Here is a 108,535-nt window from a genome sequence, read left to right on the forward strand (position 1 = left end):
AACTGTTTATGAAGGCTTGAGTTTCTGACAACTTTGACATATGAGATCAACATTGGACGAGTTTTCAAAAATCATATAATAGCAGGGGAATTTAATACCATTTGCACATCAACACGCTGCTGTTCCTGGAGTAGACGGAGATGGATGTTTGGTTAAACGTGGTCCATGATCCAGTTTTTGTCAGGGGCTTCACTGCAGCGCTGAAGGAAGGGGAACGGTGATACACGGGGAAATAGTGAACACACCAGGGGTCCTGCGTGCTTCCCAATCAGGGGTTTCCTCTATGTCTGACCCCTGCCAGGCACTCCTGTCAGATCCTTCCTTATGATCTCATTCACTACAGAAATGACAGAAAACAAGAACACGTTTCAAAACCAAAGGACAGAACATTTGTGAACTGCATAATGTATATTTAATATATATATATATATATATATATATATATGTATATGTATATATGTATGTATATGTGTGTGTGTGTGTGTGACCCTGGACCACAAATCCTTAAGTCTTAAGTCGCTGGGGTATATTTGCTAACATATAGCCAAAAAAAAAAAAAAAAACAAGGATATGGCGTTCAAACTTTTTTGATTTTAGATTTTTTTATTAATGTCAAAATCATTAGGATATTAAGTAAACATCATGTTCCCTGAAGATATTTTTTTGATTTCCTACCGTAAATATATCAAAACTTAAGTTTTGATTAATAATATGCATTGCTATGAATTCATTTGGACAACTTCAAAGGCGATTTTCTATATATTTCGATTTTTTTTGCACCCTCAGATTCCAGATATTCAAATAATTGTATCTCTGCAAATATTGCCCGATCCTAATAAACCATACATCAATGGAAGTTTGTTTATTCAGCTTTCAAATGCACACACACACACACAAATATCACTTTTACTGCATGTAAACGCAGTGACACTGAATGGGCCACTAGGTGGAAGGGAATCATCTGACAGAACAGGCTCAGTGAAGCCCCTTGTATTGGCCATTACTTCCTGTTGTTACTCTTTTTACAGGGGGGGCATAAATGGAAACTTTAGTGCCTCTTCATTCTGAGAATAGCAGCAGGGCGCGTGGGGTTGTCAACACAATCACAATAGCACCACACACCAACTCCAGTCTAGCCACAACTCAGACATGAACAAAGGTCACCAGTAAGATCAAATCACACGAATGTGGGAATACACCTCTAACAAGGTCTGAGTTAAGCATGGAATAAAATGATGACAAATTCATGGTACGATTGATGGTACGATTACATGGTAGACTAAGAACAAGTTGGTACAATAAATGCATGTTACTGTCCAAAAGTATTACCATGGTATCCTGTTCAAAAACGTTTAGTAGGTAAGTAATGGTATAAATAAAATAAGTTGGCTTAGGACAAATTATTCCATTTGTTATATATATATATATATATATCCATTTGTTATATATATATATTATATATATATATATATATATATATATTATATATATATATATATATATATATATATATATATATATATATATATATATATATATCCACCATTCTGAACTGCAGCATCATGCAGACTTTGCTTTACAAACTCTTTACAAACTTTACGGCATGAAGAGAATGTGGTTTAACCTGATTGGCCACATCCTCAGTGGCGTATACTATCAGGACAAGACACTTCGGGCTGGAAACCCAGAGCACAGCCAGGTCATCACTACCACAATGCCATGCTGTTTGTTAGAAAGGATTGCTGGAATAACAGTGGTAGCATATAGATTCTCTTGAGCCAAGTTATTGAGGGCCATTCTGAATATTTAGCATTAAATAAATGAAGCCCATTAAAGCAAGCTGCACTCTTTTATTAGCAATGTATAATGCAATATTACATAGTAACAAAAAAGCAAACAACAAGCTATAGTGCTCTGTATTTGAAGTGCAACACCACGTCAATGTAAAACAGTAAAAATGCACAAATGTATGCATAAGAAAACATCACTAAGTGGCCAACCAAGAAGCAAATAAACCATACTGAAAAACTGTGACAAATAGCGTATGTTGTGGTAAAAGCTTGCGTTAGAGAAGGAACTTGATGTTGAACTGATTTCCCCATTTGAAGCTTTGATTGTGCAAGAAGCAAAATGCCACAGATATAAAAGTCTAAACTGAAAATAAACAGATTAAAAATAGCATGAAGCGTTTAAACCAGCTCCGATATGATAAATGCTTAGTAAATAGTAAATGCTTCATTAATTCATTAAATGGCCTTTTAAATTCTAAATAAATAAATGTTGGAATACATAATACTAAAATGCATTATTCAGGAAATTTGTGATAACTGTGATTAGGCTCAAATAAAACCGTTTTTCTTTTCAGTAGAATCTACAACAGCACAATCAAGAAAGTCTCGCGGTTTTATACAAACTAAGTATGGGAGATCTGTGGATAACATCTGTTTTTCCCTCCTAGACCAATGAAGAACAGATGAGAGAGGAATATACCAGTAGCAACGGGATGCTGAGGTGCTTTATCAGCGAGTAAAAAAGAAAGAAAAACTAATACATGCCCCTGCAGTCATTGCAGACTGCAGATCTTACTATGGTACAGCTTAGAAAAACTCTCATCTGCAAGGAAGCTGGACCTTTTGACATGTAACAGCAGTAAGAAACTAGTTTTCGTCTGAATTTAATACATGTGGTGCTTCTCTGAGCAAAAACTTGCTGATGTGGCTTTTAGCACCTAGCAAGTTGCTAAATGGTTTCGTAATGGACCAAAAGAAAAATCCCCAAAACAATCTAAAATCAGATCACTTAGAAACATAATAACACACATCTTCGAAATAAGCCCCATGATGAAGTATTCTTCCTGTCCATACATACACAACCATGCAATGTAAAGAAAAAGGGGCTTATAGGGAAAGAAATGAAGGGTTGGCACACACTGATGGTTTAGAGCTGTAAAGAAGAAGTGTACAGACTGGACGGTATAATAGGTGAGTGTCTGGCTGGAGAGACCTTAACCAATCAGGAAGCTTGTTTACTAAACCAATGGTGGAGAGTAAGACAGAGCATAGTAGATGACTCAGTCTCCACTATGTGTGTGCGCACGCATATACTCAACTATACTTGGGACAAAAACGTGAAAAGTTTTCTTTTAGGTGTAGGGTTAGGCTGTAGTCCTTATTATTAGCTTTATATAAAACAACCTTTAGTCTTAAGGTAAATCTTCCTGTGGACCAGAACTGTGTGTATGTGGATCAGGTTTTGCAAACACCTCAAAAAGTATAGTATAACCTGGAATCCACTATATTGAGGGGGCCAGTCAAATGTCTCTATGATGAAAGTGGCTTAAAGTATAAATAAAATATTTGCTCAGTATTAAAGCAATAGAAGTCCACCAGTGGAAAATCCACCCTGATAGAAAAAACATGACAACATAGAATGACAGGACATCCTATTTTGACTTTAGGTATATATACTGTATGTGTATGGACCTTAGACTAAGTAGACACCATTTGTAGATGTACCTAGGTGTCATTTGTTTATATAATGCAATACAAAAAATGTATCTTTTTGGGGATAAAAAAACAGCACTATCTCTAACTAAGGTCTATACAGCAGAGCAAGAAATGAGCAAGTATGTTGAAAAGAGTGTAAAGACAGGGAACAGACATACAGCACATGATCTACAAGTTAGTGTGTGTGCGTGTGTGTGGTGGGTATCGGCTAGCACTAAGGCAATAATAAAGCCACAGTGTAGTAAAACAGCGTAAAAAGTAAAAAAAAGTGTAGTAAAGAAGCGTAAAGGACAGGAAGAGTCTACACCACAGGCCTGACTGTTTTCCCTCCAAAACAGACCAGTTTAGAAAGAGCAAATCCAAAAGTTAAACTATCTAGATCTCCTACCCTTTCAACTCTGCTTTCTGTACCATGTTACACTCTGTAAACTACAGATGCTGCTTAATTCAAACACCACTTTCAAAGAACAAAGCTACGTCTTATCAGGACACCATTTTTACAGCCAAAAATCCAAAGTCTTGGCGTATAAATGGTCCAAAACTGGATGCAAGTGATCTGAAACTAATGTGCACGGCTTACGTGCTCTATCTAAATTATTCCGGCTGCTCTCTCCAGCTGGAAGACCTTCAGCTCTGATGCCTCGGGCTTTGGTTCCAGCCTGGGAAGTCTAAGTTGAGCCAGTTTGAGCACTGGAAGATTGGCCAACATTGTACCCTAAAAACTCTAGGCCAGCTTGGCTGTTTATAACACTTGTTAAGGGCCAATGTGGAGATGGGTTAAAATCAAAGGTGTACAGTCAAGGAAAACTAAAAAAAGATCATTTTGGACTAATGTACATTTCAAGGTTGGTACTAGCCTAGGCTTGTACCAGCCTAGTTGATCAAGCTGGTGGACCACCATCGCTAAAACTTTGCTGGTAAAGCTGTTCAAACAGTCTTGCTGGTTAAGGCTGTAAAGAAGTCATCTAGAATTAACACAAAACATGTGCTCACTTGCTATTGAGAAATGCAAAACATGCATGTTCATAATGAAATTAATGAAGGTACAGTTTCTATACAGAAAGCCAACCACAGAAACCCTGATACCCCCTTCAAAAGCCACTATCTAAATTCTAAGTGAGATAGATGAATCTGCATGAGTCATATTACAAACGGTTGTGTGTGAAGGTCCTGGCAGACATCAAACGGGGAGATGTTAGTGGGTGGATCGCTACACCTTGACACCTCTGCAAGCAGAAACAAATGGGACTTTTTGTTGTCGTCATTCTTCCTGCTCTCGGTGACCTGGACTTTGTCTGAACTACAGGTATCACTTCTTCAAAGTAAAACTGGAGCCACAAAGCTTCTTAACTAGCTTAACCAACTAGTTTAGGGTGGTTCATAATTAGGCCAGCCAGCCTCATCATAAAGACCATGCTAAATCCACTAAGCTGAAGTGAAAGCTAAAGTTGCTCATGAGTAGAATGACAAAAACAGCTGCGACGCACCTTGAGAGATTCAGCAACTTCAGCGAATAACTGTGGCCCAACAGAACACGCTGCATTTCAAACTATTTTGGGTTGGAGTGGTAAAGTGGTAATTTCCTAGTTTCCAAAATTGTTGCAAGAGCACAGGATTCTGTGTGGCCACTATTATTGCCTGAGATTTTTATAAATCACAGCAGTTTCTGTCTTGCTTTAAAGGGCTTTAATGAGGGAATTCACTGGCACCATGATGGGTTTACCATAGTGGTATTAAACTCTAATGGAGCTACCAGAAATTATTGTACATAAAATGGGGGGGTCTAAAGGGATTCTAAAACAGCAACCTTGTTTAAAGGTTTAAGGTCCTGGGAATCTCATAGTAACTCTCTATTGACGTGTCTACAGTTGCAGTGTGGCTGTTTACTCAGGGAAACCCTATTAGATGTATGCAGAAGAAACTCCATTCTTTGCTCCTGGTCTCATCCGCTTCAGTTTTTCCATCCAACATGGCCCTTTTCCTTTTCCTGCGAACTTCCACCCATTACTATCTTGTTCAGATCAAGCTGTTTTCTGGATAAGTGCAGCAGCTGCAAACATGTGTTCCATCCTCCAGATTGGCGAGAGTACAGCTTGTGGGGAAAAAAGCAAATCCTCTCGTGGGTTACCCCCACAGTATTGGGGGTGCTGGGCCAAGGGGAAGCCCTGGCCAAGTATAACAAACAAAAAGGCTTTCCCCAGCTCTCCCAGGCAGCCATTCCACTGTTTGACAAAGGGTTGCCATGGCACCTTTTTTTTTTTAATCATAACACTGTCAACATGTCCAAGCAGTTTTGGAGCTACTCAGTTTTCTTTTTCTTTTTTTATTTGAGAAGTCAAAAAAGCACCCATTTATTTGTCAGATACAGCATGTAAGGAACCCCCCCGCATGTGACGTAATGAACCACAAGAGAAACTCAGACCCCTCAAACTCCCAAATTGCCTTACAGAAGTGACACTGGAATCTTATGCCTTCCCTTGCCAGTTTTCTGCAACATAGTGGTTTGGCCATTTTCAAAGTCATTATAACATGGCTTTGTTTTTTTTGACCCAACTGAAAAACAAGGGTGTGGGTGAGGAAATGAAATTCATTCCAGATAATTAATTCCTATTTTACTCTTCCTGAGTAATGTAAAGTATATACAAAATCGATCTTTCATTCATTCCACTTCATTCAATACACATTATTCTGAGGGTCTCACTGTCCTTGGGTCATATGTTAGAAACAAAGAAAAACAAAATTTTAAGACAACAAAAGATGGACTCGACAAGCACTCTTCCTGCTATTGTCTCAAAGCAGACAAAACTTGCTCAGGGGCATTTTTAATGGTACATTAACATGCTATCAGTCAAAGAACGTGCCAGAATGGCTCTTGACAATGCATTCCTACGACCACATATTTTAAAGACAATTTGAAAGCATGTGTCACTTCATGCATATGCACTGACAGATGCTTTTGAGCCACAGTATATATTGGCACACTATTTAAGAAGCAGTTTCTAAAGCTTCCCAATCAGTATGCTTATTTTTACATAATTACGAGTTCCCACTATCAACTATCAGAACAGCTACTGGTAAACCCTGTAGCTACTCACCATCATCAAGGTAGGCCTGGTCCAAGTTCTCCTGCTTGACTGTGACGCGTCCAGGAACGCTGGTTCTCTGTTCTTCTGCCGAGGAACATCTCTGGGGCTCTGCTTGGACAGGTGATGACCTGTCTTTGGCCACTCTCTGGAGGAAGGGCTGTTGTTGGATGACTGTTGGGTAATTCTGAGGGTGCTGAGGGGCCTGGGCTGGTTCTGGTGAACGATTTGCCCCTGTGGCTTGAGGACCATGCTGATTGTAGCCCTCGCAATAAATGATGTGTTGATGTTCTGGAGGTGGTGGCGCAGGAGGATCCCCACCTCTGAGCAGGTGGTGGTTGGTGGGAGAGAACTGGATGATTGAGGGATGCTGATTGGAAGGATGCTGGCCAGCCAGATGAGAGGACTGGGCTGGGGAACCAGTGTGGACCAGAACTGATCGATGGGAGTCTGGAATCATAGTGGCTCCCGTCTGAGAGTAAATAGGACTGCTTGACAAGCTCTTTCCAGGACGGGTGTACATTATGGCTGGACTCTGCTGCTGAAATCGGTGGTCTGGAGGGGAGACACCCAGGCGGGTCTGCTGACAGGGGACAAGGCCAGGTACCAGACCACTGTCTGGGGGGATGACCCCGCGAGGGTTATAGTATGGCTGTGGAGACACCCCCAGCATTTGTGACAAGGAATATCCCATCCGACCAGGTTCATATTCATCCACTGGCTCTTTCTTAATAGAGGGAACTAGAGAAGTAAAATAACTGTGAGAATAACTGTGATGGAGCATTCAAAGTGCACTCAGACTTAACATTAATATCACAGAGAGGGTAAATTATATGCAAACTGCAAACTGAGGTCATCACATATAAAAATCATACAATTACAGTAAATAATTCCCCAACCACGATAAAGGTACAGGAGCAGAAATAATCTGCGCACCTGGTAGAGGCATGTAGGTGAAATGCTGAGGTTGACTGCGCTTCCGTTTCCCATTTATTACGTAGAAGTTGACTTTGGCAGGATGGCAAATGGATGGGTCTCTATACGGAGGCACTTCAATGAACAGCATGCTCTGTGAATGAGAGAATTGTTTTATTTGCTGCATCCATACACAGTGTACAAGAACAGCATTAGATATAGACCTTCAGTAAGGACAGTTATTCATGTAATATAGGCAATGGACATACCGGCTGGCTTTTGTCTTTGTCAACTGTAGCTTCCAATTCCCAAATTTGCTGTCCATCTGGAAATAGAAAGAGGAAAAAAAATGTTGATTAAATTAGCTAAAATTGGGTTGCTTAAGTTAAGCTGAGATTCTCTATCTATCTATCTATCTATCTATCTATCTATCTATCTATCTATCTATCTATCTATCTATAATTTGCGAGACAAAACGTCTTGCATCACACATGTTTGGTGTCAAAGTTCCTCCCTCCCAGTTTGGGGAAATACAGGTTTGGCCAACCAGCTTTATGATTGCAACACTTTGACCTTTCTCATTGGCACACACTGCTTCTTCCCCTTGTTCTTCATGACTCAACTCTGTTTTGACAGGTAAAGTGGGTGATGAGTTGTGGTTCATCTGTCATATCCATAGATCATAGGGTTCTTACGCAATTCATCGCCTACAGACTGGTTCCCATACCATAGAGGCTGCATGTGACACAAGTCAGTTACATTTCTTCCCATTTTTAACCACAATTTTACCCCACACCCACTTCTTGAGGCATCAATGTTGACCTCACGACACAACCTTTCTCATTAACTTTATGTATGACCAAATTGTCTGCACTGTGCGTCCCTAATAGCTCACATAGCATTTGGCCTTCCGTGTTTGAATTTATATACAAATCTAACATTTCTACCTATTTCTACCCACAACCACTTCTTCAGACATCACTACTGACCTCATGACAGTCCAAAAACTCTACATGCTCAGACTGGCAAAGTTTGTAATCAAAGGTCCGAGATCTCAGTATGACCAATGTGATCTGTGCATCCCTAATCCCAAGGATCTTTTTCAAATAGGAATTACATAACAGTGCAGCTGTATTCGGTCTGCCATTTTTGAACTTATACACAAATCCAAAAACCATAGTAATAGAAAGTAAACAACATTTAAACATCAAAAAAAAAAAAAAAAAAAAATTATAATAAATAAATCTTTAAACCAGAACAGTAAAATAGCATTCCTACCAAATTAGTCACTAAACCAGGAACGATTTTGCTCCGTATAACAGCAGCATGTGGGAAACCCCTCGTTGGGCTGCAAATGAGAGACGTGTGGCTTAAATGAGTCAGCTCTAGTGAGGGGGATTCCACTTGCAGTGCCAGGACAACATCTTTAAACTGTTTTATGATCAAACTGCTCCTTTTCACCCGCAACAGGTGATGAGTGCTTCTTCCTTGGCCATTCTGCTTGTTTGCAGTTTGTTCCAAAGCTCCTTGTTCAGGATCCCATGGGTTTGTTTTTCATTTTTGCATATAAGTAGCCATAGAAGATTTGTGAGTGAAAGCCCAGCTCGGCATAAAGAGAGAAATCAGGAAGAGCCAGCAAAACTCCAGCCAAAGGCAGCTGTCTCCCATTTCAGAGGGATTTCACAGTCATAATGGTTCAGAATGCTCTGTCAAGATTAAAAACCCTTCACAACAAAAGCAATTCTTATTTTTTTAGAACCTTCTTTAACAGGTTCTTTTTCCTTTTAGTTTAATATTTAATAGAAATAGACAACATTTAAATGAACTGTTGCCACATCATGCTCATCTGGATCTTAATATAAGCACAGAGGGGATCTTGAATTATGTAATCATCTGCTCACCCTCCTGTCAATAAAACATATGACTTTTAATTGTTTAAAGACTTTATGAGCACACTGTATATTTAGAAAAAATAAAATGTGTTAGTTATGAGAGAGAGAGGGGCTAACGCATGAAAATCAACATCAAAAAGTTACCTAAAACAGTACTTGAGTAACGGCTCATTTCTGATAGACTAAACACATTGGCCTACACCTAACAGATCAATAAACAGAACTTCGCATCCTACCAAAACAAACAAAAAACAGACGACACATTGCGTACATCCACAAAACAGAATGGAAACAGCAGTAGTGAAGCAAAGCAGAGGTGGGTAGTAACGAGTTACATTTACTTGAGTAAATTTTTGGGGTAACCAATACTTTTTGGAGTATATTTAAAGATGGGTAGTTTTACTCTTACTTGAGTAATTTTTTTGGGAAAAATCTGTACTTTTACTTCGTTACTGTGGGCGACGCTCCTCTAGTTACTTTATCTTAATGCTATAAATGTTATAAATGCTTCAGCTTGATCCATACGCGCCGTCTACTTTTCTCTGGGCAATGAGCGATGCCCATTCAGGAATGATTCATTCTTTTGAGTCAATTCTGTTCAAAGGCTTGTTCAAACCAGTTAGCAAACTTGGTTTGTGAATCAGTTTGAATGATTCGTTCAGTATCCTCCCGCGCTGTGCATTAGAAACGGTTCACTCAGAATTGTAACGTTTAAGAACAGAAAGAGCGTTGAAGACGTGGCTGGATCTGCACTGAATTGAAAGCAAATCAGCAAAGGCTATTATTTGCTTGCGATGAAGATCTGTATTGGATGAACACCACGTGCGCTGTCTACGGTTCAACAGGTATAACTTGGGCTACACTCGATTACAGTACACGATACCTGTGACATTAGTTTGTTGTACGTGTGTGGCTTATAACAGAGGGGAGTCAAGTTGAATGCAGCTTCCAAAAGACAAAAAATAGCTGATTGATATTTTCTATATTTGATACAATCAAACCGGCGTGAGAACTCAGTGAGTCATATCATCAGCTGCTAAATTCAGATCTGTGATCGCTTGCTGGCACTGAGCCAAAGACAGACGCGTTTTTACAAGATTCTGTTGAGCTTATTAAAGTATTGGCCAATCAGAGGTGTTCCGATGAGTCATCACTGAAATGCCAGTGCTTCCTTTACTGGCTCTCCGCTTTCTGGCGAATTCTCTCATCAGAAACAACAAAGTGCAGATGTGTGTACGAATCGGTAAATAAGATTTCACAGTGTTAACAGTTTCAGTGATTTTAATGGGAGTTTCTGAGAGTGACTGATAGACTGTCAGTGAAAATTATCTTTGATAATGTAAATGTTATTTGCTCTCTTTCTGAACAATGAAAGATTAGTAGCAGTTTTATATCACATTGACTTTCAATGTTAAATTCACATTTAATATAAAGTAAGTCATATTAAAAATATGTTATGGCATGACACCTATATTACTTAAGTAAACACACAGGTTTTTATAATAAATTACATAATAAGGCTACTTTGACCACCACATATTATAATTATTAACAATTTATGAAAAGTGTGAATCCATATATTTCATTATATAGTTCATGCTTCTGGGAATGTTTCTAATAAAAATAAAAAAAAATAAAAAATAATAATGCTTAATAATAATTTGCTGTGGCTGCTGTGTGTCACATGACGACCCCTCCCTCCCCCATGCCTAGACACAATTAATAATGATATTTCCACAATATTGACCCTTGCAGAAATATACATTTGTTTATATTTTTTAGAACAGATGAAAGAAGATCCGTCAATGTGCATTTGGTTCGTTATGTTCAGATGTTCAGTAACTTAGCGGTTATGTTAGGAGTTTTCACTCTTCTTTGTGTCAGAGGTTATTTATACATATATAATACATACTTATATAATTTATTTTGTGATCCTGATTTCTGAAGGATTATGTGACATTGAAGACTGGAGTAAAGGCTGATGAAATACATATACATACATATATATATATATATATATATATATATATATATATATATATATATATATATATATATATATATGTATATATATATATATATATATATATATATATATATATATATATATATATATATATACACACACACACACACACACACACACACACACACATAACATACATTTTATCTATATATCTAAATAAAAATAGGCTCAGTATATATGACCCAAAGTAACTAGTAACTAACTACTTGAGTAGATTTTTTATCTGACTTTTTTACTCTTACTCATGTAACTATTCAGACTAGTACTTTTACTTGAGTACAGTTTTTGAGTACTCTACCCACCTCTGAGCAAATGTGAACACGATAGATAAAAAATAAAAAAGGCTGCAACGGGAATTCTGAAGGTTGAATGAGCATTTTCTAATCACAATCACACAGATGTGACTGGATTTTATATGCAAGCAAAACTGTCGGGTGCCACCTGTCCGAGGCAAAAAGCAGCGTCAATAAGAGCTAGTAGTCATAGCACACACACACACACACACAATCCATCTGCTGCGCTTAGCATGCATGAAAGAGCACAGTGTGTGGGAGTGCCATAACAATGACACCTGCAGGCTCTACCACCAACACCACAACAACATCTAAACACACATCTGATACACTAAAACAGACTTCCTATAAGACTTTCTAGTCTTTAAGGACACTAAACTCTTCAAGATCTGATTCAAATAAATACAGAACGGCTTTTGAAACCATTTTACTTTCCATAATGTGATACACTTCCCAAACACTGTAGTGGAAATCACTGTAAAGACTGGGGAAAGAAAGAAAAACATACGTATAGAAACTAAACGGAAACTAATTAGAGGCAGAGTAAGATAATATTTACAATAATCATTCTGTCATTGATAGATATTCATGGATCAACAATAGGTTTCTTTGTAAACAGATGGGAAATGGTTAAAAGTTGGGATAAAGGAAAGACACCGCGGGTGATATAGATTTTATTAAGTTTTTTTGCACAGTGCAAGTTTGCATATTTAAATATTATGTTTCAACATGCAAATGATTTATCTAATCAAATATGTACTAATTTGCATAAATTGGCAAAACTGAAATCCGAACACTGGTTCAAAAATTCTTCCATCTCATTTTGTTGACATTTTGGATGTATGAGGATTTTGGATATCTCTATTTATAAATTATCACCATGTTTTTAGGAATTAAGTGTATAAAATAATAAGTGAATTATATGCTATGAAGAAATCATAAAAACCTTTAGAATATAGATAAGAATAAGGGGCAGATTAACTAAACAGGGCAAATTATTATCCAAAATGTGAAAATTTCTGTGGATTGATTTACTGACAATGTGCAAATTAAAGAACACACACACAGACATTTCCATAATGATCCACACAATCTACCAAGAGCAACACAAATCAACATCTGCTTTAAGATATGCTTTTCTGAAGTGTTAAATAATGGCACAATTACCAATAATTTGACGAGGGCAAACGTTAGTTTATTCATTTTAATACTATCCCCCCATAAATTTTGCATCTGAAAGGGAAACTCCTACAAATGCATATTCAGTGAGGTCAGACACAAAAATAATCTTCAGGCCAAAAAGACGGTTTGCGCTGGTTGTAAGATGTAATTACTAGTGAAGTGAAGGGGGGGAAAAACAGCCTTTAATGATATGTATAGTAAAAGAAATCTACAGATGCAAATAAAAAAAAGTGCAATAAAATAAAGACTTAAAAGTGTATTTTGGATGATTTGGTTCCACACATTATGACTAGTGCATGAATTTTTTTTTTTTTTTTACCTCTTTTGCCTTGGTCTTACCTTAATTTCGTAGAGATGTGGTATTTTATTTTATTTTTTAATGCACGGTCAAAAGATGATATGCTACTTGCTATTGCCAATTCTAGAGAGCATTTAATTGGACAAAACAAAATGTAAGATGCTTGTGTCTGCTAAAAGCTTATTTTGTCAACTTAAGAGTGCACTAGCATATTGAAGGCCCCAAAGCTTATAGATACCTAAAAACTCAAATTTTAAATGAATTAAATGCAACTTTAACAGGTAAACGACAGTGCAATCGAACTGACGTAGATCAGTTTAAAGCTGACACTGTATTCAGATCAGAAATCTAAAACTTCATGCAAATGCCAGTGAAACCGATTAGAAAAGGTCACAATACAGATGAAAGCCTAATGCTCTTTTGCAGTCCACAATCATTCATAAAGTTCACCCATGGGTTTGTGAGCGTCTGCAATGACGTCGTTTTAGCAGCTGTTCAGTTTGAGTTTTTATTCTGTTCGTTTCAGATAAAACGATGACTCATGAATATGGAAACAGCCATTTCGTGTTACACTTTTTGTGCACTGTGAATAATGTCTGATTAAATAAACCAGAGCAACTCTACACGTGTGTCACTGGACACAAAGGCGACACACTCTTCAGCAGAAGCCTCCCGCACACTGAAACAACAACAGAGAGAGGACAATGAAGCTTTGCCTCTTATCTGACAGATAATGCAAACTGTTGATGGGTAAACTGTCAGCGTGGTTTGCTTCTCAGTCTGAGCCACAGAAAACAAACAAAAAGCACAAAAACAGGTGCCGTAGAAAAGCAACAGTAGAAATTAAATATTATCTTATCTTACATATTAGTGCACTCCTAAACATTGACAAAATTCACTTTAGCAGGTAAACACCAGTGTTATTTTAGTATATTTTTTCATTTCCATTTTCATTTTAGTAATTTTGTTGTTGTTGTTTGTAATTTTTTGTTGTTCAGCTGTAGTTATTTCATTACTTATGCTTAAGCTAAATTAAAACGAGAAATGTTGCTTTGCCAGCTAGCTGAAGTAAGCTTTTTATTGTATTTAATTTGTTTAGTTAACGTTTATGTCATGTAACATAATTTTCTATGGTTTTAGTTTTTTTTATAGTTTTAGTTAACTATAATTAGGGCTGCACAATGTGTTGTTTAAGCATCGATATCGCGATGTATGAATCCACGATAGTCACATTGCAGGATGTGCGATGTAGGCTGTCGTAGTTGATCCGTTATTCATTTACTGTACGGCCCTTGACGAATGTGATTCCTAGATTAATTGCACAGCAGTTTTAAAATTTTAAGTCCTGTGAGTTTTAACAGGGCAGAGAGAGAGAAAGAGAGCGCGTGCACGTGAGAGAGAGAGAGAGAGAGAGAGAGAGAGCGCGAGAGAGAGCGTGCCCGAAAGAGAGAGGGCGCGCAAGAGAGAGAGCATGAGAGAGAGAGAGAGAGCGTGAGAGAGAGAGAGAGCGTGCGCGAGAGAGAGAGAGCGTGCCCGAAAGAGAGAGGGCACGCCAGAGAGAGAGCATGAGAGAGAGAGAGAGAGCGTGAGAGAGAGAGAGAGAGCGTGAGAGAGAGCGTGCGCGAGAGAGAGAGAGCGTGGCCGAAAGAGAGAGGGCACGCAAGAGAGAGAGAGTATGAGAGAGAGAGAGCGTGAGAGAGAGCGTGCGCGAGAGAGAGAGAGCGTGAGAGAGAGAGAACGTGAGAGAGAGAGAGCACGAAAGAGAGAGAGCGTGAGAGAGAGCATGCGCGCGAGAGAGAGAGCATGCCCGAAAGAGAGAGGGCACGCAAGAGAGAGAGTATGTGAGAGAGAGCGCGCGAGAGAGAGAGCGCGAAAGAGAGAGAGAGCGTGAGAGAAAGAGAGTGTGAAAGAGAGAGAGCGTGAGAGAGAGAGAGCGTGAGAGAGAAAGAGCGCGAGAGAGAGAGAGAGCGTGAGAGAGAGAGAGCTAGCCCCGGCCGCACGCTCACCATCTTCAAACAACACAAACGCTGTCTTGCTCTCTCTCCATCACGCATATTAATCAATTGACACAATGTTGTCGATGTTTAAATCATTTAAAATGAGAATGTAAGTGTGCTCACCCCATTTTTGTTTGTAAGAAAATATTTGATTACATTTCATATCGCAATATAGATCACAGAAAAATAAAATATCGCAATGTAATTTTTTCCCAATATCGTGCAGCCCTAACAATAATAACTCTGATAAACACTTAAAAATAAAAATATACAGTCTTTCTCTTCCAGAACAAAGTTTTTGTTCAATCAAATGTCCATCCGTGTTTCTTTTCTAACTCTTTTCTTCCTTTCCCAACCATTTAATGGTTGCAACGAAGTTGATTGAAATTAAGTGGTTTCATTGCTTATGTCCGAAGTACAAAATGTCAAGTATTGTTTTACTATGATGTAACTAAATGCAATTAGCTAGCTTGTTTGTTTATTCTGTTTATTGGCTGAGTTAATAATGCTTTCAGCTTCAAAAAAAAAATTTAAATAAAAATTTGTATGCCAGCAGTATGTCCTCCTGGGAAATTACTTCCCAGGAGGACTTGAACAAGAATTTAGCACATATAAAATGACTGAAATGTCTCTTCCCCGCCTAGAAAAATCAACTAACAAACCACACGCATTCAGGATGTCCAGCCCCAACTTCCCGTTTCAACACACATGTTGACACAGGAGGGACAACTGCATTTCTTGGGGTGATTATATCTCAAAATATCTCAAAACCAGTCTTAAAGCGCTTACCGTGAGTCTTCTCCGTGAAGATCACCTTTGAATCTGAGCTGAAGTTCTGACCGGTGAGAATCATCTGCTGGCCTCCGAGAACCGAACAGGCATCCATGTCCTGCTTTTCTACCATGGGCAGCTCGTGGGCAGATCTCTGGGCTACAGAGTCAAACAGAGAGCAGACAGTGGATGAAGATGATTGGATTTAATTAATATCACACGTTTGAACCCTAAGAATATGGCCCATGAATCGCAAAGTTTCTGAGACCACCTATTGATACCCAAAAAAAACACTCAACCTCATGTTTACAAAATTAGTCTAAAAACTGAACACATAAATGTATAAAATGTATTATTGGTAGTATTAAATAAAATAATAATATATTTTATACATTTATATGTTCATTAAAGTTTGGAAACATTACTATTTTTTATGTTTTTTTTAAGAAGTTTCTTCTGCTCATCAAGCCTGCATTTATTTGATCAAAAATACAGAAAAAACTGAAATATTGTGAAATATTATTACAACTTAAAATAATAGTTTTCTATTTGAATATACTTTAAAAAATAATTTATTCCTGTGATGCAAAGCTGAATTTTCAGCATCATTACTCAGTGTTACAGTCTTCAGTGTCACATGTAACATCCAGTGGATCACATGATCATTTAGAAATCATTCTAATATTCTGATTTATTATGAGTGTTGGAAACAGTTCTGCTGTCTAATATATTTGATCAATAAAAGGTTAAAAAGAACTGCATTTATTCAAAAGAATAAAAAAAATTCTAATAATATATATTCTAATAATATATTTTCTTTACTATCACTTTTTATCAATTTAACACATCTTTGCTGAATAAAAGTATTGATTTTATTAAAAAAAAGAAAGAAAGAAAATTACTGACCCCAAATTACTGACCAGAAGTGTAGATTGTTATTACAAAATATTTATATTTTAAAACATAGCTTCATTTTTTTTTTTTTTTACTTTTTATTCATCCTAAAAAGTATCCTAAAAAAAGTATCACATGTTCTGAAAAAATATTAAGCAGCAGAACTGTTTACATAGAAACACACACACAGAAAAATATTTACATATAATATTAAGTATTTAAATAATATAATATAATATAATATAATTATATGATTCTTAACATTTGATTTAATTCAAATATTACCATAAAATTCAAATATAATTTACAAAATGATATAAATGCTGTTATTGTTGCTTGGGATGGGTTGCTTCCTAAATGATACAAGCAATAACAATAACAACCTTAAACTATGAATTTAGTATTCTACTCATACAACAGATTAGGAAGCAAACATATTTTAGCTCAGGGAATTAATTTAGAATTATTCGCTTTGGAATTAAGAGGCTTAATGAGAAGAATGAAATGAAATGAATTTTCTTCAGCCAAATGAACACGGTGTCATGTAAACAAGCAGACAGAATGATCCGGCGTATTAAACACCGCTTATTTACTTTAAATCCTGTTTCACGTGGTGCTAAAGTGTGTTGTTACTGTATGTTAAGGACATGCACTAGTGAAACTTATCTGTAATTTAATATTTAATATTAAGACAAATACGAGTGACCTTTGGACAGATGTGTGACGTGCTGTAATCTGAAATAATGAAGCGTATGAAGCTGAACTAAATAATACAGTGTTTTACCTGTCAACTGGGTGAGATATGTCTGCAAATACAGCAACGATATCAGATTAACTTCCTAATAAAGAAACTGTAATTTATCAGGCTCATTTTAAATTCATTCCTCTTTTGCACAGTTGACCTTACTTTGCATTGAACGAAACCTAACTGAGGAGGAAGCAGAGCAACCAGAAACCAGCAAGTGTTCAAATCCTTGACCCTAAACAGATCAACAAACCTGTCAGGTCCTTCAGAGTTTAAGCCACCGAGAAAGAAGTGAACAGGGTCAGCTTTGATTTAATTCAGCACATTTCGTTACTTTGGAGGCTAATTTTACTTACAGCATTCGATGGGATGCGAAGCAGCTTGCAGAGACACGTGTTGGCCTCCTTGCTGGGGAATATGAACACGGAAAACCAGTCGAACACGCGTGTTTTTCCGCCCAATGTCCGTCTCCCCTTTCCGCAGCTCGATGTCGGCATTGCGAAGCTTGAGAATCCCGGCGCAATCAATTCTGAGAAGCATTCAGAGCTTGTTATTATGCAAATTTGAAACCAAAAACTAGAGGAAGAAAGATTCATCATCATCACGGTTTCCTTACACTGCTTTCATATTATTCTTTGGCTCAAGAGGAATCTCCAGGACTTTGGTGTTGCTGATGATCTTCTCGTAGCTGCTGGTGGAGACGGTTTTGCCGGTAATGCGATGGACCTGATAGAAAGCATGAGGTTTCAGGATTCGCTCGTCTGCCGTGCCAATGAAGATCTGTAAACCCAGCGGCTCCTTGCCTCTGTATCCACGTAACTACACACAGAAAAGTGAAGAAAGAGATATTTATTAGCATGATTCAGTTCTAAACTCTCATTTGTAATGCGCACTACTGTTCAAAAGTTGGGGTAAAAATAGTTCACATTTTGGAAAGAAATTCCCTCATGATGACCAAAGCTTTATTCAATTGATCAAATATAAAACATAAATTGTAAATATTATTACAGTTTAAAAAAGCTGATTTTTATTTAAATACATTACAAAATGTAATTTATTTCAGTGATGCATAGCTGAATTTCATGCATCATTCCTCCAGTCTTCATGATCCTTCCAAAATCATTCTGATGTGATGATTTGATGCTCAATAAACATTTCAGATTATTGTCAATGTTGAAAACAGCTGTGCATATCTGAGGACTTTTCAGGATTCTTTGCTGAATAAAAAAAAAACATTTATTCATTATTTATTTTTTACATTATAAATGTGTTTACTGTCACTTTTAATCAATTACTTTTAATTTAATGCTTCCCTGGATAAAAGTTTTAATTTAAAAACATTAAAAAATACAAATAATAATCCCTCCTTTTTTTTTTTTTTTTTTTTACTGGGGGGGGGGCTTGGGGGGGGGTTGTATTGTATTGTAATTGTAACTGTTAAAAACCCAATAAATAAATAAAGAAAATTAAAATAAAAAAATAAATAATAATAAAAACAAATGAAAAATGTATATAAATATACAAAATATCTAATATTTGTCAGGATTGTTGATGTTTTGGTCTTTGTTTTTGTTTTTCTAAAAAAAAAATAAAAAATAAAATTAAAATAAAATAATTGAATATCTCAAAATTGTATGTCCAGATGAGATTAATTAATTAATTGTGTAAACTGTGAAATACATAAATACCCCCAAAATTTAAAAAACAGCAGAGACCAGGATCTCAGACACACAGCTCTTTCAGCAGAGGTCTGCTCTCCTAATTGGGAAGCACAGACCTGCTTGAAACATTAGCATTTCCAGAAACCTTGAACTCAAGCCAGAAGGGCATGTGACGTTTGCAAACTTCTAATCTCCTCAAACTCATCAATCACCCGAGAACTCAAACTGTGGGAAGGTTTGTGGCCTATGAGTCCTTCCAGTGCCATTTGATTGATCCTGGAAGATACATTTCAAATTCAAACCAAAATTTGAATGAATTTGGTGCGGCAGTTTGCAAATCATACAGTGCCTGAGTGCAAAACAAATAAACAATCTAACATTGGGGGTATGCATGTACAGATGAATGTGAGATTGCACAAAAGCATCCTGGCTTGCTGTCTGAATTCCAGCACTGAAGGTTAATAATTCAGAAGAGCTAAGTCCTGTCTGACACAGAGGCAAATGGCGCACATTTTCATATGCAAAACATGGCAAGCCCAATGAGAAAAACAACTATGGCCTTGTCATCTTGTTGTAGATGAGCAAGATATGGTGAACAACACAACAGGCTTTATCTGCCTACATTATAACTTCACGTATTTCATGACTAGAGATTTTGGAGTGCAATTTAAGGGCTTCGTGCAAGAAAAAGAACAGTTTTAATATAATATGGGAGTGAAAAAACTACTTGGTCATATAGAGAGCTTAACTTTTCCATTCAAACAACTTGTAATAAACTAATTGTAGGGACAATCTCTAAAATTAGAGATAAATGCATTGCTCAAGGTAACTTTGATGATCTCTGCAAACACAAACTTTATTTATCATTATATATATATATATATATATATATATATATATATATATATATATATATATATATATATATGTATATATATGTATATATATATATATATATATATATATATATATATATATATATATATAAATAAAATGCAATAAAAAAATAAAATAAAATGTAACTAACTAAAAAAACATATAAATAATAAAAGTTAAAAAGTAATACAAATAAAAGGATATATTTAAGAAAACTGCAATTTATAAATAAAATAAAAGTGGTAAATATAATCAGAAATAAAAACAATAACGTAAATAAAACACAAATATATTACATAAAATATATAGATTTTTTTTTAAAACTGTGATTAATGCAATAAAATAAATGCAATCAATAAAATTTTCAAGTACCAAAAATATAAATACATTTAAAAAATGTTTAAACATATCTATCTTTTAAATGTATGTGTTATATTGAAGATCTTGCATTTTGTTAAATAACTAACAGCCTTCAGTTTGTGTCAAAACCACACATCAGATTTTATGATAAATGAAAGTATAAGCCACTTTCAAAATAACTACATTTCAGCTGCTTCCTTTGCAAACAACTAATGGAAACACTGACGTTTCTTAGACTCCTTTTCTGATTTACTGAAAATATCCAAATCACTATGACATGATTGCACAAACAGAGTCATGTGAATACTGAAAGCAGATGACACACAAGAACGCAAGTAACAAATTAGTTGTTCACTCTTAAAAAAAAAGAAAAAAGTATAGATCGGAAGGAAGCGTGCAGAAACCACAAAGCATGAAGATGCAGCTAAATTTACTCTGGAATTCAAAAGCAGACTGAGCAGGGCATGTGTAAACACTACATTGCTCATATATAGTGGACTCAACTGGTGAACAACAATGCTGCATCAGATATGTGGACTGAAATGTGTTGTATGGAGCCAAAAGAGTCTCAATAAAGATAAATGCACACACTACATTCACATATGCACACACGGGATTCATACATGCACACACATGATTCATGAATACACACACAGGATACACAAATGTGCACAAAATTTACAAATGCACACACAAAATTTAAAAAGCACAGAAGATTCACAAATGCATACAAAATTCAGAAATGCTTACAAAATTCAGAAATACACACACAATTCAGAAATGCAAACAACATTTACAAATGCACTCAAGATTCACAAATGCACAGGACAAGATTCAGAAATGTATTTCTAATGCACACACACATATATCTGGATTTACAAACTGCTTGCGGTCTGTGAACTTCACTGCATTTGTGTGTGAATTTTGAGACTCCTCTGACTTGGCTCAACACACAAATGCCTTTTTTTAAACAGGGAATGATCAGCAACCAATCAGATGTCTCCCTTCTTTTAGCCAATCACAAGAACGCACTCCACGTGGTTGTTTACTTATAAGCCAATCACATGAACGCGTTCACACAGCCTATTTATGAAATTGTATGGAAATACAGATGTTTAGATTACAATTCAGGTTTATTTTTTATTATTTTTTACAAAATATAAATTTAAAAATGTCTCAATACATATAGCCCAGACTGTGACTGCAGAAAAAAAGTTAACCATGGATTCATAAATTTGCAATAGGCAATTATTTCATTTTATTGAAATATTTTAATGAAAGTAAAAAAAAAAATTGTTACACCTTTTTGAATATTTTAAGTATATCTAAATATTCTTTTGGATGCAATATAGAAGTCACTTTAATTATAATATTTGGTCCCTACATGAAGAGAGAGTCAGTGGTCCGCTGAGAGAGGAAAGTGACTCTCCGGCTGCGCAAAGTGAGTCGCCGCTGCGAGAGGAAAGGGAATCGTTCGCTCAACTTCGCTGGGTGAGGAAAGTGAATCGTTCGCTGAGGAAAGTGAGTCACTCGCTGCGTGACTCGTGAGGAAAGTGAGTCTCCTGCTGCGCAAAGTGGGTGTCCGGCTGCGCAAAGTGAGTCGCCGGCTGCGTGAGGTAAGTGAGTCGTTCGCTAAGGAAAGTGAGTCGTTCACTGCGTGAGGAAAGTGAATCGTTCGCTGATTGAGGAAGTGAGTTGTTCGCTGAGGAAAGTGAGTTGTTCGCTGAGGAAAGTGAATCGTTCGCTGATTGAGGAAAGTGAGTTGTTCGCTGAGGAAAGTGAGTCGTTCGCTGATTTGCTTGTAAGTAAACAATCCCCCACGTGGGGTGCATTCTTGTGATTGGCTCAAACAAGGGAGATATCTGATTGGTTGCAGATCATTCCCTGTTTAAAAAAAGGCATTTATGTGTCAAGCCAAGTCAGAGGAGTTTCAAAATTCACACACAAATGCAGTGAAGTTCACAGACCGCAAGCAGTTTGTAAATCAAGATATATGTGTGTGTGCATCAGAAATACATTTCTGAATCTTGTCCTGTGCATTTGTGAATCTTGAGTGCATTTGTAAATGTTGTTTGCATTTCTGAATTGTGTGTGCATTTCTGAATTTTGTAAGCATTTGTGAATCCTCTGTGCTTTTTAAATTTTGTGTGTGCATTTGTGAATTTTGTGCGCATTTGTGTATCCTGTGTGTGTATTTATGAATTATGTGTGTGCATGTATGAATCCTATGTGTGCATATGTGAATGTAGTGTGTGCATTTATTGATACTCTTTTGGCTCCATAGTGTTCAGCTGGAGCAAAAGAATCGTAAATAGTACTAGGTAAAGTAAACTAACATGTTGATGAAAATCATGCTTAAAAGCAAGCTGAATCATGAAAGTTGAATCATGAAGGCGATCTTTAACGGAGAACATACTGACATGTTTGCTTAAGTCTCCTGCTTCTCAAACATTTCTCCTAAGAAAAAGAGCTCAATAATGTCTCCTCTAAAGCATCTTACACTGTGCTCAGATTTGTCATGATCCTAAAACAGATGAACTCAAACATTTTAAAGTAACTCTCACAAATTATTTAAACTACGCCATCCACATTAATTGGATATATTTATAATTTTTCTGAGGGTGAAAATGAGAAAAAACTGCCATGAAACAAATCATATTTCATCCTAAAATAAATAAACAAAAAGATAAATAATGACATTTAAATAAAATAAATACATAATTATAAAAAAATATATAATAAAAAAAAAAAAAAAAAAAAAAATTATATATATATAATTTTATTTTTGGGGGGTGTAAAAGCATAAAAATAAATAAATAAATAAATAAATAAATAAATAAATAAATAAATAAATAAATAAATATAAATACAATGCATACTTGAATAAAACAAACAAACAAATAAATAATGTATAAGGAAACTGAAATATATATTTTTTATTTTATTAAAAAAATTGAGGGGGGGGATAAATGCATAAAAATAAATAAATAAATAAATACAAATTATATATTATGATATTATATACAAAAAGAAACAAACACAAATAAATAAATTAATAAGGAAATAGGAAATACATATATATTATTATTTTGGAAACATGACCTAAGCAACCTGTGACTGCTACTTTTTACGAACATCATAATTTTAGAGCAGAATCCTATAAATACTGTCATTGTGCACGAAGGTCTGAGTGTAAGCGGGTAAACACGACCGTTTCCATGGGCCATCGGAGAACCTGGTTGCCATGGCAGCTGGTGAGCTGGAAAAGTAAAGTAGATGAAGGAGCAGTCGTGAGTAACTCCAGCGACGATCTGCACTGACCACAGCCAGTGCCAGGGAATGGAAAGCATTAAACACTTTGGCTTTGCCAAGGCAGTCTGCAATCTTTAGCGGAGCGCTCACATCGGAAGGATGCTGGCCGCTCCGCTAACAAGACCATTAAAGATGGTTTACACTGAGAGAGCAAAAAGCAACAAGAGCGCTTTCATATAAACTGTTACCAGAGCAACGTCAAACTTAAAATGGTAAACAAACGGAGCAATTTCTTATGTCTTCAGAATACAGAGAAAATAAGAGAGACAAAAAAAGAGTGTGTGTGTATATATATATATATATATATATATATATATATATATATATATATATACACATACACACACACACATACATACACACACACACATATATATATATTTAGAATTGCAATTAATAAATTTAACTTAAATAGTAATACAAATAAATACAGAAAAATGGAATAAATAAAATAAAAATTAATACAGATGAAATATATATAAAAAATGCAATATATAAATACAATAAAATTAAAGAGGTAAAAAATAAAAGATATAAAATAAAATAAATGCCATTTATAAAAGATTTAAAAGATGTAAAAAGTAATAAAAAAAAACACAAAGGATAATGTAAAAAGTAATACAAATGTATTTAAAGAAAATATACTTAATAAAAAAGATTAAGTAGTAATAAAAATAATACATATTTTTACAAAATGTCATTAATAAAAAAAAATATATAATAAATAATTAGTAGTTATACAAAAGTAAAACAATTGTAAAATAATACAATATATTGAAATAATAAAAAATAAAATGAATTAAAATATGCCATGTTGCTAGGGTGTACTGGGAGGTTCATAAGGTGATGCTTAGTAGGTGATGGGGTGTTCTGGGTGATTGCTAGGTAGTTACTATTCAAACCCAAAGTCTTGGCTTAACAATCTGCATTATTTGAGGTTTTTCATTTCTGTATCTGGGTATCGGAGTTACGAGCTTATGTTGAAATAATTAGGGTTAGGGATTTTAGGGGAAAAAGTCCCTGACCATAAGCATGAGCATTAACAATAGTGATGCTCGTCTTAGCTCACACTACTAATAAATGAGTGCATTCATTTGTGTAAAGATTGATAAAAGCACAGAAATCACACAGACGAGCAGAAGCCATTTTCATAACACTGACCTGGGGCGAAATCACCTCACGTTGCATAATGACTAGGAAATACCTACACACGGATGTCTAGTGAGACGAGACAGAATGAACACCCACCTGGACCACCGGGTGACCTCCGGTAGGGGCTTTGACTGCCCCGCGGCTGCCCTCGGTCTCATAGTGAGCCCTGTGGTGTGGTTTGGGCTGCACCTCGATGTGGAGCTCGTACTGATCGGTGCGGCTGGGCAGAGGCCACTCCAGCGAGGGCAAGGAAGCCACGGGGATGCTGGGAGAGATGAAAGATGATACTCATGCTTATTTGCTTAACATATCCGATTCATAAAATGAAAAGTGCAGCAGGTGTGTGAGTCGTGGAGGGCTTTGCAGAACATGTTGTCTTATGCAAGTAATACGACTGTCCCACTGATTACAGGTCCAACTAGAAACATATTTAGAATTTGTGGTCAGTAAGAATTATTTGTTTTTAAATAATACTTTCATTCGGCAAGGATGCATTTAATTGATCAAAAGGAACAGTAAAGATATATATATATAATGTTACAAAAGTTTCAAACAAATGCTGTTCTTTTAAACTGCTTTCATCAAAGTATCTGGAAAATAATCACCGTTTCCACAAAAAATATTAAGCAGTACAACTGTTTTCAGCATTTTTTATAATAAAAACAGCAAATCAGCACATTAGATTGATTTCTGAAGGATCATGTGACACTGAAGACTGGAGGAATGATGCTGAAAATACAGCTTTACATCACAGGAATAAATTACGTTTTAAAATATATTCAGTTATTTAATTTTTAAAAAAAAAAATCATAATATTATTGTTTTACTGTATTTTTGAATCAAATAAATGCAGTCTTCAGGGGAATAAGAGACTTTTTTCACAAAAAAAAAAAAAAATCTTACAACCATAATGTTAGTGTTTCTTTTAGAGGTTTATGTTTATTTTTATGTGAAAATAATATTATATTAAATGTATATCTATTAAATTTTTTGTTTAATATTTAAGATTATCGGTATAGGTCAATAACCAGGTCTGCTTAGCCAACTGACAGGTTTGCCAACAGATAATAAACCAACATATTTGTACATTTAAAATTATATATTTTTTTTAATGAAAAAAATATTTTATATATATATATATATATATCAAATATCGGTGACCGATAATTCTAATTTCTATATAGGTATTTACATGTACCATCAAAAATGTAAATAAGTGTAAATTTAAGTGTACATTTTTATCTTTAATTATTAATAAAGACATAATTTACCAAACTGTGATGGCAACAAATTATCTTCCTTTAATTCCCATGACTTTTCAAGCAAACCTTGCATCAAAAGAAAATGAGGAGACTTGAGCAAATATTTACCTGCATATTCCAGGCACCAGCTGTTTAGGCCACATTTGAGGGAGAACGAAGAACGGTTCAGGGCCAGGTTTGGTCTTCACATCCTGGTCACATGACACCAGGTAACTCTCAGTGTGGTTGTCTGGGTAAAGCGTGTAGCTCTGCTGGTTGGTCTTCACGATTTTGGTAGGAATGGAACTAGCTTGGGCGACGCCGAACCCATTCATGACCCCTGAGATGTTATTGGAGCCATATTGGGGAGTGTGATGCTCTTCGTGGCCACCGTGGGGCGATGGGCTGCGTGAACGGACCACTGGCACCAGGTTTCTGTACATGTCGTAGGTCCGTTTGCATAGAGGAGAGGTGGAACGCGAGCCGGGCCGGGGTGAAGGGGAACGTGGCCCCACGCAGCCGTCCTCCACCAGGCTGGTTCGCGGAGAAGTGCCCGGACTGGTTCGAGGGGAACCCGTGTGGATGCCCTGGAGTCGCGGGCAAAGTTCTCCAGCTGCTTGGCTGTTGCTGGGCGAAACGCAAGGGGAAGCCCAAGGAGAGTAGCTCTCTGAGTGCCAGGAGGTGGATGAGTTGCTGCTGGCGGGACTCAAGCACTGCGGCTCCCGGTAAGCCAAAGGGTCTTGACCAGGCACGGTGAGACCGGGACTGGGGCTGGTGTTCAAGAGAGGGTTCTGGAGCGAGTCTCGACCATGACTATAGTGCTCACGGGAGGGCGTGATCTCGATTCGGGGGCTCAGGGCTTGGCTGTTGGGTCTGGCGTTCTCCAGGAAGCTCTTAGGCTCCAGTTGCTCATAGCCGGAGAATCCTTCGTTGAGTTCGGCGAAGGAAGCCGTACACGACTTGATGCCGTACGGTTGAGCCTCCTCCACAGGATAGGAGAGGCTGGGATGAGAGATGAAGTTTTTGTGCGAGGAGATGCTTTGCTCATCTGTAACAAACAAACAATGGACACAAAATGGGTAAGATGCTGCCTATTATTTAAAATCAAATCACATTAATTTATAGCATTCAATACAATACAGATAGATTAAAAGCAGCTTCAAAGTAATAAACAAACAACTGTACAAAAAGTTATACAATTTAAGCTGAAAAGCAACTCTAAAAAGACAATAGTGTCATTATAATCATCTTAATTTAGTTCGGTGTTGGTTCAGTTAAATTCAGTAACAATGTGAATGCTTCAAATTTCTTTTTTTGATCCAAATACAATTTCCACTGTAAAGCAGCTCTAAAAAGACAATACTGTCATTATTAGTTTAATTTCACTGTTCGTTTGATTTAATTCAATAGCCATAAATCTTGCAAAGTCCATTTGTTGGGTATTAACTGATTTCGTGTAATCTGGTTTACGTAATCAGATTTTTTTTTTTAAAAGTACCTGTGATTAGAAATCATTATTTCTTCTAAATATTGCTAACCAGTTTACAGATAAATTTATATGGAGAACATGTGTACAGATTATTCACACAATGACAGTGAATTATTCATAATTTATTGATTCTCTAAATGTTTAGATCGTTTTAGAAAAGAGATTCTACTGTGTAATTTAGTTTAGCTTTGAACATACTCAATACTGAATTTGGGGAGAAAGGCACCTCTCAATCAATTATAATATTCAAACCAAATGTTCAATACATTTAATGACTTTGATAACAAAGAATGGAATATGTTTTATGTTTCTTTTTTTTTAATAACAATAATCCAATTCAAATCTATAAACAATACTCTTTGGTCAAGAGTAATCTAAAAGTAATCCAAAAGTAGTCAGAATACTTTACCTAAATTTAGTAATCTAGATTACATTACTGACTACAGCTTTCATCATGTCATTTATAACCAATAACAGACTACATTTAGTAAGTAATCTGCCAGCATTGCATGTCATTTAGCTAAATTTAGTTCAGTGTTGCTTCACTTTAACTCAACAACAGTGTGAATATTGCGAAATTCAAGTGAACTCAGTTCAACTTTAAAGCAGCTGTGCATTTTTACCCATAGATTTTTAAAGTGCATTAATTTAAGAGTTAAAAGCCATGAACCACACCAACCAGCTATGCAGTGAAGCATCATATTACAAACTTTGATTTGAAGCAAAAAAATCTTTGAAAATCAAGCAAAAAGTCAAAGGCACAAGAGTGTGTTCATTTGAAAGAACTACAATGCCAAGAAACCTTGTGAATGACATAATCATGATTACAAGATCTTCATTACAACATTAATTGCAAAATATCACATATACGTCATTCGCAGTGCATTCTGGGATTGACCAAACACTGAAGAGTTCATTTTGGCACAATTTACTTGTTGCAACTCTGTGATTGGTGGAGTTCTCTGTAGTTTATGTAGTATTTTTTCATTCCACTGTTAAACATGATTATTATAAAAATCATTTAAAATGTGTGATGAGGACTTCACTAGAAGCATGTAACGTTGATTAACAACCTTGTAGCCCATAGTAGGTCTCTCTTTAAGTTACGATTCACAATTTTTACTTCCGGAACCTGACTCTATGGTTGTTTTCCATTTTTATAAAGATTTTGTGTATTAGTTAACACAAACTTTTTTACAGTGAGTCCAATCAACTGTCTCAACCTGGTTGAGATTAGTTCTGGTTCATTTCAAACACACTGGAAATAAAAGTCGCATTGCATTATGGGATACAGTATTCTACATAATGTGCTCTGTAGTATTTTGCACATTTTGAAATGTGCAGTAGGTCATTCTGTGAATACAGAAATTTGCATTCTGTCACATGTCCTGTTTTGATATAACGTGTGATGTTGTGACAGTTCAAGTTCAAATGTCATTACCATCATGCACAACATCAAAATTGTAGAAATGATCACATTATAACCATTTGTGAAAAATGCGATTCTTGTCTAAAATGTCTGACATGATGTTAAATAAATAAATAAAATTAATACAAAAAAATGATGCAAGTTTTTAGTAAAAAGTGGCAATTAAAATATCACTTATTTCAAAATTTTTATACTTTTATAAAAAAATTATTTAAGTGAACAAATAAATAAATAAACATAATGAAATGATTGCTTAACACTACTAGAATACTGTGCAAATATATAAAAATCCTCCCATCGTTTTTATCTCCATACAATTTTGTACAGAGGTATTATATTTAATATACCTTAAATTAAATCATAAAGCCAAAAGGTTATATTCATGCATACATACTGTATTTTATTTTTACATAGGCTACTTTTTTGCAATAGTTTAAACAGCTACACATTATTATGCTGGTAATTCTATTCTTCAGCACACGTTTTATGCAGAAGTTTAGAGAAACAAACCTTGAAGGTCCGTCGTGGGTCCATACTCAAAAAGATAGTCAAACTCCAGCTCATCCTGACAGTGCACCTGACTGAGCTCCTCAGCCAGTCCTAGCGCAGCCTTATCGCTGTAAAAAGAGCTCATCTGTCTCAGTCGGGTTTATTCACACCACAGCAACTTCATAAACGCGTCGAGACAAAGCCGGCTGGATTTCACGCGGGGGTCCGAGCGGCCAAACGTATCAATAAAGTCGAGCGACAGATGCGCGCGAGTGCAAGTTCGACTTCCGCCTTAAACTTCACTCACACCCCCATTTACACTATCAGCGACAAAATCAGAACACGTCGATTTGCCTATCACCAGGGGAAACGGTCGGGAATGGGCGCAACAGAACGGACTGGACGCGTCTCCTGCGTCGTGTCGCTCGAGCGCAATGTAAAAAGAGTGGCACTTTTAGTAAGTTTGTCTGAGTGTTTTACTGCAGGTAACATAAAACCTTCTGTCAATCAGACGGATGTGATCAAATGGATGACACGCGCCTCCTGTCGACAGATACTAGTCATAACTGCGACGATCTGAGTTCAGCATCAGGGCGGGTGTGAATGCTGACCTCATCTCGGAAGAACTGCTGCCCCCGAGTGTTCATCTCTACACAATACGACACGACGATCAGACAAACGAGATGTCTATTGATCTGTTTGTCTGTCTATCTGTCTATCTCTGTCTGTCTATCTGTCTATCTCTGTCTGTCTATCTGTCTATCTCTGTCTGTCTATCTGTCTATCTCTGTCTGTCTATCTCTGTCTGTCTATCTGTCTCTGTCTGTCTGTCTGTCTGTTTATTGCTCTGTCTGTCTCTGTCTGTCTATTGCTCTGTCTGTCTATCTGTCTGTCTGTCTCTCTTTCTGTCTGTTTATTGCTCTGTCTGTCTCCGTCTGTCTGTCTATGGCTCTGTCTATCTCTTTCTGTCTATTGCTCTGTCTGTCTGTCTGTCTCTCTGTCTGTCTGTCTGTCTCTCTGTCTGTCTGTCTATCTGTCTGTCTGTCTCTGTCTGTCTGTTTATTGCTCTGTCTGTCTATCTGTATTTATCTGTCTGTCTATTTCTGTCTGTCTGTCTATTGCTCTGTCTATCTCTGTCTGTCTATTGCTCTGTCTGTCTGTCTGTCTCTATCTGTCTGTCTATTTCTGTCTGTCTGTCTCTGTCTGTCCATTCAATTTCTGTCTGTCTGTCTATTTCTGTCTGTCTGTCTATTTCTGTCTGTCTATCTCTGTTTGTCTGTCTGTCTCTATCTGTCTGTCTTTTCAATTTCTGTCTGTCTGTCTATTTCTGTCTGTCTATCTCTGTTTGTCTGTCTGTCTGTCTTTCTGTCTGTTTATTTCTGTCTGTCTGTCTGTTCATCTATCTATCTATAAATTTTTAATTGTCATTTATCCTGTGGTCACTGCTATTGTACCATTTTACAAGATTCCTTAAAATATTAAATCACCCCACCTCAGACGTCCCGATCCAACTCCGATCTGAGAATTTGTCGGAACAAAGGTGAAAAATAACCCTTAATATTAGACCCCCAGTTATTCCAGACAAATCCAGACTTTTTATAGACTGAAATGACACAATGTGATTATTTACATGGTGGCAGTATCTAGGGTTATTAAACATTACCTGAACTTTCCATTGCAGCATCATCTATGAATAGCCAAGTAGTCTGAATTTTATGTAACTAATGATATTCAGTACTGGTGTTGAGTCATGATGAACTATATAAAATCCTTACTATTTCTGCCACATCTGCATATAGTAGTATTCGGGTTTGCCAATCCAAATTCAGCTGGCCATTTATTATTATTACTAGTATTATTATTAAACAATTATGAAATCATTGCAACTGTAAAAGCTGTGCTGACATTTCATGTTTTGTACATCACAATGAAACTTCAGACATGCTATTTCAACACAAGTGCACCTGAACTACTGCATCTCCTCTCTCTAAATAAACAGAATATCCTCCATACAAATCAGACACAATTTCCCATGTGTCTGAGAAACAGAAGCAACTTCATAAAAAAAAATGCACAAGTTCTGAAAACTAAACAATCTGTTAAATGCATGAGAATAGTCTGAATGAATCAAAATTCTAAATCGAACAGAAAACCACAATATTGCATGTATTGATGCCATTGAGAGTTTCCTCATGATGCAACTGCCCTTTACTGTACATACTGTAATATACACAATATATTTCACTGTCTACTACATTACTAATTAAGTACATTTCATGTAGCATTAACAGTTTTGCTATAAGAAAACTTTAAAAATCAAATTATTGATTACCAGTAATTCACAACACTTCAGCACGCGCCATCCATACCTTGATCCATCGACCTCATGCTGTGGAAGTGCATCAGTCTCCAAGACTCTCTAAACATTTGGAAAATATACAAAAAAATAAAAAATGAATTCAACAGTCCAGAAATAGCCTTTCTGTAAAGTTCATAGCAGAAAAAAAAATCTGGATGGAGAAGGCTGAGAATGAAAAAGCAAATACTCCGTTATAAGATTAAAAAAGAGTGCTGTGAGCTCTGTGTGGTATGAACTCCTTTGCCTGCTCTGAGGATTGACTTGAGTATCAAGCGGCTTCCTTCCCCAGCTCTGGGTGTTTATAATGGGCCAATGCTGTAAAATAACGGGATTCCCTCAGTGTTTCCTCCTGTTTGTGCGCTCTGCCATGGAAACCTGGAGCGGTTCCATCTCGGAGACTCAGGGCTTTCCTGCAGAGCGCGCACTCAGGAATCCATGACGTCTCCAGCCCCTGCGCCAAGGCATTTCTGTGGCTTCTCTCAGACAGTGGCGCACAAGAACTTCATTGTGGGCTTGAAAAAATTAGCGTTGAGGGGAAGAGGAGGGGGAGAAAAATGAAAACAGGAGCGCTGTTTAAACATATGCATGAAAGAGACGAGCTACACAGCGGGGTTGTGAGCGGACAGGGCTCATTAAGTAACCTAGGCTACAGATTTAATATACTATACATTCAGAGCATCAATGGACTCACATATAGAAAGTGTATGGACACTTCAAATGTTTGAATGGCATTGCATTAGCCTAACAAGATATCAAAAGGTATTTTAACTATAGATAGAGTAAACAACAACAACAACAACAAAACATCAAAAGAAGTGACATTTTTAAATTACAAAATTCATTCATTGTTTTCACACATTATACATTCATTATTAAATTAAAAAAATATATTAAATTAACAAAATATTACATTTGGTAGTAGTTGGTTATAAATGGGTCAGAAAAACATTATTTTTTAAATAAAAACTGTATATATATAAAGCAGAGAGGACAAGGATTATGGTTATACATGACAGTTTATACCCTGAAAATGTACCATGGAAACTGTGGCAAGGTTTATTTATGAAGTTTTTCCCTTCTAATCCCAAATATTGGGCTACTCTTGAAATTCATCCAATGGTTTCAAAGTTTATTTGCCATGCATAACTTGGACAGCAGTGAAATGTTTCTGCAAAGCCCATGTTTTTCAATGTTTTCATTTTTAGATGCATGAAATAAGGTTTATATATCAATATACGCTTGTCGGGTTTATCATCAGATATTGCAAGATCTAGTTCCCTCAACCATATCCATGTGCTCAGCAACTCCGTTTCACTCTTAAATCACAAGTTTTACGACTTAATGAAAGTCAAAATGCTAAAAAGTACCAGGTTACATCAAATAAGTGCAACTCGGTAAACCTAAGCAGTAAATGTTTCAAGAGAATCTAACGTAGCACATTAACAGCTTCTCCCAGTGCCCAGATGAAAAAGCCGCTGCATTCTGGGATTGCGAAGGGTGCCAAAATAAGCTGCACTGGGGCTGTCGAGTGAGCCTGTTTGGCTTAACTCTGTTGTAAAGTTTATCCCGGAAAATTCTGTGATATGATACACTGACTTGTTTAAACATTCGAATGAATGAAGAGCTGCTCTCACTGACTGTATCCTACACTGACCTCTAGAAAACGTCTAGACACAGGCCTTCATTATCAATTCAGTGTGCATCACTTCTTAATTGAATTCCATTATTTTTACATCTATAGATCTTGCGTAAGCTTCCACTTGTTGCGTAAACAATCCACTAGAGATTTGGTTCATCAGTTGCATCAGATGTGCATAGGAAACTGTGAGCATCAGATACTTTAAATTGACTTTTGGAGGTGTAAAGGAAGACTAATGCAGCTTGGAACGAGTTTGCGAGACAGCGACGTCTAGCAGATGTACATTCCTTTACTGTTACAGCACGCTTATGCAACACAAAATGCGAATGTGTAAATGAATACGTCCCAACGCATCCTTCCAGACGACAGGATTTGCAGTTCCATCTTCTGCTAAAGAGACACTTTTTCCAGGTTTGCAGCACAGTTTCCGTCACTGTTAAGCAGCACATTCGACTTTTCCAATAGCAGCATTTGTATCTAAGCCAAAGCTTTCATATGGAAATGGCACTTTATATCATGTCCCATGGAGAACTTTCGGCATGTTTCGGAAAAGGGAAAATATTCAAGCCATGTGCTTGATCGCTTCCAAAACTTTCTCTGTAACCTGTCATTTTTCCCATTTTGCCCTGTTACCTCACACGGGGTCACTGCGAATAGCATACTTTCCTTACTATTTCTGCAATATATTTGTATGCTATTCCAAATTCAGTTTTATTTATTGGAATAAAGTGCACTGATGAATTCTTCACTATCCACCTTATTTTTCCCCGTAAGAGCAGGCGTGGTCATTTGTACATTTAATGTGTCTGGCTTCCAGTCTCATCCGTTTCCAGCTTTTTAGCTGCACAAAACAGCTCATGTATTATTTTAATTATGAACGCACTGGTTTGCAGTGCAAACGGTTTTACCGTTTTCAGCACTTTGTTATTTGGCGTAAAGTGGCTAAAGAGCCGGAAAACTCGCACTTTTCTCAGAAAACAGTTTACATCCACATTGAAAAATAAGGAGGACAAGAGTATTTCTGCAAAGCTTTTATATTATTTCAAATTCAGTTGACCATTTATTTATTTTGTTATTTATTTTGTTAGTAAGTGCACTGGTTAATTGTTCATTAATCAACAAGACAGTATTTGCTAAAATTAATTAATAAAAATCTTCGCCTGTAGGCTAATTGCATGTTTTTGGATTAATATGTGTGTATGCATGTATATCATTTAGAAAAAAGAAAAAAAAGGAGAAAGAAGAAGCTCGGGGTAAAAAGAGGTACTGACTCTGCTCCTAAATTGCAAGTACACAATGTTTTCCTATCCAGAGTTAACCTGGGGTTAGGCCGAGTGTGAAAAGCTGTATAATTATTATTATTATTTGTTTTGTTTTTTTGAGCATTGAAACATGGAGAATCACCCTTTCACACCAGGGGAATCAGTATAGATTTTCTGGAGTTTCCAGTTGGAGCGGCTAAACTTAAAGTGGTTTCCATCTCTTGTTCCGGATTAACAAACAACAGTGGAGCAGTCAGGTTGGGATTTGTCTCCATGGTAACTGAGAGGTGTGCTGAGTGAAATTAATGACACACTATTATCTGTCAAACATGAGCAATGACCCCTTCAACACTGAGACCAAACAACAACAACATCATATATTTCAACTGCAATATTTCACCACAAGAAAACATTTTATTTTAATAAAATAAAATAAAATAAACGTTTAATATAAATTATACACACACACACACACACACACACACACACACATATATATATACTGTATAAACAAATTTTTCAAACACTAAAATGATTGTATATATTTCATAGTGTTTACAAAACATTTTTATTTATATAAAATATTTGTTAATGTTAATATAAATTAATATAAATGCAACAAAATTGTTTACATCAATAATAAAAAACGAAATAAATATATAAATATTTAAAAAAGTTTATAAAAATTTTACAGTGCCAACAAAGGCTGCATTTTATCGAAATATAAAAAATACAGTAAAACCAGTAATATTGTGAAATGCCATTTAAAATAACTGCTTTCTATTTTAATATATTGAAAAATGTATTCCTCTGATCAAAGCTGTATTTACAGCATCATTCCTCCAGTCTTCAGTGTCACATGATCTTCAGAAATCATTATAATATGCTCATTTGCTAAAAATAAACATTTCTGAATATTATCAATGTTGAAAAACAGTTTACTGCTTAATATTTTGGTGCTTTTTCAGATGATTCTTTGATGAATAGAAAGAAAGAAAAAACAGCATTTATTTGCTCTCTCTCTCTCTATATACACACACACACACATATATATACTGTATATAGTAACCATGTACAAGTGTGTTCATTCTACTTTACATAATAGTTATTGTTATTTATTTGTTTGGTAAGTAGCTACCGAAAGAAGTGTGATAATGAACACAGTGTTCAGCACAATGAGTGTGTTATTATTATTATTATTATTATTGTTGCTAGAGGTGTGGTTATGATGGCAGTCATAAGTGAAAACTCTTAAGCCAGCAGAAGTGAAGCTTTTAAAAGCCTGTAGTGTGTGTATAAATAGCTCTGCTGCTGTCCTGAAGAGATTGATCATCATCTAAATCCTCTGTTGATTCACACAATGGAATACAGCAGGGCAAGTCTGGATCTGTGTCTTATACTGTAAAATACTGCAACCTCTATTAACAAACATTTCCTTTCTTTAATACATAAAACAACTAAATATAATAACAATTCAAGGCTATGCCTAATAGAGAATAACAAATTTTTTTATTCATGTAATTAGAAAACAAACAAAAAAAAAATATTATTTAAATTGACACATCATAGCATTTGCCACAAATATATGCTGATTAAAATAATAAATGCATTACTTTAATAATTAATAAAACACCACAATGCATAAATAAATAAATGTTTAATTTTGAATACTACCGCAATAGATATATTTTGCAGTAGTATGAAAAATTAAGACAAATTTCTATTAAAAAATAATAATAATTTCTCTCTCTCTCTCTCTCTCTCTCTCTCTCTCTATATATATAAATCTTTGCTAACATGTTAATCTCATAGCAGCTCTTCCTCTGGGTCTGATCTGGCGACCCGTGTGGGATAGAGACAATCTGGCTGAGCTGTGTGTCTCGTGTGCACACCACACAATGTACCACATGAGAGACGCTTAATGAGACGCTTCACCCAAAGAGCTCATTTCATGGATGGAGAATCAGGGAGGAACATGAAAAGCACTAAAATTACGATTTCAATTTGGGCCAAAAGCACAGAGAAGGTTGAAACTTTCATTGGAGGTTTGTCTTCATTTTTCTTTGAGAAAAAAAAAAGAAAAGTTTGATTACTGTGATGCATGTCTAATTTTTAACAGCTCTGCAGTGATGAATGTAATTTTTGAGACTCCCCCTTCTGGTGAAACATGATAAAAATGTATTAAACAATAGCATACTACTCTTACTTTTACAGTATATATTTTGTTAAGTACATTGTGTATAAATAATGTTTGAAAGATTTTATAATGTTGCACTATTTAACATTCTATTATTAAAAAACAGTACTTAGTAAAAGTATGTTATATTTACCCCAATCCAGATAGCATCTTAAAAAAAAAAAAAAATTAAATTAACACACACACTTATATGTATATATATACACACACAAATCACAGCAATAAATAATATTTTAAAATATATTCAAATAAAAAACTATTGTTTGAAATTGTAATACTATTTCACAATTTTACTGTTTTTACTGAATATTTAATCAAATAAATGCACCCTTGGTGAGCATAAGAGACTTATTTAAAAAAACATTAAAAATCTTATTGACCCCAAACCTGTTCTGAATGATGATGATGATATATATATATCTGTGTGTGTGAGAAATATAATATTGCATGAAATAAGGGCAGAAACTGTACTGTTTTAAGAAACAAGCAGAGCATTGGTTAAGAAAAGATTTTTATTTGGATCCTGAGACACATCCGTCCCTCATTTGTTCTGCAAGTATTAGAGTGCACATTCCAACACAAATAAGAAAATTATTAAATAAAAGGCATTTTTTTATTTACAATTCAGCAGATTACATTACCAAACATAAAATACTGTCATATAAACATAAAAAAAGGGGAAAAAAAGTAGTCAGGTGGAGATGATGGCATTCGCTCTAACTAAGTCTAGTCCACATCACAATCAGCACAAACTCTGATCCATGCAAGAGAAGTCGAATACGACGAGAGTCGGTCAGTTCCACAGAAGAAAGTGTCTGAAGGTGAAACAGACGGTATGGCACAGTTACAAAAAACACAGACACCAACATAGTGATCAATGCTAAGTGCACGTCACATTTGGGATCATTTACAGAGACAAACGTCGGCTTTTAAGGACACCTCGAGGAGAAGATTACAAGGTTCAGAGCCGACTGATGCATCATGGGGTTTGGCTCTGTAAACCAGTGATTGAGAGCAGTGTGCTGTAAGTGTAGGTGTACGTCCGGCTCAGAGTGGTCAGATGGGGGAGCGTGTCGAGCGTCAGAGGTCACCACATGAGTGGACAAGCACACAGACGGTGGATGTGAAAATAGCATCGCTTTTTATGGCACCGTATCATCCGTGCTATTCAAACACCAGAGGTTGCTTCCAGTTAACTTAGTAAATTCAGTGTCCAATCACACACTCCAGCTAGAACGAGAACAAGCTGAAGACCCTGTCCATCAATAACACATATAATAATAATAATAATAATAATAATCCAGTGACACTTTATAACAAGCTTCCATTTGTTAACATGAGTTAAGTTCAACAGTTAACATGAAGAAAAAATTAAAAATATTTATTCCGCATTTGTTTATCTTAGTTAATGTTAGTTTCAACATTTACTAATACTTATTATATTTAACTGATATATTATTAAAATTAAATGATGTATCGCATATCATTTAATGTACCTGAGCTGACATAAACAAACAACGAACAGTAAAAAACAAAAAATAAATATATAAATAAAAATAATAATATACACACACACCCACACCCACACACATAAACATATATATATATATATATATATTGTCACGGGAGGAGCACAAGACAGACACAGTGGGCGTGGCGTCAGGCCTCGGAGAGGCTTTTATTAACAGAAATCATAAAACAAAGGGAATAAAAGTGGCCAAAAGGGGGAAAGTGTCCAAAATAACAGGGAATCTGGTGTCCTCGTTGTGCTGCAGGGCTTGTGTAGGTTGGGCAGTGTTCATTGAGGAAGGGTCCAGGCAAGGGGCGGAGTCCGGCGGCCGCACGCGCTCCCCCTCCTAGGTCCGGGGCGCGAGGGGCGGCGGCTTCTCCTAGCGGCCGCGTCTCTCTCGTTGGCCGCGGCGCTGGTAGGGGATGGACGGCCCGGCATCCTGGCCCGTCGGCCGTGTATACGGGTGCGGTTCCCATCCGGATCGCGGGTCCGGCAGCTCACGTCTTGGTGGCGCGGGAGTCCCTCAACGCACCCTTCCTGGACCCACGAGGACACCAGTGTGCATGCACGGGGAAGAGACCGGTCTCCTGAGGAGAGGCGCGTTGGGCTTTTAAACAGCGGCGGTAATGAGGCTCCACTTCCTTCAGGTGTGCCCCATCACACGCCGCCAGCCCTGACTCGTCCAGCGCCCCTCCTCTCACACACCCACTCCAGTCGGGAGCCTGGTGAAGGGCGGCGATTTAGGACGGGGTGCCGGTGACAATCAGGGAGGAGGCAGCTGACTCGTCACATTCCCCCTCCCAAGCGACATCCCCGTCCCCAGGGCGCCACCCACACGGGAGTGCTACCATCCTCAACCAGGCTCCAAACGGTCGGAGTGGGCGGGGCTTCCTCTCCGGGCGGTCCTCCCTCTCGCAGCGCACCAGAACAGGGACAGAGAAACCGGGTTTTAGTAACAGCCTCAACCAACCACAGGGTAAAATGACAATGGAAAAGTCACTTACCCCTTGTGTGGCTGGGAGGCTGTCCCCAGTTTTCCTCCGTCCCAGTCTGGGTTCTCACGAACGTTTGCAAGCGAGAGGGGGTGACGTCACCAGACGTTTCCCAACTGCGCTGTCTAGGCTCCGCCTGCCCGCATTCTCCACCAGTGTCACGGGAGGAGCACAAGACAGACACAGTGGGCGTGGCGTCAGGCCTCGGAGAGGCTTTTATTAACAGAAATCATAAAACAAAGGGAATAAAAGTGGCCAAAAGGGGGAAAGTGTCCAAAATAACAGGGAATCTGGTGTCCTCGTTGTGCTGCAGGGCTTGTGTAGGTTGGGCAGTGTTCATTGAGGAAGGGTCCAGGCAAGGGGCGGAGTCCGGCGGCCGCACGCGCTCCCCCTCCTAGGTCCGGGGCGCGAGGGGCGGCGGCTTCTCCTAGCGGCCGCGTCTCTCTCGTTGGCCGCGGCGCTGGTAGGGGATGGACGGCCCGGCATCCTGGCCCGTCGGCCGTGTATACGGGTGCGGTTCCCATCCGGATCGCGGGTCCGGCAGCTCACGTCTTGGTGGCGCGGGAGTCCCTCAACGCACCCTTCCTGGACCCACGAGGACACCAGTGTGCATGCACGGGGAAGAGACCGGTCTCCTGAGGAGAGGCGCGTTGGGCTTTTAAACAGCGGCGGTAATGAGGCTCCACTTCCTTCAGGTGTGCCCCATCACACGCCGCCAGCCCTGACTCGTCCAGCGCCCCTCCTCTCACACACCCACTCCAGTCGGGAGCCTGGTGAAGGGCGGCGATTTAGGACGGGGTGCCGGTGACAATCAGGGAGGAGGCAGCTGACTCGTCACAATATATATATATATATATATATATATATATATATATATATATTAAAGTATTACAAAATATAATAATTATAATACATTGTATCTGACGGTGCAAAAAAATCTAAATATTGAGAAAAACGCCTTTAAAGTTGTCCAAATGAAATTCTTAGCAATGCATATTACTAATCTATACATACACACACACACACACACACACACACACACACACACACACACACACACATATATATACGTAAAATGTAACATTAACAATTACTTAACAATAAGTATTGCTTCTAAAAAATAGACAATCCTTAATGATGACAAATAATACTACTTAATGATAACTGTCGGTTATTATCTGTAATGTATCATTAACTAATGGGGCCTTATTATAAAGTGTTACCAATTTTAGTGTTTATTATTATTTTTGGTTGTACAACAACAGATACGTCCTGTTTGTGAATCAGCATATTCAGTAGTCTTGGAAAGAAATAAAGGTACCAAAAACAACAAATTAAACTCCCCTTTCTCACTTTGTGCAAGTTTTTCCAGTTGCACTTTATTTTGAGGTGTCCTTGTAACAGTTTAATTATACATACAAGTACTGAGCAATATTAATAAACTACATGAACTTACTATATGGTTAGGATTAGGACTTGGGTTTGTCTTAGGGTTACTTGCATGTAATTATGCATAATTAATTATTATAATAGTAAGTACATGTAACGTATAACAAGGTCACCTTAAAATAAAGTGTTACCTTTTTTTCCTTTTCACATGAGAATACAAACGCACGACAAAACTGAACTTGAAATTGAGACGCATAATAGCAACAGATTATTAAATCTCATGGAAAAACTTCCCTGTTGTCTCATGGACGATTCCCAAAGCTAAGGAGTGTGTTTAGTCTTCCTCAGGGAGAGTGATTCACTGGAAGTTAAATGCTAGAGAAATTACATGATTCAGAGCAAACAGCGCTCGCGTTGTCTGGACTTCAACAACCGAACTGACCTAAACAAATGAAAAATCAGACGGGTTATTTCAGCATCAGGGTGAATCAAACCTGAAGTTCCAGCAGTTCTGAGCTAGCGGTCAGTGAGGCAGTGAAGGGCTCAGGAGGTCAGTTTGGAGTAGCTGGGAGGAGAGAAGCGCCGGCGCAGGTATTTGAGGATGTAGAGCGGCAGACAGCTGACCAGAGTAATGGCTGTCACCTTCCACACAAACGACAGGGTGGTGATGAAATACACATCTGTCAGGGACACAGATGAAAATGCTGTTAGTGTGCGGCTCCACTGGGATGCTGTCGAACATCTGCTCATGTCTGTACACTGACCACACAAAAGTGTTATTTTTGGCAGGCATTTTTGATTTAGTCTTAGTCTTTATCTTGAGATGAAAATGCTTAATAGTCTTAGTCACATTTTAGTCATTTCATAGTTTTAGTCAAGTCATTGCATTTTTATCAACCTTACTCATTACTTTTAGTCATTATTTTTAGCCAGAATGCAGTTACCAAAATGTATTTTGTATGTAGTCTTCAAACTAAAATAATCATTAATTCTACTCTGTTTAGACCGAATCAATGAATCTTATGAATCAAGGTTTGAATTTGGAAAAACTTGAATAAATCATGAGAATAGAAGTGAAACAGTAGTGATAAAGGAGCAACTTATATGAATATTATTATTATAATTGTATATAATTTTTGAAAAAGGAAGCACAGTATGACAATAGAGATACAAATTAAAGTCATTTTTTCAGATACAGTAGGTTTATTTAACATCTTTTGTTGGTTAACATTAATGACAGATAGGTATTTAACTTGGAATGCTGTCCCTTTAAGACAGAAGGCATGCATGTAATACTGACACAGGTTCAGTTTTCACACACCTGTTCACGTTCACTTAATCCATAACTGACTGTATTTACATGAGATACTCTACACGATTGACATTTGGACTGCCGTGTGTGTATTTGAGCGCTGAGAACTGATTTCGTGCTGTATATGTGACAATGGACCACGAAACCAGTCTTAAGTGTCAATCGAAATTGAGATTAATACATCTGACAATATTTGGCGGGGATACAACTATTTGAAAATCTGGAATCTGAGGGTGCAAAAAAATCTAAATACTGAGAGAATTAGCTGGGTTTCCGATACAATGTTTTTATTTATATTTTTAAGTATCGCATCAGAATCAAGTGATGGAAACGCAAAATTTTAAATAAAACTGCCTTATTGCACAAAAAAGTTTTTACACTCGCTTGAGGTGGTATTTGACTTGTGCGAAAAAGGTTTAATGCAAATAATGAGACATAGAAATGCATTTTGTGAATAAATTCCTAAATAAATGTTGATAAAGCGCATCAAAAAAGTCATGTGACTTTATGCTATGGGACGATAAATCCTGACTAACCAGCAGACGGATCTCATTCCACAGCATCTAAAATGTTGTTATGGTCATTCAGAAATACCAGAGCAAAGTCTGTCATCAAAGTAGTTCAGTATAATTGCCTCCCAGAACTGTTAAACGACTGCCTTAAACAGCAGCATCCACCTCTGAAAGCAACAACCATTCAAACACAAATCATTGTGTTTCGTCTGCTCGTTCTGAGGTGCAAGTAATTTATTATAGACTGTTTCATCGGGCGCACGCGCCTGGACCTAAGTTAACTTCCGGTCTGTGTTGTGTATATCGGTCTGGCTGCGTGCCATCTACAAACGCAATTAAAGCCAAGGTGATGAGTAGACTGAAGTTGGACTCAGGTGGTTGTGCTGCGGGATGTGTTTCCCATACATTTATTTATTTTTGGAGACTCGTCACAATTTTAAAACATCAATTTTCAAAAAGGCTTCTTTAAATAAACATGAGTAACGTAACGTTATGTACTGCACGTTTAGTAATAATAATTCCTAACATTTATATGTTTAAATATCAAAACGAGGCACAGGTGTTTTTATATCGCTGTATCTCTGAAGGAAGACTTGCATGTTATATGCCTGATAAAGCAGCGTGTGAGCGTACCAGCTCTGCTTCGTTCACAGCTGTTACTGGGGAAACCTCTATTTCTCGCGCTTTATGTCTATGCTTTAAAACATCTCCTGCTGGCAAAGAATGAATTTGCATTTTCATTAAGTCCGCCTGATCCACGCAGCAAACATATTTTGTTTGTTATCAAACAATATCTACTCTAGAGGGACTTGGCTGTTGTTATTGATTCTATTTAGAGCCTACCAGAAGTTAAGTTAGGTCCACAAAGCGCGCACGCGCAGTAACGTTTGTTTATGTTGATGCCGTTGAAACCGTCTATACAGGCAAATTATTATAATCATTAGCTTCTCCTACTTTTTTTTATTGATGTATAGTGCCAGTTTATCTAGAAGTGACGATTTTGTTCTCACTGACTTGGATGGAAACTGAATTTTGCGCATAAGTTACATTCGCATTTTGGATGGAAACACGGTTATTGCCTTTGAAGTTGCAATGCATATTACCAATAAAAAATTACGTTTTCAGATATTTACGGAAATTTACAAAATATCTTCATGTTACATGATATTTACTAAATAGACAAAATTTACTACATTTTTGGCATAAAAGAAAAATCTATAATTTTGACCCATACAATGTTTTTTTGGCTATTGCTAAAAATATACCACAGTGACTTAAGACTGGTTTTGTGCTCCAGGGTCACATATGACAATTAAAGTAGTGTAGCGTGAGCGAGAGAGAGCACTTCTATCAGCACGATTCCACCTATCCCACCTTCTGTTAATCGACAACGAATTGTGACTCCTGGGAAAATCTTGATGTCACCTTATCCCTACCCCTTCAGGTGCTGAGGCCATTGTTTCAGATCATTAGTTCACGTTTTTGTAGCATATCCATCCACTGCAGCTGCCATACTGAGACTAGATATGCAAACATCCCTTATCTGATTGCAATCCAATGACAGGGATGCATATTTTGAAAGGACAATAGCCTATAGAATGTATTTTTTAAATGTCCGATATTCCTCAAATAACATTATAGTCCCGTCTTGTCTAGTTAATGAAGTCGCGGCATAAATTGTCATTATTTCGTCATCAGATATTAGTTTTAACTAATCAACGAAATAATGCTTAACAAATATTTTTCATTGTCGTCTTCATTAACGAAATCAACACTGAAACACACAAAACCGCTTAAGAGGTCATGATCTGGCAAGCTCTAATATGATTGGCTGGCTTTACACAATTTTCAGGAGTTAGAGAGGAGATTTTGATTAATCAAGATTTTAAACACTTTTAAGGATATGAAAAATAACTATTTTCTCTTTGAATATATTGTGCAGTCTATTTTTTTCCTGTGATGCAAAGCTGAATTTTCAGCAACTCCACTCATAAGTTTCACATGATCTCTCAGAAATCATTCTAATATGATGATTTTCTGTTCAGGAAACATTTCTGATTATAATCAATGTTGATTTTGTGGCATTAGCGACATCCAAAAGTCTGGTCTGTTTCATGTTTCATGTCTGAATCACATGCTCACGTAAAAGTCTTTCCCATCAAAGCTTTGGTTCTATTCTTGCCCATGAATTTGAAAATCCCTGCTGAATAAGCTTTTTTAAACCATTATTCCCCGAAATGCAGGGAACGTCACCAAGACAACGTTTGTGAAATGCACCCAGACCACAGTCAGGTCAGTACAAGCAGGGACTCAGATCAAATGCTGAAATGTGTTGCATATTGTGCAATTGCTGGAAAGCTGTGTCACAGTGCGAGGCGGCTGGTGACCAGTCTGTGTTAAATGTGGGAAAGTGCCACACAAGCCTCATCAACACTCCTGAAAGAACACTTGTTTGTGCTCTTCGAACGTGAGCCCGAATTGGAAATCATTATCTCCACCACACCGGGTGTGACTCACTCGTCCTGAAAAGTGAAGCTGCGGGCTTTTTGATCACCCCCTGGTGGCTGGCTGCAGTACAGGTCATAAACCGCACAATTTTCATACAAGCGAAAGAGACTTGAGTCAAAATATATAAAACAAATTACACTTTCAATACAATTTTAGCTAATAATTTGATGCTATATAAACGGGGTGTGTCGTTATGGTTTATCGGGTCTGGGGGAGTTTGATACCTCAGCTTTATCTCATGACACTAATGTGCAAACTCTGGCTCCAAACAAATCTCTACTTCGCAGACTCTGGCTCCAAACTAATCTCTACTGTAAAGACTCTGGCTCCAAACGAATCTCTACTTCACAGACTCTGACTCCAAATTAATCTCTACTGTAAAGACTCTGGCTCCAAACGAATCTCTACTTCACAGACTCTGACTCCAAATTAATCTCTACTGTGCAGACTCTGGCCCCAAATGAATCTCTACTTCGCAGACTCTGGCCCCAAACAAATCTCTACTTCACAGACTCTGGCCCCAAACGAATCTCTACTTTGCCGACTCTGGCCCCAAATGAATCTCTACTTCACAGACTCTGGCTCCATCCAAATGAATCTCTACTTCGTAGACTCTGGCCCCAAACGAATCTCTACTTTGCAGACTCTGGCCTCAAATGAATCTCTACTTCGCAGACTCTGGCCCCACGTGAATCTCTACTTTGCAGACTCTGGCTCCAAATGAATCTCTACTTCGCAGACTCTGGCCCCACATGAATCTCTACTTTGCAGACTCTGGCCCCAAATGAATCTCTACTTCGCAGACTCTGGCCCCACATTAATCTCTACTTCGCAGACTCTGGCCCCAAATAAATCTTTACTTCGCAGACTCTGGCTCCAAACGTATCTCTACTTCACAGATTCTGGCCCCAAATGAATCTCTACTTCGCAGACTCTGGCTCCATCCAAATGAATCTCTACTTCGCAGACTCTGACTCCAAACGAATCTCTACTTCGCAGACTCTGGCTCCATCCAAATGAATCTCTACTTCGCAGACTCTGACTCCAAACCAATCTCTACTGCGCAGACTTTGGCCCCAAATTAATCTTTACTTTGCAGACTCTGGCTCCATCCAAATGAATCTCTACTTCGCAGACTCTGACTCCAAACGAATCTCTACTGCGCAGACTCTGGCTCCATCCAAATGAATCTCTACTTCGCAGACTCTGACTCCAAATGAATCTCTACTTCACAGACTCTGGCCCCAAATGAATCTCTACTTTGCAGACTCTGGCTACATCCAAATGAATCTCTACTTCGCAGACTCTGACTCCAAACGAATCTCTACTGCGCAGACTTTGGCCCCAAATTAATCTTTACTTCGCAGACTCTGGCTCCATCCAAATGAATCTCTACTTCGCAGACTCTGACTCCAAACGAATCTCTACTTCGCAGACTCTGGCTCCATCCAAATGAATCTCTACTTCGCAGACTCTGACTCCAAACGAATCTCTACTTCACAGACTCTGGCCCCAAATGAATCTCTACTTTGCAGACTCTGGCTCCATCCAAATGAATCTCTACTTCGCAGACTCTGACTCCAAACGAATCTCTACTGGGCAGACTCTGGCTCCAAATTAATCTCTACTTCGCAGACTCTGGCTCCATCCAAATGAATCTCTATTTGGCAGACTCTGGCCCCAAACGAATCTCTACTTTGCAGACTCTGGCCCCACATGAATCTCTACTTTGCAGACTCTGGTTCCATCCAAATGAATCTCTACTTCGCAGACTCTGACTCCAAACGAATCTCTACTGCGCAGACTGGCCCCAAATTAATCTCTACTTCGCAGAATCTGGCTCCATCCAAATGAATCTCTATTTGGCAGACTCTGGCCCCAAACGAATCTCTACTTTGCAGACTCTGGCCCCACATGAATCTCTACTTTGCAGACTCTGGCCCAACATGAATCTCTACTTTGCAGAATCTGGCCCCAAACAAATCTCTATTTCGCAGACTCTGGCTCGAAATTAATCTCTACTTCACAGACTCTGGCTCCATCCAAATTAATCTCTTCTTCGCATACTCTGACTCCAAACGAATCTCTACTGCGCAGACTCTGGCTCCAAACTAATCTCTACTTCACAGACTCTTGCTCCAAACTAATCTCTACTTCACAGACTCTGGTTCCAAACTAATCTTTACTTCGCAGACTCTGACTCCAAACGAATCTCTACTTCACAGACTCTTGCTCCAAATTAATCTCTACTTCGCAGACTCTGGCTCCAAATGAATCTCTACTTCACAGACTCTGGCTCCAAATGAATCTCTACTTCACAGACTCTGGCCCCAAATGAATCTCTACTTCGCAGACTCTGACTCCAAACGAATCTCTACTGCGCAGACTTTGGCCCCAAATTAATCTTTACTTCGCAGACTCTGGCTCCATCCAAATGAATCTCTACTTCGCAGACTCTAACTCCAAACGAATCTCTACTGCGCAGACTCTGGCTCCATCCAAATGAATCTCTACTTCGCAGACTCTGGCTCCAAACTAATCTCTACTTCACAGACTCTTGCTCCAAACTAATCTCTACTTCACAGACTCTGGCTCCAAACTAATCTCTACTTCGCAGACTCTGACTCCAAACGAATCTCTACTTCACAGACTCTTGCTCCAAATTAATCTCTACTTCGCAGACTCTGGCTCCAAATGAATCTCTACTTCACAGACTCTGGCCCCAAATGAATCTCTACTTCACAGACTCTGACTCCAAACGAATCTCTACTGCGCAGACTTTGGCCCCAAAATAATCTTTACTTCGCAGACTCTGGCTCCATCCAAATGAATCTCTACTTCGCAGACTCTAACTCCAAACGAATCTCTACTGCGCAGACTCTGGCTCCATCCAAATGAATCTCTACTTCGCAGACTCTGACTCCAAACAAATCTCTACTTCACAGACTCTGGCCCCAAATGAATCTCTACTTTGCAGACTCTGGCTCCATCCAAACGAATCTCTACTTCGCAGACTTTGGCCCCAAATGAATCTTTACTTCGCAGACTCTGGCTCCATCCAAATGAATCTCTACTTCGCAGACTCTGACTCCAAACGAATCTCTACTTCGCAGACTCTGGCTCCATCCAAATGAATCTCTACTTCACAGACTCTGACTCCAAACGAATCTATACTGCGCAGACTTTGGCCCCAAATTAATCTTTACTTCGCAGACTCTGGCTCCATCCAAATGAATCTCTACTTCGCAGACTCTGACTCCAAACGAATCTCTACTTCGCAGACTCTGGCTCCATCCAAATGAATCTCTACTTCGCAGACTCTGACTCCAAACAAATCTCTACTTCACAGACTCTGGCCCCAAATGAATCTCTACTTCGCAGACTCTGGCTCCATCCAAATGAATCTCTACTTCGCAGACTCTGACTCCAAACGAATCTCTACTGCGCAGACTCTGGCCCCAAATTAATCTTTACTTCGCAGACTCTGGCTCCATCCAAATGAATCTCTATTTGGCAGACTCTGGCCCCAAACGAATCTCTACTTTGCAGACTCTGGCCCCACATGAAACTCTACTTTGCAGACTCTGGCTCCATCCAAATGAATCTCTATTTCGCAGACTCTGACTCCAAACGAATCTCTACTGCGCAGACTCTGGCCCCAAATTAATCTCTACTTCGCAGACTCTGGCTCCATCCAAATGAATCTCTATTTGGCAGACTCTGGCCCAACATGAATCTCTACTTTGCAGAATCTGGCCCCAAACGAATCTCTATTTCGCAGACTCTGGCTCGAAATTAATCTCTACTTCGCAGACTCTGGCTCCAAACTAATCTCTACTTCACAGACTCTAGCTCCAAACTAATCTCCACTTCACAGACTCTAGCTCCAAACTAATCTCTACTTCGCAGACTCTGACTCCAAACGAATCTCTACTTCACAGACTCTTGCTCCAAATTAATCTCTACTTCGCAGACTCTGGCTCCAAATGAATCTCTACTGCGCAGACTGTGGCCCCAAATGAATCTCTACTGCGCAGACTCTGGCCCCAAATGAATCTCTACTGCGCAGACTCTGGTATTGTATAATATTTTGAGTGTAAAAAAACAGCCAACCAAAATAATTTTGTTGCGGTCTAAATTGATTAGGTAGCTCAGTTTATATTATACAATACCAATAAAACTAAAACTAAAAAGAAAAAACAAAACTGTTAAACAATTAAACTAACCAATTGTAATACTATTTTGCATACTGCTATATTTTAAAAACAACAACATTTTTATATTCATTATTTTATAAAAAGTGCAAAAAAATAGATATTACACTTAATACTACAAATTAAACTTTATTAAACTAAATCAATTTAAATAACCAAATATTATTATATTATTTTGAATATCAATATTAAAACTAAGCCACAAGGTTGCCTCTTCAGGGATGCATTAATGATTGTGTGTTTGAGTATCACATCAAAACCTAAATGTGCAAACAAAAACAGCGAGACTTGTTGAAACAAGCAGCAGCTTGTTAGCAGAGAAGCTGCGCTGTTATAAAAACTGCTGACTTCAAATTAAAATAACAGAAATATGGGAAGCCTCGATTGCTTTTCCTTGTAAGAAAGTGTGCAACTCTTGAAATGGAGAAGCGCTCTGATAAACACAGAGACCTTGGCCAGGGTAGCATCAGTACACCAGGAAATGAGAGCAGGATTGTGGTATTTCCCTCCGCAGCGCCTTGGGCCGCTCTCGGCTGCAAACACAGCGTACGAGAGAGAAACAGCCACAGCCGCGCTGGAATGCTGACTTAAGAGATTCACATTGAACTCTCTCGGAGTAAACACCAATGGCCACATTCTTTACCTGCACATGTCCAAAATTCTGACGTCAAAATCGGTCAATAGCAACAGGATTTAATGACAATAATAGGATGTAAACAGTAGTAAAGCCTTGAGCAGAAAGCATAGATGAAACCATTAAAAATGACAAGAACAAAAACATGATGATACGTTTTGTAATTAAAATATAAAAACACACATAGATAAAGTTCAATTAAATAAACACAAAAGTCTATTTTGCATGTTTTTGCATTTTTTTCCACTAGTCTGAAAAAACATGTTATGAAAAGCCAAATAGCCCAAAACTAACCAATGCATGAAAAAAAGCTTGTGCCTGTAGTGTCTTGCCTTAAACTATAAATAAATAATTAATTAATTTATATAATCTTTACTTTATAAATATAACATTACTAACATTTAAAATTTAAAATGTAATTTGGGAGCCGTGTGAAAGTAATGCATACTGACCGATGAACTCGTGTAAGAAGACGAGGGATGCGATGTAGCAGGCCAGACTGAGGAGTTCGGCTACGATCATCAGCCAGTGCCACGTCTGTATGGTCAGCGCCACCATCAGCAGCTCCGTCAGGATCAGAGACGTGAACGAGATCGCCACGATGTGCACAAACTCCGACTCGAACAGCAGCAGAGCCCCGTACATGATGATGCTACCTGAAGAGACGTCAGATGAGCCAACACACAGAAATCACCACCAGCATCTCTGAAGATGAACAAGAGACCTGCAGCAGGGTGCTGGCATGCCATAACTATTATATTAGACAGTCATATGTGCATGAAGTGTAATGATCATATGTAGGCCTATGGCGCCTATGAGAAAGAAAATTATTATTTTTTTAAATGTACTATTTTATATATTAAAAAAAAGCTCTCACAAAGAGGAACTTCTGGGACTAAATATTTTTAAGATGACATATTAAGATGAGCATTAAAAAAAACTGTCTACACAACTTAACAAGTTCTTTCAAGTTAAATAAATAACTTTTGTCCATTCATTGTTAGCTGCAGATATATAACAGAGGTTAAGATTTGCCTCAAAACAGAGGATTCACTTTATGAGAGCGCAGAAATTCCCTGAGATTGTTATATCTGCCATCTCAGGAAAAGGAAGAACACTTCCATGGATTTAGTTTTCTTTTTTTTTTTTTCTTTTTTTACGCTTCCTGTCCTGAAGTGTTATTGTGACCTTTGAGCTCGAACACAAACACCACTGAGACTGAAAAACGTGACTGATGCATACATGAAATTCCAGCTCTATTTAAAGCACAGATGCAAGCATGCTATAGACTGAGAACTGAAGCCAAAACACAAAAAGAATATTTTTTTGGGTGAAAGCAGATGAGTAATGAGGGATATAGGACGTCTCTTCTGAAAGCAAGCTCTCAAAGGATTGAGGAAATACCCAGCGCAGTCTAATGCAAACACCAGCGGTGCGATGCTGAGGGATTTACACACAAAGACAGCGGGTGGAGGCTGCTAGAGCGCCGCAAACAGCAGTCGTGGAAAAGCTCCTTGTGTTACTGGGCTATTATAGACATAGACACAAATAAACTATTCAGCGCGGGCGAGCAAAAACACGTGCGTGGGTTTGTTTGGATAAAACAACATTCACATTCGCACAATGCCTCTGAATGGATGTTACAATCACAGTTACGCTAGACATAACCGCTCTTCTCAATTTCCACACTACTGCCCACTGAGCGAAGCTTGCTGCAGAGTTTATGCGTCACACCAAAGGGTAACATAACCAGAGAATTTGCTTACCTTGGTAGATACTGATCAAGACCCATAATAAGAAGGTTTTGAATGAAAGAGGCCGTCCCTGAAAAAAAATTTAATTAATATTTAAAATCGTGATTCATTAACTAAATGGTCTTCGGTTCTTAATTTGACACTGACAGGGTCAAAGATACCTTTAGAAGATCTTTGTAAAGTTCAGGATATAACATGGCCACCTCAGACTTGACATCTTTATCCAAAACCAGAGAGAAAACTGGGAACATGGTGTAGATAGTGGAGTATCTGTGAGGCACAGAAAAAAAAGAAAAATTATATATATATATATATATAAAATAGGCTGCATTTATGCAATATCAAAAATACAGTAAAAACAGTAATAATGTAAAATATTACAATTTACAATAACAAATTTAAAATGATGTTATTCCTGAATTCCTGAAAACAGCTGTGCTGCTTGTACAAATATAAATATATATTTTTTCAGGATTCTTTGATGAATAGAAAGTTTCAAATGGCATTCATTGAAAACATCACTTAGCTCTGACATTTAACAGTGAATAAAAGTCAAATGCACCAAAATACATTATTAGACATTTCGCTGGCTTGTACCCACATATATTTGATATGTGGAGAAAGTCAGAGTGATAGATCTAGATTGATATCTGTACTCATGTGAGTGAAGTTGTTTGATGAAGAGTTTCATCATTTTCCCTGAATTAGACCGGACCCAAGCCTGTCTGCTTTAACCCCTTGTTTGCTTCAGACATCACAAAGAGTCTTTTGATGTCCGTCAGATGTTTCTGGAGCTCTTCTTCGAGCTCAGCAGCCGTGACTCTCAATGGAACAAAACCCTCAGCGATCCTCAAATGTCAGAGCTGTCTGAAACACATGGCTGAAATGCCAGAGATTTTAACGAGTGCAAATGAGTCATCAGCTCTTGCACACTCACCCGATAATGAGGAAGCCTTGATAAAGTGGAACAGATGCAAAGTAGAAGACAGAGGAGAACACGGCCTGTAGAAACATCAGCACAAACATCAGACAGCAGGCAACCAAAGCCGTGCTCTACTCAGTGGTAAAACCAATCATCCATTACATGGCAACTCTGCTACTTTGATATGTTTAGTTGTTTATTTATTTATTTATTTGTACACACACAAAAATTTGGGATCAGTTAGATTTTTTTATGTGTTTGGCTGCATTTATTTGACCAAAAATACAGAAAAAAACAGTAATATTGTAAAATAGTATTACCATTTACAATATTTTTGGGGAATTTGTGAAGCTTTTTTTCAGGATTATTTGATGAATAAAGTTTATTTAAAACCGAAATCTTTTCTGTCTTTTTTTTAATCAATTTAACACATCCTTGCTGAATAAAAGCATTAATTACTTTCAAAAAACAAAAAAGAACTGACCCTAAACTTTTTACCAGTAGTGTATATGTTGCAAAATAAAAAAAAATAAAAAAAAATAAACTAAACAAAAACAAGAAAAACATTAATAAATAATAATTACCACTGCACACAAAAATGAAAATATATAAAAAATATATTACAATTAAATGGATATGATATGTAATTATAAATAAACAAATAAACAGATAAATAAATCAGTATTGCCTTAGAATCATGTCTAACAAAACAAAGCATGGAATTATTTACCATGGTACACAAATATTACGGTATTTTGGGTCATATAAAAAATTACAAATACGATGATATAAATAAATATTGCATTTATGGTAAAATTATTATTGTGCATATTACATATAATTTTAATTTTAAAAATAATTAAATAAAATAGCATGGTATTACAGTGGAATACATCCAATAAACTATGCTACTGCGTGCAAAAATCATTTGTTAGTGATGTAATAGTAATAATGTTTGTTTTTTCACAAGCATCAAAACACCTACAGCAAATGAATATACAGATCTTTTCTCAAAAAATTTGCATATTGTGATAAAGTTAATTATTTTCCATAATGTAATGATAAAAATTAAACTTTCATATATTTTAGATTCATTGCAAACCAACTGAAACATTTCAGGTCTTTTATTGTTTTAATATGGATGATTTTGGCATACAGCTCATGAAAACCCAAAATTCCTATCTCAAAAAATTAGCATATTTCATCCGACCAATAAAAGAAAAGTGTTTTTAATACAAAAAAAGTCAACCTTCAAATAATTATGTTCAGTTATGCACTCAATACTTGGTCGGGAATCCTTTTGCAGAAATGACTTCAATGCGGCGTGGCTTGAGGTGTTATGGAGGCCCAGGATGCTTCAATAGGGGCCTTAAGCTCATCCAGAGTGTTGGGTCTTGCGTCTCTCAACTTTCTCTTCACAATATCCCACAGATTCTCTATGGGGTTCAGGTCAGGAGAGTTGGCAGGCCAATTGAGCACAGTAATACCATGGTCAGTAAACCATTTACCAGTGGTTTTGGCACTGTGAGCAGGTGCCAGGTCGTGCTGAAAAACGAAATTTTCATCTCCATAAAGCTTTTCAGCAGATTGAAGCATGAAGTGCTCCAAAATCTCCTGATAACTAGCTGCATTGACCCTGCCCTTGATAAAACACAGTGGACCAACACCAGCAGCTGACATGGCACCCCAGACCATCACTGACTGTGGGTACTTGACACTGGACTTCAGGCATTTTGGCATTTCCTTCTCCCCAGTCTTCCTCCAGACTCTGGCACCTTGATTTCCGAATGACATGCAAAATTTGCTTTCATCTGAAAAAAGTACTTTGGACCACTGAGCAACAGTCCAGTGCTGCTTCTCTGTAGCCCATTTCCTGCACACGCCTGTGCACGGTGGCTCTGGATGTTTCTACTCCAGACTCAGTCCACTGCTTACGCAGGTCCCCCAAGGTCTGGAATCGGTCCTTCTCCACAATCTTCCTCAGGGTCCAGTCACCTCTTCTCGTTGTGCAGCGTTTTTTGCCACACTTTTTCCTTCCCACAGACTTCCCACTGAGGTGCCTTGATACAGCACTCTGGGAACAGCCTATTCGTTCAGAAATTTCTTTCTGTGTCTTACCCTCTCGCTTGAGGGTGTCAATGATGGCCTTCTGGAAAGCAGTCAGGTCGGCAGTCTTACCCATGATTGCGGTTTTGAGTAATGAACCAGGCTGGGAGTTTTTAAAAGCCTCAGGAATCTTTTGCAGGTGTTAAGAGTTAATTAGTTGATTCAGATGATTAGGTTAATAGCTCGTTTAGAGAACCTTTTCATGATATGCTAATTTTTTGAGATAGGAATTTTGGGTTTTCATGAGCTGTATGCCAAAATCATCCGTATTAAAACAATAAAAGACCTGAAATATTTCAGTTGGTGTGCAATGAATCTAAAATATATGAAAGTTTAATTTTTATCATTACATTATGGAAAATAATTCAATTCAATTCAAGTTTATTTGTATAGCGCTTTTTACAATACAAATCGTTACAAAGCAACTTTACAGAAAATTATGTTTCTACAATATTTAGTATTAGCTAGTAGTTTGTGCACGTTTGACAGGATTTTATAAAAAATAAAAAATAATAATTATAATACAAGACGTAGTCAGCTAGACGATGAACTATCAATATTAGTAATTAATAGTTATTAAATGATGCAGTCACACATTTAGCAATAATTGTTAGTTCTGTTTGTTGATTCAAGGTTAGCATCATCTGGGTTCCTCTGAGGGTCAGCATCATCTGAACTGAACTTTTATCACAATATGCAATTTTTTTAGAAGGACCTGTATAATTCAGTGCATCAATATACTAATATGAATGTGTTATATATTGCAGGGTAAATGCAGTACAGTTCTGCCTGAAACATGTCGTTCTGTTTTTTTTTAAAGATGAAGCCCTCATCGCTGCAGTGTGTTTATGTGCAGCTGCTGTGATTGATGAGCTAGCTGTGGATAATCACTGCAGCAGACGCTACCTGCATGGTGCTGATGCAGAGACTCCGGTGGATGACAAACTGGCTGAGCGCAGCGGAGCGCTTGTAGCTGTTTCTACCGTGGACCATGAGGAGTCTGCCCAAGTGCTTAAACTGAGTGATGGAGAAATCTGCAGCCAGAGACGCCTGCTTCCCTTCCTGCACACACAGATAAATACACAAACAGCTCAGAGCACTCACACGCAGCTTCTGGACCACGAGCAACAATGTTTTCTAGATTAAGCCGGCCTATATTAAGCACCTTCAGATCACTGGGAAGTTCAGGAGTGAGTGAGTGAAGCAAAAACAACGGCCCACGTACTGTAACCACGTCAAGTCAATCAATGCTTAAGCTGTGTTAGTCATGAATGACTCAATATCAATTAACCGTCCCATAACGTCTCATTTTGATGAACTGGAAACCTCGCTTGGCACACCACAACTGGGTCAAGCTCTGCCATGTAGTATTTTAGGTACATTTAGACCCATAAAACGTCTGATGTCTAAGATGTGTTACTAAACTGGACTTCAACCTCAGAGTGGGTTTCCTGAAATCAGACCATCCTGAAATAAACAATGTAGAGTCACTGAAGAAAATCTTTGGTCAGTGTAGCTATGTAAATGAAAAACTATTCTATTCCTCTGTCACGCAGGTTTTTGAAGATAGACTTGAATGTGCATGATACAAACCTAAATTTTTATAATTCATCACTGAAATCATTTTGTAACATGATATTGATGTGCCATTTACATGGTAATGTAATCTCTGATTTTAAAATGGGTTTTGAAGGATGAATTTTGAGATTTTAAGCTTTCAGTTGATAAATAAGTTCTGATGATTTCTAAAGTGTGATAGAGAATAAGGCAACGAAGAAGTCTTTTTTTTTTAAACAAAGGTCAAAACTCCTGTTATAATGTAGATTTTTGAGGGTGCACTCTTGTCATAAATTGATCTATTACTTTTCCTACATAATATTTAACAAAAAACATTGGTAAAATACATATTTGGGAGTCTTAGACCTTTCCAACGATATATAGTTTGTCAAGATTAGATTTGATTGTAATATAGTGAAGTAAACTTAGGCGTCCCGTATTCGGGACAGGGTGACAGTCAAGGGTTAAATAACATGTAATATAAAATATTTTATTAAAAAATTATAAAAAGTAGAAATAAAAAAAATAATATCCCTACTATTTATGTAAAATAGAATTAGATCAAATAAAACAAAATAAAATAAAAATGTAAACAAATAATAATAATAATAATAAAAACTGTTGATAAAATAGTTAAACACTTTAATATTTCTGCTGTTAAGATGGACGGTTCTGGTCTTGATTAATCAAAATATCTAGGAACTATTATCTATAATAATTAAAGAATTAACATTAAAAATAAAATAAAATAAAATACAGCTAGGTTAATGAAAAACTATCCCTAGCTGAAATATTTATATAAAACAGAACAACATCTAGATAAAATAAAATAAATAATAAAAAAATGTCAGATAAATTAGTGGAATACATTAATATTAAATAAATAATTAGTTGAACACATGCATATTTCTGATATTGAGATGGACGGTTCATCTGCCTTACTGCTTAAATGAAATATAACAAATTTAAATAATGATTATCAATTTAAGTTGTTTCGGAGGCTGAGAAAGTTATTACTGCTTGAAGAAAGATTATAAAAACAAACAAAACTGCATTATTTAAAATAACATTAATAAGTTTCAGGAAATAACCAGAGTGAATGTTGATTTTAGCTCAGTTGTGGGAAGTTGTGGTGTGTAAGTGTGTGAAGTGATTTTACATGAGAACATCGCTGAGCTTTCAGTGTCATGTAATGTAAGAAATGTGGGAATCTGTGTGTTTGACGCAGCGAGCGCAGATGGACGGAAGCCTCCGGAAGCAGGCGACGGTGTGTTTGACAGGACTGCTGCTCTTGCAAGTGGTAGCTCTTACTTTGCCCTCCACTCCCACGCCACAGTCTGCTTCCTGGATCATGCTGACATCATTTCCTCCATCCCCTGAGAAAGAGGAAACAGCGAGTTTTGAGCCAGAGAAATCTGGTGCCGTGACCCAGATCGAGACCTTATGAAAAGGCACTGTCGTATTAGTATTAATGATTTACTATTAAAGTTTTAGTTAATAAAAGACTTGGATAAATCACACCAGTCCTCAGGTCCTTACACTGGCTTCCAGTTACATTTAGGATTGATTTTAAAGTACTTTTACTTGTCTATAAATCACTCAATGACCTAGGACCGAAATATATTGCAGATATGCTCACTGAATATAAACCTAACAGAGAACTCAGATCACTAGGATCAAGTCAGTTAGAAATACCAAGGGTTCACACAAAACAAGGGGAGTCTGTCCGCCTTTAGTTACTATGCCGCCCGCAGTTGGAATCAGCTTCCAGAAGAGATCAGATGTGCTAAAACACTAGTCACATTTAAATCTAGACTTAAAACGCATCTTTTTAGCTGTGCATTTATTGAATGAGCACTGTGCAATGTCCGAACTGATTGCACTATATTTTCACTGTGCTTTTTAAATGTAAAATCATTTTCTAACTGTTTTAAATTCATTTTAAATAATTAAATTTTTTAATAATTTTAAAAAGTTTTAAAATTGCTTGTTTTATTCTTGTTTTTATTATTCTTAATTCTAATTTTATTTACTTTTATGTAAAGCACTTTGAATTACCATTGTGTACGAAATGTGCCATATAAATAAACTTGCCTTGCCTAATATTTTTAATTTAATTAAAATTAAAATGTATTTTTATGTTTTAATTTCAGTAAAAGTTTTGGTAATTTTGCTTTTTAAATATGTCTATATAGTACGCATTCATTTTTTATTGATTAGTTTATATTTTTTTATGTTTTGTAACAAAAATGAGAAATGTTGCTTTGGCCACCAGCTAATATGATATAAGTTTAATTTTCTATATATATATTCAAATAATTAAACTTATGTCATATTAGCTGGTTACCAAAGCAACAATTTTTGTTACAAATTTTGTTACAAAACATAAAAAAAAATAATCAATAAAAATTAAAGCGTTTTTAATTACCAAAACTTTTACCAAAACTATATGTATATGTATATCTCAGTTAAATATATACAATACAATATACAATACCATTTAATTTGTAAAGCACATTTAAAACAAACAAGGTTAGCCAAAGTGCTGGACACTGACATAATTTATTTTAAAATTATAAACACGACATGACTACAAAACACAAGTTAAACAAGTGACAAACTAGAAGATTAAAATGCAGAATATAAACTCTCAGGCTGGTTTAAAAGCCAATGAATATAAGTGAGTTTTGAGTCGTGATTTAAAAATGTTAAGGCTAGGAGATGACACGCAGAGGCAGATCATTCCACAACCTAGGGGCCACGATTGAAAATGCTCCATCTCCCCTATTTTGAAGTCGTGTTTCAGGGACAGATAAGAATAATTGGTCAGCAGACCTTAATGACCTCAGAGTATGCGTCTTCAGTAGATCATCTATGTAAACTGGGGCTTGACCATGAAGAGATTTAAAATCAAACAATACTATCTTAAACTTTATTTTAAAACAAACTGGTAGCCAATGAAGAGAGGCAATAACAGGCATAATGTGCTCTCGTTTACGAGTTCCTGTAAGGAGTCGAGCGGCAGCTTTCTGAACCATTTGCAATCTTAAGAGAGAGGCCTGTTTAACTCCTATATATAAAGCATTACAATAATCCAGACGAGTGGTGAGAAAAGCATGTATAACCCTCTCAAAGTCTTTAAAAGATATAGTATATATAGTATTAGTATAGTTTATTTTATAAGTTTTTTTTATGGTTTTAGTTAATGATAATAAAGCTGTGATAATTTAAAATGTATACATTGATAACCATAGTGTTATTAGCTGATATTAATGCTTAGTTTTTGTCAAGAATGACTAATTGAATTTTAAGCAATTCATATTCTAAATTATAGTTTTAAATGTCTATATCTATACAACCCTTTTATATTTATTAATACAGATAAATAATAATAATAATAAATTAAAGTAATGAGTGAATAAAATGTGTTGATCCATGCTCATAAATAAAAATACTTACTAAAATAAAAGATAACAACAAAAAAGACTGCAGTTATTAAGTGGGTAACATTTCACAATAAGGTCCTATTAGTTAACATTAGTTAATTCACTAACTAACTAACTAACATTAACTAACTAAAATAAATGATAAACATAAATCAAAATACAACTGCTCATTGTTAGTTTGTGTTAGCTTAGGTCCATTAAATAATATTAACAGATATAACTTTGTTTTCTTTTTTAATGATTTTAATTATTTATTTTATTATTGAAATTATTGAAAAATGCTGAATAATTATTATTAACCAATGTAGTTAACTAATGTTAAAAAGTGAAACCTTGTTGTTTCCATTAAGTCATTTAGTGCCACAGGAAGTGCAGAGGGCCGGGAGGAAGTTGTGTGCTCACCCACGGCGCAGGTGAGTTTCCCGGTGCGTTCCTGCAGCAGACGGACGATCTGAGCTTTCTGTGTGGGAGCGCAGCGGCAGCATACGACAGCCGGAGACTGACACGCCAACTCCATAAACTCATACTCATAAAACTTCAGACAGACCTGCAACATCAGCAACAACAGGACTGAGAACAGACAGATACTGAAGGAGAAAACCTCCATAAATAAAACCTTAAAACATACTATTGCTCAAACTGGTCATTTACTGAAAAGGCAAACATCATAAGACATGTAAAAAAAAATAATGTATATATGTATGTGTGTGTGTATGTGTGTGTATGTATGTGTGTGTGTATGTATGTGTGTGTGCGGGTGCTTGTGTGTGTGTGTGTGTCTGTGTGTGTGTGTGTGTATATATATATATATATATATATATATATATATATATATATATATATATATATATATATATATATATAGACACACACATGCAGGCCATTTCACACACGTCACATTTGACGAATTGACACGAATCAAATCTTAACCTGATTATAACAATCATATTTTATCTAATTACTAATATCTACAGATTTATCAGTGCTCTTGATTGAGGTTCATATAAAAATGGTTATAATTTTTCTGAAAATAATAATAATAATAAAATTGGGGTGGTTGCTACGGAATTGCGAAGGTATTCAAGGTATTCATATGCTAATATACTTTTACACTGAAAAGTTTGGGATCAGTATGTTTTTTTTAATGAAAGAAATTAATATTTTTATTCAGCCATGATGCATTAAATTGATCAAAAGTGAGAGTAAAGACTTTAAAATGTCACAAAACATTTCTATTTCAAATAAATGCTGTTCTTTTGAATTTTCTATTCATCAAAGAATCTTGAAAAAATTAATTAGCAGCATAACTGTTTTATCCAAATGGATACTTGAGCAAATCAGCATACCAGAATGATTTCTGAAGGATCATGTGACACTGAAGACCGGAGCAATGATGCTGAAAATTCAGCTGCGCATCACAGGAATAAATCACGTTTCCAAAAAATCGTCCCCAGATTTTTATATTTTATCATTCGGTAGATAAGTCTGATCACAAGTTGCGTGATTTGATGTTTTATTGATGTCTGTTACACAAACAATGCGGCTCGAGTCTGTAAAAGTGTTAGGGGTTTGTTTGTTTTTTTGAATCGAATGCGTACATGCAGGCTCACATTACCTCCAGAGAGTCTCCTGATATCACCAGCGCACAGTCGTGTTTCCTCCTGAAGGCGTTGAGCTCAAGGTGGGCTTCGCTTCGAGTGGTTACCTGCAACCCATTGGAGTGCTCAGTGTCAGGACTGTTTTTTCACACACAAACACATGAGCAGTCACTTGGATAATAATCTCAGAGACACCAGCGGTGAACCGCAGCAAGATCCCCAGGCTGAGATATTAACTTCAGCTGTCAGTTGCGTGGCCGATTCAACTAGCGATCAGCTCAACCGTCTAAACTGTGAGGTTTACTTTGCCTGCTGCCAGCAAGTTTCACACAGGAAGTTCACTATAACTAACTGTTGTTTTTGTATTTACAGATGGCTTTGGGCCGATTTTGCTCAAGACGTTAGATTCAAAGGTTTAAGGAGTAAACAAACCCTTATGTTGTATTCAAACCTATATGACTAACTTTCCGCTGTCAACCACTAAAGGAGATGTTAGTAAGAATGTTCACGCTGCTCTTTTCCATACGATAAACGCCATACACATTTGGGAAGACAAAGAGGTGAGTAAATGATTTTCAGAAGAACTATTCCTTTATCATTTTCTCAAAACATGAACCAAAACCAATTTTGGACACATAAATGTTTCTTAAGCAGCATATATCAGCATATCAGAAGGATTTCTGAAGTACCACGTGACACTGAAGACTGAAGTAAAGGCTGCTGAAAATTCAGCCTTGCATCATTTCAAAGATTAAAAGTAATTATTGTGTTAGATGGGAAAAGTATTGAATAGACATTACAAAAACTAGCTTTAGAAAGAAATATTTTGATTCAACATTGTATAAATAATGACAATAATTGGGTATTAATGTATTTTTTTTTAAATTAAAATTAAAATAGGAAATTCTTTAAAAAAATAATGAAATGACACTAAGTATGAAACCAAAATCGCCTGTCTTAATGATCCAGTTTGAATGAACCAGTTGAATGAATGACTCAATGACTCTTCATTGAGTCATTCATTCAACTGGTTCATTCAAACAGCTGATCCATTCAAGAATTAAATAAGTTACTGTCTTTATGAAGGGCTCACTGAATCATTGACTCACTGGATATATTCAAACAGCTGATTCATTCAGAAAAAACCGCAAGGGAATCTCTTTATGAATGGATAACTGAATCATTGACTCACTAGATTCGTTCAAATGGCTGATTCTTTCAAGAACGAAGTAAGTGACTGTCTTTACAAATGGGACATTGAATCACTGACTCACAAGATTCATTCAAACGGCTGATTCATTCAGTAAAGAAACAAGGGAATCTCTTTATGAATGGATAACTGAATCATTGACTCACTAGATTCATTCAAATGGCTGATTCTTTCAAGAACGAAGTAAGTGACTGTCTTTACAAATGGGACATTGAATCACTGACTCACAAGATTCATTCAAACGTCTGATTCATTCAGTAAAGAAACAAGTGACTCTCTTTATGAATGGGTAACTGAATCACTGACTTACTCTATTAATTCAAATATCTGATTCATTCAGAAATGAAGCAAATGACTGTCTTTATGAATGGGTCATTGAATCATTAACACACTTGATTTGTTCAAATGGCTGATTCATTCAAAAACGAAGTAAATGACTGTCTTTACAAATGGGACATTGAATCATTGACTCACAAGATTCGTTCAAACGGCTGATTCATTCAGTAAAGAAACAAGTGAATCTCTTTATGAATGGGTAACTGAATCACTGACTTACTCTATTAATTCAAACATCTGATTCATTCAGAAATGAAGCAAATGACTGTCTTTATGAATGGGTCATTGAATCATTAACACACTTGATTTGTTCAAATGGCTGATTCATTCAAAAACAAACAAGGGACTGTTATTATAAATGGTTCATTGAATCACTGACTCAGTTGATTCATTCAAACGGCTGATTCATTTAGTAACGGAACACAACTGTGTGTTGCCCAAAGAGTTCAGCTGTGTCATTGTTAGAAATATTTTTGTTCAAGAAACTCAGCAAAAAAAGACAATATTCCAAAACCTATTTTGGACACATAAAACCATCCAAAACTCCTCGACAACAGAGAGGATGTTTTCTAATCGGTGGAGATTCGCACCAGAGCATTTCATCTGTCACTTTCAAATACACCAGACCTCAATCTGGATGCAATTTGTATCCAGGAGGACGTTAATCCAAATGCTTGTTTTCATGTTGTGCCAGCCATTGTCTTCTGTTTCCAGGAACCGCTGCTGCAAAGAAGATTCAGCCTTCCTCAGAGCGGCCTATCTTTCTGTGGCAGCACGCCACATGGGAACTCCACAAGAGCTCATAGAGTCACATTTCACAGAGAAAGGGCACAGGGAGGATTCAGGAAGCTACTTTCCCTGTTCGGTTGCTAAACTCAATCAAGCTTTGGAATCCATTTGTGTTAGAGACATTTGGGTGTGAGACGAGATTTATTGAGCTTGTACACTACTGTTCAAAAGTTGTCGTTTATAGTTGTATTTAGCAACGACGCATTAAACTGATTCAAATTTACTGTAAAGACATTTATGTCACTATTTATTTTTCAAATAATTGCTGTTCTTTTGAACTATCTTGTGATACTAAAGACTGGAGTAATGATGCAGAAAATTAAGATTTGAACACAGGAATAAACTGCATTTTAAAATATATTTAAACAGAAATCGGTTATTTTAAATTGCAATAATATTTCACATTATTACACTTTTTACTGTATTTGTTGATCAAATAAATGCATTCTCATTCTAAAACATTATAAATCCTACTCACCTCAAACCTTTGAACAGTAGTGTATATTTACGACCGAAAATGTCTGATAATTTTGGTCAAGGAGGTCTATAATACTGGTTAGCATTCCCATTCATTTCAATGGCCACTTCTCAACTGCTATCATTGCACACCCCAAACCCTTTAAAAGAGGCCATCCAAAAAATACAAGTATTTTCACATTAAGCGGCTTGAGAAAGAATAGGGCACCGTTAAAATATCTACAACAACATAATGAAAGATTTGCAACCCGAAAGTAAGCGTTGCTCATTTTTTCCACCACAGATCCTAGAGTTTGTTTAAGGATCTAGAGCCTGTTTCTACTGGTCAGGGAGAAACTGGGATAGATTTTTCTGGTGCAAGATAAACCTTTTTCTTAACCTCAGGGGGAAATAAATCATTACAGAAGAATAAGATATGACCTGTTTATAAATAATGGTTGGAATATGTAGTCTAGAGAGGACTTACAGGCCTGAACACGTGGATGTCCTGATTGCGGGTCACTAGATGGGCGTTTTTGGCTGTGCAGGTTGCAGTCTCTAATTTGTCTCCGGTCAGCATCCAAACCTGGACAAAGAACAGCTTTAGTTAAATCAGGCTTGACATTGATGTACCTAAGCACTCGTGTTAGCACGTCAACAAACAGCTCATTTTAGAAGCGTACAGTGAAATCCTAAAAAAAAGAAATCCAGAAAAAGTACCATATTTACCCCTAAAGGATACACCTTAAAGGTACATATGAGTACCTTTTGAATGGGTACCGCCCCAGATGTGTGTTTTTTAAACATTTCAGTGTTGCAAATCAATCATGACATTATAAAGCATCGATAAATCCCATCTTTTCATTTTTAATTAGAGTTTTGTCCTGACCAGCTTTAACTGGCAAAAGCGTTGCATGTCGAGGCATTTTGTTAACGCTACTATTTTTGGCGCATTGTTGCCGGGGAGCTCCGCCCACAGTGAGATCTCATTGTCTGTGCATGTTTGTGCGTGCCGACACTGACTTTGATGCCAGCGTTGCGCAGTATCTCCAGCGTGGGTCTGACATCGGCCTGAAGCTGGTCCTCGACTCCAGTAAGACACAAGAGCTCCATCTCCATCTCCAGACTCTCGATCACTGTGGCCACCTTCAGCGAACGATCGTGAACGCTCAACTTGGCCTGGACGTAGCGAGCCTGCGAGCACATGTGAATGACGTTAGACACAACATAATTAACATGCATTTTTTTTCTTTATTTTACCTGGCGTAACAGACAGTGCATTATAAGTGGAGGTAAAGATGCAGGGATTTCTTATTTACTATGTTTGCTATTACTTCATACAAAATACAGAATAGGAATAATACTATATAAAATAAAGAATTTCTTCTGGATTTGAACATTTCTCATATATTTTGGCATTTTGGCCAGTACGTTGCACACAGACAACCATTTCCAAGCAAATAAATAAGTACTCTCAATAAATTAAAGAAATAATCAGATTATTATTTTTTTATGTGACTATTTTTCAAAGTTTTTATGTGCAGGAAATATAATGCATATGCATGCAGTTAAAACAAAATTTTGTGGGGGAAACTATTAAAAGACTATGTTTCAAAGCAAAATTAGGTAAATGTTTATTGCATTAATGCCATTACTTCTAGTTTTAAGCGAGGGGCTCTAATGCTATTTCATGCATTCTGACTTATTTACACTGTTAAAGCATTGGATTCCCAAACTAAACATGGTCAAAGAATAAAACAATTTGGATGTATGACAGAATAATTCTGTGCCAAATACACTCCTTCAAGATTTGCATGAGTTTCGGATTGTCTTTTTTTTTTTTTATGCTTGAAAAACAACGACAACGATTTTCATAAGAATCACATAAGTCTAAAAAAAAGTTTTTTTTATTGACAACATTTATTGGTTTAATATTATTATTAATATTTACAAACAAGAAGACGGAGAGTAACTTGTATTTATTTCAAGCTTGGGGTCATTAGGCCCTTCTAATCAGTAAAACCCTCCCTGTTTTATACTCATTTCCATTTTACAAACATCTATGGATCTAACAGATGCAATGACACATTGTTCATTACATTTGTTCATGCTTTTCCCATCTGTTATATCTATTTATCCCAATATTATTCCTGAAATAAACATATCAGACATGAGAAAGTTCAGAAGATCATGGTCAGTCAGATGAGAAAGTTCAGAACTCTCATTCTCCATCTGGTTTCGAAGCACACACCCTTGCACTGACCCCTTAAACTGACGTGCCAGTCTGTTGAGTGAAGCCAGAGCGCAGTTTGGGGGGCACGGCCCACAATAGCAGTGAGATAAAGAGCAAACAATGAGTGCGCGAGTCACACAGGAACACACTCTCACTTGGTGACTCACACACTCGGTGAGTCACCGCCGCCCACCCGCTCACACACAATTACACACTTCAGCTCGGAGAGTGCAGACGTGGGCCGGGGAGAAGAAACAACTCTTTCTCTGTGGGTGTGGGCGGGGTAACTTTCACTTTGGGGGTGTTCCATGTGGAAAACATGTTACATTTCTTTTTGACAATTACTGTTGACGATGGATGGTTGCTGGGAAACTGCTTAATCTGACTAAATATAGATTAGCACCTGGATATTGTAGTTATAAACATCCAAAGGTCACCGTCTATACCAGCGGTTCTCAGGACCCATGTTCTACACTGAACAAACTGTACAAAACATGGTCTGCATAGGACAAAAAATGTCTTGTTGCATGGTGTTATTTCCATTTAGCATTGCTTTTCATGCTGTTTGTGACTTTTCCCATGCTATGGAAGTCAATGGCTACCGTCAACTGTTTGGCTACCAACATTCTTCAAAATATTGCAAAATAAATGATGCCGGAATTTTCATTTTTTGGTGAACTATGCCTTTAAGAACCACTGGTCTATGTCTTAAAAAGAATACCCCTCATCGACTCACTGATGCTAAAACAAATAATGCTGTTGATTTATTGTTTTTAATTACACAAAGTGATCAAAATGACTGCAATGAACCATGCACCCTGTCTTTATCAAAGAAAGTCAAACTTTAATGTAAATAATTTAATATTACATTTTTAATTGACAGATGGTTTTACAAAGGTGAATTATTCTGCTGATGTGAGCTTGAGTTATTTGTCTTTTGGAAGTCAAAAAGCTGAAGTGGAATATTTTTTTTTAAATAATAATACAAATAATACAAATAATATATTTTTATTTTTGTAAGAATTATATGATTTTCATTTTATAATATACATTAATGTATATTATACATTATTTTATATAATATATATATATATATATTTATATATATATTTTTTTATAAATATTATATTTTATAATATTTATTTTATTTTACATAAATATTTTAATTGTATTTGTAATTAATTAATTAATTATATATATATATATATATATATATACACACACACACACACACACACACACACATTGATTTCAATTTCAAATAAATGCTCTCCATTCAACTCTCTATTCATCAAATAATCTTGAAAAAAAATATATATATATTTGATGGTTTCCACAAAAACATGAAGCAGCACAACTATTTTCAACAATGATAATAACATGCAATGTCTCTTTGAGCAGCAAATCATATTTTAATGATTTCTGAAGATCATGTGACACTGAAGACTGGAGGAATGAGGCAAAAAATCCAACTTTACATCACAGGAATAAATTGCATAATAAAATATATTTTAAATAGAAAACACACATTATAAATTCCAATAATATTTATTTTTATTATTATCATTCATGCAGCCATGTTGAGCATAAGAGACTTCTTTCAAAAACATTAAAAAGTCTTACCGACTCCAAACATTTGAATGATAGCATACAATTATATAACTATCCACAATAACCATAGCATGATGTATTTACCACATCATTTTCTTTCCATGTTTTTTCTGCACCAAGACCTTAAATTCCCGATATTAATACACAAATCTATCAGCAATTATTCACCACAGTATTTTGTTCCACAGCAAACTTTTGCAATTGGAAACTCACCTCAAAATCTTGGTATTGTTCTTCCGTTAGGGACTTTTTGGCCACCACCAGCACCCTCAAACCTTCCCTGGCCATATTCCCACACTGATAAAGCAGGCAGAAAACATAAGCTTAAGCGTGACGTCAATTTGAAATCATTTCATATCTGCTGATGTTTAAAACCGTGAGGGTACCTCTTCCTCGAGCCAGTCGTTGTACTGAACAATAGCAGCCATCACCACATCAGCACCCTTCAGATAAAACGTGATCTCTCCTGTGGATTCATCCTAACAGACACCAGCAGAACATGTTTGCTTATTAAAGAGTTTATTATTGATGTACAGACACTGACACGGTCAATGATACTCAGTGTATCGAGTTCACAAGTAAGCGGGACAGTCCGTGCTGGTTTTTTCCAAGCATTATGGGAGATTAATTTAGGCTCTCCTTGATCCTCCTTGAAGGTGTTTTAAAAGGATTCTGCAGAGGAAACCAGGTTCAGTTGCTGGTTTCCTCAAACACAGATACAGGCTTCGGTCCAGGCCGACAACAATAGCTGAGAGCTCGTACGGGAAGTTAGTCATCGAGCCCAGGGCAGGGTCACAACTTTCTCAGATAACAGGCAGTCTAGTCATATCATTTTTGGGCTGATCTTCAATTATTGCATTGGTTAAAAGGCCAAACGAGATGTTCACATTCTCACATTTCCAGTGCAAAACTCAAAATATTAGGTTGTTTGGAGGGTTGGTTGCCAAGGTGGGTGGACCCAGTTTATTGAGTTCCATATGTGTGTGTGTGTGTGTGTGTGTGTGTGTGTGTGTATTTGGGTGTGTATATATGGTGACTGGACACAATTTCTTATGCTTGTAACTTTTTTTTAACAAGGCTTAATTTGTTATCATTGGTTAATGCATTGTGCATCATGAGATAACAATGAATAACTAATAACTGATTTATGTAAGATACCTTAAAAATATAAATATTTTTGACATAATTTGATCATAATACATGAACAAATCTGAATTAACTTGAATTGTTAAAAATGCTTTAGCAGAAATGAATATGAACCGAGATGAATAAATGCTATAAAAGTATTTTTCATTGTTAGTTCATAATCATGCATCACCGGATGCATATTCAAATGTTAACAAATTTACTGTAAAAGTGTGACCTTTACATTTATACACCATTATTAATCTATATTCGTCCTTTTGTCTGAAAATCTTTTTTTTTAAATACAAATGCATAGTTTCTCAAGTAATATGAGGTCAACCTTCAAGTCATTATACCAAAATGAGAAAAAAGGTCAACCATACTGTAAAACTGATTTTTTTTTAAAGTAAATATAACAAAGAATATACGATTATGTTTTCCAAGAAAAACCTAATTCAGTCTTACTTTCTACAAAATTTCAGATTTAGCTTGTTAATTGCCATTTCTTTGTAAGTTTTTGTGCAATTTACAAGCAATTAAGGTGAAAATTCAATAACACTTTAGTATAGGGTCCAATTCACACTAATAACTACTTGCTTATTAGCATGTCTTTTATTAACATATTGGTTGTTTATTAGTGCTTATAAAGTACATATAATGCATGACATCCATAATCCTACCCAATACCCTAAACTTAACAACTACCTTATAAACTATTAATAAGCAGCAAATAAGGAGTTAATTGAGGCAAAAGTCATAGTTAATAGTTAGTTAATAGCGAGAATTGGACCCTAAAATAAAGTGTGACCGAAAATGCTTCTATTTCCTCTTCTTCTAATTTAATGCACACTTTTTTGTATGTCATCCTTCTAGAAGTCAGACAGGTCATTTTTGAAAGGACACTTGTGTTTCTGTGTCGAGATGATCCAAATCCCCTGGATGCAATGCTTACCCGCACTATGATACCCATGCGCTTGCTCTCGTAGGTAAAGGGGAAAATCTGCAGGATGGTGAAGTTCAGTATTTGTCCACTCGGTGTCCTCAGCTGCATTGAAGACTGGTCTCTCCCGACCAGCGTCAGACCCACACTCTCCGTCCACTGAACCAGAGACACCTAGTGCATAACAGAGACAGATCACAATACATATAAAACCATTCTGCATTTGAGTTTCAGAGACAAACAGGAAGCAAGCTGCAGTCTCTATCTTTCAGACGTCTTGTCATCACTCTAAGCAAACTACTTAAACTTGTCACATGCAGTTTACTTAAAAAAACAAACTCAAAACCAAACATAGAACCAATATTTTTAAATAATGTGTTGAGCTGAAAATGCAACTATGCAATGGGCCACCAATTATAAGTGTGTTTTCTTCTGGGAACGTGAAGATAAAGGCAATCCAGATGCCATCCATTAGTGTGATGCTGAAGGGGGGTATTTCTGGGAGGTAGAAGTTATTGCCCAATAACTTCCAGACCAAGGGTTACAGAGAGAGATCAAAAAACTGATTTCTCATGCCCTCCCTGACTAGCTGCTAATAATATATCTCACAGCATCCAGATGGGCGGACTGCTGCCCAAAAAAAAAAACAACAAATAAGGCTTATCAAAGCTATATACAGAAAAAGTGATGCTACTTTAAAGCATTTCAAGAAAATCTTTTCCAATCTATTTTTTTGTGTGTGTGCACAAATCTATTAATTAAAAAATATTTTTAATCATTAAATATATTTATTAATTCTGAAACATTTTATTAAATATTGAATTAAATAATAAAGCTGTACAAATACTTTTTGTACATAATTTTTTTGTACATTTTTTGTACATAATTTTGTATATAATTTGTGAATAAAAATTTAGGTATATTTTATAATCCAAAATTATAGAATAGAATTATATTATATATATGAAATATATGTCTCTTGTTTCTTTCATATTTAAAAAAAATATTACAAATATTTTTTATGCATTTATTAAGTCATGTATTTTTCAATAATTAAATAATGAAATGACAGTACAAAATATTTCTATTTTATTCTTATATTATGAATGTTTTCGATTTCTAAATTAAAATGATTATTTTTAAGTAGAAAAATAAGTCTTAATATTTCCCCAAAATGATAACACACACACACAGACACACACACTTCTGTTTTTTACTTTACCTTCTGAGAAATATTTATTTATAATTGAAAAATATTACTTTATTTTTTTATATTTATTTATTATAAATTATTGAATAATTAAATAATATATGTAAAAATGATTTGTACCTTTTTTTAAATATTACAAATGTTTCCAATTTCTGAATTAAAATAAATGTACTATATATAATTGTCTATGACAATGTCTTCAGATAACTTTATCTTTTTAAATCAAATAAATCAAATAAATTCATGCATTTTGCATAGCTTTTATCCAAAGCGACTTAGACTGCATTCAAGCTAACTTTTTTTTTTAAATCAGTTTAGTTATAGGTTAATTTTGAGGTTGAGTTTTGAAACATCAATAGAAATATTACTTTAATAAAAAACCTGGCGTTTATATATATATAACAGATTTCCTTTAATATCATATTAAAAAGCATGGCTAGAGAAGCAACAATTGTCTCTAAATCAGTGCCAGATCAGTGTGTCATGTCTTTCCGACAAATGTCAGGCTTCAGCTACAGAAGATGTCTATGCATTTAGTCAGCGTCTCGGTGAACGCACATACAGTCAGTGTGGTGGCATGCAGTGGTTAAAACCAAACCAGTAATGATGCGTTTGGTGCCTACGTAACCACAGCATGGGTCGACTGATCACTGCATGCGTCACTCGCTCCTGGCCCGACTGATCTGGTTTTGGTGCCCAGAAATGATCGAATATGAGACGGCACATCTGCAGAAGTGATCGGCTGCAGAAGAGAACATGCCAAACACTCGACTCAACATTCGGGAAAACTCTAATACCTGGGCAGGGGGTGATGAAATGAGCGGCGACTCACAAATTATTCATTTAAAGTGAGTCACACAGCACAATTATTCTTTAAATCAGAGAACCAAATGGAGGATATAGACCTAAGTCAGAGTTGATGACATGATTAGTTTAAAAAATATAAAAAAGGCTGTTCAAATCCATTTAATTCAGAAATTTACTTAATGTTTTTGCAAATACACGTCTGTGTAAATCACTGGAAAAAACATTGCGTAAATTGTCAAGTACATTAAAACGTTTTATTGCGAATTATTATTTTTTTCTTTAAAAAATTGCTCTATTCATGCTTAACATATGAAATTTATTTTACTCATTATTCAAATGTTCAATCATGTATGTTACTTAAATGCTTGTGTTTTATTAATTAAGTGTTTCAATTATTCCTATGTTCATGTATTTATGTAAATTATCATGTTTTATAAATGCTATTTATGTATTTTTAAAATAGATTTAAATATATTTATTTTGACATCTGTGTAAATCACAGGGAGAAAAAAACATGTAAATGGTCACTGACAAAAAAAAAAAAAAGTATCTTCTTAAAATAAATTTGTCTTCTCATGTTTTATAAATGTTCACTCTTTTAATTATCCAAATATTCACGAGTTAATGCTATTTAAATAAGTATTAAGTATTGAAATGATTTGTGTTAATGTATTTGTTATTTAAATGCTCAGGATTTACCTATGTATTTTTTATGTACCAATACAGTAATTTACATAAGAATGATTTTACAAACTGACGTGCTTGTAAATCATCAGAAAAACACGTCACATAAATAAGAATGCTTTTTCAACTATTTACCCAACACAGACCCTTTTTTTTTTTTTAAAGAAATCTGTTCTGCTCGTGTTTTACCTTTTTCAATAGTTCAAATGCTTACATGTGGTTTTTAAAAACTCATGTTTTATGAATGCTTTTTAAAAAAAAATTGTATCCATTTTTAAATATTTGAATTGCATTAAAATGACCAAAAGACAGTAAAGACATTAATAGCATTACAAAATATTCTATTTCAAATAAACACAGTATTTTTTTCGGAATTCTTTGAAGAATAGAAGGTTTCTTGATACAATTTACAATTTAAATTTAAATATATTTGTTTAAAATATGTATTTGATCTGACACTAGCATTTTATATATATATAAACACACACACACAAAACACACACTATATTAGACTGAGTGGCCAGTATCAGCAGGTATAAGACTGTGGTACCTCGTCTGGACTGGAGGCCTGGTAAACCCTGCAGGCGTCTTCATAGTGCTGTTCAGCTTCTGCCTGATCCGTCACACCGTTGGATTCGTATGCCGGGGTCACATTGTGCACCAGTGCGATGGCCTTCACCGCCTCGTGCACTCGACTGCTGATGGTCTTCCTCACTTTGGTGGCAGCCGGTGCACGAGAGGCCTGCAGGTCATGAGGAGCCTGTGGAGATCAGATTTAACATGATTTCTGAAGCATCATGTGACACTGAAGACTGGAGCAATGATGCTGAAAACACAGCTTTGATCACAGGAATAAATTACATTTTACAATATATTCACACAGTAAACAGTTATTTGAAATTGTAATAATATTTCAGAATATAATTGATTTTTACTGTATTTTTGTTCATATAAATGCAGTCTTTGTAAGCAGAAAACACTTCTTTCAGAAGCATAAAAAAACCTCCCACTACTTTTATTAATACGTTTAGTTACTGAATAAAATCTGAGTATATAGAGTGATTTCTCTCAATTCATCTACTTTTGAGTAAATTTTTAAGCAACCACAACGAATATAAATGCAATGCAACATTTTTCAAAATGAGGAATCTCTGATGTCTCTAATAAAGCAAGTCTTGCTAATATCCTGAAAAAGGACTCATAAATGCTCCCAGATGTGTTACATATATCAACAATTACCTTTAGCAGTGAGCTACTATTTATAGAGCGCACATTTCCGAGGGATAATCACAGAGTTTGTAAGTTTCGTATATAAGCTATTGAGAGGCTGGAGTACTTGTAACCCAGCTTCCTGCCTCGGTGACCTCCGATGTCAAACGGACAAAACATATCAGTGAGAGGTGAAAGGACTCATTTTACAAGGACTTCACTCCTTTTGCTGGACAAAAACTCGACTATGTGTGCTTTGTGAAGGCTTTTCTAAACAGGAAGGTTATATAGTAATGGACCACATCCCAATCCACATATTAAAGGTGGGTGGTATGAGCAAAATCATATATCACAGTTAAATCTACGCCATTGTTATGATACATTCTTTAATTTATGCTTATGGCAGATGCTCTTATCCAAAACTCTTACACTGCATTAAAGCAACACATTTAATCAGTTCATGCATTCCCTGGGAATCGAACCTACGACCTTGGTGTTGTTAATGCCATACACAATAGTTATTTTTCAAATAAATGTGTACAATTTTGACCACAATTTGAAGCCATTAAAGCTTCTCTTCTGTAGATAAGTTTGGGAAGAAGGTTGGTGCATGTTGCATCATTGTACCTTTGCACAAATGACATTCACTTTGAGACATTGCCCAAAAAGTGGGTGTACATCATCTGGGACACAACTGTGCTCCGTTTGCCAAGCAGGGAATCCTGGGAATACCTGAGTGTAAGCGCTGAACACGTGACTCTGCACTTCATCCATCGAGTCCATGCCGTACGCCACCGTTCCCAGATGAAGTCGTCTGAACACCATCTCATTCTGAGTGAGGGTTCCTGCGAAAACCATTAACATTAGCGGAGGGCGACCCATCCTGCCTAAATAAACAGACCTGCTTCTATAATTACAAGTATAGGTGGTCATTTGAGCAGATGCTTTAGTAGTAATCAGTGTTGTAGTTATTAACTGAAATGATTAAAAAAATGGGTTATGTTATTTGAAATAAAGCTAAAATAATAAAAAATAGATGAAAAAAAAAAGATTTTTGAATGAAAATTAGAAATTTAGCCATGGCATCTAAATAAAATAAAAAAATATTTAGTTCTAAAATTACTAAATCTGAAGAAAAATGTATATATATATATATATATATATATATATATATATATATATATATATATATATATATATATATATATATATATATATATATTTAAATTAATAAAAATTACAAAGCTCAAAAAAATGTTTTAACCTAGAATAAAATATACAAATAAAAGCTAATTCAAAATTGTAAATATTAAATTTTATATATATATATATATATATATATATATATATATATATATTATTTAAATTATTTACAATTAAATATTAAATTACATAACAGTATATAAATAATACAAAAATAACACTTTAGTAATATTTTGAGGTACAGTTCCTATCAAATAAAATTAGATCAAATGTCTAGATCAAAGTCACAACAGGGAATTTACAGTTAACTAAAACCATTTAAACATTTTTGACTTGAAACAAAATAAATATTAACACGATTAAAATAAACAATAAAAGACCTTAAACTTAAACTAAGATCTAAACATTTTTTTTTTAACATTTCTAATTTTCTTAGTTACAAAAACAAACAACAAAATGACTAAAACCTTAAAACTTTTTAAATAAAAACTGAAAATATAAAAATAAACCTTAATTTAAAATATCAATAAACCTGTAATTTGTTTCTCAGTGATACCAGGATGACAACGTTTCCCAATGGTTATAGTTTATGGATTCAGCCTTGTGTGGTTCAAACCTACCATCTTTCCGTTACCAGTCCAAATCTTTTACCAATACATCACAACACACTTTGGCTGTAAAATCTTTAATATCTCATATATTATTTATTAAATAGTAGGCAGTGTGCAATATACACTCTACAGTGGGAAGTACACTAGAATTCGATTTCGAAAACAGCCAATAAAAGAGAACGCATCTTAGAAAGGAAACATCAGCCTCTAACATCCTCTCCTGATAGACACACACTTCCTGTAGCCAAAAACCTCAAACTAAACAACATTAACACTAATGGCTTGTTAATGACAAAGACTCGCAGGTTCGTTTCCTGACACCTCTTGCACCGGCTGCTCTTAAACCGAGCCTCTCGTAGTATTTCAGTCAGCGTCACTGGTCTACCCCTTACATTACGATGACCTCTGACCCCCTTTATTCACATCAGCGTCCGTGTGGGAAACAGGTAATTTTACAGGCGGTCAAATGCATAAATTTGAAGAGTAGGACTGACTGACTCTGTGCAGTAAGTGTGTGAGGATGAGAACCTTCAGCTCGTGTCTGATTTAAGGCAGTGATAAGTGGCATGTCTGCGCTCTCGGCACACAAGTTTAAGCCCCATGGTAAGAGCCTCAGCTACCTGTGAGCTACTGGGAGAAACTTTATAAAACACTTCAATGCTATCATCTCTCAAACACCTGCGTAACGCTCTCATTTCTGCTTTTAGAAAATCCCTTTGCATTAAGGAACGTAAATTTCACTGTCAAAGTAGGGGTGGGCGATAAGGCAAAAATATCATATCACAATGTTTTTCAGGGAAATCACAATTCAGGATTTACTATCAAGGTCAATGGGGACCAGCAACTGTTTGGTTACCCACATTCTTCAAAATCTTCTTTTGTGTTCAGCACAAGAAAAAAGTGAATGTCGGTTTGGGACAATATGAGAGTGTGTAATCAATGATTTTAGGAGAACTATCCCTTTAATGACAAGCGGAAGCATGTTTAGTAGCGTTCTATGGACTCTGTGCACAAGATGGCGCCGGTGAGCTTCAGCGACACGAGTGTGTGCAGACTTACTTCCGGTCTTGCGACGCTCGCATTTACTGTAAGGAAACTTACATACGAAACTTGGCTAGATGTATATAATATGATTTTCAAATTTAACAGCGGATAGTGGTATATCAAAGACATGGGGAAATATCCTCCCTACATTTTTGCGTACCTCTGTGTGGAAATTCATCAAGATACAATGCGGAGTAGGGTTGAACGATATTGGGAAAAAATTACATTGCGATATTTAATTTTTCTGCAATATATACTGCGACATGAAATCTAATAAAAAAAATTCTTACAAACAAAAATGGGGTTAGCACACGTACATTCTCATTTTAAATAATTTAAACATCGACACCATCATGTCAATTGATTAATATGCGCGAGGGAGATAGAGAGAGAGAGCGCAAGAGAGAGAGAGAGAGAGAGAGTGCGAGAGAGAGAGAGAGAGAGAGTGCGAGATATTTTCACAAATTCCAACAAATTAAACCAAATTTTATGACACTACCAAATACAGAAAAATTAAATCACATTTTAGGAGAAAATTCCAAAATGATCACAACAGCAGCAAGATATGTATCATCCTGTCACAAACTAAGACTGTCAGCCAGTGGACAAAACTGAAGCAAGAGCATTTCTTACATGTACTGTATTTATTTTATTTTATTTTTATTTTTTTGTTATTTGTTGTTGTCTTTTACTTGTTTCTCGTTTGAAGAAAAAAAGGAGAAAGTATACATATACTTAATTATTTTACGAATCTGTTTTTGTTTTATATATTATATAATTGTTTATTCCTTATTCATGTAATGTACAATGCTTTGGCAATACTGTGCAAGTCATGCCAATAAAGCTCATTTTGAATTTGAATTTGAATTTGAGTGCGAGAGAGAGTGCGAGAGAGAGAGAGAGAGAGAGCAAGAGAGAGAGAGAGAGAGCATAAGAGAGATAGAGAGAGCACGAGAGAGAGCGTGCACGAGAGAGAGAGAGAGAGAGAGAGAAAGGGAGAGAGCCTACATCGCACATCCTGAGATGTGACTATCGTGGATTCGTACATCGCGATATCGATGCCTAATGACACATCGTGCAGCCCTAATGCAGAGATTACTTTATTCTTCTGTTGATTATGCAGCGTCAGGTCAGGTCCACAGGGATTTCTTCTTTCAAACACAAACCACTCAAATATGCAATACTTTACATTTTTGGAGAGCTGATTTAGTTCTGACTGTTATGTAAGATCAAGGTTTCTGACTGTCATACGAGATGCACAGAGATTTCTGATAAAGCATGTTTTATTAACTTTATTTGATAACATAACTGTAACTGTACAATTAAACGTAATGCAATTATGGTAGGTTTGCATTAATTAAAAGATCGCTGTTTGCATTCATGTGTGTTTTTAATCAATGTTTTTCTGTTTTGTGAAAGATCTGCAGATCTTAATTTTAATTTTTAATTTAATAAATCATTGTCTGTCTATGAGCAGCGCGTGTATATTGTTATTCTTTTGCATCAATTATCAGATAAAACAGATATTAAAATTAGCAATGTATTAGTTAACTGTGTAAAAAAAATTAAATATGTTGTGAAAATGATGAAACAAACTGATGTATGTGCACAATTGAGGAATGGATACTTAAGAAGATAAATGCACATGCACAACAGTTCAAAAGTTTCAGGGTTAATAAGATTTTATTACCAATTATTACCATTTAAAATTCACTTAAATCATACCAGTTTTGTCTGTGAGCAGATAAGAGATCCGACCCAGTTGCTCTGGTATGGTACTGGCTCGAACCACCGTCCCAGGGATTTTAGAGTCTTTCTTGATCATCCAACTGAACACCATTTTGCCCATGTCCAAATTCACACGCAAACTGCAAATAAACCATAATGAGCGCTAGACATTTGTGATGCACGATTCTAAATTTCTCCACCAATATCAATAGCCAAATAAACAGAATGACATCTGCCTATACCGATAATACTTTTTTTTTTCTTAAGAAAAAACCTCTTCCAACTAATGCTGTAAATTATGACTCTCATGATTCCTTGATTTAATCTGAGTACTCAATTATAAAAATTAAAAAAAAATCCTCGGCTACATTTTGCTATCAGGAAGTGATGCATTCCACAGACCAGAATTAAAGCCATTTCAATTATTTTAAAATCTATTGTTGGCTTAGATCTATTTTTATTTCAAGAGTAATAAAACTAATCTCTGCAAAGCCAGAATTTGCGCAGTAGTGTCGTGAGGTGGAGCCGTGATATTAAACTCCCGCCCAAACTCTCGCAGACCCAATCAACCATAAAGACACGCCCCTTTTATATAGCATCAAATTACTAGCTAAAATTTATTTCACAAAAACTAACAACTGAACATATCAAAATGATAACAACTACCTTAAATTACCAAAACCATCTTTCGAAAAATTTTATTGGAAGTGTAATAATTTTTTACATTTTGACTCAAGTCCCATTCGATTACATGGAGAGGGCGGGGTTTATGAGCTGTACTGCAGCCAGCCACCAGGGGGCGATCATTAAGGAAAATTAAGGAAATAGTGTTTACTGTTGGTACTGTTTAATAATATCAAAATGCCAAATGTCAGTCGATTTATCTATCAAGCATTACTGGACATTCAGTATGAGAGATATCAAACTATAATTGAAAAAAAAAAATCGCAATGTCTGAATTTATAGCTGTTTCCATCAGTAACTATCAACCTATAGATTTTACAGACATATAGAGGAGAATAAACTCCTACCTGATGGGGACGATGTTGGAGAAGAGCAGAAGGAAGCGGAAGATCTGAAGATACCAGCGTCCAGCGAAGTGCTGCAGAGCCACCATGACCAGAGACACCACCACCAGAGCACCAAACAGGATCTTAGTCAGACAGTTCACTTCCAGGTCAAACAGGCCGATCTGCAATAGCACATCACATCCAGAATGAGTGTGAGACAGATTTATCAGTTTTGGACTTGATCTAAAATACCGCTAATTTTACCTTATGTCTTGGGTTGGAGGTGTTCATTACACTGCGCAGCTCTTTACCGGTGTAAATCACCACCCCAACCACGGTGCCTTGGATTAGAGAACAAAACATGTTTAAGGATTATCTAACAGGCTTTTCTCCGCTTAAAAGAAAGAATGGTGCTGTCCACTTAATAAAATGCCTGATAAGCATTAAACCACTTTGAGTCCTACCATGTTTTCTTTTCTTTGCAGCCTAAAATGGCTCTCAAAAATTGCAGAAATATTGAATGCATTTTTATTATTTTTTAGTGAAAACCCACCAGTAATCATGATGTACTTATGTAATTAGTGTCAGTGACAGAAAAAGTAGAATAGTAAATATTTTTGTGCATAATCTCTGAAATTGGGGTTCTGGTTCTTCTGCTTTGCTGGAAATACAGAATTGTGTTCCTGATTATATGCTTTACATTTTAAATGTAAAAATTATATTATTGCCTATTGAAATTGAAGTAATATAATTTATTGTAGTATTATCAGACATTGCATTCACTTGAAATATTAAAAAAGTGCATATCCAGTAAAATAAGGTACTTATTTGTGTGTGTATGTGTATGTGTGTGTGTTTGTGTGTGTGTGTGTATATATATACACACACAAGAGTGCATGCATGTGGTGCAAAGGTGCACGTGCAACCAAAATAAAAAATGCACTGTATAAATAAGTTTAGACCACTCATGTGTGTACTGACATGGTTGACAGCTGTTAATGCACAATCAACATTTTAGATCGACTAACGGTAATACTGTATAAGATTTCCATTCGAACTGAAAGCATAAATCCCTGCTATGACAGCCTGTTTCAAAGTGAAAGGCCAAACTGTTGACATTTCAGTAACTGATGCGCTTCACTTGGCAGAGCGAAAATCAGTTTTAGCGCTGCCAAGTGAAACGCGTCAGTGACTGAACGAAATGTCAACAGTGTATATACTTATTTGCCGGCAAACCCGCCAAAATAAAAACTTGTTTTGGTTCTGAAAATGTTGAAAAAGTAATACAAATTTTTTAAAATAAATAGATTTTTGCATGTACTATTAAAGGGCGGGTGAAATGCTATTTCATGCATACTGAGTTTTTTACACTGTTAAAGAGTTGGATTCCCATGCTAAACATGGACAAAGTTTCAAAAATTAAGTTGTACGTTTGAAGGAGTATTTTTGTTCCAAAAAAACCTCTTCCGGTTTGTCACAAGTTTCGGAAAGTTTTTTTCTAAAACCGCTAAGCAAATATATACAGTTTCAGTACATACCACATAGCATAACGCCTTTGCTGATGCTGCTCTTGTTAAATTTCAGCCTCTGGATCTGTGTCACAGCTTCCACATGCTCTCAACTCAAAAGCCTACTGGCGCTCGTGATTCTTTAGCTCCGCCCACACGTCATGCCTCCAGGCGCTCGTGTTTTTCCGGGAAAAATCGGTACAGACTATCTTTCTCTTATAAATATAATAAAAATAAAGACTTTTTGGTGTTATGAAGGATGCAGTACTACTCTATAGGTACTCAAGATTAACAGGATATTGAGTGAAAACGAGCATTCCACCCCCCCTTTAATAACATTTTAACACTCACACTTTATTTAAAAATATAATAATATAATCACACTTTATATTTATTTATTTTTTATATAAAGTGCACTAACACTTTTATTACCATTATTAATTATTTTATTTTTTATAGTTATATTTAATGGGGTCACACTATACGCAGTGTGAGCACCAAACCAAATCTCCAGGTGCTCTCATGAAAGCCAGACTGAAAAACTGTGTACTATCCTGTATATATATATATATGTACCATATTTTTCGGACTATAAGTCACATTTATGTAGAACCAAGAACCAGGAGAAAACATTACCATCTACAGCCGCGGGAGGGCGCTCTATGTCTTCAGTGTAGACTACAGGAGCACTGAGCAGCATAGAGCACCCTCTCACGGCTGGAGACGGTAATGTTTTCAGTTGGTTTATTTCTCTTGGTTCATTTCTCTCGGTTCATGCAAAACTAATTTTGATAAATAAGTCGCACCTGACTATAAGTCGCAGGACCGGCCAAACTATGAAAAGAAGTGCGACTCATAGTCCGGAAAATACGCTATCTATTGATATGATTTTATTTATATGAGATGATTTTTTGTTGTTTACCAGAAGCAATGACAGTGCTCGCCCAGAGAGTGTTCTCAATGCTCAGACTTTCACTGACTGGAGGGTCTCCATCTTCCTGTCAAATGCAAAACACAAGGCTGTTCAGTGTGGGTTTTGCTAGTTCTGACGCCACTATGATCGAGCGATGAGATGTGTACTCACTCTAGTGAAGGTACCGATGAAGTTATGGATGTCAATGTTCGGTTCCTCGGCGTAAACAAATGACCTGATCTGAAGTAGATCCTGAGGGAACACATTAAATGGCTAGAAGAAGCTGTTCATGACAATATGAAATAGCATTCAAACTGAATTTAACTTCTGTGATTAACTATAACAAACAAACTATAAGGATGAAAAATAAGGCTTTTATAGTATATGGTGATTTCGAGTTTATATGTGACTGATTATGCCGGTTATAGGCATTCTGGTTGAGTACGAACGGTATATCAGTTAATTATTTTTTCTGTGTACTCCGTTTGTATTTACTGTCCATACACACTGTTGTATTTTTCAGTCCTTGTGATGGTCACTAAATAATTTCTGTTTGACAACTGACCGAATTTATCCATGCAATGTGCAAAAAATGGCAATAAAGTTGACTTTTGACTTTGACAAGGTCAAAAAATACCACTGCTATGTTAGTGTGACATTTGTTTGAATGCATGTCTCTGTCTGTTGTGAACTGGCTGAAGATCAGATCCAACTGAGATATGATTTATGCTAAAGTCCAATGCTCTTTCTATGACTTTTAATGGCATAATAAATGAATGATGGATGAAACTCACAGCAGCAGTAGGGAGTCTCTGCGTACAGGACACAGGGAGGCGTAGTTTCCAGTCGGTTTCTCCATCCAACTGATCAGTCCTCAGAAAACAGGAGCCTTTATGACAAAAATCAGCAACAAATGTCTAAACACACATCGAAAAGTCAGTTTGATATCCCAAAACATTGTTTTAAAACTGAACATTTTATTGCAATGTCTTTCTGCTGAACTCCAGAGGGCAGTGTGACTCTCTTTTACTGACTGACTGATTTAATACCTTTACCCACAGCATGCAGCGTCTAAACTGATGTGATCGCCAGCCAAACTGAACTGCTAGTCATGCAAACAACTCCAGTTAGCCTCAAGCTAGTGCTGCCATTAGAGCATGTCACCCACCCAGCCCTCCCTCACTCATTTAAAGATATGTCGCTCTGCCATTCAACCCTGGACTCTTAATAACTGCCTAATGGTGTCCATCTGTGGGAAGATAACAATGCTTCCCTTCCCGTAAAACTAACACATCCACTACTACTGGCAACTTCCATACCCCTGCAAAAAGAAATCTGAACCAGGTGGAATTCCAACACAACCAGTGACCAAAAATAAAAAAAATATTTAAAGCAACTAGTCACTGCTAATTTGACAAGTCCTACAAAAAAAAAGGAGATTAAAAAGTTGTTTTATGAACTATTTGGTCTAGTAAGCAACCGCCTAGTAACCTACCTAAGGAACAAAACCACACCTTAATGCTTTCCTCAATTTGCTTATTCTGATGAAACATTGTCTTTTTTCCTTCCTGATGGCACTTTAAATTTGTTTGCAGTGTCTCATCTCTAAAATTTCAGCTACTTTGCATGCCTTGATTTACCTCCTGGCTACCTTGAAATTTGAAAGACAAAAAGATTGTCATCCAAGATGGCATTTTCAGTCTCAACACAGGATCTACAGAGAGGTAGTGTGACATACTTTTTTTTAAAGAGACAAATGTAATTTTGTGTTCATGGTAAATGCAGTAAAGATAAAGTACAAAGCATACTCTATATTTAGCTATCAGCACGCTTATGAAATAATGTCTGTCGACAATAATGTCAAATTAAATTGGTAATAATGTTAATCATCTAAATAATTACTGCATGAATCTAATGGGATAAATAAATACTGTGCTATAAATAAATACTATATAAATACAAAGCAATGTAAAAACAAATATATACAAATAATATAAATATAAAAATAAATATGTCTGTCTGTGATTGTTTTTAATTGTCTTGTTTAATTTTTGTAATTTTTTTTATTCTAAAACAACAACAAATAAATTATAAAATAAAAGATTTACGCTATAAACATATATATATATATATATATATATATATATATATATATACATACATATATATATTTACAATTTTTATATTTTACAATATAAAAATAAATATAACCAAATAACATAAACATATAATAAAAATATAAATATATTTTTTGTCTATAAAGTTTGATTGTGATTGTTTTTAATTGTATTGTTTACAGTTTCTTAATTTTATTTATGTTTTTATTCTAAAACGAAAAATACATTTGAAATTAAATTTTATAATCTGGTAATTAATCAATATAAAATAAATATGTACAAATAATTTTACACACATAATAAAAATATAGATTTATATTCTGTCCAAAATACATATTTACAAATGATATAAATATATGTTCAGTCCATAAATCTGTTTGTGGTTGGTTTTAATTGTGTTGCTAAATGAGTTATTTTTTTCTAAAACTACAAATAAAGGTGAAATTAAATTCACACATTGTATGCAATCAAACAAGCATGAACAGGACACTGGAAACTGGCACGTCTGGTCACCCTAATCTAAAGCAGTCAGTGTTTTATAGAGAATGTCAAAAATCACAATGCATGCCATCTTTCTGGGCAACTTCAGCATAACTCATTAAACTAATGCCTCCATCTACATGCAGCTGCCCTCGCGGCCATGTCATTTCCCCTGGGCTATAGTTTGGGAAATTTGGATGAATGACCGACAGATGTTTACCATTTCTTTCAGAGGTCCTTAGGAAGATCATGTCAGCGGGAACACGCTGATTCTATAAAGGGAGAGATAGGGATTGGAGGAGAAGAAAGAGAGACAAAAAGGTAAAAGATAAAGAGTAAAGACACAAACTCAAGCGTTTGGTCAGGAGCAGTCACTTTGGTTCAGTTGTATATGTTCAGTTTGGCTTTAATCTACTCAGTGATCAGTATTCGGCTGGTTTCAAGAGTATGACCCGCAGCAAATCACTGGGTGGTGCCCCGTGGCAGCTCTGACCGCCCGATCCACCCGGCCTGACCCCCGCTTCACTCCCAGCTCTGTTTGTGGTTATTAGAAGATGAATTCACCATGCAGACGTTTCAAAACATTGGAAGTGACTTCGGTCTCTCAAATGTGGGCTACGCTTTTAATCAATTAGGCTTTTACTATATGCAACCCATAACCCACATGCAAGCTCTAAATATTAAACCAAATTGGATTTTCCACAGATTAGGGGTAAGAAGATCAAACATATTACATTGAAGGTGAAATACAATGCTTGACAGAAAGTGGCAGATAGATGCTGACATAACTGATTTATCAAGTCGAACAATTCAAAAACTTCTAAACCTGACATTTCACCCCCCAAAAAATTAAAAATAAATATTATATTATATTATATAGAATTTTTGCATGATGTTCATGGCAATCGAGCATACAGTCCCACCGATCATTTTCATTAACATAATGCAAAACCTATAATAGTTTAATTTATGCACATTTTTAAAACACCAATAGATTTTAGTAACATAATTGGAATAATATGAATTACAATAATAATAATTAAAATATATTTTTAAGTAAATTCCAAGTGCTATGAGATGTTAATGGGAATTTGGTGTGGAAAATAATGCCATAATGCCTTTCTTTTTGTAAAACATGCAAATACAAATTACAATAAAATAATATATAATATTAATGTAATATAGTAAACAAGATACTGTCATTAAAGCTACAGTAAACCTAATTAGAAAAATGTGAATAACAAATTCTAGATGCAAAGAGACTTTGGTCAGTAAAACATCAGAAATGCTATAATGCATTTTCTTTATTTCTTTATGCAAAACATGCAAATACTGTTATATATATATATATTAAGTTTGGGGTGAAAAGAATGTGATATGGACATGCTTTCATTAGATTCACACATGAGGTTTTTAAATGTGCTTTTTAACAAAACCAGATTGAGTGCAGCCTGTGAGAGCCGTCTTTCTGTGTAAAATCAACATTTTTAAGAAAATTAGCCTGGTGGGTAATTGGAGACTGCAGCCGCGTCTCAAATTTCATGTTCTCAGACTTCGCAGAGGGAAACCGACAGCGCAATTCACTTACAATAGGCTTCAGACTGCATGGCAAAAAGTTGAACAAAAGGCAACACTAAATACCAGAGTAGAATTAGGCAGGATTACTAATAACCAACCACTGGCCTCGGGTCACATGCTTCAGTCATTCAAAATGATTGACAGCTCTCCAGCATGAAATGCTCATAGACCCGAATGGTCCACTGGTTACTTTAATAAAAAATAAATAAATACAATCCAAACGTTCAATTTTTAGATCTATATTTAAATTAAGCTCTAGTGTTGCAAAAGCCATAGGTTTTTGTTTTGAAAATGCACATTCAAGCACTATTTTCATTCTACATATACATATAAAGCTTGTTATGTCTTCCTGCCCCTCACAGGGGTCCGAAAGCCTTAATCTCAGGAGAAGGTAAACAGATAAAGCATTGAGAGGTATGAGATGCCGTTTGTCTGAAGATCTCAATACCTAACAATGAGCGAGCTGATTAGCAAACCAACCTTTTCAACAATGATAAGATCTCCAACTTGGATGCCACTACTCTTCACCTTCATAGTTCCTGCGGAGGGAGACAAAGAGAAAATCAGACTATAAATAAATATATAAATAAAAGTGTGAAAACTGTAGTTAAGCTGATGCATACAACAATCATTTTAAACATTTAAGAACAATCACAAGCAACCTGAAAAAAGCAATGCCTAAAATCTACAAAAATTCAATGGATTTCAAGGTCCTACAATTTTCAGCAATTTTAAGACAATTGCATATTTCAGAGCAGAGCTCGTTATTTAAAAATAAATTCCCTGATATTCAATCCTCATACAGTGTGCATAAGAAAGGGTTTATAATCCCCCAACAAACACAAACTTGCATAACAGAAATCAATAATATATATATATATATCCTAGGTTTCACCACTGGTCCTAAATCTGCATGTTCATTGGCAAACCTCCAGTGAAGATTCACATATTTAAGCCTTCTTAAAGTCCCCATTCAGATTTCTCAAAAACTCCGAATGCATATAAGATTTGCATTTGCTTTTAGACTATGTGGCTTTACAAGAGTGCTGTGAGAACAATCTCTCATTGCATTGAAAAAATGCACAGCTAAAATTGTTTGGAAAAGGTCAGGGACCTTTAACCCCTGTGGTGACCTTTACCAATGCATATGTAAGACATTAGCACATATGTATATGTGCATTCTTTTTGGAATAAAAGGACACTTTTATTGCACTTAGGTCAGTACTACATTGTCGCAGATTTGTTTTATACGAATAAACATTTAAATCAGTGTTGGCTATATTGGGTTTTGATTAATTATTCATTTATTTTATACCTACCACCTAATTTTTTAAAGAAACTCCACTGGTTTAAACTGTTCCCCTACAGGTTGGTCACTTGGTATCATATCATCCCCTTAATTTTCTAACTTCCAGAAGCCAGGAAAAGCCGTGTTCTGCTCCGGAAGGTGTGACCTGCGACCATAAATCCCACACCCACCTTTAATGGTGTGAGTCTATTAAAAACACGAGTCGAGGGCCAGTTAAAATATGATGAACTTTGATGTTTTTCATCGCTGTTGGTCTGGGCAGGGCAATCAGAAGCCAGGTAGCCAGGACATGCCACAGCTCTGCTCTAAGAGCCTTATATGGAGGCCGTTACTGCCGAGCGCACACACACTGGGTTTATGAGAGAAGAGAGCCTGCCAGATCAAAGGAAGGCAGCTGATGGAAACAACAGGAGGTTCTCTTCCTCTTTTATTGTCAGGCGCTTTTCATCCCCCAGTATATGATACAATTTACATCCCTACATCAAATTAAAGACAAACAGCAGTTTGCTTTATGGCTAATGCATCTGCATACTTTTGCACGCCTCATTTAGTAAAAGAAGGCAGCGTAGCATTGTTACCGTGTTTTTACATAGCAATTACATGAAAAAGTTTGCAAATACCTTAAAATCCTTCCCTTAATTTGGCGTTCTTGTAAACTTCGCAATTTGCTATATTATCACCAAAGACTGGATTAATATATATGGATATATATATATATATACTGCAACTAAAACAACAAAAATTATTGTAAAAAAAAAAATGCAATCTGGTATTTGACTGCTCATCGCAAATATTTGCAATGCACATTTAGTCCCTACATTACAAATGCATGTGCACTGAATCACCTTAAAAACTATTTAGGCTTACAACAAACAAAAACTAAAACTGATTGCTAATTAAAAGACATTTACACAACAATTCATTGCATGGGGAATCAACATTTAAATCCATGGCAAACAATAAAACGGGTACATTAAAAATATACAAAACTAGCAAATAACTCTCTCCAGCTGATTGTTCACTTCGCAACATTTACAACACGCATTTAACTAACAAATCTAGGCGTAAGGAATCAGCTTCATCCAATAAATCCACACACACACACGCTTTATATGTGGAAACAATGGCTCACCTCTTGTGGAGAGTTTACTGTAGATCTGTGAATTGACCTCTTTGTCTCGTAGGAAACATCGGATCTCCTCGACAGCTTCCCTTACGATTGTAATAATCAAAACGAAACCCTTAAGAAAAAAATCAAGTAAATGTTAAAAAATGTATTCAAATTTAATCGTGAACATTAATATTAGGACTATTTATTTCAACGAAACTGACTCACCAGAGGAACCCAGTATGTGTACAGAGCCCCTAATCTGAGCTCATTCACAAACTGTGAGCAGGCCAGAAGCAGAAAGTACAGGTTGAAGAAGTATTTGAACTGGTTAAACAACACCTATAAACACAAACACATGATGATGAGGACATGAAACCTGATATGATATTGTTTTATATCTCGTGGTTTGAACAAAACTTGGTAAAAATAATTGTACCATGGTACTGAATATTCATACACTACTGTTCAAAAGTGTGGTGTTGGTGTGTTTTTGAAAGAGGATTTTTATGCTCACCACGGCTGCATTTATTTAATCAAAAATACATGAAAAATTGCAATATTCTGAAATATTATTACAATTCAAGACAACTGGTTTCTGTTTTAATATATTTTAAAATGTAATTTATTTCTGTGATCAAAGCTGTATTTTCAGCCTCATCCCTCCAGGCTTCAGTGTCACATGATCCTTCAGAAATCATTCTAATATGCTCAGTATTTCTCATTATTATTGATGCTTAAAACAGCTGTGGTGCTTAATATTAAATTAACATTTTTTTCAGAATTCTTTCTTGAATACAAAGTTCAAATAAAAAGTATTTATATTAAATAAATAAATAAATTATAAATTATATTGTAAATGTCTTTACCGGCATGTTTCCTGAATAAAAGTGTTTATTTCTATTAAAAAAATTATCTTACTGACCCCAAACTTAATTTTGAACCACACTGTATATCATATTTATTTATCATGCTTCAGAGAAATCATGCTATTGCCACACTGTAAAAAATTCCTGTAAATTTACATGGAAATTTAACAGCAAATTGCTGTTTCCATGTAATAACAGCATTTTGCTTTTTTTTACAATGCATTACGGGAAGACTTGTTCACTTCGGGTTGCGTGGTCGATCAACAACAATTTGACACTGTTATTTAACAGTACTATACCCTATTTTCATCCAATGAGCACAAGGCGTCAGTTTGGAATATCAGATTGAGGTAGGTTTGCAACGATTTATTATTTTATTATCTTTAAATGACCTATTACTTTAAAATATAACATCTTAAACTTCTAATAAAGCTTCTGTGATTTAAATCAGATGCCTCAATTAAATTATGTGTTTTAACTAACGTTATAGGCAAATAATTGGTCGACCGATCCCAGACTGCCATCATACAGCCATCTTTATTACACAACACAGGTAAGAATCCCTAATTTTCATCCAACCTGCATATTTTACCAAACTTTATCCAAGTAATATGAATGGGAATGAACGAAATCAAACTTTTTTTCTTTTGTGTTATGTGCACATTTCAGTCCATGAGATAGAGACATAGACAATAATTTATCTGCCGGCATAACTTAATTTGCCGCTCCGCGCTTAATTTAATCGCCCTTTTAAGTAGCCTAGCCTACTTATAAAATAACAATATAAAGATCCAGTGCATCCGGTTAGTGAACGGTTAAGATTTGCAGGCACACTCATAACATGTGTGTAGGATAAGTTAGTCAAGCACACACGTGAATAATGAAGTTTGAGTTTTGAGTGTTTATGAAACGGGCACATGTACAATTTATTTATTTATTGTCAGTAAATGGTAGTGAGGAACATTTTAAATTAATTACTAGGTCAACAAACCGCTGCTGGCTTGATCGCAAAAAATAATAGCAGCAACAGCGTCTTGCACTGCATCTGTTTCAGACATTTTAACGAAAATCTATGGCTTCGGTAGTTATTAACTAGATAATTCAGGTTTTTTTTTTTCTTGTGTCGTAATGTTAACGTGCGCATTCAGTCCATGAGAGACATCTAGAGACATAGACAAATTATCTGCCGCCCCGCGCTTATTTTAATCGCCCTGTTATCAACTTAGGCTACTTTAAAATAGCAATATCCAGTGAATCCGGTTAGTGAACAGGTAAGATTTGCATGCACATTCAAAACGCGTGTGTAGACTACTGCCAAGCATGCAAGTGACTTATGAAGTTTGAGTTTTACGAGTAAAACTCTCATTTAATTTCGAATTACGAGTGTTTATGAAACGGGCTTTTTTGTAAGTAAATGGTAAGTGAGGTATGAACAACATTTTAAATTCTTGTCTAATTAGCTACTGTAAAGGTGCCTTTTCAAACCGCTGCTGACTTTATTGCAGCTACTAATAGCAGCATAACAGCGTCTTGCACTGCATCTGTTTCAGCCATTTTATAACGTATTTTAACGAGAATCGATGGCTTCGGTAGTTATTATCTAGATCTGTTCTTTACAACATGTTTCATTGTCAGCTCATTGTCAAGTTCAACCAAACATGATAGTCCTCTCATCATTTACTCCCATCAAAATATAATATTTTTTTGAATATGTTCCTGTTCTGAGTACAAAAAGCCTTTTACCTCTGTAGAATATTATCAACGTTATCAGCAAGTATCACGTTAAGATTAGTCAGTTGTCTTAAATTGTTATCTTTGACAATAGATGTCTGCCACTCCTGCTGACCTCGAAAAGATGGGGAACCTGCCTGTGAGTCCTCGTTTGATCCTGCTTGGTAAGTATATCATATTAGACATGTCTGCAATTTATTTTACAAAAACAAGGCTCACGCAAGTTTTACTATTATGAAAGGATTCACATTTAAGTGCTTCATTCTAGAGTTTACTGTTTTTGAATCATGTTTTATTACGCTGTGCTGGTTTGAATTTGAGGACATTTTTATTAATCAAAGACAAGTTTGAGTCTTTACAAAAAAATCACTACACTTTATTGTATTGTACACTTTTTTTCCCTCTCGGAGGCTGGCTAAGCATTAAAGGAGAACTCCGGTGCAAAATCAAAAAAAAAAAAAAATCCCAGAGAACATTCGAATAATCTGCGAGGGTGTGCAGCCAACCTTTATCTCTGGACTTGCTGCATTGTTCTCTTCGTATTACATTTTTAATTTGCAGTACCAAGAGGAAGCAGCATCCACACTAGAATTCCTTCAAAGGTAACAAGTTTGGACTTATTTTATTTATTTCTAATTAATATGTTAGTATTAGTATGGTGACAATAGAATCCTCAAGCCATCCTTACTTTCTTCTTTGAGCCGAACACAGTCGGAGTTATAAAGAGAAAATAATATTCTGGCTTCCCAGCTTTGCAATGGCATTAAATAGATCCCGAGTTTTTGAAGCTCCAAAAACCGCATCCATCCATCATAAAATCCATACGGCTCCAGGGGGTTAATGAAGTGAAGCAATGGTTTTTTGTAAGGAAAATATTCATGTTTATAACTTTTATCAGCTATAATCACTGGATTCCAGAAACAGCCGTACGCGAGTTCCAGATAGAGTCGAGTTCCGGCAGAAGAATGACCTTTGACCCGACATATGAAATCTTATATCAAAGTCCTATTCTTTCAAAACGTCTTAAGCCCTATTCGGACGGGACTAGCTTCACAGGGGGACGTTAGAGAAATTTATGCTTGACAGATGTACTTTGAGATTTGAATCCTGTCCGAATCTGCCATGTCTGTCTTTTTCTCACACGACCTCTGTAAAAATTCCAGAGCAAATGACCTACTGTTTTTCGTCAAACTCGAGGGTCCTCAGATTAATCTAATCCTGTCCGAATGCGAATGTCTGTGATTGCCGAAAAAGTTTTTTTCCAAAACGCTTTTTCTTGTGTGTTTTAGTCAACGTGAACTACCATAAAATCTCTCGCCGGTATTCAAGTTTCTGCTTTTTGCACACCGATGATGGATGTAGATGTGACGCATTTGTCAGTTCAAACCTAAGCTTTCGCTACGTCTTCGCCATACGTCCTACGTCATGCGTCAGGTCAGAGGTCACCCTTCCGCCAGAACTCAACTCAATTATGAACACGCATATGGTCATGCCATGATTATATTTTATAAATTTATAAAATAAAGATATCTTTCTTAAAAAAAGGCATGGCTTTCCTTATTAGACATTTATTAACCCCACTGGATACATATCGATTACTTTTATGCTTTATTGATGCGTTTATTGGAGCTTCAAAAACTTTACAAATCTGGGAAGGATGTTATGCATTATGGCTGGAAGAAGAAAGCCATATACACTTATGGTTTGAGGGTGAGTAAATTATGGGATAAATTATTGTTTGGGATTAACTATTCCTTTTAAATCATTGTTCACTGAAGATATTATCCTCTTATTTTTCAGACATTTTTGCATTTTGATGGGTGGTTAATTGTATGCACTGAATAGTACTTGACTAGTATTTTTTTATTTGCCTATTTTAGTTTACAATAATTGAGCAGAATTTATCTGGTGTTGTATCAGAATAATAAAAAAAAAAATACTAACTTGTCTTTATTCCTTTTTTGTAATCCATGACAAAAATAATGTGCAGGGTTATAATAGCATTTAGAATTGAAATTATTGGGGTTTCATTGTAAAAACTAATACTGTAAAAAAACAGTTAACTACTGGCAGCTGTGGTTGCCATTATCATACTGTAAAAATAAGGTGTGTTACTGTTTTTGAAATTAACAGCTAAATACTGTTTTGACAACTACAGCATATAGCTGTTAAATACCAGGCTGTAAAATTACAGTTTTATACTGTAGTTGTCAAAACGGTATTTAGCTGTTAATTTCAAAAACAGTAACACACCGTATTTTAACAGTATGATAATGGCAACCACAGCTGCCAGTATTTTACTGTTTTTTTACAGGATTATTTTTTACAGTGCATAGTACATGTCCTAAAAAAGCATGGTACTACTATGGCCTGCTACTAAAGGCTTTCTTGAAACATTTTCAAATTCATTTCAACATATTTCCATCAACTATGAAACACACACCATTCAGCTAGAATTACATGTGTTTTGGCCATATTAAACAGAGCTTCAAGTGCTTACATTAAACTACCTCTGTTTGCTTTCTGATATATGACAGAGTTCCTGGTACTCATTTACAAAACATTACGAATTTAACTTTATCATTTGTCCTTCAAAACATGCAAAATAACCGGAAGGCATTTACAATGCAAAATTATACAAAATTATCCATACAGCAATCTGGTCAAGGTTGTTTTCAAAACTGGTGCTGGGCACGGCGTGAAGAAACCAGACTTTTACATTTTCTGCAGTGAAAAGCAAGTGGTGCTTGTGCAAAACTCAAAAAGTTGCTTGTGTGTACTGGGCGGTTGCAATGTGTGACTAAGTGGTTGCTTATTGGTCAAAATGTCAAAATTACAGACTTTGATGCATGTCGAAAATCCAAACTCTGCTCACAAAAGCAACACACCTTACCTAAATGTTTCAAACTGCTCATGGTTGACCACCAGAGCAATTAAAAAACATGTTAAGCAACCTAGACCGTTGCTCAACACGTCCTTGAATTACTCTGGTGGTTAACACCAACGTTCGTAGTCACTCACCCCTGGCAGGAAGGTGAAGAAATTGTATTTCTGATTGTTTATGACATTTCTTGGGTATCTCTGCTCTCTCTTTTCCGGGTGACCCAACCACACGGTCCGAGGACGGAAATCTCCCCCACCGCAGCATCTGGACCACGGGCAGCACCTAAATACACAACATCATCATGAACATTACACGTGGCTTGATTCACAAAGCACTTCAAATGATACAGAAATGGAAGACTGGATGCTTCACTGCAGCCACAGAAATACTTTCAACCAAGAAACAAAACCGTGTCAGTAAATATTAGCTTTCACCATCTACCACTTACTAACACCTTCATCAAACAAACTCTTATTAAGAACTATATATATATATATATATATATATTACTTCCGTATATGTGACGCATTACTGAATGACAACATCTTATAGACATAAACTCAATTTGTGAATTTAAACCTTGCATTTTATTTTATTTTTTTGTACACAAGCTATAGCTGTCTTGAAAATACATTTAGAAACAAACCAAAAAAAAAAAACTATACAGTTTTGCATTAAACACAGATTTTTGTGTTTATTTCATTTTTAATTATACACAATAATCACTGTGTTAAAGGTATTACTTTTTCTTTCTTTTTTTGTAATTTAATTACAGTTGCTTCTCGTTTAATTGCATTATAGAACCATTCTATATCAAACATAACTGATATAACATCAAAATTTAACATCTAATGTTAAAATGTATGTTTTAATGCAAACATCTCCATTTAAATACCAAGGTCAATTCAAGAATAATTTATGCAATTTATTTTAAAGAATTAATAGAGCAGTTTCATGTCTATCTTGTGTAAATCCTCTATTGGATTTAGAACGTAATTAGTAATAAGTAATGCAATTTAATTATTTTAGAGAGAATGATTAATGTATGTAAAACACTGACTATAATTAGTACCTAGAAATGTATATATGCAATGCATTTACATGGTATTCTTAGGGATTTAAAGGAATACTATGGTACCACCATGATAAACGTCTAGAAAACATGTAAGCACTACGGTACTTTTTTTGCTTAGTGAAAGCCACAGAGTTACAGCATCAATAACTGTAGCAATAGTGGCATTTTCACGGAAACAAGTGCTTACAAATAGCTGGACATTATATGGCAATCAAAGACTGGTCAGGTGCCAAGGGTCGGCCATCCTCTCAAAAGGCCTTAAAATCATCACACCGATAATATTTAGCCAAAAAGAGCATAATACATAGGGAGACATATATTTTTTTCTTTAAATATTGAGATACATCCTTAACAATTCACCTGTGTCCCGGATGTTCACTTGCCACTCCCATATACAACACTCTAATATCGCTCAGACGACATCTTCATAACGAATATTCAATGCTATATTAAAAAATTGTAGCAAAAATAATGAGTTAACCAGTGTTAAGTCGCGAAATAATGTCGTTATCGACAGCATTTTGCTGGTTAAGGGTTGCATTGCTGTTAGCCACAATGCTATCACCCATAAACAAGCCTCCGTTTTCCAGCCGAAGCGGTTTTGTTGTCATGTAACGTCGTTTCGTGCTCTTACCCATCTCTTCTTTTGTTGTCATGTCGGTTTTTGTGTCGGACGGGCTGCATCGGAATGTTGTCCGTCATTGTTGTCCGCAGTGGAGCAGCATTCGCTCGCGCGCTGGGCGGAGGCTTCTGTGCATGTTAGGGCTGCGCGCGTTCAACATGATGGGACACAACCTCATCAGCTTTGGCCTGTGTCTCTCAGCCATTCACAGGCATTATTATCTTTGCTTATCATTTATTTTATTCATTCGAATTATTCAGACGCTGGATATATTGCTGTGGTAATACGTTTTTTTTTTTTTTTTTTTTGGTTCACCACACTGTTGTGTGGTTAGTAGTAGGCACATCCTGTTTTCATGTTGAACAAATTTGCGCCTAAAACAGAAGTTAGTCAAGCTTTCAACATGGATTTAGAAGATTCTATCTACCATTTCTGTCATAACTTTGTTCTATGCCTATCCTTATTCTGTGAGAACTTATATTAGACTGAGGTATGAAAGACTTGTTCTCCATATCATTATATGGAATGCAAAAACTTTTAAGCACAATATTTGAAACTGCTCATAACCTTATAATTCCAAAGTGATAGTGATTACATTTTTTTTTTACATTAAAACATGTAAAATAACCAGCATGGTTTATGTATTTCTTGTAAAGGACTTGTAAATAAATAAATAAATAAAAAAATCTAACCTTACCATAGTAGTTCCACTGCATTCTTGAAAGTACATTGGAGTATCATCAATTGTTCCTATAACAGTAACGATTGCATGTTGATTTAGACAAAGTTTTGGAAAAGTCATCCTTGTTTTTATTCTCAAAATATCAGAACAGAAATGGAAAAAAACAAAAGCAAACATTTACAAAAAAAAAAAAAAAAAAAAAAAGTCTACATTGTAAACAAGCCTAAAACAGACTCAACATTTGAACAATCATACAGACATGACCCCATTTTTTCAAGAGATGATACAACCATTTTTTTTTTTTTTTTTTTTTTTTTTTACATCTAGAAAAAAAAAAAAGGCACAACTTGGTAAATGCATATTAGGAGGAGGATTTACAGGAGGGGTCTGCCCATTCTGAACAAATGTTGTGCAAAGTGTCTGGGGATACATTCATTATTTTACAGAAATCAGCAGGTTACGGGGCACAATGCAACCATAACTCCAAACACAATGCCAAAAAAAAAAAAAGGAAGAAAAAAATATTTATTCTAAATGAGGTAGAAATTTGACCAGCGTTAAGTCTCTAAGGTTTAGTTACTCTGTGTGCATACACACAAGTTCATTCCTTTAACTCAAGAATGCACGACTACGATCTCAAAAACATTTCCCCACAACAATACACAACTGGGTAGCAAACCATGACTCTTTCCCTGGATAAGAATGACTGCTGATGTTCCGAGACAAGATAGGCATGCCTGCTTAGCTCACAAGTATAAAATGCATGGTAAATGGCAAATTTACAGAATTCTAAAACTCAGTGGGTCCTAAAACGGCAGAAAGCAAGCAAATGATCTCTAAATGACGAGCCCAAGAAACAAAAAAAGTTCCTTGAATAAATGACATATGCCTGGTTTACATCAGATCTTAGCAGAATGAGGAAAAATAAAGTGCAAGGAATGATTAGGCCTTTTGACCTCCTATTAAAAGGTCTCAAATTAAAGCGACACAATCTAATATTTGAAAAAGATGACAAAAGCAAGAAAACTACCACCAAATTAAATCAACGTTCTAAGAGGAACAATTACTTTTTGAAAAAGCTATAGCTGAATGGAAAAAATAGCATATTTTGGTCTAAATAAAAGAAAGGCCTTTATTACAATCCTGTGGTGTCTTTTGAGAGGGCAAGGGTTTAAAAAGGGGGGGGGGGGCAGATGAGAGGGAGAAAAGCACTCCAAGACAGGCACTTAGCAAAATATTTTTTGGTATTAAGCGCAAATAGAAACTATAGGTCAAACAATTTATAATAACTTAGTGAAATCAAAACAAACCTATAACTACTCATTATTTCCATCATTGAAACAAATTTTCAGTAGATTGTGTGGAATGGTCAATTTATCTAGGCATGTATTCCACGAACACCTTTGCAATGCATGTTATTTGTGACTAGTGAACTTTAAATGGAACACAACTAACAACAGGACTATGTCTAGTCAAGCAGAGATAAACAAGATGTTAAACTTAAAACATGGAGATCTCTGGTCACCTGTGGCTGAGATCTTCCTGAGGGTCATAGAGCTGAGCCAAATGCAACTCACAAAGAGTACCCCATCACTTTTATGAGACTGCTCTGGAATAAAGCTATTTCAAGTAAGATTTACATTCAATTCTAGAAACAAAATACCCGCATATATTAGAGAGAGAAGGAAAAGAAAAACTACAGTAGTTAGATCAGATTCAACTAGAAGTAATCGATAGCATATAAGAGTCCAAAAAGGAAGGCATGGCCCATTTTAGGGTCGAGGCTCATTTATCAAGTGTATGTAAATTTGCAACTTCTTAAATGCAACGTTACATGTAGGAATTGGTTGTACCAACTAAGGACTGAATTAATAAATAGCCCAATTCCTAACATTTAAGCCTACTCATTAGCACAATGCAGGCCGTTGATTGGGAACATCTGTCTGTAGTCCTTTTACCATCTAATTCACTTTACCCTCCTCCATAAAATGTGGAAATTTTGCTATGCTATCAGAGCCATTCTTTTCCATTTCTGCAATTGTGCCAGGGATGCCCATCTGAGAAGTCTCAATCTTTGTTATTCCCCCAGTAGAGCCCACTAAAGGACCTCCAGCGAGACCTCCTGGGAGAGGAACGCCTCCATTTTGGATGACTGAAATCTCATTGGTCTTCATGGTCAGCCCATTTGTGAAGGCAACTGCATACTGGTTCCACATTGATGGGTTGAAATTAATTGGTGGGGGAATCAAATCCTTTGGGGGTGGCAGCATGTCTGGTTTCATCTTGGACTCTGTGCCCATGGCCATTAAAGCTACTGGGTTATCCAACGAGAGGCGTTGACCTCGCCTTGCTGTATTATTCCACATGTGGGTCCCAACATGCACCTGTAAAATAGGAAACAAGAGTCAGTAAGACTTGCTGCAATATACACAAGATATTAGTTTTCAATAGGGCTGCATGAAAACTCAAATGCGTTTTTGTAGGATCAAGCACGTGCTTTCAAATGGAGTGGCATTTACTAAACAGAGCTATAGTTCACAAGAAACGCTGTATCGAGTTCATTATCAGCAATGAATCACCTGCGATAATGAAAGTGGTTTGTGTAGCTTGTGAAAACATCTGAAAGCACGTGCTGGAGATTTAATACTAGTCACAGAACTGGATTTACTGATGAGGTGCGTATGGTAAATGAAGTCCTAATTTTCAAATTAATTCACTGACAAAATCTGAAGTCTAGAAAACATCTTCACCTTAAGGTTTCCTTTTGTTGTGAAAGCCCTGCCACAAATTGTGCAAATGAATGGCTTCTCGCCCGTGTGTGTACGTTCATGGATTTGCAGGGCGCTTGCCGATGAAAAGTTCTTCCCACAGATATTGCAGAGATGCTGCTTGGAGGTGCGACGAGGAGCACCAGAAGTAACTGGAGGAGTGGTAGCTCCTTGGGGCAGTTGGGAGCTGTAGAGGCCATGAGCGCCTATGGGAGTCTCAGGAGGAATCTGCATCTCCAGTTTGACCAGATTTGGAGGCACCCTCACAAATGGTAACTGACTGGAACCTAAGAGAGAAGAAAACGTATAGGTAAAACATCAAGAGGAAATGTCGGTGCCATGTTAAGCATGTTGAAAATAACAAAACGTACCATGTTCGCCATTAGAGATGGACAAGCCTGGCTCCCCTTTGATAGGTTTTGGGTTAAAACTTGACGTCAAGTCCAGTGCGCCACTGTTTTCGCTAAAATCTTGAGGTGCTTCAGAGTCAGGTCTGGATTTTACTCCATCATCTGGGTTTGTGGATTCTGGTGATTTTGATTGTCCATTACTCAGGGGACCGTCTCTAGGGGACAAAGAGTGAAAGGACACAGAATCTGACACAGCTGGACTGTGGCCGTTCTTGTAATCCATTTCTCCAGACCCTGAAGGGGAATCTTTCAGTCCACCATCACTCTCAGAAGCAGTGCTGCTTTGTCGTTGCAGGTTCAGTGCAGAGGTGAGGCTCTTCATGTGGTTCTCCAGGGCAGCAATGCCTGTAAGCATAGATGGTGGACCTTGGAAAGCCTGATCTTTATCATTGGGCTGGGGCTCTGTAGAGAGGTTCAGCTTCTCCTGATTGTCCAAATCCAAGTCTTGCTCTTCCATACTCTCTTCATGGCCAGTGGAGTCAATGTTCTTTTCCTCAGTCATGCTAGCATCCAGTGCTTCAGGACTTTCGAACTGATTCTCTGGGAGAGGGGTGTTGGGAATCTGGCCACCCATGTGCATACGAATATGCTGCTGAAGGACAACTGCATTGGTGAACTTCTTATGACAAATAGGACAAGAGTGTTGCATTTTAAGGAGAGTGTTGGCCCTATGGACACCATAATGAGCTTTAAGGTTGCCCTTGGTGGAGAAAGCCCTGCCACAGATTTTGCATTTGTGTGGTCGCTCACCAGTGTGTGTGCGGTAATGCATTTTGAGGGAACTTTGGCAGCTCAGCACTCGGTGACAAATAACACATTCATTGGGGTCATTTGTCTTCTTATCCAAGCCATCCACCATCTGCTGAAGTTTTGCAGTATCAGAGCCATTTTCGCCAGATAGACCGTTACCGTTTATGTGGTGCAATCCAGCCAGTGCATCAGAGGAATCTTTGCCTTGATCCAGTCCCGCCATCTCCTGACCGAACATGCCAGAAGAAATGGATGCACCGTCGCTGCCAGATGAAGAAGGCCTCTGGGAGTAGAGGTCCCCACTTACTGGAATTTCATATGAGGGCTTGAATCCTTGGAGCACTGGTGGATGGAGACTTGTCGAGGGAAGCCCCAGCACTGGTTTGGTGTCCACAAAACTGTTTTCATCTATAGGCATGGACATGCCATAAGGGATGCCACTGTGTGTCGGCATGTTGTCAAGGTGTTCTGGTACGGGATATGGATTCATCTTGATGTGTGGGTATTTTTCTTTGTGCCTCTGGAAATGCACTTTAAGGTTTCCTTTGGTTGTGAAACGGTTTCCACAGATGTTGCATTTAAAGGGCCTTTCGCCAGTGTGTGAGCGTAAGTGGATTTGTAGAGCGCTGTCATTTCCAAATGTCTTCCCACAGAATTTGCATTTGTGCCTGAACATAGGTTCACCAGAGACCATATTTGACTCCAACATGCCAGGGATCTTATTTTTTGCCTTTTTAGAGGAATCTATGCTTGTTGCAAGGGTATTAAAGGGACTCTGTAATCCCATGACCCCTGGGGATTGAGGAAGCAGCGCTGGAAGTCGGCTAGCTAAATCGGGAAGTCCTTTCAAGTCTGCTTTTAAGGGCACGGAGACCAAACCTCCAGTTAGGGATGTGGGGATGGTGGCAGACTGAGGTAGCTTGGCTTGTTTTAAGGCTTCCAAGGACAAGTTCTGGGAGCCCATCCGTTTGCCAATGAGGGCAGCTGCGGCTGAAAGCTGCTGTGATAAATGTGCACCCAGTGCTTTCAGTGGATCCACAGCGGCACCCAGTGTTGCATGGAAACTCTGAGGTGCCATCATGGCCACCTGGATGCGTATCTGCTCGGTTAGCTGAATCTGCTGCAGTTGTTGCTGCTGGAGACTGACCAGCTGTTCCAGGATCATGGGGATTGCAAAAAAGGCATCTTCGTGTGGTTGTGTGGGAGGAGACTTCTGATTCAACGAACTGGATGACTGTTGCGTTACAGCAACTTTAGTAGAAGCCATGGACTCCAGAGTAACAGAGTCTTGCAATTTGGAAGATACAATGTACCCCACATCTGAACTGCCAGGCAAATCTTGATGGTGATTTGAGGGGTCATCCTGGTTCAGCATGATCTCTCCTTCCATCATTTCCTCGGACTCTGCACTATACTTTGAATGTGAATTACTGGTAGACTGATTTCCCAGGAAATCACCCGGAGAATGATGGGAGAAATCAGGGGTCACTTCACTCCCATCGCCATCTTTCATGATCACCACCTGCTGACTCTTAGTGCAATTTCTCTCATGTTCGAGAAACTCTGCCTCATCGAAGAACTCCGCGCAACATTTGTCGCAAACCCTCGTCTCCTCTGATCGTCGCCTCTTAGCATCATTGCCATCATCCTCACCTTGACCGTTGTGCAAGATCCCTGCACCAAAGAGAAAAAGTTAAAGAGATGGACTTAACATTCAAGACCCAAGGATAATGTGCAGTAAATATGGAACAAATTATAGATAAATATAATGTTATCAGTATGCATTATTGAAAAGACAACGCATAAAGTGTTGTAATGAAATATACACAGTCCTATTTTACTTATGTTCTGAAATTAGTGGCATAATTGGATTTTAATTTGCATAAAACAGATGTTTAACATTGGGAAAAACAGATGTTACATAAACTTCAGTTGATTTTTTAAGCAGCCACATTCACAGCTATTCAGTTATGCAGATGAGGACAGCATTTACAACATGTTCAAAAATAAATACCCAAATTGTACTAGAAAGATTTACCAATACAAAAAGCTATATAAAATATAAACTTCCTCCTCAATCATCTATTCCTAATATATAAACAGCACATCATATGTTGTTATGCAGTTCTAATGAAATGCTAAACAAATCAAATTAAGCTGCAGCACCATTAGGAAGGGCCTTTTAACAGGGCCATTGTTAAATGCAAATTTCATCAACTCTTATGAATGGGAAAGACCACCAGTTAACATTCTGACAGTGAAACTGGACATGATAATTGTTCACTAGACAACTTAAATAGTAAAGAAAACAAGTTGCATTGCTCACAGAGCCAGCAGTCAACCAAACAGCACATCCATTTGAGAAAGCAAACAAGAGTTAGTTAGCTATTTAAAAAAAACATTGCCATTGATTGCATCTTATATGTCTAAAGAATCAGTGGAGATGCAAACAAAACCTTAAAATGGTTTTATTAAAACAAATTATTCCAGAAATGAATCATGTTTCAACCATTTGTTTAGGGTTAGACAATTGGACGGACACACTGTAAACCCTGCGCTGTATAAAGCTCACCACGTGGGGGCGTTTGATCAATGAACAAGGCATATAATGTATCTTTACTGATACCTTCAGTGTTGCACACTGATTGTACCTTAACTGAAAGAGAATTCAACATGCTATGTTATATAACAAAACTGAATAAAATCAACTTAAAGCAAACAAGACAAACAAACCCCATTTCTCAGTCGAACAAGCACATCTATATACATTATTTACGAATGACCACATTTCAGTATGTCGTGAAAAGAGTCATGTAGTTTACATTTACACCCCCATTACACACAACTTCATTTCCATCCCCCATCCACTTGTCCATATGCAACCAAAAGAAACTGTGGGGGATTTATTGCTCTGGTCAAGCTTGTTCGCGACTCACATTTCATGCCGACCTGTTGAGCACCTTTGTTTAACAGTGGTCAGTGATACCAGAACGCCACATCAAATATTAACACACGAGCATAGTCTGGAAAATACGTGTACATTTATCAGCCAGTGATAAAACTGATCAAAGGAGAAACACTTTTAACGAGGTTTTTTTTCAAGCATTCTTAAAAGCTCAATAATATTTCCACTTTCTCTAAATAGAAAAATAATTTAATATTATAGTTTTTTTTTTTAATTACGACACTCACCAAAAAGTAAGAAAACAAGAAGTCGCTGACTCGACGAATATAAAAACGCCGATAAATATCTGACATCGTACATCGCAAATACGTAAACATCAGATAAGCTAAACAATTAACAAACAAACAAAACAACAATGAAGCAAACCAGCCTCTTTCTTAAAACTCAAGTGAAGTTGCTGCGATAGTAGACATTCATCAAAGTTTCAGCGCATTTGTAACTAATTTAATGTAGTTTTTTTTTTTTTTGATTTAATGATTTATAAAGCTCGTTGTGATCCAACTGACGCATAATTTCATATTTCAGATATTAAATGAAACAAATAATCTACAGTAGGCTACACGAGCAATAAAATAAATAAAAACAAAGTTTTGTGTCATCTCAAACTTACCATTTTGTGTCGAAGCAGGATCGTCTGAATTGATATGCTGTGGTTTGGATTGCTTGCGCCTCGACATGGTAACCTACAACCATCAGGGGCGAGTAGTAAGACTATTTAGTACCTCTTCTTTAGAAATTCTCCAGGTTGGGGGAAATTAGCCCCTCGAGTAGAAATGCGCATGTCAAAGTAATTATTATTATCAATAATGCATTGCGATTTATCATGCTCTTCTGACAGCTGATTGGCTCCGGTCCAAAGTGCTCGCGCATTATTCAAATGAGGCTTCATTGATGAGAACTGCAGAGTCGAGAGAAAGGGGGAGGAGATGTGAAAGAGAGAAAGAGGGAGGGAAAAGTGATGCTAGAGAGAAAGAGACAGAGAGAGAGAGAGAGAGAGAGAGGGAGGGGGGGAAGCAAGTGTGCAGGCGGAGAGAAAAAAAAAACTAATTATTTTAGAACACTAGCTATTACATTTATTAGGCCTATATATTTTTCTTAAAGCCTAACTATTGTATGAATATTGATATCTTATATTGTATTTTTATTTAACATATTTTAAATGGACATTTGTGAGTCTCGCTTTATGTATTATAGCCTTTATCTTATGTATTAATAAATCATGAAATTTGAATTGTGTTTTCCGTTTTTACAGTACTGTATCTTCTGTTTTGAATAAAAGCCTGAAAAAATATAAAGATGTTCTTGATTCTAAATGAAATGTATTTTTTCAGTGTACATAAAGACAAATCTGTGCGTGGTTCACTCTGTGATTTAAATATGGAAATTGCAACTGACATTAATTCATCACATTAAACACAAAGACCTGCCTGTCACACTGTACTCATATGTGGAATGAATGAATGAAGAGCAGACAAGTAAATATATGCAAATGTTGAAGAAGAAATGATGAAAAAACAGCAGTTTAGTTAATTCAAATGCAGTATGTAAAGCAACCATAAAACCCATGGAACATGGGTATATTAAGAAAGATTCTTTTTTATATTTAAAATAGTTTTATTGTTTTGGTGCTATTACATATTATATGCTATATATATATATGGGATATGTATAAAAATAAAAATCACATCGTGAAAATATTAATGTTTTTTAGATGTTTAATAATTGTATTATATTCTTGTTTGAAGTTTTGGTATTAATGGAAATGCAGTTCTGTTTTGTTTTTGTGATATATTTCTAATATCTGTATCAATGTATCATATTTTGTCAGGTTTAAAATACAATTTTTTTATGGAAATACTCTTGGAAGGAAAAACAAAACAATTCCTATTCACACTGTGATTTCCAAATATTTTGTTATGATAAAACTATGATAAAAGTGGGGAAACAAACAATAACAGACAAAATGTTATTTACAGTATATGTGTGTGTGGTGTGTGTGTGTGTGTGTGTGTGTGTGTGTGAGTGTGAGTGAGTGAGTGTTGATGATTTTAAGGGTTTCTATAACCAAAAATTACCAAAATATCTTAATGCGAGACGCAATATATACCAAAAGCTTCAATATATACATATTTTTTTATAATGTCACTTACTGGATATAAAAATAAGCACTGGTCAGTGGAGTTTTTTTAGTTTCTGTTTGTTTTTAGTCAGGATGTATCATAGATGCCAGACGATTACTGGATAAGGCGGCGTATGAGTCATGTGTTTGCAGACACTGAACAGTGAAGTCAGATGCATTTGCTTATAATTTCTTGACTCTGCTTTTAATGCAAATGGCCCGGCTTCCATCATATTTAACGCACACAACCAGCCTTTCAGAGCTAACAATATGCTTTGCTTTTCTCTGGATAATCTCAGTACATCAGATGTGTCAGTAACTGCTTTTAAAGCATGCACCAATTGCACATCCTGTTCTGCATTGGACAGCTATGGCTTTGTAAATTTCCCAGCTCAGAATGGGCAGAGATTTTTTTAAACCCCTCTTCCCTCCCACCCCCTTTTTTTCATAGGGCAATGTGAGAATGGCAAGTGCTTTGAGGGTGCGAAAGAATTCATAGCTTTTCTCAAAAGAAGATAGAGCATCACCCCCCACACATCTCACCGTCAGCTGTGTATATGCCTTACACCGGAGGAGATTGATGTCCTTAACTTAATGGAGGGCCTCACTGACTTAGGAGAGCAGGAAGAAAGAATATTTTCAATCCATTTCACCAATCTAGACTTGTAAGTGTCGTATCCATTAAAATCAGTCAGTGGAGTCAGTGGAGGTTAAAGCAAACGCTGTGACTCACCCATCTTTCCAGAATCTGGCTGCTAGGTGTTTGGGGAAAATGCTTAACTTTGCATTGTTGGAATACCTTAATGCAGACATTCACTTTTAAAAAAATAGCCATAGAAGAACTATTTTTGGTTTCCTAAAAAACCTTTTAGTGAACAGTTAAAAGAAACATTTTAACAGTCCTAAGGACCTTTTGTCTAATGGAAATGTTGCATGGATTTTAAACGTTTTTTCATTGATGTCAATAAAGAACTTAATTTTTAAGAGTGCATAAAGAACTTTTTGTGGAATGGAAAGGTTCCAAAGATGTTGTTAAAGGTTCTCACGGAACCAAAGAAACCAGTGAAGAGGGTTTATTTTAAAGAGTGTATTATTAAAAATAAAGATTTTAACAGTGATGCAATAGAAGAACCATTTTGGGTGGCCAAAGAACCTTTCAGTAAACAGTTCTTGAAATAATTATTATTAGTTTGAAGGACATTTAATAATCTTAAGAGCAATTTTCCAAAACCTTCATCCAATGGAAAGGTTCCTCATGGAATCATCAATCCTAATAAACAACCTTTGCTTTTAAGAGTGTTACAAACACAATAGGACTGGAAAAATCACAATAATTTAAGATCAAGTTTTATTTTTGTCCAGCTAATCACAACCAGCCTTGCCAGTCATGGACCGTCTGTCCATCGGGACACAAAGAGGACTCTATATATTTTGTAAAAACAAATGCCTATCACGCACAGACTGAAGGTGCAGAAAGGAGGGGTGTGCAGTCTAGACGCTTTATGACGGCAATAAGAAACTTTGCTTAGCTTCAGTGTTCCTGTTGTGTTCAAACTAAACAATTCTCACTTTGTGAGAGCTGAGTCATAAATCCAGGACGGTGGGAATGAGAAAGGTCTCATCTTATATTTCTCCCAGATGGACATATGGGGTTTTTGTTTTATGATTGGGGAATGTCCAGTTGTGAAGATAAAAAAAATATTTTCCTGTATTAAAGCAGGCTAATTCAAGCAGTTGAGAAATATGCAAAAACAATCAGATTTTCTTTCTTTTTTTTTTTTTTTTTTTTTTTTTTTTTGCATTTCCAGGCTTGGAATATTTATGGAAAGTAATGTCATGCATAGTTTTTTTTGTGAACGTGTATTTTTTTCTGTTTATTCTTAGAAAATGCTGTTTTGTAAGTGCATTGATAATGTTACATGGACTGATGGTTATGATTCTGGGATAAAGCTGGCAGAAACACAGAGTCAATATAATGTGACAGTACTGATTAATGTCTCAGAGTGATTGATATAAAACATCTTAATATATATAGTAACTGACTAGATGTAATCTAGATTATGTAGTCAGATTGCAAAAATTGAGTATTATTCATAATTTACTGATTCTGCTTCATTCTTCTTTTCTTCTTTAAAATGTTCCTTTCTAAAATAGTATGCCGCTTTTAAAAAGTCTTCCAGTTTTGTGGACGTTCACACACAGATCAGTCACTAGTCATGTGACCACACTTCATGTAACCACTGGATTTATAAAAATCACTTCAGTTTTACGAAATGTTTCAACAATGCATCATTACTTTCTGTTGAATTGTATTTTATTTCTATTACTTTCTATTAGGTTATTTAACAATCCCTTACTGTGTCTATGGAATGCTTTTGTTTTTCAAACACAATAAAATGCACAAATTACGGTTATTTCTCATTTACATGTAATTCAGGAATTCCCAAACTTTTTTTTGTCGGCAGAACTTTTTTCACCTAATACATTTACTTGAAGTACGCCCTCAATATTTTAAACTATTAAATTAATAATTATTTATCACACTTGCTATCTATCTATCTATCTATCTATCTATCTATCTCTATCTATCTATCTATCTATCTATCTATCTATCTATCTATCTATCTATCTATCTATCTATCTATCTATCTATCTATCGGTCTTGTTATACTTTTAATAATTCTTAAGGTGAAAAATTGCTTCATATTCTCAAGGTAATTTCAATTTTTTTTTAAGTTGTTTTCGCACATGGAATGGCCAATATATCAATCAATAATAATCAAGTAGAGTATGAGAACTGCTCATGTTGTAAACTGGGCACCTAGAAGCTATTTTATAAACATGTTCATCTCTCCCTCCACATCATATGCTTTCATCCATTATGTTATGTCTGCCATTATCTAAACATATAAATATGAG

The 108,535-nt window shown here is 36.3% G+C and overlaps 3 protein-coding genes across 4 annotated transcripts; all 3 read right to left on the bottom strand.

Annotated features, from left to right (window-relative positions):
* Positions 1-7: 7 nt before the first annotated feature.
* On the bottom strand, positions 8-32,241 carry LOC113065408 (nuclear factor of activated T-cells, cytoplasmic 2-like). Of its 2 annotated transcripts, none has more exons than XM_026236624.1 (10): positions 31,981-32,241; positions 26,334-27,252; positions 25,060-25,228; positions 18,219-18,421; positions 17,959-18,131; positions 15,982-16,122; positions 7,774-7,829; positions 7,526-7,658; positions 6,602-7,330; positions 8-337 (listed from the first exon to the last, which is right to left on the bottom strand). In XM_026236624.1, exons 1-10 carry the CDS (start codon positions 32,036-32,038, stop codon positions 282-284), a joined length of 2,637 nt encoding a protein of 878 aa, XP_026092409.1. In that variant the 5' UTR covers positions 32,039-32,241; the 3' UTR covers positions 8-281. The 2 variants fall into 2 exon arrangements, with proteins under 2 accessions (XP_026092409.1, XP_026092408.1); XM_026236623.1 differs by lacking the exon at positions 31,981-32,241 and adding an exon at positions 29,633-30,077.
* Positions 32,242-40,568: 8,327 nt separating this feature from the next.
* LOC113065409 (probable phospholipid-transporting ATPase IIA) lies at positions 40,569-96,214 on the bottom strand. Its single transcript, XM_026236625.1, has 28 exons — positions 95,935-96,214; positions 94,363-94,507; positions 88,970-89,083; positions 88,766-88,874; positions 86,805-86,863; positions 84,967-85,018; positions 82,944-83,038; positions 82,321-82,401; positions 82,159-82,234; positions 79,993-80,069; positions 79,750-79,910; positions 78,716-78,858; positions 74,865-74,977; positions 73,474-73,683; positions 70,235-70,396; positions 68,544-68,636; positions 68,371-68,454; positions 65,337-65,507; positions 64,801-64,899; positions 61,540-61,629; positions 60,327-60,471; positions 57,790-57,854; positions 55,828-55,983; positions 52,831-52,895; positions 52,055-52,163; positions 51,906-51,963; positions 50,592-50,795; positions 40,569-41,639 (listed from the first exon to the last, which is right to left on the bottom strand). Exons 1-28 carry the CDS (start codon positions 96,000-96,002, stop codon positions 41,503-41,505), a joined length of 3,141 nt encoding a protein of 1,046 aa, XP_026092410.1. The 5' UTR covers positions 96,003-96,214; the 3' UTR covers positions 40,569-41,502.
* Positions 96,215-96,814: 600 nt separating this feature from the next.
* On the bottom strand, positions 96,815-104,415 carry LOC113065411 (sal-like protein 4). The gene is made up of 4 exons (XM_026236626.1): positions 104,108-104,415; positions 99,744-102,206; positions 99,355-99,659; positions 96,815-98,988 (listed from the first exon to the last, which is right to left on the bottom strand). Exons 1-4 carry the CDS (start codon positions 104,172-104,174, stop codon positions 98,566-98,568), a joined length of 3,258 nt encoding a protein of 1,085 aa, XP_026092411.1. The 5' UTR covers positions 104,175-104,415; the 3' UTR covers positions 96,815-98,565.
* Between the last annotated feature and the right edge of the window lie 4,120 nt (positions 104,416-108,535).

The sequence above is a fragment of the Carassius auratus genome, chromosome 48 (assembly GCF_003368295.1).
Source record: "Carassius auratus strain Wakin chromosome 48, ASM336829v1, whole genome shotgun sequence".
NCBI classification, from domain to species: Eukaryota; Metazoa; Chordata; class Actinopteri; order Cypriniformes; family Cyprinidae; genus Carassius; species Carassius auratus.

Excerpts from the sequence above, each read along its gene's own strand:
- LOC113065409 (XM_026236625.1), bottom strand. The coding sequence starts at position 96,002 with ATGACGGACAACATTCCGATGCAGCCCGTCCGACACAAAAACCGACAT. Across the intron at positions 82,235-82,320 it reads TCATCGGTACCTTCACTAGA|GAAGATGGAGACCCTCCAGT; the intron begins GTGAGTACACAT and ends TGCATTTGACAG. Across the intron at positions 41,640-50,591 it reads CTTCTTACACGAGTTCATCG|ATGTGTATTTCATCACCACC; the intron begins GTCAGTATGCAT and ends TGTCCCTGACAG.
- LOC113065411 (XM_026236626.1), bottom strand. The coding sequence starts at position 104,174 with ATGTCGAGGCGCAAGCAATCCAAACCACAGCATATCAATTCAGACGAT. Across the intron at positions 102,207-104,107 it reads TCCTGCTTCGACACAAAATG|GGATCTTGCACAACGGTCAA; the intron begins GTAAGTTTGAGA and ends TCTTTGGTGCAG. Across the intron at positions 99,660-99,743 it reads CATCTCTAATGGCGAACATG|GTTCCAGTCAGTTACCATTT; the intron begins GTACGTTTTGTT and ends CTTCTCTCTTAG.
- LOC113065408 (XM_026236623.1), bottom strand. The coding sequence starts at position 29,756 with ATGAGCTCTTTTTACAGCGATAAGGCTGCGCTAGGACTGGCTGAGGAG. Across the intron at positions 7,830-15,981 it reads CTTCACGGAGAAGACTCACG|ATGGACAGCAAATTTGGGAA; the intron begins GTAAGCGCTTTA and ends TTCTATTTCCAG. Across the intron at positions 7,659-7,773 it reads ACAAAGACAAAAGCCAGCCG|AGCATGCTGTTCATTGAAGT; the intron begins GTATGTCCATTG and ends TCTCATTCACAG.